This window comes from Haemaphysalis longicornis, unplaced genomic scaffold (assembly GCF_048455015.1).
Source record: "Haemaphysalis longicornis isolate Haplotype H1 unplaced genomic scaffold, Haemaphysalis longicornis Haplotype H1 scaffold_8, whole genome shotgun sequence".
Classification (NCBI taxonomy): Eukaryota; Metazoa; Arthropoda; class Arachnida; order Ixodida; family Ixodidae; genus Haemaphysalis; species Haemaphysalis longicornis.
Genome location: NW_027526445.1, coordinates 184,334,616 through 184,470,565, shown reverse-complemented (window position 1 = coordinate 184,470,565; position 135,950 = coordinate 184,334,616). Strand labels below are relative to the sequence as shown.

General features: G+C 47.4%; 5 protein-coding genes across 7 annotated transcripts; 3 read left to right on the top strand and 2 right to left on the bottom strand.

The window, feature by feature from the left end:
* Positions 1–1,349: 1,349 nt before the first annotated feature.
* On the top strand, positions 1,350–6,216 carry LOC144148616 (iris-like). Its single transcript, XM_077680127.1, has 2 exons — positions 1,350–1,623; positions 5,312–6,216. The coding sequence occupies exons 1-2, from the start codon at positions 1,350–1,352 to the stop codon at positions 6,214–6,216; spliced, it is 1,179 nt and encodes a 392-aa protein (XP_077536253.1).
* Positions 6,217–15,387: 9,171 nt separating this feature from the next.
* Positions 15,388–21,064, bottom strand: LOC144148615 (uncharacterized). The gene is made up of 2 exons (XM_077680126.1): positions 19,885–21,064; positions 15,388–15,497 (listed from the first exon to the last, which is right to left on the bottom strand). Exons 1-2 carry the CDS (start codon positions 21,062–21,064, stop codon positions 15,388–15,390), a joined length of 1,290 nt encoding a protein of 429 aa, XP_077536252.1.
* Positions 21,065–29,022: 7,958 nt separating this feature from the next.
* Positions 29,023–60,108, top strand: LOC144149396 (protein CASC3-like). 2 transcript variants are annotated; one of them, XM_077680956.1, is made up of 8 exons: positions 29,023–29,150; positions 31,783–32,037; positions 40,123–40,289; positions 40,549–41,273; positions 43,454–43,536; positions 46,747–46,900; positions 56,303–56,385; positions 59,823–60,108. In XM_077680956.1, exons 1-7 carry the CDS (start codon positions 29,136–29,138, stop codon positions 56,308–56,310), a joined length of 1,407 nt encoding a protein of 468 aa, XP_077537082.1. In that variant the 5' UTR covers positions 29,023–29,135; the 3' UTR covers positions 56,311–56,385; positions 59,823–60,108. The 2 variants fall into 2 exon arrangements, with proteins under 2 accessions (XP_077537082.1, XP_077537081.1); XM_077680955.1 differs by having other exon boundaries at positions 43,412–43,536.
* LOC144148614 (alpha-aminoadipic semialdehyde synthase, mitochondrial-like) lies at positions 59,909–89,100 on the top strand. Its single transcript, XM_077680125.1, has 14 exons — positions 59,909–59,993; positions 72,071–72,286; positions 73,109–73,238; positions 77,153–77,263; positions 78,413–78,521; positions 78,990–79,066; positions 80,580–80,643; positions 81,596–81,760; positions 82,876–82,971; positions 85,109–85,224; positions 85,751–85,839; positions 85,908–85,975; positions 86,486–86,594; positions 87,015–89,100. The coding sequence occupies exons 1-14, from the start codon at positions 59,909–59,911 to the stop codon at positions 87,134–87,136; spliced, it is 1,557 nt and encodes a 518-aa protein (XP_077536251.1). The 3' UTR covers positions 87,137–89,100.
* An 11,738-nt stretch (positions 89,101–100,838) lies between these two features.
* Positions 100,839–129,932, bottom strand: LOC144149374 (uncharacterized). Of its 2 annotated transcripts, none has more exons than XM_077680941.1 (5): positions 129,592–129,932; positions 124,986–125,340; positions 124,665–124,884; positions 116,642–116,860; positions 100,839–101,882 (listed from the first exon to the last, which is right to left on the bottom strand). In XM_077680941.1, exons 2-5 carry the CDS (start codon positions 125,312–125,314, stop codon positions 101,184–101,186), a joined length of 1,467 nt encoding a protein of 488 aa, XP_077537067.1. In that variant the 5' UTR covers positions 125,315–125,340; positions 129,592–129,932; the 3' UTR covers positions 100,839–101,183. The 2 variants fall into 2 exon arrangements, with proteins under 2 accessions (XP_077537067.1, XP_077537066.1); XM_077680940.1 differs by having other exon boundaries at positions 100,841–101,882; positions 124,986–125,345; positions 129,592–129,930.
* Between the last annotated feature and the right edge of the window lie 6,018 nt (positions 129,933–135,950).

Genomic DNA, 135,950 nt, shown 5'->3' with positions numbered 1-135,950 from the left:
ATACAATCCCTGATTGTATACACCCTACCCTGATCGTGTACAATCGCGTACACCAATAGGTGTACACGATGTGATGATGGTGGGTTTAATTGTATGTATATGTATTTGTGTTCACGATTAAACTTTTCAGTTCCTTTTAGCGCTTCGTCTCGTAGTCTTTTTTTTTTTCCAAGTTGCCCCTTGCGCCGCACCCATCACGAACCGATAAGACTGCGCCTTGCGACGTTCGCTTGTTCGGGTTGGGCCGTGGTAGGAGTCTTAGCGGGCCTTTTGCATCAGTGATGGTCCAGTTATGTAAGGAAGAGTCGTATGCGTTGAACGCCAAGTGGACGGATTCGTCTAACTTAAATTGTTTTGATTGGTGGGCGGGCTACGCTACCGTAAGTTCCGTCAGGATAGAGAGCTGAGATTGATTCCCCGCTGTTTTGCGAGGCGTTCTTCACCCTCCTTTGAATAAGAGATGTGCTTGCGTACTTCGCCTGAACTCTGGGGCAGACAGAGAGATAGAAAAAAAAACTTTATTTTGGTTAATGGCGTTGAAGTTGCGCTTGTAACCGGTGGCATCCACTCACCAGCGACCTACTCAGCCCTGTCGATTACGCCCGCACCCGAAGGTCCGGATCGGAGCTGCGGAGCGCGGTCTCCCAGGGCTCCTCATAGTTGGTTAGTGCGAAGGAATCCTGTAGGCATGCCCATATTATGTGAGGTAAGGTGGCGTGATCGCCGAATAGGTGGCAGGCTGCGGTTGGGTAGAGGCTTGGGTGTACGTGGGTAGGACGGGCTGGGTTGGGGAAAGTTTGTTTGTAGTAAACGCCAATGTTAGCTTTGCTTTTATCTAATTGCTGGTCCGCCGGTGGGTAGATCCGGTGGGAGAGCCGGTAGTGTGGGTGATGTGATTGCTATCAGGCCATCGCTCAGAGACCGAGCCCCACGATAGGGTTAGGGATTAAACCCTCTCCGGATCTCTGCCCTCGCCCATTGTAGTAACAAAACGAGCTGGCGTTCCGAAATATTATGAAGCACCTTTTGCGCTCACGCGACTTCAACGTCGGTTCTCCTGCAGAGACAAGACGAGTTAATAGAATTTACAGCAGAATACGTGGGGTCCTATGACGACCAAGAAAACCCAATGTGGGGCCGTAGAACATTATTCGAAGTGCGTTAACACGTCCAAAATATTGTGTACAGGCAGGATTCAAGCTTAATGGCTAAAAGCTTCGTCTGTTCGTAACGGGAACGAGATACTAACGGTCCCAGCCACCAAATTCACAACGAAGCGTGAGGGTGAGCTAACCCAGGCGAAGCTTCTCTCTCTCTCTCTCGGCAGCTACCTCCGCTGCGCGTTCCTTATGGCGCCCCAGGTGGCCGGGCCTCTGCTGCAGTTCCCCATTGACGTGTACCTGGGAATGCGCCAAAAGAACGAGCACGGCAACGTGCTCCTCTCCCAGTGGTACCTGGCCTGCACGATGGTCATCATGTACCACAGCGCCTCCGGAGAGACCAGGCGGCAGATCGCCAACGTCCTGCACACGGACGACGACGGCTCCATTGTGCACATACTGGACAACCACGCCAGCCGCATGGTCTGCCGGGACTACCACGAGCCACGCCACACCCACTCGGGTGAGGCAGCCGATCAACCAATAAGCCAATCAATCAATCAATCAATCAATCGATCAATCAATCAATCAGTCAATCAGTCAGTCAGTCAGTCAATCAATCAATCAGTTAGTTAATCAATCAGTCAGTCAATCAATCAATCAACAAATCAACCAACCAATCAACCAATATTAAAACTGTCAATAACGTATTAATCAATCAAATAATAATCAATTTTTAATTATTTGGTTAATTAATCATTGTCCGCAGCTCATCAGCTCTTACTTAGATCGTGTGGATGCGTATCTTGGTCACTATCTTGGTCACACTTTGAGGGCCTATTTATATCTCCAGAAGGAAATCAGGCGTACAGTAACTGCTTTATTGATTTCCAAGAATTAAATGTTATTACAGGATTTTTTTTCATAAAATCAACATACTTGGTCAGAAGGGCTTAGTACTAAGTCTACATCTGCATTCTCTTTCTCGCAGGGACTTGTTCTTGAAACGTGCGAAAAAATCATGAAGGAACGCGTGTCACCTGCTATAGAGCCTTCAGAGAGGGTAATTCAAAAGGCCTCTAAATAAACCCGTCGGCCAAGCTAAAGCTGCCATAATTTCGTGAACAAGGGCGGTTTCTGTTAAAGCAAAAAACGTGGCGTTGGGAGCAGCGGGTGATTACAACGACGCGCGCGTGGTAAGCTGAAAGAAACAGTTGCAGGGACGCGACTCCCAAACCAACGGCGTGCTTAGGTAGGTGAGTGACTTTTTCCGCAAGTATACACCGCAGACAAGCAGAACATTACTTTTAAGGTACCCAAATGAAAGTAACGAAATTGTGCCAAGGGGAAAAAAAAACTCCCACCTCCCCTCGCGGGAACCCCTGTGTAGATGCGACGCATAGGGGGTTCACGTTGCAGCGTTGGACAGCGGAGGAACGGCGCTGGAACGATGGAGCGGAGCGGTGCAGGCACCGCGTTTATACCGCGCATAACGGCGAGGGGACGCGCCGGCAGACGTGCGTCTGCCGCGGCTATGACGCAACACAATCCAACACATTCCACTTTAATCCAATCCAATCCAAATCCAAGCCAAGCCAATCCAAGCCAATCCAATCGAATCCAATCCAATGCCTCTCGCGAGAGAGTGTTCGCTATCGGAGAGGAGAGGGGGTGAGTGGCGGAGAGCGCAGCTGGCGCGGCGAGGAGAATGGGGGAGGGGCGGACAACGCCGACGACAACGCCGACGACGCCGGATGCAGGGACAAGGTGGGTGAATGAGATGCGGTCGCATCTAACACCCACCCTCCCGTTTAACAACGACGGTGGTTGAACGCCAACTTTCTCGTTTGGAATTCTTTGCAGTCGGCTGAATGTGGACTTTGACTCGCATACGGTTTGACTCGTTGAGCTCTGAATTGGACTCGCAGGCAGTTTCGACTTTTGATTTCGAAAGAAAGCTTCGCCTTCAACCGTCGTCGTCGTTACATGGAAGGATGCAAGATTTTTTGTTCGAATTATCTATGACCATGCACCACTCTCGCAATCCAAACTCCTTCTACCGTGACGGAGTGGCGCAGTCGGATGGACGACGGCTTCAGAACGCCAGTGACCCAGCTTTTGATTCCTACCACGGGATGCGTTTTTTACTTCACCTCACCCTCGATCATTATCACCGTCAGAGAGAGTTGGCTTTCCTGCAGTGCGTTTTGCCTAGACTATTGACAACAGCAGTGAGAGACTGAAAGCTTCGCTTTTAAAAAATTGGCCGCGTATCTCCTCGCTTCGCTGGAAATGTGATCGGAAGATGATAGTCGTCTGCCGCGCAAATATGTAAATGCCTGTCATCTCTCGCCCGCCCACCTCTCATGCACTTGTCCCCCCGTTTCGCTACTCCCACGATAAAGACAGCAGGCGTATGCTCAAGTCAATTCAATTTCGCCGCGTCTGTCTCCTCGCGCCATCTACTGAAACATTCTGTTACTCTTGAGCATAAACACTGCCACGAGGGGTCGCCGCTCGCGCTTCCTGTATTTTGAGGTCAAAGTAGTTTTATCAGGGCATATTTCTCATTTACCATTGCAAAAGGTAAGCAGATATCCAAACAATAATAAAAAATTACTTCTGTATTGATGTCTGCAGCATCCAATATGCCTGATGATTTCTTTTTGCTCAAAAATTTTGTTAAGTATGAACATTCCCACCTCAGATTCAGTTGTTTAGAAATGCTTTGCCTTTACAATCTTCCCGTTCAAGACTACATTTACTTAGGAGTACAGTGAATTGTGCGAGTTGGTATTGATCCATAATATAACTGCGCACTACTAACACGAGTACATAGAAAGAGGCACATGTAATACAGGATGCGGCGCAGACTAATAACTGATTTTTTATTCAGGAAACGTGTAATTCATAAGAACAAGGGGCAGAGAGAGAGACATATATGCACACTAAAATTTTCGCGTTTAAGTAGCCCAAGAAAGACTATCTTCCCTAAAAAGATCTTGCTTCAAATAAGTCCGCTTGCGTGGTTTGAAAGCGAAATCACACTACCCTTTCGATGCTTTACAGCGACGTCGCGTGTATATCTTGTGGGTTCTATCAAGCCACCAGAATCGATTTGGAGCTTCTTTACAAGCTCCAAATCGATTCTGGTGGCTTAATGTTATGTAGTCCCTAATGTTATGTTGTCTGGCATCCGATAAATACGAAGAAAGCAAAGCAAAAAAGGACACTCACATATGTGGTAGCAGTAAAGAAGTATTTTATAAGCATTCCGAAGAAAAGCCTCGCTTATTTTAGCGTGAAGCACTGTATCTTTGCATAGAAATTACGCCTTGATCGTCGTTCCTTAGTGATATGCCGATATGCGGTTGGAAAAGCTGGCTCACAGATCGGAAGTTGTGTACGCGCATAGTTGTTTATGTTACACAAAACAGCGGCTTTTTACGAGACCGAATAAAGATGGATACATTTGTGCCCTTGTTGAGGCCTTGGCAACGATCCCTGCACTTGTGAGGTAAAGAGGGTAGTATAAAAAATTTATTGTGCCAGGTGCACATTCCGAATTCCGTCTAGGACCAATCTGAACAAAATAAAAAGTTCAAAGCAGCGTAACCATCTGCGAGCGCGCAGGTTTCTGGGCGAATTGTTAAGATTGTTACTTTGACATGCATGCAAGCAAAATTTTCGCCTTACATTCCAAACGTGTCCATGAAGACGGCGTCGACAACGGGAACAGTTGAGCTATTCGCAGAACATGTCGGTTCTACGAATGCTGCATTGAGGTTCTGGTAAAAATGTATCTCACAAAGTTTGCGTAAGAATGGTTCAATAAGAAATTGGATTCCGTCAATCCGGTTAGGTTTATTGTGTGATAACCTAAGGTTCATTCATAATGAGCGGACAAGTTTCATCAGAATGGCAGAGAACTATGCGTTGTTACAAGTATGCGTTAGACACTGCAGCCACTAGCTCTCTCGCAATCCCAATCTGTCGTATTTGTAATGGCCTTATGAACTACTTGTAATGTAATGGTCTTATGAACTATGGCCTTATAAATACTCTTGCACAGCAGGAGGGTAATCTGTGTTTCACACTACCGAATGGTGTCTTGATATTTTTGGCGTACCTGTTACAAGCGCTACAGTAAAACACAAGTTCGCAACTTCTGACATCTTAAGGCAATTCGTTTTGTGAATCTTCCCACGCAGGTCTGTCCTTGACGTCACACTCCGGCCTGTATTACGACTCGCGGGTGAAACTGTCCTGCTATTTCCTGGAACCCCTGCCGAGTATCGACTTGTCGCTCCAAAAGCGGGACTTCGCTCGCAGCCCCTCTCAGTGCCGCAATGCACTCAACGGTCTCCTGCGCGCTCTGACCGGCTTCGCTTTCGAAGCAGACGTCTTCAGCGGAGACTGCATGGACGCCGACGCGATGCTGGTCCTCGCCTGCGTTTTCTCTTTCGACTCCCGATGGTTCTCCGCCAGCAACGCTCACAGATCGACGGGCCCCTTCCGCAGCGAATCGATCAATGCCGGCGCTGCCGAAAAGGTCCTGCCCACGGTGTGCCTGACGGGCAACTTTGGCGTCGGCGAGTTCACGGATTTCGACGGCCTCAAGGCGACTGTCCTGGAAATCCCGTACCAGGACCCTCGCCGTTTCCCCGCCATCTTCCTTCCGGCGCCGACGTCGAACCTCGTTTCCCTGGAGAGTAAGCTGACGGCGGCCAACGTACTCACCTGCTTCAGGCGGCTGGAGCACAACAAGCTCGTGGAGGTGGTCCTCCCAAGGGTGACCGTGCACTGCGTCACTGACCTCAAGCGTCACTTGCAGCCCCTGGGCGCGGTAAACGTATTCAACAACACGTCCGACCTGAGCAACATGGCTCGACACAGGGGACTGAGAGTGTCGGCGGCCAAGCAGATTGCCGTTTTTCGAGTGGGAGACAGGGCCGCGAAGCCAGCCGAGGCGCAAGCGGCTGCCAGGAACGCCGTGCGGGCTTTCGCGAAGTCCCCCGTGAAGACGGTCACGGCCGATAGACCGCTCCTCTTCCTGGTCGTCTTCCGCAATCCGGACACCGTCCTCCTTCTCGGTTCGATCACGCGTATTCAGTAACGGGGAGCTAAAATGTGTGTTGCGATTTACCTGCTACGAAGTAATTTAGGGCGAGTATTCTGATGTAAAATCAATTCGAAATCATTGTGTACTGGGTTTTGAGCTCCGACAAGCACACCTTTGCGCATCTACGTTTGCAAAACATGCGGGGCTATATACCGCATTCGTCGCCTTTTCAACAGTATTATTTGAAGGCGTATTTCTCTCCCAACATGGTGTGTATACTCCAGCAGAAATAAAACAATTTGTGAGGTCCTTGAAGGTCTAATCGTAAAAAAATATTTTCCTAATGCGTATACAAGGGGTATAGTCGGAGAACAGTTGCTGCATTACCAGCGAAATGTTTGCAGTCGCAAAAAATGCGTTCTCACTGAAAAACTTGTACAAATTGTTATTTCTGTGGGAATAATACAGCCATAGCTAGTCCTGTAGAAAGCTCTTAACAAGAATACCTGTAGTGTTGTCTTTTGCAGTATTGTCTGTGACAGACGACATCTTTTCATCATGGCAGTGTTAATGACAAGGCACCCAGGGTTTCCTTTGTAGCATATTCCAAATAAACCAAAAACTGAGACGAATGTGGTAGGGAGCTGACTGATGCTGGGAGTGGGAGGAAAAACATGTGGAGCTTTCAGTTCCAATAGTTACACCAGAGGGGCCTAGCTATTTCAGCGAGTCTCCAAGAACCCGAGAACTGAAGGCCCACATCATCAATGCCACAACAAGGCAGCCGCTGATCAACATCAGCGGCTGCCTGTGTTGCCGATGCTGGCTCAAAGCCGGCGAAAAGGAACGCCCGGCGCAAGACGAGTCACGTAGCCCGACACGACCCAGCGGCGCATGCGTGGAAGGCGGCGGAGTTGGTCGGCTGCCGATCAGCTGAGCGCCTGCAACTGCGGCGGCCGCCGCTAGCTGAGCAGAACGACTGAAAACGGGGCCTTGCCCGCAGCGCCGAAAGAGAGCCCCGCGAATCACTTATTGCGCTTCGAGGGGTGTGTCTCAGGAAGTGGTCAAAAGGTGAACTTGCGTATCCGCGGGAACACCGCTGGACGAAAAAAATAAATCTTTGCTTTAAAATGCCATTCATAGCCTCACTTTCGCTTTCAGCCGCTTCGAGCCTAGAAACAGGTGCAGAAGCCCTAGGGCTCAGTTTTTGTCACTTGAGGTGCTTTTTTTTTCGAAATAAGCCATATTTAGAAACCGAAACTAACTCGGATAAAACTGCAGTGACAAGAAAAGCTCGGCAACTATCCCCTAAAAAACGGGTGGCAAGCAAATAGGTAAAACAATGTCCTGCAAACGTTTACGCAGATCGTAGTTCCTATCAAAAATGAGCCAAATCCATTTGCCCAATGGCAGTTTGCTTTTGGCTTGACTGTTCAGACTGTTTCGTGGGCGTTTTCAGAATTATTTCTTGCTTTTAGGAGCTGGCTTATTATGACTTCAGACGGCAATTATCGGCAAAATATTTGCCCCGGATGTCAACGACGAAGTGAACGGAAGAAGAAGTGAACGAAATGAAACTGAGAGATGTGAAACAATGAATTCATCTCGTCTCTTCCGTCCCTACGAAGTAACTCTGGTTACATTTTTTACTCCCATATTTGCCATTTTTAACTAAATAGCCGCTGTTTACAAACCTTGGCAAATCCCCTCTGAGAGAGCGAACCACTTCATTAAGGTGAAGAATATATGAGCAGCCTTCTTGTGAAGCGTTTCGGAAATTCATGGCAGAGCAATGAAGAGCTTGCTTACTTTGTGAGTGCCTTCAGGCGTGCCTACGAAAATTAGGGAAGAATTCGAAAGGAGCTGCTAATCGTGCCAAGAGAACTCATCTGCTCTCCATGTGTACTTCTACCGTTCTTGAAGCCCTTTGCATATTTTTAATGCCTTTTCCGCCCAAGCTCTATCGCACCATTCTTGAAAGTCAATTTAAAGTTTTCTTACGAATACCGCACCAACTTGAGTGTTTAAATTCAATAAGAGACAAATCCAAACTTATCACCCCAATATTTTTTTTGATATTCACCGTGTAATTTTTAATTACTTGTGGCCATAAACTTTCCCTAGCTGACTTGTAAAATATATATAATACCTCTGACAGCATAGCATTTAGGTCTGGTAACAACCTTCCGCTTGTTTTCAAGTTCGGGTTACATGGATCTGTCTCATCTAGAAAAAAACGTCTCACTTGTTTCCGTCCAGGCTAGTTACAAGTTTCTACGCTGGCTTCAAAAGTAGCAAAAGCAATTTGTCACAACCAGCTATTCTAACTTCCCCGCTAGCTCAGCTGAAGACTTGTCCTGCCGTTGCCAGCCTGTGTGAAGTTCCCAAAGGTGGACTGGACAAAGCGCAACGGGGCAAAAGAAGCCACAATATCCAACAAAATTATTTGCTTGGGTTGCTATTTTTAACGTGCGCGAGCTTATTCCTTTCGTTTGCGACTGGCGGGGGTGTCCCTAAAATAAAACGAAGAGACAAACGGGAGTTGGACCAGCTGGAAACTATGTCACACAACTCACTCAGCTAGTTTGGCGCCACAGTGAGGCTGAACCGCACCGTTTCCCGCCCTTTCAAAAGAGCGGTCTTCATTATTACTCTGGGGAGGACGAGGGCGAAGAGGGCGCTCATTGGCGGCGACGCATGTAACTAAGAGTGAGGGGCAGGCAGTGAGAGGAATGACGCCAGATCCGCCCGTGCCACCCTCCTTCTCACCCTTCGCCAGACGCTCCTCTCCGTTTTCTTTTAGATGCGACTGCATCTCATTCACTCGCCTTGTCCCTCCATACGGCGTTGTTGTTGTCCGTCCACACCCCTCCCCCATTCTCCTCGCCGCGCTCTCCGCCGCTCACCCCCTCTCCCCTCCGATAGCGAACACTCACTCACGAGGGGCATTGGCTTGGATTCGATTGGATTGGCTTGGTTTGGATTGGATGGATTAAAGTGGATTGTGTTGGATTGTGTTGCGTCATAGCCGCGCCACGTTGCGTCATAGCCGCAGCAGGGGGTTCACGGCACGTTTCACGCGATGGGAGAATCAGCCTAACGGAAACAACAACGGAACCCCCTATGCGTCGCATCTACACAGGGGTTCCCGCGAGGGGAGCTGGGATAATTTTTTTCTTTCTCCCGTGGCTGCTGCGTTCGCTTTCTCGGTTACGCGGAATCCGCCCCAGCGAAACCCAGATAACGGCTACCAGAGGATCTGATTTTACTCTTGTAGGGCCACCTGTTTGAATAAAAGTTATGTCAAGTGACGTCGAAGTCCAACCCCCTTCACAGCGTGTATTGGAGAGTGGTCTTCATTATTACTACGAAGCTGCATGCCTTTACCGGCTAAGAAAATTTCAGTGTCCGGGTCGGCAGAAACCGCGTTGTTTCATTTTTCATTGGCAATTCGACGTCGTCGTAGAAGCTGTATACGGCTTCGTCCTCATAGCTGTGTTTGGCGCTGTTGCGAACCAGGGTAGCGTGGTCGAAGTGGACCGTGGTTGGTGCCGTGCCGGGTCAGTCAAGATGATGAATTTGAAGGAGAATAAAACTTTATGTACAAGTATTTACATTGCGATCTCAACATTCAGCGCGCTACTGCGGGCGCGAGATTAAATAAACTAGTGAGGTCGTCCCATTTTCCCTTTCTCTCTGCTTTTGTCCGGAACGCAGCAATCCCAGAATCCATGGCGCTGAGAGTGACACCGACACACACACACACACACACACACACACACACACACCGACACACACACACACACACACACACACACACACACCGACACACACACACACACACACACACACACACCGACACACACACACACACACACACACACACACACACACACACACACCGACACACACACACACACACACACACACACACTTCGCGAAAAGGTGCTATTTAAGCAAAAGTTGGGTCCTTGAAACGCGTTAAGGGACCGAGAAGTGTCGAAATAAAAAAAGTGATACTTCAGTTACGTTTGTGATTAAGGAGGTGAGTGAGTGCTTCTGGAAATAAAGTTTTGAAGGGCGAGTTCACCGTCACTGATATTTAGCATTTTGGTTCCGTTTGTCCTTCATGCACGTGACCCTTAACTCGAAACCTGCATCTAACCGAAACCAACATTTAACAAAAAATTGCGAACTTTTGCGAACTTCGTTATACCCAGGTCTAACTGTATTTTAAAAAAAAATTGTTTTCATTGATAAAAGTGTCGGTCGCTTTGCTTTTCAACTCGTGGATCGCCGGCGAAGCATGGTGGAAAAGTCTGACGCACCACAGATATTTTTGCTTTATTTCTTCTTTGCGGGAGGAGGAAGCCCGAGCGCATCTGCCAGGAACGATGTGATTGTAGTGGGGATTTTTGTGGGTTGGAGCAGGTCCTCAATAGTAGTGATGACTCGGGACCATTTTAGCTTCTTGCGCTTGCCCTCGGTCAACCACCCGCGTACGAACTTGTTCGGCTCCACCTTCATCTTGTAGCTCATGCTGAAGGGTGGGATGAATGTCAGGGCGATGATGAGAAGCAGCAATAGTACTACGCACATAGTCGACCACTTCATGATTGCCTGCAAAAACAGAATGAGATGGTGTGAGCATAGTTTCTGCCCCTGTTGAATAAAGGCCTCAAAGATAGGTAACAAAAGCTTAATCAGGGCTAGTTGGTTGAACATACTGAATAAATTTGAGGCGCTAAACAACGGGGACCAGAAGAAACACGTAGACACAGACAAGGCGCCACTTCCAACTAAACTTTAATAGTAGAAACCCTGGATTAAATACACTGTTTTGACGTCATGCAAAAACGTCACACCAACAACGTGTGCCAACCTACACGTGTCCGTCTAAAAACTGGAGTTCTTTGAATGATAATGTAACCGATGGTGTACTGATGCACTTATCTCCCGCCTTGTGAATGAAGTACGCCTCCACAATTTCTCTTTCTTGCCTATCTCTCACCCATTTTAAAAACGTGGCCTGTTATCCCATATTGGCACAGGATCTCGCATAACCTCAAAAAAGTTGCTCAAAGGTACGACATCAATGTGGTGTTTAGCGCGCCCTGCAAATTGGCGAAGGTTTTTCCTATGATGAAGGAAAGGAAGCGGCAATCGTGCTCCAAGAAGCACGGCGAAATATACACGGAATGCACCATGGGAGTTGTATACGAGATTCCCATGAGTTGTAATAAGAGTTATATCGGCCAAACAGGCAGATGTTTCAACGACAGAGCGCGCGAGCATTGTTGGGCTGTAAAAAACAACGCAGGGGGCCACATGGCTGAGCACTGCAAAAGGTGCACTCAGCAGGGAACTAAATGCACTCCGCTCTTCAAACAGGCCACGTTTTTAAAATGGGTGAGAGATAGGCAAGAAAGAGAAATTGTGGAGGCGTACTTCATTCACAAGGCGGGAGATAAGTGCATCAGTACACCATCGGTTACATTATCATTCAAAGAACTCCAGTTTTTAGATGGACACGTGTAGGTTGGCACACGTTGTTGGTGTGACGTTTTTGTATGACGTCAAAACAGTGTATTTAATCCAGGGTTTTTCGCAATTAAAGTTTAGTTGGAAGTGGCGCCTTGTCTGTGTCTACCTGTTTCTTCTGGTCCCCGTTGTTTAGCGCCTCAAATTTATTCAGTATGCTCAAAGATAGGGCACTTTTCATTTTTATTTTCGTCGATCACGTTGCACCGATCACGATGACGCACTAAGGTTCAGTCGTATGCGTGCGCCCCATCAAATAGAACCCGTGCCACCACTCTGGGGTGATCATTGAAAATAGGGGCACACCCTGCGTCGCTTGATACAAGTTAAAAGAATCCAGTTTGGTCACAGTATGACATCCTGTATGGCATAAATAAAACACTGTAAACACGTCGGGTTGTATTTTTCAGAAACTAAGCATTGCTATACTATCGAATAAAATTGCAAACAAAGCTCGCTTATATCAGGACCGGATATAGCTCCTCCAATGGAGGAACGCAAACCTGAAGTACATATGACTGACCAACTAGGCCCACGAACGGCTTTAAACTTACTCATGTTCGGCAACACTGTGCGTCAAAACATCTGCAGGAAGCAAGACGATTGTCTGCTTATGCGTAGCACCATTACGTCGCTTGTGTCAATTGTGAGTTCAATTCACAGCGAGGATTATCCCAGGAGTGTCCCCACAGGTTGGGTTATTCGGTTGCCATAAAATTTTCCTTTGTCTCTTCTCGCCAATGACATTCACAAGCTACATTACAGTGATTAAGAGCCTTAAACTCCCCCACAAGGCATTTGTCAGTGGATGAAACAGTTGGGGGGGGGGGGTAGAAATATACACCTTGGCTGTAAAAGTCTCGCGTCTTTGAAGCACGAAGCGTTCTACCGCGAGGCGTTGGTAAATGAGTGTCCCGGGGTTCTAGTTCTGTGACTACATGAGACGACGACGCCGACATGAAACGCCGACAGTTCAAGTCCGTGATGGGCTTCACCCGTAAACCAGAAACACGATAACAGCGTATGCCGTAAACACACAGAAGGTTAGGCGAAGGCGAACAAAAAAGCTAACAGCTCCGAGATCAGCTCAAAAAATTGCCGGCAATGGATGAACGGTTTTACCTGTTGTGGTCGACTGGTCGCAGTCCGTGCTGAGGCGATGGGCACTCCTGATTCTCGGCAGGCTGCTGATAGCTCGGCGCGGTGAGCACGACCCCGTCGCTCAGTCGAGGCCGGCAATTAGATGCGCGTCCGACGAGCAGGCAGTACACATAGCTTGCCCTGCGGCCTGCCTGGGCTTCCGCGTGTCCTTGGACTCGGGAGAAGGGCGTTTGGCAGCGGCAGGCTTCGGAAGATTCGACCCCGCTTCGTCACCAAACCTCGCCAGCCCGTCTTCTTCGTGTCGCGACATAATAGTGAGATAACATCAAACTTCGAATGAACAAAAAGGGAACCACAGATAACATGTTATATGTCAGTAAAGAGAAAAGGAAGATCACGTACAAAAAATGTCATTTGAAGTTGCACGTGGGAATATTGCCGGTGGAAAGAAATACAGATATGTCCAATGTTTTATATAGTCAGTTCTTCGATATTTATATTTTGACGATTTTGTTCAAACGATGATCGCTATTTCGGCTATTATGAAGATTCAACGGGTTAATTCTGCCGGTTATTCATTTTTGTGCGAATACAGCTAATTAAACAGTTTGTCCGTGTTCATAGTTTTTATTTCCGTAGTTCCTCTCCCAGATTCTTTTTTTTTTTAATATTTTTAGTGTCGTAGGTTTACAATCACTAGCCTATAGTTTCACTTTTTCTGCTTGTATTTCTTGCATTTTTCTGTTTCTCAAAATCTTCCTCGGCCAATTGCCTCCTCTGGGGCTAATATATAACGCTTAATGCGTTAAATATACTACTTATACTTGGCTGTGCAAATGCCGGGCATTACACCGTTCGCTCCTTTTAACGATTTTTTCATTCGTGCTCCCGCCATTAATTTTAACACCCAAGCTGTTTAAAGTGGTGGTTCGGCCGGCGAACGTGCGCAGGAAAAACCTTGGTGAGCGATGACGTCATCGCGCGCGCCGGCACCGCTTCGCCGTAGCGTTGTCTCGCCGCGCTCGGATGGGACCTGTGTCGCCACCTGTCGGAGGCGCGATACAACTGGTACAGACGTAGTCGCTGGTTCACGGAATATCGTCTAGTCAGAAAACATGCTTAAAATGTAAAGGAAAGCGACATCCACCTCAATGCAGCCGTACGGCTATACAGGAAAGCTGTACAGCTTTCTTAGACCAGGACGAATTTTTCTTCAACTGCAAAGTTTCCGAAAAGGTGTACAGCTTTCCTTTGTAGCCGTAATGCTGCATTGTGGTGGATGTCAAACTTTCCTTCACAGAAACTTACGCCACCTTGGGGATTTCACCTAAATCTGGCCGAATAATGCTTGAAATGGTTTACTGGTCACTGACCAAAGTCAAAATGTACAAATGACGTTTCGAGAACACTACAGTGTGAACAAGGGAGCCGCAGTGCTCCCGAAACGTCATTTGTATATTTTGACTTTGGTCAGTGACCATATATCAAACTGGTACAAGCATGGCTTTGAAGACACGTTGCAGCGGGGCTCGCTCAATCGCTTGTTGCGACGGGTGGGGCTATTGTGGCGACGGGTGGGGACCCCTTGGAGTCTACCGGCCTTCTTCGCTCTCTCGACCAACGTTTGCTGGCCGTAGAGGTCACAACTGGTCAGAAAACTTCACCGAGCCACGAAGCATAACCACGCAACAAAACTCTGTCTAGTCTCCAAGCATAACCACGCATAAACTGAGCCAGACCACGAATAAACGAGGCGGGGGACCCAGCTTCGCTTTTTACCCAGTCTTCTCGCCACTAGTGCGACGGTTCCCCAGATTTCTTAATTTCTTTTATTTTCGGCTTTGTTTTATCGAGGAGGTTTTAAGATTCATAGTTCAGATTTCAAAAATCAATCAGTAAATTGGCTGCGTACTCAGGTCCACTGCAGAACGAACGCCTCTCATATCGACCTCCAGCCGCGGCTGTCCTCCGCGACTCGAATTCATTGTTTACCTCCCAATTTTATTCTTCCCTCCACCGAGTTTTTTCCCTCCCCTTCTAGACGCTTCTCTCGGCATCCCCTTTGTAACCGCTGGGGTCCATTGATTGTCAGTTCGACTTCGTGGTTGTATTAGTGGCTAGTCATAGGAATTCGCGTTGCAATTTTAACTGAGACAAGCGCTTCAGCAGTACGTAGAAAACGGAAGCGACCATTTATCGAAACGAAACGAGTTAATAAGAATGACTTCACAGTAACAAATTTCCGAGCCATCTCCACTAACGCAAAACTTGGGGAGGGGCGAAGCATGCAGTGTAAAAGTGTATCCTTGGTGCCTTGACATTTTTGCCCACGCAGATGAAACCCTTTGGGGGTAAGGTATACAGCTTCGCTGCGAAATTCTCTACCGCGAAGCGTTGGAAAATGAGTGTCCCGGTGTTTTAGTACCGTGACTACACGAGACGACGACGCCGACAGGAGATGACGACAGCTCGAGCCCGTGATGGGCTTTGTTCGTAAACCAGAAACACGATAACAGCGTATGCTCTAAACACACAGAAAGTTAGGCGAAGGCGAACAAAAAAGCTAAAAGCTCCGAGTTCGGCTCAAAAAATTGCCGGCAATGGATGAACCACCGTCTTACCTGCTGTGGTCGACTGGTCGCAGTCCGTGCTGAGGCGATGGGCACTCCTGATTGTCGGCAGGCTGCTGATAGCTGGGCACGGGCAGCACGACCCCGTCGCTCAGTCGAGGCCGGCAATTCAATGCGTGGCCGATGAGTAGGCAGCACACATAGCTTGCCCTGCAGCCTGCCTGGGCTTCCGCGGGTCCTTGGACTCGGGAGACGGGCGTTTCGCAGCTGGCAAGCTTCCGAAGCTTCGACCCCGCTTTGTGGTGGTGGTGGTGGCCCGAAAAATGGCGCATACCCACTTAAGGGGATTGGCCAAGAAGAGTTATGTTTTCATTAGAATAAATCAAGCAAGGCAAAATAATGGAGCAGAAGAAAGAATTTGGTCTAGGTTAATGAAAGAGAGAGAGAGGAAACACGAGAAAAAAAAAACACAGAGAGAAGAATAGGAAAACTATAGTAAAAATCAGCCTAATCGGAATGTTTTTAACACTGCAGACGAGCCGTCTCCGAAATGAAGGAGTGGATGGCGTTGCACACGTCCCTATGGCATCGGCTTAGACTAGTCCCCCCAAACGACAAAAGCACAGGTACAGTTAAAGGCAGTCCAAGACGTAGCAGGGGAATCTCCAGCAGCCTTCTCCGATGGTTGGAAAATCGGCGGCAAAAAAGAAAGAAATGCTCTTCGGATTCAATTTCTTGGCAAAAGTGGCACAAAGGGGTGGTTATCAGATTTGCCCTGAATAAATACCGATTAAGTGGTGGCACACCACAACGAAAAGAAGTTATCAATACTTCGCACAAGCGAGTTTGGCACAAACTTCTCTCCCAGCGGTACCTGAGGTGTTCAAGTTCAGGAGAAGTGTTCAGACCATGGTCGGAGGCATCTTGATTGAACAGGTATTGGCGATAGCGTGCCAACAACACGCAAGAAAACGGGAGAAGAACCTCGACGATCGGCAAAGCCAGAGCTGTTTTAGCTAATATGTCAGCGGTTTCATTGAGGGTTAACCCACAGTGGCCGGGCAGCCAAACGAGCCGAATCTCCCGCACATGAGTGGGGACGCAGGAATAAAAAGTTTTGGCAATAGGATGTAAAGTTTCTGAGGAGAGAGCCATGCACACGGACAAGGAGTCGGTGAGTAGCATCACGGAAGAATTCGCCGGATCAAGTTTCAGGATTGCAAGGAGTAGAGCAAGAAATTCTGTATGAAAAATGGGGATAAAATCTGGTAATCGCAATGAAAAAGACCAGTTCAACGTCGGAGAGAAAATTCCCACCCCAACCTTTTCGTCTTTTTTCGAAGCGTCAGTTGCAATGACCACGTGGGATGGGTATTCGGACTGGTGAGCCAGGAGAATGTTATTTAGTATGTTAGGCGGGAGAAGCTTAGCGTTTTTAGGGAAAATATTATCAAACGAAATCCTTACTACTGTGGATGGTATCTGCAAGGCGGGAACTGACAGGAGGGTGGTGTTTAATGGAGTAAGCAACGAATTGGCAAAAATGACCTGTGGGCGCCGGAGACGAGACCAATATATACCAAAAAAGGACCTTGCATGCTGGAGGAAAACAGCCTGTGGTCTGGCCAGCGGGGACTCAAAGAACTTTGCGAATGCATTAACGGTTAGGTATTTGAACCTGGAGTTCAGCGTTAGGACTTCGGCTTCTAAGTACAACACTCTAATCGGGACGTAAGCGGGCAGGCCTAAGCAGCAGCGCAATGCTTGACGTTCTAATTCACCAAAGGCAAGAGCTTATAGGCCGCAGAGCCAGAGAACAAAACGCACCCAAATTCTAAGACTGGGCGAACATACATGCGGTAGATCATCAAGAGTGTATCTGCTCTCTGACCTGAACGCTTGTGGCTAAGGCCCCTCAAAAGAGCGACAGCGCGGGAGCCTTTCACTGCAATGTGCTCAATGTGGAGACGCCAATTCAATTTACTGTCATATATAACTCCAAGGTATTTTAGTGAATCAACCTGCCGAATGGATTGTTGGCGATAGGATAACGAAATAGATATTGGGTCCGTAAGGGGGAACACGAGAATGGCACACTTATTACTATTTAACGAAAATTTCAGAGTGTCCAGCCATAATTCTAGAGCATTCAGATACGACTGAAGGGAATGAAACAGGGAATGAATATCCTGCGAAGAAGAGAAAAAGGCAATGTCATCTGCATAAACGTATGTTTGTACATCAGGCTGACTAGGTATGGAGCTCAAGAGCACATTAAATAGCACTGGGGAGATGACAGACCCCTGGGGGACTCCACGCGTCTGCTTATAACGAGAAGAGGCGTAGCCATGTTGGTAACAAAAGAACTCTCTGCTTTCTAGAAAAGCCGCTATCCACGCAGTGATGTACTCCGGGAATGAATAATAAGCCAGGAGATCTAGGAGGATGCCATATTCCACGCTGTCGTAAGCTTTTGAAATATCCAGAGTGACCAATGCTGCAACCTGCTTATTCCGTCGTGCCCACTGAATGCGACTTTCTAAGTCTATATGTGCCCACCAAATGGAGCATCCTTCTCTAAAGCCAATTTGTCTGCAGTTTAGGATATTCTTATCAGTCAGAAACTTGTTAATCCGGGGAAGCAAAACGCGCTCAATCACTTTAACTAGAGTAGATGTTAGAGCTATCGGCCTAATGTTATCAATTGAATAACCGAGCTCCGGCTTCTTGGGGAAAGGCAGACTTTTGGCCAAACGCCATTCAGGCAGAATCCATGCGTTTCTAAGTGTAACGTTAACTACATTTAGCAAATCTGCCGGAGCTTCATTATACAACAATTTTATCATTGCGGTGGTAATACCATCCGGCCCTGGCGCAGACTCTGGGAGGGAAGAAATCACTTTACCCAGTTCGCCTATAGTGACCTCTTCAAAATCAGCTGAGCCTAGAGTACGACGGCTTGTAGGGGGAATCCTCGACGCAAATCGCAGCTGTAGGTCACTAGCAATATTCTCTAGGAAGTCTACGATTTCTTCCGGCGTACGAAACAGGGAGGGTGCGTTCAGAGAGGGGGCACATGATTTCCTAGACCTCATAAACTTGAATAATGCTTTTTTACGATGTGGTTCTGATAGGGCTGAAAATCGGCCAATGTTAAAGGACTCCTTTGCACGTAGTACAGTTCGCTTGAAAGTTGCGCGGTAAAATTTAAAATTAACCCAGTTAGCCGGACTCTGATTGTGAAGAAACTGCTTCCAAGCGGCTTTCCTACGTCGGAAATCTCTGGTACATTCTTCATTCCAGCAAGGACCACACGAGTTGTTGTGGACTGATGCAACAGTAAATTTTGCTTTACGTATGGAATCATTAATAGCTGTGATCACGCTTTCAGCCCTGCAGGTTTGTTCCATAGGTGGAAAAGTAGAGAGTGCATTGCCCAACGCCGAGGAAAATTTAGTTATATTGATGAATGAATGTACTCTGTGGCTAGGTATTTTCGCGGTGCAAACTATTTCGAAAAGAATAGGGATATGATCACTGTTCGTCTCGCAATCAACTGTTGACCACGAGGATACCAGCCCTGACGTTGCAAAAGTGAGGTCAAGGACAGACCGCGACTGACCACTAATAAAAGTGGCATTGCCCATATTTCTACAGTGAAGGTCATTATCCCCTGCCCATTCCCACAGACGTTTCCCTGACGTGTCTGTCCTAAATCCCCAAGATACATGATGGGAGTTGAAGTCTCCCGCGACTACCACAGCTTTCTGGCACACCGCGATAGCCGAATCTAAAGGTCTGACTTCGAAAACTCCGTGGGGGAAATACACGTTTACCAATGAAAAAGGCTTGCAACCCGGCAGAAGCAAATCAATACCGAGAATCTCACATTGAGAGGACAAGAAGTCAAAAGTCTTAAAGGCATTACGGCGGAAATTATTAGATATTAATATTAGTAAACCCCCACCGCGACCTTGACGGTCCAGTCGGAAAGTTTTATAATTATGAAACGTAAAACAAGTGCCGGAGTCCAACCAAGTTTCTTGTAAGAAGATAATTTCAGGGGAAAATTTAGCAGTTAAAGAGTAAAGGTCGGAAGAAGAGGATCGAATCGAGCGGCAATTCCATTGTAACACTTTAAGAGACGCCATGACTAGTTATATGTTAGCCTCAGTCACCGCTTTGGTTAGGATATCCTCTGGCGTGGTGCTGCGTAACTGGGCGTTCCTATTTTTTGTTTTCGCAGAGGGACCGGGTGGAGGGGACGTGCCTCTCTTGTTGGAAAAGGTAACAATCATGTCTTCAGGCGATGTTTCTCCACACGAATCTAGAGGTAGCGGGACTGTGGAGCAATCCATAGGTGGGTGACAAGTGGACTGGGAAGCTGTAGGCGAAGGTCGCGTCTCATGACATGGATTGTTCAGTGTGATTTGGCTGGTAGAGGAAGGAAAAACAGCAGGTACAGATGCAGCGCTTTGAGACTGCGCTGGTGCAAGCACTGTTGCATTACTTGCCAAGGTGTTGGTGCAGAGTGGGTTTACCACGGAAGCTGTCATTAGTGGGGCTACTGGAGAGTTCTGAGGAGGAGCAGTGACGGCCTCAGGAAGACTGAACGGTGGATTTGTAGAGTTGGAGTTGAGCTGCGGCATGAAAGCGAGTATGCCCTGGAATGCTTGGAGCAGTTGAGAGAACTGCGACGACATCATCTGCATTTGCGCTTGCATTTGCTGAAAGCCTTCTGAAAATATACCTGACATACGGTCTACCGCTGCAGGCATGGCTTTTGCGATAGCAGCATCTACCAGCGAAGGCAAGGAAGGGTCCGTTGTAGCCACCTGACGAGAGGCAACACCCGCGTATCCGAAAGCCCGCTCTCTGACAATGGCTGCGGCTTCCGCCCGCGAACATCGACGTTTCTCTAGAACTTCGAGCAGACTGACTTCCTGAGCTCGTGCAGGACAGTTGGAGTAGTCCGCTGGGTGTCCTTGTTGACAGAGGCAGCACTTTACCTCATCTGCGTTGCATTCGGAAGCTGAGTGCGCGCTCCCACACGAGCAGCAACGAAGGGACGATTTACAACCCCCCAAAGAGTGCCCAAATCGCCAGCACCGTTTGCACTGCAGAGGACGTGGATTTAAACGATCAACTCTGAAAACGAGTGGCCAGACCTTAATTTCAGAGGGGCAAGTGAGACCTGCAAATGTGGCGATGACTGATTCAGTGGGGACCCTGGTGTTATTGGCCTCTCGGCTACAGCGATACACTGCAATCACCCCAGCATCTGCAAATTTGTGGAGCACGTCCGTGGCGCTCAACTCTGCGCTAACACCCCGTATGATGCCCTTTGAGCACGCAAGATGGTGAGGGATGAACGCACTCACCGGAATGGAGCCGAACATGCGACAGTTTAGCAGGTCAGAAATGCAGGACAGATCTGAGGACCTACACACTAGGCCACCCTTGCCGAATTGCCGGACCTCGGTCACCGACTGGTAGTGCTGCGTGGCAACCTGCAGGGCCGACTGGACTGCCTCGGGATGGTTGAGACGAATGGACGCCCCATTAGCCGGAACCAGAGCCACAGGAACCCTGTTCACGCCACCACTGGAGAATAAATTCAGAGGCAGCTCCTGCGCAGAAAGGGAAGCCGACCAGGGCGATGGCTCCTGACCGGGAGAGCTGAACGACATCAGCTCACCTGCTTCCCGAACCTACAATTTAGGAAATGCTCCAGCGTTAGAAAGTGCTCTCTAAACGAAATGAAAAAGCAATCTGAAATCTAAAAAACTTGGCCAAAACCCGCAAGGGGAAGCAGAGAACAGGGGCGAGTAGCCAAAGACACGTCAACCCTTCAGCTCGACGATGCCGGGTGACCGCGTTGGTTGGTTGGTTGGTTGGTTCCTTATGATATGGCGCGTACCCACGCGGGGGATTGGCCAAGAAGCTGCCAGTAATAATTAGGCTGTGACCCGGTTTATTTTAGAGAAAAAAAAAAAGGAGTACGAGAAAAAACATTGAGAGTAGAAAAAAAAAATCTTTGGATTGAACAGGATTGTCAGGAAAAAAAAAAAAATCTTGCGAATGAAGGCATAGCTATCTAGCAGGGCATCCGGCCTGTCGCCGCAACAAAGGAATGAAAGGCGATCACGACATCTCTGTGGCAATATCCTACGACGGAAGCACCCAGGGAAAGAATAACGGTTAAAGATAAAGGGAGATTCAGCCGATTAAACGTGTATTCAAGGTGCGTGCGTCGCATCGAGGAAAAGCTGCGGCAATTTAAAAGAAAGTGTTCTATTGTTTCAGGGGCATTGCAGAAAGGGCATTGAGGAGATAACGCCTGACCAGCTTTGTATAGATAAAAATTTAAAGGGGGGATTCTGCAACGAAATTTTGTGATTGCGACCTCACATTTACGAGATTCGCAGAATTTAGGCTTCCATAAGTGAGAGAGCGTGTCACCAACCTCGCGAGCCCGTCTTCTTCGTCTTTGCGCGTCACTTCAATGCTTCGGGCTTTTCTGTCGGTTCACTTGTGGTGACATCTTGCGAAGCACACACCCCCACATGGTTGATTGCCCAGCTTCGGCCACCACATGAGATTACTCCCCAAGCAAGAAAGTTGTAAGGTTCCTGTAACCGCGCACAATTTCACAATCTGTCTCTATTTGCATCTTCAAGATTAAGACGATAATGCCATTTAGACGCTACTCGTTCAGCCTTACTTTTATCATTTGAAGGGTACCAACATTTAAAAATTTGGGTGGAATGTTCATTTTTGTTGTTCTCGGCAATGCGAGGTGACCTTCACCGATCTGCGCTGCAGGATTACAAGGCCTAATTTCAATCTGTTCAGATTAGGACTTTCACTTACGGAACTATGTGTGCGGTGCCAGGTCCCTGAAACAATCGAACACTTTTTTTAAGTGCGAATGCACTTCTTAAGCGAGCCTGAATCGTCCGAAGCCGTAGTCCGCATAGCAACAGCTGCGGGTGCGCGCGCTCCTCGTCTTCCCTAGCAACGGGGGGAGATGGGCGCGCGCTGCCTGGCCGCGTGCCCATGGCTCATTCTTATTGTTGTTCCTGTTGACATGGCCCATACCCACGTGGGGGATTGGCCAGGAATCGGGCGTGAGAAGGGCTAATGCACCCGCTTAAAGGAGTACTGACACGAAATTTCAAAGCTGAGATCCGCTCTAGCAATCAAGTACAACGACAACACAAATAGGTGTCTGTGAATAAATGCATCTTTCTTTCTTTGTAGTTGTGTGTGTGTGTGATCTCTCTTTCGCGAACATTACCGAACCGCGCAAATTCAACTCGTGCATTCGCACTTTCACATTCTTCCCCTCGGGGAAATGCGGGGAATTTTCTCGACTGCCGCCGCTTCTCAACAGCTAGACAACTGCTTTTGAAGGGCCCAATTGGGCGTTTTGGGCTGACTTTTTCGATTCCACTTATATTATCTATTGGCGCATCAAATTTGCAGTTTGTAAAAAGGGATATATATAATTGCATTCAAACTTTTCTTTCTGCTTCAGGTCGTTTGAATTGCTGAAGAATGCTAATTAATGGGGGATTCGGGTTTTATTCACAACTGAGTTTCCTTTTACAGCCTCTTTTCGGAAATAATTTAGTACTTTGAAGTCCCCACGTATTCAACAACCGATTTAGCCCTGGCCAATCCCCCCTTCGCAATCCCGGCAGTGTTGCTTCGAATTACTATAGGTCCCTGCATAAAACACGCAAGCAAATTCACCCACCGGACCCATACGCCCGGTGGGTGAACTATAGTGGGAGTCATATAGCCCACGCTGTTTGTCACGGATTACCGGAGTTTTCATGTAGGAGAATAACGCCGAGCGCTTGTCGGATGCATCGGTGCAAAGAACAAAGCCGTTCCATAAGTATAGCGCTAGTAGAACAGGAACAGAAGGCCACACCCTTTTACGGGCGAAGCTCCTTAGGGGCTGGGGCTGTTGGCGTCTCCTGTCGTCATCGTTGTAATCATGGTCGCATGTAGTCACGGTACTACAACACCGGGAAACTCGTTCATTCCTCGTCCTAGCACGTAACGCGCACTAAAAATAACACTGGGACACTCGTTTACGCCTCGTGCTGGGGCGCTTCGTGCTTCAAGGACAACAATTTTACAGTAAAGCTCTATACCACTACACCCCAATGGTTTCATCTCCGTTGGCAAAAACGCCAAGGCACTGATACACTGCAAGCTTCGCCCCTCCCCAGGTTTCACGTTAGTGGAGATGGCCCGGGATTTTTAATGTACTGCAGGCCTGTTCTTGCTCGGGAGGCCAGTGTGTTATGAACGGCAGAGGCGATATCGAATGTAACAGTCTGCATATTAGGTTAGTGCAATGTCGAGTGAAACAATTTAAACACTTAAAACAACAGTTAACGCAGTGAAACCACACTTTCGATAAAACGCACCAATGTGTTTCCACAAAACGGCATTAGATAAAGCGCTGTTTGATAAAACGAGCAATGCTTCCATAAAACGGCGTTCGATATACTGTCTGGTAACCCTTTTACGGCATGCACCCCCGCCCCCTCCCTCGTAATATATAGAGGGACCGAAAAGAAACCACAGTCGCTTGGCATCGTGGAGGTTCTCAATTCTGCGTTTCATTATCTTTCCGGTCCTGGGTGCGCTTTGTGTCGAACTTGCTACAAAGGACTCTCCTCTTTGGCCTTTTGTCTCACCTCGCTGCATTTATGGCCTCCTGCGCTTCAGCCTTGTTCACGCACTTTTGGTGGCCATCTCAGCGGTGAGCACGGAAACTTACGGTACATCCGTGCCAACTGCAATCGGTGCCGCCGCGGCGTGCCTTTGTGAGACTTTGTAAGTTCACCAACGCATGTACAATACCTTGATCTCATCACGAGATATGGTGTAGAAAAGGTGCGAGTGAATTTTACACGAAAGGGCATGGCCCCTCGGCGAGGAAATCACGTGACTTCACACAGTTACGCCAAAGCCGATGCCGCGCCGTGCTTCTGATGCCCCCCCCCCGCCGCCCTGAAAAAACGAAGAAACCCTCATAACTTCCTCCTGCTCATTAACACAATAAATGTTTGTTTCTCTCTCTCTCTCCGGTTGGCTTTAGAGCACTCCAGGGCACTCTAAAGCGGCTGCGCGTTCGCGTGGTCTAAACCGTGCGCTCCAGGTGTGTTCAGTTGGTCGTCGTCAACGTCTGACCGCCCTGTCTCCCAAGTGGGAGCAGCACCAAGATCTGGACGCGAGCGGGTCACCTGACAGCGGCCGCCGTCTCGGCCGATTTCTGTAACTTCGCAGCCACCTCACCGAAGCGTAGCCAGCGGCTTGTCGTAGGGGTGTTTAGTCGAGCGTGGTGTTTTTTTTTTTCTTTTCAGTACCTCTTACGCAAACAAAAGTTCTCTTTGTAGCTGTAGCTGTAGTATACAAAAATGCTCAGGGTAAGCTCATTCTTCTCAACGTTTTTAATTTCAGAACTAATTTCAGAACTAATTAGCATTGACGTTTCAGTCGATTGTCCATAGCGGAGACCATGGTGGCATTCTAACAGCAGTGCCGTTTATTTCATTTCATTTTATGACTTTAATGGTCCCCAGAGGGCCATTACAAAAAACATACAAACATACAAAAAAGCCATGAGTCTGCATAAAAAACAGCTTGCGACGTTCCGCATAAATATTGATGGACAGTTGATTGCTGCAATGTGGTGAGGGGGGCCATTCCAGTCTTTTGCTGAACGAAGAAAAAATGAGGCAGCAAGAGTAGCGGTGCGGGAACGTTGACATGCAACTGTGCACATGGCCATTGCATGCCATAGGATCTGCGAAATGGTGGGGATGTCACGAGACGTCACGAAGCCAAAGACGAAGCAGATGTCTTCAAGGAAAACAAGTTTATTTGAGCGAACTTGTTCTCCCCTAACAACTTAAATAATACACAGGCGGCGAAGCAGCAGTCCACAAAGTGACGTGCGTAAGCGAGCGTCGGCAAGTCGAATACCCCGGCGTCTGCTTTGCACGCTTTTATCTTTCAGTGCGAGTGTTTCTCGAACCGTCGATTTATATCCAGAACATTGCAGATCAAAGAAGATTATTCTAGGCTGTTGACGTTAGTTGGAAACGCTCTGCCTATCAAAAGAGAAAGAGATAATGCGTGCGGCATAGAAATAAAGAATGGAACACGCGCTTACAGGCCGGCGCAGCCTGGCGGTAAGAGCAAAACATAAAAAAACGAATCCCATGCACGGTTCACGATAATATGTACTGTACGTTTGCATTGCAAATGGACCGTGAAGAAGTTTACGAAACAACCAAAGGGTAGCAATGCGGCTGCGGGAAGACAGAGGTGACGGGCCAAATTGTACTTTCAAAGACGATACGCTAATGTTATAGGCATGTGAGTTATGAATGAATCTAGTGGCACGGTTTTGACGTGATTCGGGGGCAGTAATGAGATGCCCGTGTTGTGGCGACGCATATTCCGGCTTGCTTCTAGGGATTGACAATTAAGCTAGTAGTTTTACATGACGAGGTGCGTTGCGCAGAGGACGTTTTAGGAAACCGAGTGTACGATTAGCAGCTGCGATAATATTCCGGATATGCTCAGTCCAAGTTAGGTCACAGCACTAAGTTAGGCCAAAGTTTTTGTATGGATGCATCAGTTGAACATGAGTGTTTGAAATTATGTAGGAAGTGATCAGCGGGCTATGGCTTCGCTGAAAGGACATAAGTTAACATTTGTTAGGATTCTATTTACCAGTGTTCTACTTACCAGTGTTCTATTTATCAGTGTTCTATTTACAAGTTCTATTTACCAGTGTTAACACCAACGCTGTGCTTGGTTAAAGTCACTTTGAAGTCTAATTTGGTCAGATACATTAGTTAGTGTGCGGTACAAAACGCAGTCATCTGCAAACATGCGTATGTTACAAGTTCGTTGGGGGTCATTAAGGTATATTAGAAATAACAAGGGGCCAAGGACGGAACCCCGAAGGACCCCTTAGAGTTCCGTCCTTGTCGCTTATTCTGGAAGTCACTTTTTCGTAAAAAAATAGTTCTTTTTTTTGAGAAAAGAGGGAGTTTAGAGGCTGGTGTATAGCTGCTGACGTCATTATTATTACAACCTATACTAATTACTCATATTTTATCCATTTCCATTGCACAGGAAAAGCAACCGGTTTCTAAAATCACAATAAATTGGCGCAGCTTGCAAGGCAGAGCAGAGCTGGTGGCCCCTCTACCTTCGTCGGAGACATGGATGTTCACCTCACACGGATTTGCGAACTTGTCGCTGAGAGTTCCCCAGGGTGGCAAGCCCAGATAATTTTGTCCGCAGCCTTTTAGATCTCTCCCAAAGTGGACCGCGTTAGCACGCGCTAGGACCCGCGCAAATCGGCTTCGCGAATTCGGCGTCCTTGGCGCTTAAACTGGAGAAGAGAACAGCGCGCGACAGATGACGCCACTAAACGCTGGTCCCAGTGTTCTCGAAGGTCGAGCGGTGCCGGCGCGCGCGATTACGTCATAACTAGGCGAGGCTTGACTCCGTTTACACGGCTGGGTCGCTGGGTGACGGTCGACCGCGCCTTGCGCCGGAGTTTTTTTTTTTTTTTTTGTATTTCTTTTGCGAACGCCAACGGACCAAACTCAAGCGTAAAAGCTCTGCAGAGCTGTTACGCTATGAGGCATGAGATATTTAGAACGAAAGCAACCGATGGTCTAGATACACACATGGCATGTCTAATGTTTGCCAAATCTCGTTTGCCACACTAAAGAAACACAAAATTCGAACGCGCTTTGCTTTCACGAGTTGTGAAAGCAAAAGCGTTAGTGCCCATTCGAACGACGCCGAGTGCTTTTGGGTGAGTTTTGCGTTGCGACTAACGTTCGCTTATTGGCTGCGTTTTTCCGCTTGGACGGCCGAGGATAATTAGTGTAGGCCGCGTGTCCCTGCCACCGCGCGCTGAACGGTGGCCTCCGCCGCACTTCATCTGCGCTGCCCAGGCGTTGCATTTTCAGTAACTCACGATGTCACCCGCGTTGACGCCCGTCGTAGTCCGCACCGTCGTTGTCCGCACCCCTCCCCCTACACTATAAAAAAAAATACTATACGGCTTCTGGTTTCGATCCCTCGACCCTGCGGGCGGAACGCAATGTACATGGTGCTCTACCCACTGTGCCACAAAGCCGACACAGAATGAGACGCTACGAACGCGCCTTATATCCTTGACTCATTCAAACTACGTCAAGAAGCTGATGATACAACGCATTCACTGCCACCAACTCCCCAAACACTAAACGTTAACGCAATACACCCACCCCCTATGCGACGCATTTACTCGAGTCCCCCTTGCGGGGAGATGGGCCCAATTTTTTTTGTGTGTGCATTTCGGATACAAAGCACGTTGCAGCCAATGGGAACTCGGAGCCGCAACAGACGCTCCGACGCTGACTTCCTTGCTGTGAAGTCCATTTAAAGCTCTCGCTTTAAAATAAGAAACAAAATCCGCAGTACATGTACAGGTCCGCGACCTGGAGCCTGCATACGTTGCTTCCCATAAACTCCCATAAGAAGTTGCTTCCCATAAGAAGGCTGGATAGCACGTGCTGTTCTCGGCCAATTCTAGTGACCGCCGCCACATTTGCAGGGGAGCAGGGACTCGGGGAGGCTGACTTCGTAGATTTCCAGACGAAGCACCCGAATGTTGTCCTCCGTGAGGGAGCGCCCGTAGATAGAGCTAGGCTTCGCCAAACCGACCAGACATCGAAGTCTACGCCGCTACCCGCGTCAATTAAGTTCAGCTGCCGCCGCCGCGAGAGGCTGCAGTGCCGTTCCTGTTGATCTCAGGATTAGACACGATATGAAAGATAATCCAGTGTTGGTTGGCATGGGCACTTTTAGTATCACGACACAAATTTACACATCAAACTTTTGACGAAGTACGTACAAAATTCCAGTACTCAGCTGTACCGTACACCTTTGCCCCATTTTTGCAAAGCTTCGTTTCAATTCATTTTTGCACATTCGTGTGCTTGCGCTACTAATAAGACAGACGTTGAGCGAAGCTCCGAATCAGGCTCCTCGCTAGCAGCGCGCCAGCCGAATGGGTTCACAAGAGACCAAGCCAAAGCACTTTAATAAGTAATCCTTGTTTTACAGTCCTTGATAGAACGCGGGCAGCACGAGGACTCTTTAGGGCCAGAGGTCTCCTAGAAATTCATATAAAAGTCCACAGAGTGAAATCGAGCGCTAGGTCGTGTCCCGGGCATGATAATCGACGTCCGTAGTTGAAACCGAAACTGTCGTTAAGTGCCGTTGTAATTTTAAGAAACGACAATAGGTAAAGCAAACAAACGTAAACTGTTTGGTGGGAACTCGACTGCCGAGCGGAGGGGGTCGCTCTAATCGCATCACTCTAATTTGCCACTTGCGTCATTTCTAGAGCTGAGTAGGAACTCTACATGTGATCATACAGAACTCTATAGTCGGGGAGGATATCTAATTATCAGTCTTAAACTGACTTTAGACTCCACAAGACACAATTCGACATTCCTTCTTCTCGATAATTTTGGTACTGCTACCGCTGCTGCCGCCGCGTGTCCGCAACCACAAATTGAAGATTCCCACTATGCTCTCTGTATTACTCAACCACTACCTCCTGTATTTTTATTTTTATTTTTTGAAGAGGGTGCTTGACGTCTCTATCAACAGGCGGCGTTGTTGGAGGCGAATGGAATATTCGACACGTGCGATATGGCGAGCGCCGAGGTGAGTGCGGGATCATTTCTGTTTTTGTTGGCAAAACGAAAAACATCCGTGTGCTACGTGCTCCGTCATATCCTACTTCTGTCTCATATTTAGCATGCGCCGCCTTGGAAGTGTTCAGTCCGTGTTTCTTGTTACTCGTAAGCAATCGAGCCGATAGCGGCTAGCGACGCGGGTTGGCGCCGACCAGCGTTCCGAAGCTTAATCGCGCCTCCATATCGGGGATTTTGATAAAAAAAGAAGCGAGGCAATTATTGCGAATGTTAGCGGTTGAGTTAAGGTTGGGGTGATAGCACGTTAGATGTTAAGCAGATCACAGCAATCTTTTTTGTTCTTTTATTTCGCTAATCGGTGGCAGCCGTAGCGCGCAAATTGTTAGGCCTATCTTCAGTTGCGTTGCGCTCGGTGATAATGTGGCGGCTGCAGCTGGAAATCGATAGTTATGAGGTGGGGTGGAGTAGTGGTAGGGATAAGATATGAAAGAAAGCGGACATTCTTCTGACTTCGCGTTGACGCGGTGAAATGAAACTTGATATGCCGCAGTTCGCGTTGTTTAGGAACTGCCGGTACATCGCGAAACGCCCCTCGTGTGGCTGTATTCACGTTGTCTTTCAGTATTGATTTTGAGGCGGTAAAAATATCAGTTTTTTGTTTTTGTTTTTGGACTCGTGATTTAATTTCATGGTTGTGACTATATATGATCTAACCCATATGTGCATTAAAACTCGCGCAGCTCCTGCATACTCGAACCGTTACTTTGTCAGAATAAAGGGCTCGGGCTGTACCGAAAAACCGACTTCGGTGCATTTTCGGTGGCTATTAAACGTGGACATTCTTTTCGCGTTTTTTTTTCCTCATATGACGCAATGCCATGCCCTGGTGTTGCAAGAAACAGAAACGAATAACAAAAAATTAACGCTTCTCCACGAAGTGAATCATGACGAGTGGGCGAAGCACTGGGGGTCGTTCTCACCATAAATCATCCCTGCCATTGCCCACTCGCGCATGTAAATGAGTGACAACGCGTGTGTACAGTATATACAATTCCAATCCAATCATCGGGCATGCGTAACGCTGTCTGCTTTTTGGCTCTGGCATTTCGATGCGTTGTGGGCGGTTGTCGCTGTACAATGCGGTATTTCTCTCTCCGAATATGTCCGCGCGATAAAGTGGCGCCCTTAAAGTGCTGTGTGGAATTGAATTCCCGGAGTACAGATTCCACTTACCCCGGCGCCTTATAGTGGTAGCTGTTTGAGGTCTTTTTTTTGTTAAGTGGCTAGTGAATTGCTGCGAGCAGTTTTGAGCGATTCTTCTATGGTCGAGGTTCTTCATAAAAGGGGGAAAAAAAAAACTAAGCCCATGCTATCTTTGAAATCGTGTTTTATACTCGTCACTTGATTGTGTCACCATAGGGAACTATTTTTACCAAATTGGGGTTAGAATACATAGGCCATGATAAGGGAGAGTTTTACGGCCGAGTTATTACACGCTTTTTAACGGGAACAGTGCCGTGGCCGTGCATGATGTTTTCTGATCTGCCACACATTGTTAAATAATCGATTGTGTGGATCCAAGCTGCGAAATGCAGCTGCGTGGGACTTCACTAATTCACATGGAATACTGTAGCACGTCTACCAAGTGAGCGTTTCTCGTACTTACAGAGGACTTGCTTCATCTCATTCCTGTGAAATTTACCTCATCACCCAAGAAATGTATCGCTCTCCTGCTCTGAAACAAGGAAGTTCTAGTATAACCTCCTTGCTCTGAAATAAACTCTTTAAAGTAGCTAGCGCCATCTGGTGCAAACAAGCTCAACTACAGTTCATTTCCTGCTGTTTTTATTTTACTCTAGAAGGGATATATTGCCGAAATCATCATTTGATTTCGATCATTTGAAAAAGATCATTTGAGGGAATCTACATGTACAGGTTTTCGTACTTTAGCATGTCGATGTAGTTGGTGTTTAACGCTATGGTTCATGAATTTGTATTATGACCCACAGGAATGTGATAAGGTGACCCCCCACCCCTAAAGTGCTTGCAGTTCAAATTTTCAACGAACCGAATGTATTCTTGTGAGTTCCGACCATGAGCAGAGATGACTAAATTACGAGCAAACGTAGTCATTGCGGTAATGTTTTAAAGCTGCCCTTTGCCACAGCGCACAACTGGAGCCACTGAATAGAGAGTTTTAATCGGGCAGCTTTGGGGTGAGCTGGCTTTTCTTTTTGTGCATCCTTCTCTTTTTTAGTTAAACTCCACTGCATACATGACAAATATTCCGTTAACAAGCAGTGCGGTGTTTACACAATGTTTCACATATAGACTACAGACAGAAACATCGAAGCTTTTATTTTTAAAGCACCGAAATTTGTTAGTACTTGTGCGATCGCAGGTAATGTCGCTTATTTTCAGCCTGTAGGAAGCATAGTTCCGCGATGTTTCCATGGCCGTGTAGACGCGCAAAACCTGCTGCGCTTCTGATTTTTTTTGTGTGTGTGTGTGTGTGTGTGTGTTTGTGTGCGGGTAATGTTTAGGTTCTTGCTTTGGCTGCTGCTATTGCTGGTATGGTGTATCTGCTGGTTTCTCGGCCCACGCCACACAGCCCTGCTGGAGTTACCCCAATTTCTTTCCAGAATGATGAACCGCTGGTGGCTGGGCCCAACCGGCAGAAAGATGGGGCCACCCCTGATCTGGAGGGCGGCCACCTGGGTGACGGGTGGGAGGAGGAAGCTGGAGCAGAGCACGAGCTCCGCACAGCACGGCGAGGCGAGCCAGGCTACAACGGCAGCACCATTGAAGGCGGCACCACTGGCCCCGAAGATGATGTGGAGGAGGAGGAGGAGGAGGACAGCAGCGTGGAGGGGGAGCGCCAACAAGGGGATGGCGAGGTACGGGCTCGGCCCTAATGCAGTTTCTCTCCAACCTACAGCTGGACTAGAATCTGAGGTGGTGAGACGTCACGTGCCTCCCATTAAAGGGGCCATGTGGGCAAAATGCAAGTTTGTTTTATTTGAAAGATTTCGTGTTTTACAGTGCCCCAAGCACTTGTCCACAAGCAAACGGTGCTTTATTCACTGAGAAATTGATCCATTTAGGTTGAAATTTTGATTCTCCCACCAAATAGTGTGTTTGCGGGACGGGACGTCCGCAATGAAGTCATAAGTACACATATTCAAATGAACTTTCACTGCGTCATTCGGCTTTGCAGCCTTGCTTGCCATCAGTCTTCCTAGATGGTGTTACCGTACTCATCCATGGACCGTTGTCCGTCGTTGCTTTGTTTTTGACCATATTTACACCTGGCTTGTTTTTTTTTTACTGTAGAGAGTAATTGTATTGTGAAACATGGGATATGCTTGACAAACAGGGTCGCGTGAGACATCGCTTACGCCAAATGGCCACTGTCGTGTAAGACAACTCCAAAGCAGCGGATTGCCGTGCAGCTAAAACAACCATTGTGCGCCCAGTACCAACAACAGTGTGCATGGGTATTTATATGTTTACATGTATTTTGTAACTTTCATTATTAACCCCCACCGCTTGAAGGAACAGCGCAAGGACGCGGACGAGAGAACGTAAAAAAACAGTACAAGCGCCTTCCAAATGTATAGCCAACTAGCCCATTCATACTGCTATAAAAAGCATGTGCCCTACATTTAAACACAAATAGCTCGTTCGGCAAGCTTATAAGCCCTGCGTAATTTGCGTTTGGCTTTGCTGGCCTCAGCCGTTCGCACAGCTGGGCACATGACATCATAGGTTCTGTTGCTGGAAATGGGCTAGTGGGTTGCAAGGCCATTCTCTTTTTTTCTAATTATACAGCTTATTTGAGCGACGTGTGTGTTAAAAGTGGTGTCAGTATGGTTTTAACGAGGCAATCTTTCGAAGGAACCAAACTTGTGTTTTGTCTTTAACGGACGCAGCTTTCAGGTCCTGCAGGGTACATGGGCCAGGAGGGCAAATAGTTGCCGACGTGTATGGCCTTTGTTTTTGCTTTGGTCTAAGGCACTAAGGCAGATGTGGAGAGGGCTGTAAGACATTGTTCCGGAGGGCACTTGTTGCTTTTTTTTCACAGCAGAGATGTCCTGGGCTGTCCCTGACGACATTCTCTGCTGTTATCGTGTCACGCTCGCTCCAGAGCAGGTTTCCCCGCCCCACAAAAACTGGTTCCCAGTATAGAAAAATTTATTTTAAAAAATAAGAAATGACCCTGGGGCCTTCATATTGTGATGCAAGACGGCTTATGTTGTACCTGGAAAAATGTCTTCTCAGCAAAGCATTTGTGTTTCGAGGTGAAGCCACCTTTCAGAAGGTCAGTGTTATACATACCCCAGCTACACTAGGGTCCGAATGTCATTTGAACCAAATGTCATTTGACTCAAATGGGGTGCTTTGAATGCCATTCAGAATCCACAGTGCTACACTACAATTTCAATGGCATTTGAAAGCTTTAGCATTCGCTCGCCGTGCTGCATGGCGCTGCTGCTGTCGAGTTCTGTTTTTACTCAATAATGCAACAATCAAATTTAGCTGCAGTGTTTGTATTAAAATGATATGAAATTACCAATAACGTAAACTTTGACACGGTTTTTGCTTAATTTTGAATCGCAATCGTGGTTTTTTGTGCTGTCTGGCCACACTGGTTCGTTGCTTGCTCGCACTGGTGCCGAGAGTACGGAATTATTACATCTTGGTATCACGATTTAAGTGAACGAGGAGTAAACATAGTCCCACAATTAAGAATATTTTCCTCGTTTTAAGTACACCAGTAATGTATTTGTTTATGCTGACTTGAAACGCTGTGCGCGAGAGTGCTAGAAATGGCATTTGAAATGCCAAATGTCTCCCTCGGCGCTCATTTGGCTTGAATGTCATTTGAGCCGAAAACCTAGTGTAGCAGCACAACTTGGCATTTGAGTCAAATGACATTTGGTTCAAAATGCATTGGGACACTAGTGTAGCAGGCATATAAGCTTGATTTCTGAAAGCTGGCTTTCCCACAATCTGTGTTGCGCAGTGAAGCATGCCCATCTACGGAGGGGGCATAATTGCAGAAAACAGCTCTACCTGTTGTGTTATCGAACGTGTCTCAAGACAGATGTTAGAGCAATTAGTCCCTAAGACGACTCTACCATTTCGCTCAGTTTCATTTACTTGTTGTAATTAGTTCACGGTGACGTTGTAAACGTCACAGAATTACCGTCTGGTGACAATACATGGCTGTCCACGGAGGGAAGGGGGTGATAGAAAACGGCCATTTTCTTTAACCAAAGAAAACTGCTGTTTTATTGAAGCTTTATGGGAACAAATTATGTGTGAATCAGCTGCTAAAACAGCATTACACACAAGAACGAAGCCGAAGCTAAGCGGAATCTTTGTACAGGCAGCCCATTACTCTGTTGTTTCAGCAGATTTCACGCTGGCTGGATTCGTGGCTAATCTTTTTTCGTACAGTGAAATCTTTGCGTGGGAGATCATTGCAGGGTTTCAGTTTTCACCGATACGGATGCTATGGCAACCGAGTCCTGCTTTGAATCATGGGTGCTGTAGCAAGAAAAAGGTTGCCATAGCAACGAGTATTGTTTACACTGTTAAATGCTGCATTTCGGCTACCTTAGCAGCAGCAACCGGGGGCCTCCACATGATGGCACAGGGCAAGCTTTTAGTGCTGTGGCGAAACAGGGTGCGCCCGTATTGTGACAGTTTGCGTCTTTCCTGTGACGAATAAGAGTGCGGCAAGGCAGTTTCAACAACAAAAATATAGGCACAGATGAATGTGCATGTAATTAGTGCATCAGTGAGCTGCCTGCAATGCGAATGCACTGAATAAGCTGCAGTAGCGTAGAAATTTTGGCTTATTGGAACATAACTTTCAAACGTGCAGCGCAGAAGACGAGAGACACGGGCAAGTACAGTCGAACACGGATATATCGAACTCCAAGGGGATCGCGCAATAGTTCGATACAGTGTAGACCGCTTATAACGTATGCCGCGGGAGCCGCAAAAATCCGCACTATAAGCGGTACCGCACTATAACCAAAACACGCGCGAATACAACTACATCGCCACCTAGCTCTCAAGTCAACGTATATTTATCATCACTGAAACGCACAGCACTTAAAAACGAAGGCACCGTCTATATTCCGTATTGTTTTTAACATCAGCCGCTGCTGCAGGGCAAAAGCGCAGTCTCACAAACGGCGAGCGCGGCTTTAACTTCCGTTGTGTGTGTTTTGAAAGACCATGGCTGCATTTTTAGCGTCTATGAACACATTCCACAGAACGTGATAAGAACGCCAGCGGGATTTTTTTTTTACCCCACCTTGTGTTCACGATGCCGAAGGCGGCTGCTTATCAGCGCAACGTACTGGTGGTGGAAATCTTCGGCTTCGCGCGGCTCGAATGTTCGGAAAGGGAAAGAGCGGTGGCTTATCTGCAACAACGTTCTAAAGCGTGAACCGCGTGGTAGATTTGGTATCGCGAAAACGTGCAGTGCACGCCAGCACGGATACAACTAGCGTGGTGTGGGCGGCGCGGTAAGAGGCGACCGCTTCTAACCGCTCGCTGAAATGCCACACGGTGCGCAAGCGAAGATGCTCATGCAAGAAAAGAGCTAATAATGTGGGCGAAAAGTGGAATATAAACTACCATCCACGCTGCTTGTGAAAGCGCCCATCAAAAAATACCGCGGTGGTAAGCCTAAACATCTCTGGCGCGGCTAGCCGGCTCGGAGCGCTTCGAATCTACCGCCATTAGGTACGCATCTCCCCATCGGTGCAAGTCGTCAGGCTCCTCCCACTGCCACGCGAAGAAGCCACCGTGAGCGCGAAATCGTCGATACGAGCACGGAAAAAAAAAAAAAAAAACGCGCGCAACGCCGATGTGCACGATTCGTGCGCGAAAACGGGCCACGCGGTTCACGATTATTAAAATCAACTTGCCGCGCGCGCATGGGGAGTCTGTCGCTATCTTCCGAGGTGCATCAAGCAAGGTCAGTTGTGGTTATCAGGTACGCACGAACTAAAGGGTGCCTATTTTTTTTTTTTCTTTGGGTGTCTACGTTAGAGGAGGGCAAGGGGTGCACGCTGCGTCAGATGGCCGATTTCATCCTTTCTTTTTTCTTTTGCTACCCTAAAACGATGCCTCAGCTGCGCCGGTCGATCGGCAGACCCGCCGAAAAACCGCACTATAAACGGTATTGTGCTTCGGCCAACCGCATCTTAAGCGGTATGCTTATGCATTGAGTTCTATGGGAGGCAAACCGGTGGTCGCAAAAACCCGCGTTATATCCGGTCCCGCACTATAAGCGGTTACGTTATAAATGGTCTACACTGTATATGAAAAATTCGATATAAAAAATATTGGCTCTGAGACCTCACCTATGGCGGACGATCACTTACCGATCGTTGCATTTAAGAATGACAACTAATTCCGCACTCACGACGCAACAGGACGCTTTATTTCCGTGAAAAAAAAATCGCTGATATTGGCCTGCTTCTTCATCCTGGAAATGAAATTAAAGACGCTGGTCTCGATCTTCTTGAAGCTGCACAACTAGAAAATTCCAGCAGTGCGCTGCGCCTTCGCACACCATGCACAACACGCACGCAAAAGAAGAACAGCGCGCACGTACCACAAGAACTTTGAAGGTAACCATTCCAAGGCTCTCTGAACGGACTCCAACAAAGCGCTCGCGATGGTCATCTCCGAAAGGTGCAGGACAACTCGCCAAACAGCAGCAACAGCAGCAAAATGCAAGAGGAGGAGGCCGCCAGCGCCTTCGTTCCCTCTTCCCTTTCCCGAGACGACATCGGGGGAAGACAGACCCAGAGAGAGAGAGAGAGAGAGAAAAAAAACTCTTTTTCGGCAAGCCGGGCAACGTACGCAGCCGCAAAAAAAGAAAAAGAAGAAAAGAAAAGGACGTGCGCAGGGGGCATCCCTACCTCGCACTGTCACATTTTCCAAGCGTTCGGGCTTGTGTGCCTAGAGAGATTTAGCATACCGGGCTCCGTCCGCTAACGCTACTGCGGCCAGTAGCGGGCCCCAACTGGGCAAGCGCAAATTCGTTCCGTAGGCGGGATTAGTTCCGCGAGCCAGTCTTCGCCATGCCCGCGCATTCCTCCACATCCTCCTCAACCTCAATCGGGGGTGCACGACCGCCGAAGAGCACCTTCCCACTCGCGCGGCGTTCGATATACCCAATGTCGGGAAAAATACGGTTCGATATAAACGTACGAATTCCTATACTTTTACACAGAATTTTCAAGGGGATAGTTTAGGAGTTCGATATAGACAATAATTCGATATACCCGTGTTCGATATATCCGTGTTCGACTGTAGACACACACGGCGCTAATAAGCTGGCATCAGTGAGTGAGGAAATGTAGTAGCTACGCATACCATCACCATAAGTGCACTTAAAGGAGTACTGACACCAAATTTAGAGGCCTAAATAACGATATAATTGGCTTCAGTAGTTTGTACAGATTACCCACAGAAATTTTTGGAGCGATCCGAGGCTGGAAACGCATCAAAAATCGATTTTAATTGCCCTGGCCGCGAACTATTACAAATCGGCAGCACTAGCGAAATCGCTTAGGGTGTGACGTCAGGCTATCCGCGATTTTGCGGCCGATTCAGCATGACGTCATACAGTTGTTTCCGGAACCGGAAGCGATAGCCTGCGCTGTTGTTGTGGGCGGTCTCGCTTCGATAGGAGGTTTGGCTTGGCTGCGGTACCGCTGTGAGCAAGGCTTGCGAAGTGCGCACTTCACGTTTCCGCGCAGGTATTGCCATCTCTCGACCGGTCGGCGCACCGCCCGCCGCGCGCCGCGGGGGGCCGGTCAGCGTATACGCTTGCATCGCGGCAGATATCTGATCGCCGCTTTTAAAATAAGCCCTGATAACAATCCCAAGCACAATTTTTCACCACACTAACACCTACTTTCTCGCATGTGGAACTTCATTTTAACGATCAGATTGATTCAGAAGAGCAGCGACAAGCGGTTGCTACCGTCTTGCTACCGTGGTCTGCGCCGGATCGAGCCGCTGAGTGTCCGAGCTGGCAGGCGCGGCCGGCGTGTGCGCGAACTGTTTCCGAAGGCAGGAAACGCTTCACGATTGCCTGCTTTATCCATTTTTTGCGATTAAACGCGCGGGATCTACAAATTCAGCTCAGCGATAGTCGTAGTTGACCATGGAGCAAAAACGGTGGGCGGAGCGACGCCGACGACGCATCGCATGCACGCATCGGGTCATGTGTCTCAAATTCACGCGTACGACTAGTCGTGGTGACAGTCGTAACGATCAGTCGCATGCGAATCGAGTGTACAAATCGTACATGTGTCCAGCGCTTTAGTGTGAACCGCGTGCAATCCGTAGCAGACGATGCAGCGAACGTCCCTGACGTCACGGAGACCATGACGTCACGGTCCGACGTCACGGAGACCGTGACGTCAGGCAGTCCGCTTGCAGGCTCTCCTTCGAACGGCCATTTTCCCGCGCGGCGACCGAATTTGAAAGTGGTTGCAATAAACGTGCTATAATTAATTATATGTTGGTGGCTGACGCCTTTCGGTTCGATTTTCGTAATTACTGGGACCATAGGTATTCTTTACAGCATAAAAACTGAAAGCGAGAAATTTCGTGTCAGTACTCCTTTAACAGCATAGATGGGTGACCAAATGCAATGATAACTTTTTTCCCCTCACCAGAATGGCCTGGAGAAGCGTCAGTGGGTGAGCAAATTCAAGAGTGCCACTTCCAGTCACAGGAGTATGTGCGTAGGAAAGCTGTCCCAAAAGCGGAAATCTATTTCTCCGCGACGCAGAAATGCAGTGGTGACTCGTGAAAGTTCAGAGTAAAAGCGAGGATTCCAAATAAGCCATGGAGGGGGGATAGAAACTTGGGTTGTACTCTGCCCAGATGCCCTTGGGCACGGAGGGGTTTTTGCCATGTTCAACATCTATGAGAAGCAGAGTAGCGTTGCCACCTTTCCAGTTTTTGACTTGCCCAACTGGATTTTTAGGCAGCGGGCTGGTTGCCGGTCCGTTGTTAAAACCGGCCATCATTGGCCAGTTTTTTGGCCATCGTGCTGTGATTATTTATTTGTTTGGCATTTTACAAGCGTTAATTTAGCAACTATGATGATAAATAGGTGTTGGCAAGCTGCGCAAAGACACGCGAACAGAAAAATATGTGGGCGAGTGCGGGCGAGATGCAAAAAAGAGCTTTTGATGGACGAGGTATGTGCGGTTTCTTTTCAGGGCCAAAATTTCAGTAACTTTCAGTACAAATGTTATGTTGATTCCTCTCTAGGAAAATGCTACATGCATATGGGATTGCATGTCATAAAACATGGATTCTTTTTTTTTTTTTTTCACCCCAAATTCAACCTTCTCAATACCACGCCCCCCCCCCCCCCCGGCCCCCCTTCCTCAAAGGGCTGTTTTTTTTTTTCTTTTTTTGCGGGGAAAAGTGGCAATTCTAGAGCAGAGGTCTTTGTAAAGAAAAATTTATAATTTTCTGTTTGTGCCGCTTTCTTGAACAGTGAATTTGAGTAAATGGTGCTTAGAAAAAAAAAATGTAGAGGAGGTCCGACACGGAGATGGATGGTGGGATGGCTTTATCTCCGCAGACTGACGTTTAATCGGAGCCCAAGTGCAGGTGAGGACGGGAGAGGGGGGCTGTCGAATGAGGTGGCAGGCAGGTTAACATTTGGTCATGAATTGCAAAAGTTGTTGTGCAGAACCTATATGAACTCGTGGAGGGTGTTTGACGCTCCTCATGATTGCATAAGGACGTTAGTGAAGAGGTGGCAAGTTTTGTGAGGCAGCAGAGGGAGCGGGTTGTTTCGCGCACCCCAGCTGTGTGGGGGGCATCCAGTTGGGTCGTACGTTTACTGGGCAGTCGGTATTGGTTTGGAGGCGTTGCATGCCGTTCATAACTCTTGTGCATCCTTTTTTATCTTCCAGGAAGGAGATGACGCATCTGGCATTGCCGATGAAGAGCTGGATGGTGATGAAGACTGCCACAACCCCCAGTACATCCCCAGAAAGGGTGAATTTTACCAGCACGATGATCGGGTGGTAGGTGATGGAGAGCCCTCGGAAGTTCGGGCGGAAAAGAAGGAAGACGACAAGTGAGTTTTGTGCCGGTACATGTCATTGCTGCTTTTTTTTTTTTCTATGCGTGAGGGTAAGGGATTAGCCAGGCTGGTTACAGGGTGAAAAGGTTGACCAGGGTTAGCGCAAGATGTTGTCTTGTGAAATGTTGCAGGCTGAAGGAAGATTCTCTGGGAATGAAGGAATGATGGGTTTGGTTCGTGTTTTACGTATGTGGGCATTTTTCAGTGGCCCCTAATATTGTTGTGGTGAGCATGCCTCGTGCTTTCTTGGCAGGAGCTGTCAAAAGACCCGGACGCAGCTACGGCAGGGTGGTGGTGCGTGGACCCACGACTTGTTCATCGCGGAGGAGCAAAGTCCAAAGACAAAGGAGGAGCTTGTCGAGGTCTACGGCTATGACATTCGGTCGGGAACGATGCCGCCGCATGCTCGGGGGCGACAGCGTTACAGCCGTGGGCCCAACAGGTACCAGCGCAACTGGGAGGACGAGAACGCCACCTCAGCCCGGCTGGGCTTTGGACGAGGTGGGGGTGGTCCCTCTTTCCGGGATGAGGACTTCCCTGACCTGAAGGCCAAGCCTTCCAGCTCGGAGGGTGCCGCGAACCAAGGCTGGTTCAGAAGGGAGCTCCCAGCCGATGAGCCCTTCAAGGTCTCTGAGCGCTGCACTTCGCCACTGCGGGATTGGGAGCATGCAGACAGGAGCTTGGGACGGAGCCGCCGGGGCTGGGGAAAGCATCCTCAGGCTCCGAGGAGGGCTTCGGGTGGGTCGCCCAAGCCATCGGAGGATGAGCTTGCGCAGGAGGTTGCTCTGCTGAGTGTCAGGGGTGGAAGCAAGCCTGTACCGCAGCCTCCCTTGAAGACAAGTGAACCCCTGCTCTACGGAGCAGCAAGCAAAGCTGGAGCTGGAGACCACGTTCCGACTGAACGAGAGGGAAGCCTCCACGGGGCCGAGGTGTCCGACAAGCTCACCTATGACTACGTTAGGGCGGACGTTCAGGAAGGTAGGCAAGAAATTCAGTTTTGCATTCCTCGAGAAAAAGGAATCCGTGCATAAAAGGCTTTCCTTTTTTCCCTCGTGTCTTGAAAACGGCAAGAGATGTGCCATATCGGGGCTGTGTGGACCGAGTGAAGGGTGGGGTGTCCAGGGTATTTTGTGAGGCGATTTGGTTTTAGCATTGCAGCTTAGCATTCTTTGCAACCGAATGTTAGAGAAAAAAATTAGGGTAACTAAATTTCTTGCAGCATAACAGCGTTACGTGGTTCGAAAATTGCCGCTTTTTTTAAAGTGGGGATTTGTGATTATTTACAGTAATGAGTGAGGTGAAATTGGGCTGTTTTGGTATTCACCTGTGGGTTTGTGTTCCAGGATAGTCGGTCGTGATGCTTACATCATGAACGTACTTCACGTACTTATGGACGTGCTCCAGGTGGAAGGGTGGGCGCCCTCCCCTCCCTTCTCCTAAGAAAAAGAACGGAGGCAGAAAGGTGCATCGTATATGAGCTCCTTCATACCTGTCTTGCTCGAGTTGGCCGGCTTATGGCAGCAGTGGAGGTCACATGCAAAGCTTGGTCAAGAGTTCTGAGCCGTATTTGCTAATGTAGGTGCATTGCGCAATGTATCCCCCCTGAATGATTTTCTTTCAGGGGGCTGACAGAGCTCTCTTTAGTACTGCCGATGTTTTGTTTGTCCGCAATGCCAAACTGGTGCTGCTGCCTAATGATGAGCTAATGTCTTGTTCAACTGCTCACTTCAGCACAGGCAGCGCCAGAATCCACATAAAGTGGGAGTGAAGAATGTGTAAAGTGTAGCGAAAAACAGAGAAAGAAATATTCCTTGAACAGAGCGCAGTTCACGGGCAAATCGCCATGCAAGATGGCTGTATTCATTGATGCCTGCACTTCCACTGTTGCTTTTCGCCAGCCTACAGTTTGTGTTTTGTTACTGACCACTGCATAGAAGAAGGAGCAACATTTTTGTGTATTTTTAGCTATATACTTGCGTACGTACTAATCTTCCTACAAGCGCACATTTTTATACATATTCAATAGCGTGGAGAAAATGAAATTTGCCTCACGTTTTCACAACTTCCGTGCGACCTAACTTATTGCTCTCTAATGAGAAACTAGGGATGCGTACTTGTATGATTTATTATTGCAAATGGTGTGGGCTGACACCGCATCTTTTATTTTTGTTTCGGCACTGCACGTGTCTGTGTCCATGTTGAAAAAAGACCGTATTTACTCTAACCTAACGCGCGCCCCTTTCCGGAAAAATAGGTCCCAAAATCACATGTCTGTTACAATCGAGTACGACTGAAAACTGCGGCACCATATCGCCATCGACATTTCAAGATGACTGCTTGACTATTGAACACGTAGCTAGCGCTTCGTAGTTGGCGCAAGTTTGCCTTTGCTGTCTGGGTAGTCTTTTCTTGCGTTCCTGTGTTCTTTCCCACTGCAAAGACACGGCAGGTTCACCACGATGCTGTGTTTAAGAAGAAAGTAATCTTGTGCACGGAAAGTCGTGTAAATAGGGCTGCGTCACATACGTTCAGTGTTCCAGACACTTGCGTGCGGGACTGGTGCAAACAGAAAGAGAAAATTTTAGCAAGCAAGGTGGCACGGAAAGGGTTCAGCGGACCAAAGAGGGGGCGATATCCCCAAATAGAAGACCCGCTGGTGGAGTACGTGCAGCAGCAGCGAGCGGCTCAGAGACCCGCAACAACAGAACTGCCGGGGTGGCGCTTCCCCGGACCATCATCTTGGCGACTGTCTTGCCAGCTATAACCGGCACATTTCATTTCATGCTGCCACCTTTGAATAAACCTTGTGTGTTCCAAGTGAGAAAAAGTTGCATTTTTGTACTAAATAATGAAAGTCTAGTGCGCGCTACAATCGAGTACATAGCGTCTTTTTCTTCGGACCGCGAAAAACGGGTGCGCATTACAATCGAGGGTTCGTTAGATTCGAGTAAATAGGGTATATGCGAGCAACTGAACTTGCACTAGTGCAAAGCCAGTTAGCCGATCACCAGAAAACCTTCTGGTGCCATTGTTCACTTGGTTTAAGGCCTGTGGTACAAGGTGTGGGTTTGGTAAATTGTAGTCCTGATATTTTTCTGCTGCTTCTTTATGTTCAGGAGGTGATGGAGCTGATCCAAAAAGCACGACCGTTTTTGCAGCCAGCACTTGGCCACAGGGCAGCACCGAGACAACGGCCAGGCCCAAGCGGTACTCGTCGCTGCGTCAGCGGCCAATTATACAGGTGTGTGTCCCGATTTTCGGTGATTACATTGGTTGCGTTTCTTTGTTCGCTGCACGCAAGAATGGATTGGTTGCAGTACGTTGGTCACTCCTAACTTCTGAGGACTTCCTGAGGACTTCCAGTTCAATCTTGATGAAGCAAAGTCGTAAAAAACGTCTCTTCGCTTTGCTATGCCAAATCATTGTTGCATTGCAAATCTGCACCTAGCACATCACCAGTTGTAAGGACTCGTTAAGAACGCCCTTTATTTTATCAAAGTGATCTGCGACTTTGTCCCAGACGAAAATTTGAAGTGGGACCACTTTGAAGTGGGTTATCGAACGGAGACCACTTTGCAAATGGAACCACTTTGGAGGTGGAACCGCCTGGTATTGGCACACTGCAGGCCTTTGGTGGCAAGAAAAACGCGTTTTTGCTTACACTTTGACACAATTTATTTTAGGCACCCGATTAGAAATAACAAATTCGTGCTTTTTAACAGTTCCTGAATTTTCTGGGAAAAGAGATCAACGCAATCTGAAGGGCAAGTTGGTCTGAAACGGTTAGGAGGAAATGCACTAACAGCAGGCCAGATAGAAAAAAAAAGCACACCAGACATTGCAGTTTATCCCGTTGTTAATGCATTTCCGCATTTCCTTCTAATCAAATAGTGAAGATGGTGTCTGGTTCTTGCTGGTCAGCGGATCACTGTCCCTAAAAAAAGAAAAATGAAAGCATCATCAGGCACATGTTTGTATGCAAAAAAAGGATGCTGCTTAGCAATGCTTGCAGCCACTCTTTCGTGGCTGAGCTGCTTACTAGTTTGTTAGAGGCAGCAAGTACTGTAAAGCAAGCACAGTCAATGCCTCACAGTTAATGCACAGTAGGCGTATGACCTTCAAGGAGCCATGAAGACGAAATACATGTTGGGTTTATCAGAAAGACTGCTTAGTCTCGATAACAATGATACCAATATCATCGCAATCTTTGAACAAATAACGGAGATATTAAAGAAAACGTGTGAAGCAGTCACGACACCCTAGCCAATTTCCGTCAACTTTTCTATAACGTCACGGAACCTTGTTTGTGAGATTGGCGGCCGCCTAACTGACCTGTCGCGACGACACATGACTGGATGTCTGTAATGTGGGGCCTCTAGTTCCATTTGACCGCATCACTTGAATGCTAACGTGCAGTCAACGCACTGAAAATTATGTTTTATTGATAGCCCGTATGACGTCATTCTTGCTCATGTCACTGTGGCGCAAAATTTGAAAGTTTTTAAGTACTTTCTGCTTTTTTTTTTTTTTTCCGTTAAAAAAAGAACAGCTTTTGAGGCTGTAATATGGAGCTGAGTGAGATACTGAATCCTAGTTCTTTCAAATAAAACGAAGTTGTATTTTCTCTTCATGGCTCCTTTAAAGTCCTGAACCGCTGTCAATCAGCGCAGATGAGCGGTGCTATCGTGAGTGTGTCCATGGTTGCAACTCGCTCCTCCTGGTTAATTTTAATGAACATACTGCATCAGCACTACGGCAGCAACATTATGGCCCTCTGAATTTTTTTTTTCTGTCATGCTAGATAGCACTTCAGATGTCTTCGAGGGGATTGTACGACATGAGATTCCTCATAGGGAACTTGGAGGAAAAATGAGCTAAAAATGGTAGTTTTTCCTCTAAACATTTTCAAAAGTTATTTCCACAGTACGGAAGACGACAATCGGAACTTTTTATACAGTGTTGACCACTTGCAACGTATGTCACGGGAGCTGCGAAAATCTGCACTATAAGCGGTACTGCACAATAAACAAGACGTGCGAATGAAACCACATCGCAACCTGCCTTGCAAGCTTTTTTTCATAATTCAGGCAAAGGCCTCTTAAAAACACAGGTGTGATCTTTAATTCGTTGCTTTTTTTTTTTTTTTTTCTTTCTCCCATCTGTAAAATGATGCCCCAGCTGTGCCGGTAGATCAGATTGATTGTCAAAAAACCGCTCAAGAAATGGTGTTGTGCCCTGGGCAACCACGTATTAAGTGGTACGCTTATACATTGATTTCTGTGGGAGGTGCACCGGGGGCCAGGAAAACTCGAGTTATATCTGGCCCCGCACTGTAAGCGGTGACGTTATATATACATATCGAGTTCAGACGTCTAGTAATACGAACAAATTCGATCAACATTGGCCAGTTCGTGGTAGGTGGCTAAACATACCAATGTAACTCAAATTCCGATTGTAGTGAATGTGCACCTCGGGGATGGAAATGGGAGAGCGGGGGGGGGGGGGGGGGCGTGACGACTGCCGCCTCGCTTTGCACAACTTTTGCCGTGGCTCTACATTTGTGCGTAAAGCCCAGTCTGAGATTACAAAAATAATCATTTCGGCTTTCACATGCTAGTAAAAATGCCTTGCAATTGCTTAGTTTTTCAATTCGATATGCTTTGCGCTCCATGTTATCTATGCATAGAGCCTAAGAATTTAAAAATGGTTTGTAAAAAGGTAGTGCACTTATGAAAACCGATTAGAAAGTGTACTTTTCCCCCCTTGAGTTGCCAAAAATTTGTTTTAGGCTCCTAAGGTGACGTGTTCTTCTGCTCCAAATCAAGGTTCTTATGCTCCAAAATCGAGATTTTGCTGCTGCAAAAACTGCTGCCAAATCTGTTTATGCTGTCTCACCTCTATAGGTCACTATGAACTCTTAAGCGGTCCCCCAGTTGCATGCAAAGCACTACACTGTGTGTGAGAGCGTATATTTTCTGTCCCTACAGTTGGTGTGGTCGTCCCAGAAAATATTGCATAAATGTTGTTTTATGTAAACAAAGCTATCGCGGTTAATGTGCACGGGTATTTCTTTCTGCCCATACTTTGTTCAAGGCTGAGTTTTAGGTGTCTTGACGGCCTTGGCTGATGCAGCTGTCTGCAATACCTGCAGTGGTTGGCCACTCAGAAAAAGGGGGGAGGGGCTGCAGGGCCGTAGCTGGAATTTTTTTCCGGAGGCGTTATGAGTTATTGGTCCCAGACTTTTCAGGAAAGGAACACTGCGTCTTTTAAGAAATTGGCTTACGTGCTGCCTGGCAAAAAATTTTGTAAGGGGTTCACCCCCTCCCCTTCCCCGGGCTTATATCCCTGGGGGGGGGGGGGCCTGAAGGGGACTTTTTTTTTTTTGGCAAACTGTTTTGGGCAAGTGTCGCTGTGTGTCGTTGAGCAAGCAAGTGCGTTTTGTCATGCCCAGGCTGCCTCGGACACCCAGGATCCCGGTGTGGTTGCACCCCAGACGCCCAGCCGCACACAGGCACCCCCGGCCGGTAGTCCCAGTCCTGCACAGCCGGTTCCGTTGACACCAGCACACTTCCAAAGACCCCCTTCGCCGCATCCGGCTGGCCGCAGTGAGACCCTTTGTGCTGCCTCGCCACTGGCCTTGTGTGGCTGTAGGGTTGCCACCTGCCCGGTTTTGGACCAGCCCGACCGTTTTTTTAATCAGCGAGTCGGTTGCCGGTCCATACTTGAAACCGACCGTCATTGGCCATTTTTTTGGCCCTCGTGCCGTGATTATGTCTGTTTTGCCATTTTATAAGCATCAATACAATTAAGACGACAAACATGTGTCGACAAGCTGTGCAAAGACACGCGAGCAGAGAAAATACGTGGGCAAGCGCGGTTCCTGAGATGGAGGGGGACCTAAGGGAGGAACAAAACTACGAAATGCTGTTGCCGCGGTCAGCAGTTGCGATTACTTTGCAGTAAAGCACATACAGAGCAATAACCAAGCTCTCAATCACTTTCAGTACAAACAGTATGTTGATTTCTCTGTAAGAAAACGCTACAATATGTCAAAAACATGGCGTCATTTTTTTTTTAACACGAATTAAACATTCTATGTACCACGCCCCCCCCTCCCCCAAAAGGAAAGGTGGCAACCCTATGTGGCTGCAGAAACTAAGCAGTGTAGAATGGATATGTCAATAAGCAGGCCTGGAACGGTGTGGTAGTTGGATTTTTGTTCTACCCTTTTTTGTAGCAATGAATAAATTAAACCATTAGTTACCATTTCACATCGTCAAAACATGCGGGGCTACCATACAGGGGAGTGGATAACTAATTTTTATTTACTGTTTTACCATACTGTGGAATGTCAGTGATACAATTCTGGGTGATACGTATTTCGGAATGATACGAATTTCTGAGGAGTGCCAGCGAAATTGTGTTGTTTGCAAAGGGCAAAATTTCGGCTATCCCGAATGGACCTGCACGGTCCGGCAGATGATACGAACGAGCTGGCGAGGCGCCCGACTGCCGAACGAGCAAGCGATGGCAACGCATGGGCGCTCTCTCCCTTCTTTGTCACTGTTTCTCGAGGAACAGTCGGGCTGTTGATTTCTGCTCGCAAAAACGTGCCACGCACGCCACAGGCGCACTGACGCCGCCGCGGACCCATTCCCACCTGCCCGCACTCTGTGCGTCCGGCGGCGGCTTTGGCCTCGAAGTAGTGCAGGGTGCTCAAGCGACTGCCTCTAGCTGCTCTTTAAAATGCCGCTCAATGCACGCACAAAGTTGCTTGTGCGGTAAAGCAGCTGATAATGTGGGCAAAAACGGTGCTATAAAACGTTACCCGCGCTGCTAGTGAAAGCGCCGATGAAGTATCTGCCGAAGTGGTAAGCTTAACATCTCCGACGGAGTCAACTGGCTGTTTTGAGTGCTTCAAAGCTCCTTCCACTGCCGCGCGCGTCATTTTCCGACCTAGGCAGAAGCAGCCGCGGGCGCGGAATCGTCGACATGGGCATGAAAACATCACACGGGCAACGCTGACACGCACGAATTGTGCGAAAAAACGCGCCATAGGGTTCATGCTTTGTGTGTCGCAGCGTGTAGTGAGCTTGGGCACTGCGAGTGAGGAGACGAGGGCAAAGTTTTGCGTGCTCCAGAAAGGACTGCTCGGCGACATGGAGTTTAAAAAACGTAAAAAGAAATCACGGATTCAATTGGTGATTTTAGTGCAGCTAATTAGCTGCACTAAAATCACGGATTAGGTCTGTGATTTTTACTTTCGTGTGATTTAAATCACGCGAAAGTAGAAAAGAAAACTGAAAAAACTTTAGCGCTCAATTTTTTGGTCTGTGTTGGTTCGTACGAATTTCGGATTATACGAACATTTTTTGCGGTCCCGCCAGATTTGTATTATCGAGATTCTACTGTATTTGCACTCGAAGAGGTAATTCAGGCTTAATTGGCCTTGTTCGCCGTTAAATTGCCGAAATCGCATTGTAAAAGGTGTAAACACCTACCAGGGTCTTCAATTCGAGATGAAGCCATCTTTTTATTGGATATAGCAGACATTTCCCTCACCAGAAAGAAAAAAACAAAAACGCTCATCTAATGTGCAGCCCGACATTTTTATTGTGCAATGTAGCTCTAGTACGAAGCTTCTATTGAACTGCTTAGGTTATTTCATACACCGCTGTTATGTTCAAGGCTGCCGATTTGTACAGGCATGCTATGGTGACAGGTAATAATTAACTGAGCAGCTCCAAGCCAAGCACTGCTCCTCGCAAAGAGCATTTATTCTTGCCTCCTGAGCTGCTCCAGAAAGGCTGAAGACCGCCTCCACCCCTGAATGCGTCTCCAAAGACCTCCTGTGAGGTGTTCGTGTTATCTTGTGCTCAGATTCACCACGGCCAAGCATTCATGACGTAAACTAGCTTCACCATCATCCCGTGTGGGTTTCCCAATGGCTTTCCCAAAGTTGGTGTGCCGTCTTCTCGTACTAAACTTTCTAGCAATTCATTCATCCCAAGCACAAGCAAAGAAGGGAACCACCGTCCCGCCACCTTCGCCGCCATCCTCGATACCGACACATTCAAAACCATCATTCATGAAATGCCGTGTTGAAAGATTTCTTTGTGCCTTGCACATTTTTTTGAGTATGTTTGTTCATCCACTCCTTTCTGTAATGCCTTCGGGCCTTGAAAGTATGTTAAATAAATAGATAAATAAATAAAAAGCAAAAGTGTAACTAGAGGAGGGGGATTAGGATGCGCGAAATAAAATTGACCGCATGGCTGCAAATGAGTCTTCTGGTGGGCTCGCAAGCACTGTATACACCACACATATCAGTCCTTTTAATGGGGTACACTGGTGTTGAGGACGGAAACTTTGCCAAAAAAAAAAAACAATTTTCTGTGTCAGTTTTATTTCAGGGTTCGCACAGGTCCTTGAAAACCTTGAAAACCCTTGAATTTAGAAGTGTCAATTTCAAGGCCTGGGAAGTCCTGGAATTTTTAAATGGTCCTTGAAAACCCTTGATTTTTCTGGAGAGAAGCAATGACCCTGTCTTTTCACAAGAGTTTAAAGTGTTTGTCGTGGATTTTAGGTGTTAAAAATGTAAAGAAACATTGTAACAATCAAGTTTCAGTGTATTGCATGAAATTACAAGTTTGGTGGATTGTCATTCTTACGAGGCAACATTAAGAGCAGCATTCCTCAATAGAATCCATGTCATGATACAATCCAGTGAAAGCCAGCTTCTCTTCTCTATCTTGCATGTTCCATTTGGTCTGCGGATGGCCGCTCATTGCATGTTTGCTGTGCCTCATACGCTCCATCTGCGTTTGCTTTTATGGGCAAATGGTAGACGTGTACATTGTTCATCCTGCCTTGCAGCAACACTTGCTGAGTTAATTTCAGCTCATACTCTTGCTGACAAAGCAGGAGATGCAGGCAACATTATGAAGTTTTGAAATCAAACAGCCTCAGCAAAACACCAAGAAAAAAAGACCTCTAAATGCCAACTGTGAAATAAAAAATAAAGCTTGGGGAGCATTCACGAACCCGTTAGCGCCTATCTAAATGTGCACTAATGTGCTTAAGAATCGGGCAATAATGAAATTTTGCATTGTGTTGAAAAAGTTATAAATAATCCCAGATAAAACATTAGATGGGGGCCTTGAAAATGTGTTTTCTGGTCCTCGAAAGTCCTTGAAAACCATTGAATTTTTGCGTTTGAAGCCTGTACGAACCCTGTATTTGCAGTCTCGAGGTCCCGAAGAATGTACCTGCAAAATATTTTGGCTGTACGTCAGCGCATCCGTTGCCCTTTGAAGTTGCCCAAAAGACCATTTTCACATACGTTTCTAAACTTCGTTCCTTGTTTTCTCTGGGCCAACATTTTTCCTGCGAGGTCAACTGTCGGATGCAATATCTTGGGATGTACTGGTCAGATTTGTATCATTTGGGCTGCATTTGGGAGCTTATGAACTGAACCGTGCAATACGACCACACTGATGCAGAAATTATTTTTGCGAGCACAATTTTTTAGGCAGTTCGTTTTACGAAAACTTTGGTAATTGATGACCTGACATTAAGTTAGCAGCAATTGCGGGAACTATGCTAAAATTACTGCTGTAGTATAGTTGCACTCCCTGGTCCTTCTAGAGCAGAAAGGGATAAAAAGTATTCGAGTATTTCATGGGTAGATAATGAAAAAAATTGCCTGAAACTCAATGCTGTATGATGGTGCACAACTCTGAAATTACACCATATAGACGAAAACTGGCTGCATATTTGTTCTCGGGATGTTAAAATACAGTAAATTTGCAAATATCAAGCACACAAGTTGAAAAATAACAAAGATATTCTCAATACCAGTGTCCCCTGTCCATGAAGACAAATTACAAGTTTGTTTTATTCGAAAGATTTCGTGTTCTATAGTGCTCCCAGCTTTTGTCAGGAAGCAGATGCTTTATTCACTGCGAAATTAATCAATTTAAGCTAAAATTTTGATTCTCGTGCCAAAACGTGTGTTTGAACAACATTTGCAATGACATCATAAAAACAGGTACCTATTTAGCTAAACTTGGTGTGGAGCAGAGACTTGCTTACTGTTAGTCAGCCTAGATGGCACCACCACACCGCAGTACGCAGTTTTCCACCTCTGGTTTATTTGTGACCGTATTTAAACCTGGCTTGTTTTTGTTCAGGGAGAAAATAATCGTTTCGTGAAGCATGGTGCTCGCTCGACAAATATGGTCACGTAAGACACCGTCGCATGCGTCAGTCAGCCAGTGTCGTCTGAGACAACCCCAAAGCCCCACAGTGCTGTGCAGCTAAACCAAGCATAGTGCGCACAGAACCAACAGCAGTACGCATCGGTGCTTCTATGTTTTACGTGTGCTTTCGTAACTTCCACTGTTTGTCCCACCATTCTTACTGCTTTAAAAAGAATGTGCCCAAAATTTATGTACAAATAGTTCGTTCGGCAAGCTTATAAGCTGGCTGGTATGACATCATGGGCTCTGTTGCGGGAAATGAACTAGTGGATCGCATGACCATTCCATTTCTTCCTAGTTACAGAGCTTATTTGAGCGAAGTTTACATTAATAGTGGGGTCAGTATGATTCAATGGAGGAACCTTTTGATTCATATTGAAAACAGGCATGGAAAGACGTTGACTGAGAAAAGAAATACACAGGACGACGCGCGACTAGCAACTGGCAACATTTATTTAGAAACAGAACTATATAGGGCCACCAACCGACATATTCCAACTGATTAAGACTTATACAGACATTATCAATAAAAATTACCCCAGACATAAAAAATACAACCTGTAATGTGTTATCACCGCACCAAGATGATGTTATCGCCAAGATGAATCAACACCAACTTGCCCAACTTTCCATCCTGTTAATCTTTTGAATTAACCAAACTCTTGTTTTGTCTTCATGGTCCCTTTAAAATCCAAGCCCTAAGTGCCCCGTTCTGGGAAAAAGGGCCATTGTTATCCGGCCGCCGCTGCTGTAAAGAGTAAGAAATGTGTGATCTGGTGGAATGAAAGCCCGGCTCTGCACAGCCGTAGCAGCCCAGAACCCTATACCAAGTAACTGCAATCCTAGCAGGTTACCAGCGTAGAACAACATTTGTCGTTGTCGTCGTTCCTTTCTTTGTGGCACACAGCCACTTTTTGGGTTGGCCAAATAACCATTTGCACAAGTATGAATTGGAAACGGAGAAGTTTTGAAATTGTGAGTGCCTGCACACCAGTTGTACGCAACCCTGATTCTAGGGGAGCGGTGGCGTGTGCCAGCCTGCTTGCTGGCGTAATTCACGGAAGAAAGAAAAAGCGGAGGAAAAGATGTACGTACAGTGTAGTAGAAGAAGGTGATTGAAGTGATCTTCACCAAAAGACACAGCAACAAAAGCGAAAAAATAGACGCAAATGCGATATTGCAGCAAGGAAGTTGGTGCCGGCTGTCTTTTACCTTCGAAGCGTATAGCAGGCTTAGACTCCCTAGAAAGATTTTTCATGTGGGCGAGCTACTCCAGTTGACTGATAGGTATTTGAAAATTTTACATTGGGGAGAATCGTGAAGAGGTTGATTATTGACGCCTGGAATTGTGGATGTAGTGTTGTCTGCTAAGTTTGGGCCGTGTGTCGCTGCGGTACGAGCAAAAGTGGCAAAATTGTTAGTGCAGAAAAACAGGAGTGAGATAGAGAACACGTGAAGCAGTTGCGTAGTCCCCCCTCTTACTTTTTGTGGATGTCCCGCTTCCAGTGGCAAGCTCATCAAAATGCAGCCAATACTGCGTACTGTTATGAAGGCAGCTGCTACCGTATTTACTCAGGTAATGCTCGCACTCACGTTACTGTATTTGTGCGTGAGTAACCGGCACCAAAAATACGAAAATTGCAGTGGCAAAGTAGAGGTGTGGATAATCCAATACAAGGGGTTTTTACTTTAGTGCAGCTTCACGGCAGTGCACGTTGGGCCGTGAAGCTCCTACGCAGTAACACTGACTAAGCCTTCCATGGCAGCGATTCCAGCTGAGATGGTGCAAAAAAGATTTAAAAAGCGGTGCATCACAATTAAGCAACACAAGTGGAACCGAAGATGACCTTGTGTACAACAATAAGGATTGCGGCTCAAGTGATAGCTTTAGCTAGAGCAGTGACACTGAGGGAATTGGGACTTTCGCCTTGCAGTCAGTGTATTCTACTTGCTAAGTATGCGCTTTTTGTGTCTACATAGTATGTCATGTTGCTTGAGCAGTAGCTTTGGTGCAGACTTTCCTGTATTAAATGTGCGGGCAATGCACAACTTTTTTTCTGGCAGGCTGAAAGTGGGGGTGCGGATTTTATGCTGGGGCGGGTTATACGCACGAAAGTAGGGTGTGTTTGCACCCGTAATGTGACCTGCCAAAAATTGCAACGGCAAAAGTCGTCTGCTCGCGAAACCCGCATGGATGCACGCGCTCGCCACCACTCCGTTTGGCGGAGAGTGTGGTGTACCGAGGCGCGCCAGGCGCATGGCAACCTAGCGCCATCTTTCAAATGCTACTCGCAATGTTGTTTGGCCGGTTTTGCATGCGCGCTACTAGGCGGCGTGTGTGCAGCCTGCGGTCATCCTGTCGTTAGAGGTCCAGCAGTCCGTATAATCAGTTGTCGAGAGCTCACTTTCTGCCATTCAGGGTTACCAATGGTGGCTAGTTTTCGCCGCATTGCCGAATTTGGGGGGTCCGGGGTGACCTATAACTATGAATGGCAACATGGTGAATTTCTGGTGGTGTTCGGCCAAGGTCTCGATAGACCTATAAGTTATGCTTTTAATGGCAAGAGTAAGCGCACGAGGCGAATTCAAATACAGGAAATGTAACAAATCTGTCTAACAGACTATGGTTTCAGTGGTGGCGTTCAAGGGAACAGTGGTGCCACCAGAGGTATTTTTTATTTGAATGAACCGCAGTGGTGCACACCAGGGTGCACCAGTGCACTTTTTTAGCCTCAACAAACTGCACTGGTGCACACCGTCTGTCCTCAATAAACCAGGGCGTACCGTCGTAGGGCAATTTTTGGTTGCCCCGTAGCGCACTGAGAGAGTCGACGGAGCACCAGGGTGCAATCCCAAGCTTCCTCCACTGTCTGCTGCAGCGACAGCGTGTCGACGCACTCGTGCGAAGGCAGAAAAGGCTGTATATTGTTGCTCACAAGGATGACTTAGCTTGTGCAGTGACGTGACGGCGCTAATAACGGCCAGAGATTGCTGATGAGCGCAGAAACATTATGTGCCATGTAGGAATTTCGCTTACTGCAAAGAAGGCTGCATGGCCAGCCAGTAAGAGTAAATATTGGGGCTTTGCATTTCTTTTGTTTGAATGAGGTATCACGCACAATCACTAAACTGCCCAGACCATAAAGGGTGTACATATTTTGCCGTAGCTGGAAGACAGGCCGTGACTGCAGGCACTCGCGTTGATCTGTCTCTCAGAAGACGAGAAGCAGTTTCTAGTTGGCTGTTGAGTATGTGTACGTTGTTGCGCGTGTGAGGGACATTTTCGAATAAAGCAAACTTGTATATCGTCTGCGTGGCCCCTTTAAGTGCATGTTAGCCCTGAAGTGATACGATCAAACAGGTCCAGAGGCCCCACTTTAATCGCCCAGTTGTGTTTTTTAGTGCTGGCTTGGGTGGTTGGCTTTTGATTGCACAATCAAGATGCTGTGGCATCATAGCGAAATCGCCGCTGGCTCAGGTGTTCCTTGATATCTCAGTTGTTTGCTTGACGTTTCTGATAAAATTGGTGTCGTCATCGGGCAAGGCAGTCTTCTTGGCGAACCAAGCCTGTATTTTGTCATCATGGCCCCTTATAGGTTGAAGATTGGCTGACATTTTACAGCTTGACACAAATGTTTATTTTTGTCGTCTGACATACAGCGAGACAACTGTAGCTCCTTTCTCACGAGTGAAGCTGCCAAGGTGGTGATATTAATGCAAACACGTTATCATTTTTCTGTCAATTTGGAGGTTGGGGGGGGGGGGGGGGGGGGTGGAGGACACATTAGTTTAATTTCGCATGTTAAAGGAATGCAATTTTTTGTTAATGCCCCACATTTCTTCGCTTTGTAAAGAAAAGGACTTAGCTGAGCTCATTTTTTTCGGGCTCCCAGTGCTCTTGGAATGTTCTGCTGGGGAGTGCAGGGCTCTTGGAACGCCTTTATAATTTAAAGTAGAGCAGCTAATGAATAAGTGGGGTGGCTTCGACTCAGGCCAGCGCACGTCCTGTGCAAATTAACTTCGTGTCATGCTGCTGGATAGAAAGTGCCTCTCCCCTGTTTATACCACTTGTATTGGCTGCCTCTCTTATGAAGGTGGTTTGTCCTTTGTACGTGGGACATTCCATTTCTCAAGACCTCGTGTCAAGGCGCCTGGGAACCCGCCGCGGTGGCTCAGTGGCTAAGGCGTTGTGCTGCTGAGCACGAGGTCGCGGGTTCGATTCCCGGCCGCGGCAGCTGCTTTTCTGATGGAGGCGAAAAGCAAAAACGGCCGTGTGTACGAGATTTCGGCGCACGTTAAAGATCCCCAGGTGGTCTAAATTAATCCGGAGCCCTCCACTACGGTGCGCCTTATCGCCTGCGTTGCGTCGGCGCGTTAAACCCTACAATCAATCAAATCAATCAAGGCGCCTGGAAACATGCTCGCCTTTGCCCCTAGCATCTCCAAAATGCAGAAACAGTGGGACTCTTTGATTATCAGTCTCACACTCACTACAGAATCCCCAAAAAGCAATCTGGCATTCGCTTGTCACACACAATTCTGCAGTGTAGGGGACCCTCCCCCAACCCACTGACCATACCTCCACTGATTTAACTGTAAATCAAAGAGCCCTAGTTTCTGTGATGTTAGCATATCCTTGGCAAGTAGTGCTCTTGGGTGCTTCTTTGTGGAGAGCACTCGCGAGCCTTCGCTTTTCCCGCTTGTGAAGGCAGTGCTGTGAACAGAGTTTTGATTCTTTACATGCAGATCACTGAGCTGTGGGCTGTGCTCCTGAGGTCTGTCTCGGCCAAAGTCAAAATCGAAGTACAAGAAGTCCCTTTCGAATATGTGTGAGTACAATTTGCCGGGCACATGTTGTGCAGAAAGGCATAACTGCTTGTTAGGGGCAGTTTTTAGGGCTGCACGGGAATGAAGAGAATTGTAACCGGAGATGTGCGAATATTTGAAACTGAATATTTGGAAGCGAATACCGTATTTACTTGCATAATGAACCCACTTTTTTTTTTTTTTCCAGAAAATTTGGCATGAATTTTGGGGGAGGGTTCATTATGCGAGAAAAAATTGCAACAGTTTTAAAGGTTGAAATTTCACACAATAAAGTTGCTAAGAGAAGCACTGTCAGAGCCTTGCCATTTTTGTAAAAACACGTAGGTAGTTATGTAATCAGATTTCTTTTTTATTCGCACCATGCCAGTGGGCCCCTACTCGCCACGGAGCTGTCCTCCTTACTAAAGTCGCTTGCCGCCTCACATTTGTTGTTGGCCCGCAGCGCACCGTCTTGTGTGCCATCAAGGCACTCCAAAACTTCTTTTCCGACACCCGGAAACTTCCCTTCTTTGGACCCACGAAACACACGGCGATCCCTGTTCCCCGCCCAAAAACCCCGTTTTCGCCCGTAGCATACATGAAGTGCCGCCCAGCTGCGCGGTTTCCATGTGCATCAATGCATGCTCCACTGCCTTCAGTTTAAATCCGGCTGTGTAGCTTATGTACTGGCCCATCGTACGGCGCGCACTAGGAGCTCAAAAAAAGGTCGGAACATAGCTGAACAACAAAACCACGAGTGTAATGGCGAAATTGCGGAACCTCAAGAGCAGAGGAGTGCGAAGTACGTTTAGTGCGTTGTTCGCACGTCGCCAGGACGAGCCATAGCAACAAAAAGCAGGGAAGGAGTGCGGAGTACGTTTTGTGCTTTGTTCGCATACAGGAACGTTTTACGGCGCAAGAAGGTTTGTTTTGCGTTCAGAAGGTGGTGCTCCGCAAGCGCGCAATTTTTAAATTGTGAGCCACAGCATTCGCGCTCACGTCTCTTGCTACTGTTAAGATTTCTTTTTGTTGGAATGTGTTCTTAGCATTTCTGCGCGTACTGTTTCTTAGCATTTCTACGCGTATCAAGTTACTGTGATGGTCTAAGAGATCAGCAACCATGCTGAGATAAAAGCATATTCCCGCTGCATTTTTTATTGAAAGTGACATAAAAGTAAATTTTCAAGAAGACAAGTGGGGGGAGGGTTCATTACGCGAGTAAATACGGTACTTCACGAATGGTGATCCCATTTTGGTTTGACTTGCTGTTACACTTTTAAGTAGTAAAAGCATTCAGAGTTTTTCATACGTTCAAACTGTAATGATTGATTGATCGTTGGTGGTACCCTTTTTGTATCGAGGTGCTGACGCGTGTGGTCTCGCCAAAGAATCGAATGCGTGTTGTACTACTCTGGTAATCTTAACATTTCCATTTGCAGCAGGCTTGAATTTCGTCTGTTTTTATGTTGCACTTCTATATTCCCACCTCTGCTTTTCCTCCACTGGTATCTAGGCATTATTTTTGTCACCTCTGCTGCCTTGTACCGTATTTACACGATTGTAGGTCGACCCTTTTTTTCAAATTTGACAATCCAATGTTGGGGGGTCGACTTAGAATCGAAATCAATCGTCTACCGCTAGTCACGGCAAGAGAAACGAGAACTCAGGGCTGCTGCGAGGTGGGGACACCTTTGCACCCTCGTTCCCATGGTTATGGTCGTAAGTGTGAACCGCATGGGGCGTTTCTGCTCGCGAAAATGCGCCGCTGACAGTGCAGCTAATGCCACCCGCGTGCGCTACGCGATCGGCGGCGGCAACATGGCGGCGTCACCAGCCGCGAAGAGGTCCGCGTAGCTCCAGCGACCGCTCCTAACCGCTCTTTAAGATATCACTGAAGGCACAAACGAAGGCGTTTGTGCAGGATAGGAGCTGATAATATGGTCGAAAACGACACTATAAAGCATCATCCGCGCCGCTAGGGAAAGCGCCAATCAAATATCCGCCACCGTGGTAAGCCTAAACGTCTCCGGCGGCGCCAGCCGGCTGTCCCAAGCGCTTTCAAACTGCCGGCTTGAAGAGCGCGCCTCCCCATTGGGGCAAGTCGTCAGGCTTCTCCCACTGCCGCTCCCGACACGCGCGAATCGCGTGAAAAAACACTCTATGAGGTTCGGCCTTACAAGCAGTAGAAGCTGCCGCGCGCACGGAGTCGTTGATGGGGGCATCAAAAAGTCACCCGCGCACGAATCGCGTGCAAAAACGCGTCAAGAAGCGTTTTATTCGTATAAAAAAATAATAATAATCATTAGCGAATCCCTTGATTCAATGCACGGCGCTAATGTAGCCGCCATGTTTGTTTTGGTATCGCGCCGCAGTGGCCGCTGCCGGTTGCTTCGATGGTTGTCATCTCGCAGCGAATGTATTTTTCCCGCTCAACCTACAGCGCATTGTTATTCCGGGTGCTTATACAAACGCTTTTCTTTTTTAACATCTACCGCGCTTACCACGAGCGCACGGCTCTTGTGGAGAGCCGCCGTGTGGGTTACGGAAGAGCTTTTCTTTGTGATACGATTTTCTACGCGGCGCTCGCATTTTTTTTTTTTTTTTTTTTGAGAGATGTAATTTTTGGGGGTCGACCTACATTCGAGTCGACTTACAATCGTGTAAATACGGTAGTTCAGCTTCTCTGTACTAACTCTAAAACCCGGGGAATTGGGGAAAGTGAGCATGGCCCTCACGTGAATTTGGATGAGGGGAATCATATTTCAGCATTGCTGTAAAACTGGTTCTTTTTTTGTTTGTCTTTGAGAACCAGGCGTGCCCCATCATTTCAGGTATACTTCCCCACTATGCTCTTAATTCCCGGGCAACCTGCTCTAGCCTGAAAGGAGGGAAGGCAAGTCTGCTGCGCTGCCCTTTGAGTGTTTTTTTTTTCTTCTTTACCTTATTTCCCTGCACTACACGTGAGCGTGGTTTGACTGTTTCACACAGCATGGCAGCTGAGCAGGAAAGCCCAGCACTTGTGGACCATGCTTGAGACATGTAAAACGAAACAAGTGAAGCAAGTTCGCTGTGTTCACGTATGCCTGTCTGCCCGGGAGTGCGTTGGTTTTGTGCAGTGTGGTATTCGTTGTAAGAACATAAACTTCTCCTCATGTGATTCTGGAAATAGTGTCTTGTGTTGAAGTGGGCAGCTATTAGCTATTTGGAGCGGAATCGGTAATCCAGAGTGGTCAGCAGGGGTATGAACGAGACCACTTATTAGCTGCACTTGCATGTTCACCTCGCCAGCCACCAACACCAAAGAGTGGCGTGTTCACCACACCAGCCACTCTTTGTGGTGACTGGGATAATAAAGCTAGCCACTGGTGTCAAAAAGCAAAATATATATATATATAGTGAGAGCAGTGAGCTCCTCTCGGGAATAAAATTGCCTTTAGCGAGCAAAGCCATTCTCTTCCAGCCCAGGCAGCATGGCCAAACAGTGAGTGCCTACGAGTGCAGCAAGAATTTTTGTCGACATCGAGGGATGAACGGTGTCAGTGGACAATGGGGAGGCCCCCAACGGGCTCCAAACAGCACAACAGCCTCCCTGAGCTCAAGGAACAACACAAGAAGGAAGACACAACAGTAGGCAAGAGGCGATACTCAAGTTGCCTCATGAGCTGCAAACCAAAGGGGGGTTCTTTGAAGCCATTCCAAAGTAGTAGAGATGCAAGTTGTTCGAAAAATAAAACATTGGAAGTTTCTCGGGAAAAAAAACAGGTGTGGTCACTTTGTTCAAACTGGTTAGTATTAAAGGAGTACCGACACCAAAATTTCGTGTTCCTTTTTAAATGAATTTAGTTGAAACAGCACTTTAAATACTTGAATATGGTGATAATTACATTGAACGGCCTGAAATGAATGAATGAATGTATTTATTGTCAAGAAAAAGGAAAGGAGAAGCCACCAGCAGGCGTAAATTGTCACACCTAGGGGTGGACACCGGAACGCCTGCTGGTGTAGGGGTTGGGGGAGAGGATGACAGATTCCTAGAGAGGAGAGAAAATCATACATTTTGGTTTCCTATGCTTCCAGCCTGCAGGGCGCATTTGACAGAATTACGAAATGACCTCACCGTTTTGTGTGGACGTCAAAACACCGCTAAGGCCAGAAAAGGTGTTGTTTGGACCGCCCCACCGCAGGAACTGAGCGGATGAGCTTCTTGAAGACGTTAGGCCTAGCATGAAAGACCTGATGATGGCTTCTTTTGCGGTTCTGGGTTTTGTTATTGGCTCCTTTCCCGCATGTGGAACTTCATTTTTATTGCCTTTCTGAGCAGCAGTTATGCCTGTAGCCTTGGCTACGTGTGTTGCTTCGTGAATGCTCCGGCAGCACCCATTCGCCGCTCGTCGGGTCGTGCGCGTGAAGTGACGTCACGAGTTTCCGACGAGCGTTAGAGGCAGACAGCTACGTCACTTCTTTTCCCTCTCACGGAGTAATGTCACGCTGATGTCCATTTGCTGCGCACTGCTCCACGTGATGTTCTGTCGGCGCGACAAATCAGATCAAATTGAAGTACATTCCACGCGTTGCAGTCCGCTTATATTTCAGCCGAGCTATTCTGTTGAGTAAAGTAAGTGAGCTGTGTAGTATTATTAACACCAAAAATTGGCGTCCGTACCCCTTTAAAGGAGCCATGAAGAGAAAATACAACTTCGTTTAATTTGAAAGAACTAGGATTCAGTATCTCACTCAGCTCCATTACAGCCACAAAAGATGTTTTTTTAACGAAAAAAAAAACAAGAAGTATTAAAAACTTTCAAATTTTGTGCCACAGTGATGTGTTATGAGCAAGAATGACGTCATGCGGGCCAACAATAAAACAATTTTCAGTGCGTTAACTGCACGTTAGCATTCAAGTGATGCGGTCAAATGGAACTAGAGGCCCCATTACAGACGTCCAGTCATGTGTCGTCGTCGCGACAGGTCAGTTAGGCGGCCGCCAATCGCACAAACAAGGTTCCGTGACGTCATAGAAAAGTTGCGGGAAATTGGCTAGGGAGTCGCGACTGCTTCACACGTTTTCTTTAATATCTCCGTTATTTGTTCGAAGATTGCGATGATATTGGTATCATTGTTATCGGGACTAAGCAGTCTTTCTAATAACCCAACTTGCATTTTGTCTTCATGGTTCCTTTAACACAATAAAAAGAGAGCATCCCTGAGCAATTTTTTTGCAAATTTGAGAAAAAAAAACGGCCCTCTTTTTTTTTCAGTTCTTCCTTCGAGAAATTTTATTCTGATGTAACTTCTTTTGACATGCTTGAAAGTTTCTAGTTCGACTTGTAAGCGAGAGTACAGTCCTCATTACCTCCTTTTTTTTTATGGCACCTATCCGAAAGCAGCAGTCAGTTCCCCCTTCCCTTTCCCTGTGATTTTTCACGGTCACAAAATCTGTGCACAGGGGATACTTTCCGCTTAATCCCTGCGTCCCCACCGCCTACAACCCCTTCTTTCACATAAAGGCCAGCCTTTCACGTCCAGGTATTGATTTTAGATGATTACTCTCATCATCTAAAATCAATACCTGGACGTGAAAGATTCGTGCACAGATTTTGAGACCAAAAGCCCGGCTGGGACTTTTGTGATGCACCATCTGACAATTAGTGTTTTTATCGTTAACAAAAAAAAAAATCCTTGTGTGCCTAAATGTGCCCACGTGATTTGAAGGCGACAGCCGGCAATTGTCAGACTTCTCCTCTGCTGTGCTATTTGGGCCACTTTCGTTTCTTAGTCTTGTGATGCAGACCTCCTCAACGTGCAGAGTGCCTACATTTCACGTGAAGCTCCAGCTGCCCCAGAGCGGGAGCTCTCCTCTAAGTGCACCTGCTCTATGCATGTGCAGTCACGTGTGGGGCTACTTGTTCCATTCTGTTGGGGTGTCGAGTTAGTGTTGCGGTTAATGCACCTTGGCTGCTTCAGATTCTACACGAACCCATGTGTCCTTTTACTTATTTTCTCTCTTCAGCTGTGTAACCAAGAGACTGTGGTCACGTTGGAGCAGCCTCTGATAGCCTTTCAGTGCGTTAGGTCTCTCGCAAAGCCCCTCGCTGCGATGCTCAGCCCCTGCGTGTGCACAAAGGTGAGAATTTCTTTCATATGGTAGCGATTAAGGTTTTGTAAAGTTCGCTGAATGTGCCACCACTCAACTAGAAGCCTCTTCCTCCACTCTGTTTCCTTCTTGAGGGTGACCGAATTCCGACGAAGTCGATTCTGAGGCCGGATGCCTGGCAGTGCTGTAGCTATTTGTGCACCATGAGCTGCCATAATCTCTTTTCTGTGCAACAAAAAGCCACCAAAGAAGCCCCCAAGGACACAAGAACCAGCCTCATTGGCCCCAGTGTCGCTCCCATGGAGGAACAAGCTTGCTCGCTGCACCCTTCCGCGCGTCGCTGTCATTCCGACGGCGCCCCTCCTCAGGAATCGCTCCTTCTTCGCCCCGGTCGCTAAATCGGCAATGAACTCTTCCAGCCAGACATATTGACATTTCTGACATTGTTGGACGCACAATTCTCCTCGCCTTCTTTTATTATAATAGGGGGAAATTTTGAATAGGCTGATGTGGCGAGCTGCAGCAGTCGTCTTTCAGCTTTCAATGGGCACCAATGCAAGTGGCACCTCCCTACCGAGGAGGCTGGTATCCAATCAGTGCCCAAGTGCGATTGCTCATTATTTTTAAGTAGAACCTACACAGAATGCCACAGAAACAGCCGTGATGGAGAAAATCGCGGAAGGGGAGTGAAGCGTGCTTAGAGGAGCCATGAAGAGAAAACACAAGTTTGGTTCATTCGAAAGATTGCCTCGTTAGAACCATACTGACACCACTTCTAATGCAAACTTCGCTCAAATAAGCAAAATAATTAGCAAAAAAAAAGGAATGACGATGCGACCCACCATCTCATTTCCCGCAACAGAACCAATGATGTCATAAAAGAATGCTAGCAAACGCAAGTTAGGCAGGGCTTACCAGTTTGCATGTGAGCTACATGCCCGTGAAACATATTGCACATTTTTTTTTATGACACTAATAACGGTAGAGTAAACGGTTGAAGTTCCGAAGGAACACGCAAACATGCACGCCAATGCGTACGAAATTACTACCGGCCGAGCTGGACATCTCGCCGTCGCGCCGACGAATTTTCGGGTTCGAGGCGCTTCGGGGCCAACGAACCATTCTAGCACGCACAGCCGCGACCTTGCTTGGTATCTTAATCCCTTGACAGGAGGTTGGCCGTCATCGCCAACCAGCAAATACGAAAATAGAAACGAGGGGAGTAAGGAACAGCAAGCAGCGACGAGATAGTGCCAGTTGTCGCAGAAATTTCGGAATGGTGGTCGCGTTGGCTTGCTGCTGTCGTTACGAGCTCGTTTTCAGCTTACAACCACCGAAAACTTCAGTTTCTTCGAGTACTTTACAATGAAATTTCGTTTCTGCGTCCGGAAATGCCCTGTACGGGCAAATCGTCGAGGGAGTGCGACATCCCTGTCGGTGAAGAGATCTCCTTTCATGCGCAGCCCAACGACGAACCTCGGCGAAGCAAGTGGCTATGTTTTGTGAACTTTGCAAACGGAGGAGAAAGGGAGCTAAAGGAAGTACAAGTGTGCTCGCTTCATTTCCGACGAAGTGATTACGGCAGGGACCCTTACGTTAGCTCACACCTGGGACATGCCGCCGCTCGTCGACGACTTCGCCAAATCGCCGTCAAAGCGCTCTGAGCTTGGAAGCGTACACACCGCGCATCGACACTCGTATCTTTCTGGTCGGAGCAGAGAGATCGCGCGAACGGCTTTCCATACACTACACCGGCCAACTGGCATAAGCGATACTGCTACTGAAACTGACTATTATTAACCGTAATGAAAATACGGCACATACGTACCAGTCTGTATTCGTCCGTCACGACGAGGCTGACGAGGCAGCGGTGCCGACGGCTTGGCGTTCGTCTGTTGTGGATATCACGGAATGGTCGCTTTCAGGTCCATCCGTGTATCCCACGAGTCCTGCCGCTCGTGCGCTTAGAAACATTGAGTGTTCAAGCAGTTCAAGTGGTGTGAGGTTGTTAAATGCAAGCCCGAGCTCCTCGGCGAGAGCTTTGTTGACCGGATGAGGCGATTCCATGACTAGGGCTGCGGGTGTACTAGGTTTTGCTAGTTTAAAATGGCCGCCTTCTCTGTTTTGGCATGAGTTCTGGTAAGGTGGGGTGGCTAGAGTTCTGGTTCCTGTTTGATTCCCGCAATGTACAATTTAGCGGGATATTTAAAAAATTTTGGCTTAAATTGCCTTATTTCTCAGTGAATAAAGCATCGTTTGCTTCCGGGAAAGCGGTTGGGGTACTATGAAACACCCAATCTTTCGAATAAAACAAGTTTTGTCTTCATGGCTCCTTTAACCCTTTGAGGGTCGAAGTTTTTCGCCAAATGCGACCCCCCGGGGCGATTTTTGTTATTGCTAATTTAAATTCTTCGGCTGAATGTACTTCGAGAAAAAATTATCGCAATTTTTTGGGGGTGTGACCATAAAGTGACAAAAAAATCGTTTGTGTTGTTACATACATGTGGTTTATTCGCGAGTAACCCAAGAACAATTATAAATAAAAGCGAGGGAGTAACAAGCCGGCCCCTTTTTAGTGAATCGAAATCAGATAGACATCAGGCATCTCCCCGAAGTATTATCATCTATGCGCCCCGAGCGCGAACACAGTCGGCCCCTGGGCGCGGCGCAAGACGCGTGCTGCACACGATAAATAATGAATATGTGCATTTGTTTCGCACTAAGCAGTGGCCTATTTACCTCTGCTTGCGGATTTTGTCTAGAAATGCAATAATCAGCGGCCGTTGGGGGATATCGCGCTAGTTAAGCTTCACAAAACATCGTCGCCGTTGTCACCACTTCAACGTGAAACGTGTTATAAACATTGTTTCGACACATTGCACTTTCCTTATTGATGAGTGCCGGCAGTCTACCGTTTCAGTAACGTCAAAAGGTGCTTTTTAAAGGTGGCGTGGGGTTATTTAAAATGATAAAAGTTTACTACACGAAACGGGTAAGAAGCGACAAGACCGGTGCATATATCCGTACATTTGCCACACTGTTGTGAAATTTCGCTGTGTCCTCTTAGAAAGAAGAAACAAACAAAAACAATTGCACTGCACACGACCCGTGCGCTATCACCCATACATTACCAGGGTCGTATTTTACACCTGTAAGTGCCTGTGTGATCGAATTCTTCCCGTACATTTCTGAAAATAAATACCATTTTTGCACAGTAGTTGGTTTTACTGCGTTGGTAATTTTATGTATTATTTAAAATACGTTTCTGTGGATGCGCAAGAGTATTTCAGGGGGATTTCTCGGTAAAATTAATCAGTTGTGAGTTTGCGTCTGTCCTGTAGCATAATTCGTGTGTCATTTTTAAATACCCCATTTTCAAATCACAACATATGAATCACCTTGTCCAAAAATGTGTTTCACTCAGCATAACCAAGTGCCCATTATGGTCAAGTCTTAACCCCTTAAGTTGGATTCAAGTTTAAAGGAGGAAAAATTGCGTAATATAATGGCCGTTGTTGCCTACACGTGTCGAGGGTGTGTGCCACGACTTGCTGAATTTTTTTCCCCACGATTCCCGCTTTAAATAGCAATTTGGAAAAGGCGATCCACAATTCCTGGAGAGAGAGAGAGAGAGAGAGAGAGAGAGAAAGACTTTATTGAATTGTCCTGCGGGGGGAGGTGGGCGGGAGCCACTCAGGGCCTGCCCCCTCCTTGACGTTTCCTAAGTCGTCCCCGAGACAACGCCTTGCGGGCGTCTACGAGGTCGACGCGCGGAGGGTCGTCGGGTGTGATCCCTCAGACCTCCCGTCGGCGCCTCCCTACGCTTCTGCCCTGCAAGAGCAGCCTCGAGCCGCTGGACTGCCCGGAGTTGAACATAGTGGTCAGACGAGTCCATAGCACTTGTGATATCGTCCGGCCAACGCGTTGAGGCGGTTGCCTCCACTGGATTTAGTTCACAGTCCCACAGTAGGTGGGCCAAGGTCGCGTTCGTTTTCGCGCACACACTGCACAGCACACTTTCGTACACTTCTGGACACACATATTGCGCCAGCACCGGAGTTATCACAGAGTTTGTCTGTAATTGTCTATACAGCACTGCTTCAGCCCTGGTGAGCTTGGGGTGTGGGGGCGGCCGAAGCTGTCTGCCGAGGCGGTTCCACTGTAGTATTTCGGCGTAAGTCACGAGGGGTTCCTGGTCTGAGTCCTGCTGCCTTTCCCAGTGCCGGATTAGGAAACTTTGGTGCCCGGGGCTACTGCGTCCTTGGGGCCCTAATGATGATGATGATTATTATGACGATGATGATGATAATGATTCGGCTTTATTATGCGAAAATTTTCGAAGCCCATGTTATTGTCCCTGATCAGTGATAAATTATACATAATTTTACGTTTCCGGAAACTAATTTCTTGGCTTGATGCCTAGTATTATATGACGGATTTTATCAGGCGTAAAAGTTCGTATGGCTTGATTGCTGGTCCATCACAGATTCACAATTAATCGAAGCGCCGTATCGGCCTGCAGACGCCATGGTACAGAAGAGTATTTTCTCACAAGAATATTTTTTTAGCCTGTAAGGTTTTAGTTTTATTGTAAAGTTGTCCACCAGCATATATCGGAGGGCTCAAAGTCCGCGCAGGCAGCTGCACTCACAGAAATCTACCAAACACTTAGCCGCTACGCCTTACGGGCCAAAATCCTGTAGGTTACCCGCGCAGGCGAGAAAGCACGCGACGGTTAGAACACGCGCCGCTTTTGAAGGAGGTTAGGGGAGGGGAGGGGGGGGGGGGGGGGCTCAGACGTGTGGCGCCAAGCAACCTTCATATAGCAGCGCGATTAGCACAAAGACGATAAGCAGAAAAATGTCGCTTTTTGGGCTGGTGAGCGCTCCGCTTCGTGCGTGGGTTTGCGCATGGCCGTCGAACTTTCAGCAGCGATGAAGTCCTGTTGCGCATGCAGCTGTGATGGTCTTGCTAGTCGGCAAGCCGTTACACATTAACGAATCCCCTTTGGGTTGGAGAGCGACAGGTAAGCACGAGAGATGGCATCAGACAACAGTTTAATAAGAATAGGATGCCTCTGCTCACCCCCGCGCTGCTGCTCCCGCGGTGCCGCGCAACAGTTCCAGCAGTCAGTAATTCGTTGTCGGTCGGTCGGGTCGTTGTTCGGTCGTAACTGGTAGTGGAAACACGCTGAAGCTTCTCGTCTAGATTCGGGGTCTACGACGGAGACCTCTCGTTTTCGAGTCCTCAACACGTCTGCCGCGTCCACTGCTTTCCCGCGCTCCTTCGGGGGTTCCTCTCCTCCTGCCGCCGCGCCCAAGCGGGACCAGATCTTCGGGACGCCCTTTTGTCCCCGCCGTCCGCCGGCTCATCTCAAAGCGAAACGCGCCCACGGGGATAAACAGCTTACCGTCCCCGAGTCGCGGCGGAGGTCCGTTTCAAGACGGCATCGAAGGGGTCGCACGCAGGATGCGTTTTTAAGTGGACACAGCTTTCGTCATGCCGAAAGGAAACAGATGTCGTTGTTACTTTGTTTGGCGTCCACGTCTGAGCTCTGCACACCGCCTAGGCCTGCTGATTCCCCAGCTCGAAGAGAGCCGCTAGGGTCGGGCTGGCCCCGTGGCCTCTGCGTCCACACGGAGTGACGCTGCGAATGGAGTCGCGCGGACATGTACCTTCCGCAACGCTTGTTGCTCAGACAGCGTGCAGAGGCTATAGCACAGAGGCGCGGGCTGAAGCCGAACGACCCCGCGAGTGGTTTACACAACCTTTGAACATTTAAATAACCATATATACGATGACCATTCAGCGAAAATACCGAGTCGATATCAATCACTGCTTTGCGATTGAACTAATTCAGTAGCTTTATTGAACGGGTCGTCATCGCAATGAACTTCCTTGTCAAACGCAATACATTGAAATTTCTGGCAGAAACTGGGTATGAGCCCGTAGGGCAGTACTTAAGTTCTCAATAATCACATATAACGTCCCTCAGGCTTAAACAATTTACAATGTTCTTCAGACATTATTTCATTATTACCCGCCTCGGTGGCTCAGTGGATAAGGAATTGCGCTGCTGAGCGCGACGTCGCGGGTTCGATTCCCGGCCGCGACGGCCGCTTTTCTGATGTAGGCGAAAGGCAAAAACGCCCGTGTGTACGAGATTTCGGCGCACGTTAAAGATCCCCAGGTGGTCAAAATTAATCCGGAGCCCTCCATTACGGCGCGCCTCATCGCCTGCGTTGCGTCGGCGCGTTAAACTGTTGGTTAAACCCTACTATCAATCAATTATTTCATTATTCGCATGCCTGACCCTTTCTTATACCGAAACGTGCGCGCGCCGAAACGTCCGCATACTTAAATGTCCGTGTACTGAAAAGACTACCGAAACGACCTGTGCCGAAGAAGACCGTAGCCGAGCTCGGAACATTTTTTATGTGGCTTCTTAGGCCCCGTCAAGCTGTGTACCCACGACTTTTGGTTCAAGATGTCTTCTCATAAACCTCCGGAAAACAAGGAAGAGGAGTAGGAATAAGTGAATTAAATTGAAATGGATTCTAAGGTTGTCAACCATAACGTGAGGGGCCCCCCACTCCTTCCCACCTGTCACGTGTTAGTCAGATTCGGTGTGAAGGTGAGGTTGAAGCTCCTACCTTCAACTTTCAATGGGGCAGTGAGCACACTCAAGATATTTATTTTTTTTATGTGATCGAGCGGGGCCCCTGACAGCTGGGGGCCCGGGGCTGCAGCCCCCGTAGCCCCCCCCCCCTTAATCCGGCCCTGGCCTTTCCGCCTGAGAGATGCGGGGGGGCGCCGCGCGGTTGGTAAGTGCGCGCGCGGCGGCGTCCGCTGTCTCGTTGCGGTTAGGGTGGCCGCTGCCGTCGGTGCTAGCGTTCATGTGCGCCGGAAACCAACGGATGTGGGTAGCCGGCACCGATTCACTGTTCACTGCACAACACTGCACTACGCGCACTGCACTTGTACACACTTTGTCCTTGGCGAAGTTCGCGATGGCCGAGCGCGAGTCGCTCAGTATTGTTGTACATTGCGGGTTCGTTAGCGCGAGTGCGATCGCCACTTCTTCCGCCTGCTGAGCAGACGGTACGCGAACACTACACGCACTGTACACTTCTCCGGTGGTGGCTCTCACCGCCACTGTTGCGTAGGTGTCTGGTCTGTCGGGGTATTTGGCTACATCCACGTAGATGGTGCCCGTGTCGTTTGCGTGCGTCTCGGTGAGGGCTCGGGCCCTGGCCGCTCGGCGTCCTGGGTTGTAGTCGGGATGGACGTTGCGGGGCAATGGGAGTATCTTGCAAGTAATGCTGATCCCCAACGTTTGGTTTCTCCCGTTACTTGGTTTCTCTCCTCGCTGCGTTTGGAATGTTGGCAGAACCCCCCCCCCTTCCCTCGCCCCCCCCCCAAAAAAAAGAGAAAAACACGCAAAACTTTTATCCGTGCCTTTTCTAACCAATCCTCAAGAATTAAATGCCAAGACAAAAGCGAGGTTCACTTTACAACACAAAGCAGTTACCGGGAACCCGTTGCGCTATTTCGTAACGAGAAATAAAGAATTGTTTTACTGCATCTGCAACAGGGCAACTGCCACCACTATGGTTCGTAAGCGACATTACGCAACAATGCAAGCACATCTCTGTTATAAGCACCTGTTAGATTTTTAAAGGAGTGCAAATTGTCAACAGTGCAGCCGTAACAGAAAATCTAGATGTGCTTACTGTAAGGTCCCTGAAGCTTGATTTACACACGTACTGTAAACCTGCTTGTCACTTCGCAAAAGTCTAGCAACGTTAGGTGTTGATTGTACGACGAATGTTAGCAATTTAATTAGCAAGTTCACTTGCGATGAAAGCCCTAGATAAGTGAGTCGACACCGTTATTTAGCAAACCTACATTCTGAGTCGCTAAAATTCATTAACTAAAGCTGCGAGCAAAATATCCGTTTAAACGGTTGCGTTTATATCTCTGCGCTGGTTAAAATTCAGTAATTTTATGTTGCCTTTCGAATACACAAAAATATCGTAAGCTCTTAGAAAAAAATGTCGGGGCAGTTCATGAATTGGTGTTACCATTTGAGGACATCCCACAAATGCTAGAATGTGTCATGCTACTATAATGGAAGCGATTGAAACTGCTGTTGTAAGCTAAATTCCCGAGATCGAGGCTTCTTGATTTGTTTCTATTTATGCTTTTATTGAAGGCTCAAAGCCATAGTCGGGGAAGGGAAAGATAGCTTGCTACGAGCCACGGCGTACAAGTTCATTGTCATTATTGCGGCCGTTCTGAGATTAGAAAGATACAAGGTGTTAAATCAAAAGGAAAGGTTAACCCACGAACTGAAAAGGGTCAACCTGGTACGAACTATCAGGGTTAATGCCTCTGACAAACTCCCCCCCCCCCCTACCCCACCTCCTTCTCGACATCCGCCAAAAATGAAACTGCCAGACGAAATTTCCAGGAACGAGAAAGTCGGTGCTACCACTGTTTCTGGTACGGGATCACTCAGAACCAGATGCCTCTGACCAGTCTTCCCATGAATAGTCGGCTGTGACGAGTGGGCCGGTCCCATGGAGGGCGCCCAAGCCGGCCGCAACACTGGAAAGGGGGGCTCGCGTTCTTTGTGGGCCGTCTTCCGAAAACTTTATTAGGCTACGTCCCTGCGTCACTTTTCTGTCTAGTGTTGTTGAACTCGCATTTATATTCTTGATCAACCCAGGTCACCCTACTTGCCCACTCTGGCTTTCATTCTTTACTTTCCAGATATACGGCCGGAAAGAGAGAGAGAGAGAGAGAGAGAGAGAGAGAGAGAGAGAGAGAGAGAGAGAGAGAGAGAGAGAGAGAGAGAGAGAGAGAGAAAAAAAAAAAACCTGTGCCTCGCTTCTCTCTCTTCAGTCAAACCATCTTACCTACTTCGCTGAGACCCACGTGCGTTCGAAAAAGAAAAAAAAAAACACGTGGACACTCATTGTGTGCAGCTATGACGAACTTTTCCATTGTCGAATCGGCCTATGACGAATGATCATATGTACGATTTCCGCCGTCAACTGTACTATAGCCTTGATACTTTCGCTGTCCAAAATATTTGTCAGGGGCTGCACCGTATATAGCCTCGTCACTTTGGCTGCTTCAAAATTTACGCCATCATCCGAACTGGCTACCAGAAAATCTCCGCCATTGGCACTTTCACTGCCCCAAAGTTTTTGCCATCGGCTTTGTAGCCTTGACCCTTTGGCTGCCTCAAAATTTATGCTATCGGCTGTACTATGCGATATCCGTCGTGCAAGGTACTTCATCGGCAATATCATTTATGTACGGAGAAAAATTGAACAGGACCTTATACTGAAACTTATGGCACACCGTTTGTAATTATATTTTTTTCGGATTAAAAGCTATTTAATAGTGTAAATTGATGTCGATAATTATGGTATGACCTACAGAGAAATTTCAATCAGAAAAAGAGGTGAATTACAGCGGTCGCAAATGAATCGCCCTTATAACGGCCGCCTCTTGATATTTTTCTGGCAGCTTGCCTCGGAAAAGGTCAGTGTACCGCAAATAACGGCTTATCTAAACAGGGCTCTCCGTTCTTATCTTTCTAGCACTTCCGAGAGGAAGAAGGAAAACGGGGGGAGACAAGTCTTTGCGGGTTCGAGGACTCAGGTTTTACCGAGGCAGAGGGATTGTCGCGCTGTGGTGTGCTCTCTCGAAGAAGGCGGCCGCGAAGATGAAGAAAGTGCTGGTGCTTGGAGCGGGCTACGTGTCCGCGCCTCTGGTCGAGTACATGACGAGGGACGACTCTGTGCACGTCATTATTGGTACGCTATTGCATTATCTGTTGCTTGAGCTGCGGCATGTGGGCTTTTGCGGGAAAGACGACGACAAAATCGTGCACTATACCCTGGTATTAAAGGGACACTGAAGTCTTATACCTGGTCATTAAGGGTAACAGAGTGGATCCCTAGAGAAGGCAAGCGTAGCAGGGGGCGGCAGAAAGTTAGATGGGCAGATGAGATTCAGAAATTTGCGGGGATAAATTGGTCGCAGGCAGCACATAATTGGAGATTAATGGGAGAGGCCTTTGACCTGCAGTGGGCGTAGATAGGCTGGTGATGATGATGAAGTCAATACCTAAGTTTGTCTAATAGATTGGCGTCCCCAGAAAACGAATAATGCAGGGGTTGTGGGGCTTGTGTCTTATATTGGGCATCAACAGGTAGACGATGGTGGTGAATGAGTGAGTCAATGAGTGAGTCAGAGAGTGAATTGTTAGTGAACAGGCGGACGTAGCCTTGCAGGGAGAGCCGGCAATTGCTCCGTCCTAGCAGCACAATACTATATGCGTCTGATCACCACGACTCCCTTACATTTCGGCACCTCAAACACTGTAGGACCAGGCGCAGCGTGCATACCGCCTGATGATACAGTGCCCGTTCGGGACTGGGACTGTACTTATAAGCGACCTTTACCTATGTATGGCATTCAAACTCGTGCATCTGCAGGTGCAGTTCTTTAGGCGAAGGAAAAAAATTGTCGCAGTTGGCAACATGAGTGATGATGATTATGACGATGTAGATAAAAATTTTCACAGCTGCCTTCGGACGTTCAAGCGCAACAGTAGAATTATCACACGACTGCAGGTACACTTTTGCAAAAGGAGGGCGAGGCGTTGGCAATGAAGTCACCCAACACGGAGTCCGTGGTCGTGGACGTCGTGGAGGCTCCGGACGTCGTGGAGAACCTTGTCAAGGGCGCCGATTTAGTGGTCAGGTACGCATACCCAGATATGCAGCAACCACGCCGCCACGAGTTTTGCGCCCGTACGGGGAAAGCCGCTCCCTCCTCACTTCGACGCACTTTCTCCCTTCGGCTATGTCTTCCCCTTCGCCACTTCATACCTTGATTTAAGACGTAGTACCGTATTTACTCGCATAATGATCGCACTCGCGTAATAATCGCACCCTTGAAGTTTGTCGTCGGAGTTCGATTTTCTTAATTTCCCGTGCAATGAACGCACCCTGAACTTGCCGCAGCAGTATGTCACATGTGTGCCAAGCCTAGCTGATGATGATCGTGCTCACCTCTGTTTCCTTCCCTTGCAAAACAGACATGGCTACGTTATTGCCGCACGCTTGCTTATATTAGCGATATCGGCAGGCATGCGCTCAATATTGATGAGGAAGAAACTCTCACTAAATGCACATAATGTCGACGAAGAAAAAAATGCGCTCAGCTTGCTGCGTCGGCCCCCATGTCTGTTTTGATGTCCCGCACCGTCCAGCCACTTTTTAGTTGCCCTGTTGTCACCTCGCAGCAAACTCGTTCCGGCGCATTCCGTAATTCATGAAAACACTGCATTTTGCGTCACTTTGCAAAGCGGCTGGCGGCGGTGTGCCGAGTTTTTATTATGTTTTTTATTATTTTTATTATGTTCATGAGACCTATTGTCAAAACTCTGACACGCAACTTGCTTGCGTCTTCTGTGCTCAAAAGTTCGCGAAAAATTTGCCCCGCGTAATGAACGCGCCCCTGAATTTTCATCAAATTTTTGGGCAAATAAGTGTGATCATTACGCGAGTAAATACGGTATATTACCCCCAAAAAAATCTTCCCGGCAAATTGCAGTGCATTCGTGTTTAGAAGTGAGGCAGACTGTAAGGAGATTTGTGTAGGCGTGACCTCTGTAAGCTGGCTTTCTCTCATTCGGGGCTGCACAGTGAAGCCGTAGCGAATGCAGCATAAGGAGGCCACCGATAACGATCGGGCCGCGGCGCCAACCGTAAGTGAGATGCCCGTCGAAACCCCGAATGCCGCGAGGCGGAAAACGCAAGACATCGGCTTGGCTACAATCCCGGTGAACGCTACCCCGGTGCGTCGGTGCGATTTGAGCGGGTGTTGGTGGCCAACCGATCCCCCATAAACAACTCTGCAGGCCATTACCCTTCACAAAGTGGAATGTTACTGAAGCAAAAAGTAACAGAGTTGCAGTTACAGTTACAGAGTTTCCAAAGGTAACTTAATGTGTAAAAGTAACGTCGTTACTTTTCCGTTACTGTTTATAACACTAAGTATAGATCCCAAATGAAATGGTAGAGTTTATTTAAAAGAAACGTACGAACGCAGGCGGGTAGTTGAAATTGCACAAGGTAAAACCCTTGATGACGGGAACCCAAAAGGGTGCACACTCAATCCCAACTCCACCAATCGTTGTGTACACCTCATTTTGTTGCACTAACTGTTTTAATCGTTGTGTACACCTCATTTTGTTGCACTAACTGTTTTGTTGGTGCACGAGTTGATGCAAATAAGCTCATTAAAACTTCATCGAGTTGTTCCTCAAAGTTAACATCCAAGAGGTTACCTCTCTTTCAGTCTCTTTCTTCAGTCGCTTTCTTTTTCTTGTCTCCACTCCACGCAAGATGACCGAAAAGTTCCAAAAACACCTTTAGGACCAACCTTCGGCCTCGCTTTTCTGCAGGGAAGATAATCGTCATAGCAAACTCCTGTCCTAAACCGCCAGGGTAGCCGTGTTGTGAAGAGATGGAAGGTATATAGTAAGGATATGGGAAAGAAAAAAGTCTGAATATCTGGAAAGCGCTAACTGTACGGCTTTCAACGAGTGCTGCTGTTAGAAAATTTTTCTTTAAAAAAAATGGACGTAACTGTAACGGTATTTCCTGTTGCAGTTACAGCGTAAAAAGTAACAGTGTTACTGCTACAAGTTCCTCTATCTCAAAAGTAACTAGTTACAGTTACAAGTTACCGCAAAAATAACTGATTACCGTTAACGCGTTACTTGTAACTAATTACTGCCCAAGACTGGACTACACTCGGCGTACTGGGGCTGTGTCCTGCTCTGGGAAAAAAAGTTACTAAGGCGATACCCCAATTTATTGTATTGTTACGGGGGAAATGTTCGGTCTTCAAAGATAAGTTTTTGCGTGCCTACAGATCGATTCGCATTATTATGAAAGCTGTATGAGACGGCCATACAGAAAGTTCAGCCACGCCGAATCCCTTGACCCGTCACGGTGGCCCAGGGGCTACGGCGTTGCGCTGCTAAGCCTAACGACGCAGGTTCGCCCCCGACCGCGGCGGCCGCTTTTCTGGGACACGAAAAACCAAAACGACCGTACTTTAAGATTTCGGCGCACGTTAAAGGTCCACAGGTGATTCAAGTTAATCCGTGGGCCCTCCGCTGTGACACTCTCCAGCATAGCGCAGGGCGCGTGGAACGTCCCAAAATTGAATTTGAATGATTTAAATAGTCGTTTTCATTAGTGACAGCCTGAGCAAACTTCATTGCAAGTGAGATTCAACTGTGCCGTTTCGACGAACACAACTAGAACATTACTGAATTCATGACGGAAAAATGCTGGATGCGCTCCCACCGGCTTTGAGTAGATGCCCCACCTATGTTATTTTTAAATAACAAATTCAAGAAGCTCAGTCGTTTCACGACGAAGATGACTTGCGCAAAACACTTGTAGAGATTAGCGATTGGCGAGCTGTTAAGCTCATTTTCAAGCTCTAGTAAGTTTTTAGTTACATTAGCTATATGTTGAAGGCGTCGGGGTCGTGAGTGTGCAAATTGCTGCAAATATAGGTTATTCTCAATGGACATAAACTTTCGATTCATAAATAAAGTTTTTTGAAACCAAATTGCTCTCATGTTCAAGATTTTGACCTCCTTATCTTTTTTTCTACCCTGTCAATTTTTTTTTTAATTATAAACCCGAAAACGAGTTCCCAACTAACGGCAGTATCCTCGTAAAAGGACGAACGCAATAACGAAAGACCAATTTGCATTTTCGATTCGTTATTCGGCTTTAATACCACATATCGCATTGCTTCTTGTAGCTCAATTAAAGATCTATGGCTGGTAACTCTACAACAAAGAGGAAGGGAGAGTTGGCACCCGTGCTACTTTATTCACTCTGATGGAGATACACTTTGCGCTACAAGGACGGGACGACAGAAGAAGAAACACCATACAGCGTGTCCTCTTCTATCGTCTCATCCTTGTAGCGCAAATTTTATTTCCGTCATGTCAGACCAACTAGCCGGTCACAATACTTTAATTTATTCACTCACAATACGTGAGTCTGGTCGATCTTTAGAACATTTTTTGTCTACTTTATAGTTCGGGCAGTTGGTTCCCGAGTTATTTGCTCCAAGGCTGTTTTTGTCGCGACCAGCTCGTTTCTCGTAACCTTTATAAAGCATCGTGCTTTGCGTCCAGGCTCAAGGAAGCGGCAACGAACTGCTCTTGTTTCTGGGCTGCCTTGTAGTTTTAACGCGCCCGCTGGGACGTCCAAAAGCGATCACGTGCTCGGCCACACTGTTTGCTACAATGATGGCAAATCTTAGTTTCAAATTAGCGCTAGTTAAGTTAAAATTCCGGAACAGAATCTGTGAAAAAAAAACATCTTTCTGAGAAGCGCTAGAGAGGGCTCATATCGGAAATAAAATACGAAAGCTTCGCTTGAAACAATAAGGGGATGCCCAAATGCTTGGTTTTGCGCAAAAGAAGGAACTACAATGTCTAGGAAGTTTCAGTGCGTGTTGAAGTGTCCAAGGTCATCTAATTCCTCGAAGTGCAATCCTCGAAGTTGGAACCTTTGTAGACTTCCTCATTTTAGGACGCCGCAAGAATATGGAGAACCCTGACATTTTCCCCGCAGCATGCTTCCAAAACCACTCCATCCGACGATCGCCCGCCATTGCATCAAGCATGCGACGAACATGGTGACCGCCAGCTACCTCACACCCGAAATGAAAGAACTGCACGGCGCGTGAGTACCGCAGTCCGTACTCCTACGATGAATGATTCAAAGTGTACCTGATTAAGGTAAGTGCTGGTAGGCACTTTTGCAAAGCGTTGAATGGAGGAAATTCACGCGGTAATTACTAAATTTGCGATTCTCTCAGCTCTACACACGATATCGCTGGCATTGTTATTAAAGTAGCAAATCAACTGTAAACATAATGTCAAATAATCTTTTTTTGTGGCAGCAGTGATATCATGTTATTTTGCCTACATTGTTTCTTTCATGTGCTCTTTCCACGAGAAAAATGGCAGGGGCCAGCTGTTGTATGGCCAAATTCTCAGATGGGAAGTTAACCACAATCATTTTGTCGCAGCACTGTCTTTTAGGCGTAGACATTTCTACATCATTTCTCGAATATTTTGACTGTATGCAAGGTGTTGTGGCGATAAAGGAATACCTCTAAACATTCTTCCTGAACAAACCACACTATTGTTCGCACTCGCATCTTGTGGTCTCTTTCGTTAAACACCAAGAACTGTGATGGCACTTACCTGGTGATTTAGAATTACAATTAAAACTATTTTATCTACAGGAGAACGGACGGCCATCTTAGCAAAACGACCACCTTAGAACGGCGCGCCACCTGGTGTGTCTAGACGAAACGCGCCATGACAGTTCCTGGCCAGGCACGTGCAGTCCGTCCAAGTTGCAGATCGAAAATTTCTTTTCGTCGCTTGTTTGGAGTGATCACACAAAGTTACTTTCTGGTCGGCAGAGACTGCATTAAAATAATCCGCAACCCCGCAAAACCCATCGCGTGTTTCTTTCTGCCATGTGACAGCGGATTGACGTTTGAGGCTTCCAGACGTTACAACTTTACACCATCAATTTTCCAAATCAGAACGGTCAATACGGTGCGCCGCCTCTTCGCCGTTACTGAGCTACAGGAGGTGCGAGACCCAACACCATCCGAAACGTGGGCGCTGTATAGCAATTATGTGAATGCGGAAGAAGATATATCCAGCATTCACCAAGAAACGCCAGAACTGCACACTTGGCGAAGACGGACGCTGCCACAGCTGTGATAAAAAATATAAGTTTTTTCTGACTAGGTGGAAATAAATGATATTTCTGTAATCTTACACATGCGGTATTACCCAATGACGTATACAGGGCTGTCGACGCAAACATCACAGTGATGAACGAAGTCGGCCTTGATCCTGGCATCGACCACCTCCTGGCCATGGAATGTTTCGACGAAGTGCGCCAGAAGCATGGAAAGGCGAGTAATATATGCCCAGCTCCCTCGCAGCAGTTGAAGCTTGTACTACTGAAAAAAATTAAAACTCCAGTGCATGTACTAAAAACATTTTTAGAAAAAGATAAAAATTTTGAAATATTTTCAGAATTTCTGTTGCCCAGAATCGCGACCGAAAGCAGTTCTCTGTGAGTAAATTACATGTTAAGAGTCGTATAACCAAATGGAACTAAAGGCAGTCCTAAAATCTCACAGTCAGATTTCTTGGCAGTGGTTTTGGTCAGTGGCCTTCAATCGCACAAAAAACTGCTGAACAGGGCTAAGTGAAACGTGGCTGGTTTATCGCCACTACTAGATCGGTTTTCCTTGTTACCTAGTCTTATTCTTTCAAGTTTGCGGTAAAGTTGTCTTCATTGTAACTGGAACAGGGCGATCTTTTGAAGGAATCAAACGTGTATTTTCTCTTCGTGGTGGCCGTCCTTTTTAATACAGATCCTCTCGTTCGTGTCCTACTGTGGCGGACTGCCAGCGCCCGAGCACGCTAACAACCCGCTTCGCTACAAGATCAGGTAAGCATAGCTGAGGGCTAATTGGTATTGCAAATATCGGCGTTAAGGCATTGTTGCAGTCTGAAATGGGTTGGCAAATGTGCCAGAGAACGGAATACAACACTTTACCTAGAAGAAAAAGTTCCGCCTTTTGTCAATGCACTGACTCGAGTAATCTCAGCCCGCACGAATAAATTGCTCTGTGCTTCAAGAACTTCGTGGGGGTGTTGGCTAACGTAAATCTGGAATTGTGAAAGGAGACATGGTGGTACTCATTGGCGAGGCGCGCTTATACATCGATAATGTTTCTATGCAGTCAACCATGCCCTCAGCATGAGTTCACACAAGATCGAAGCAGAATGCGCGCCTGGGAATATTTTGCTCTGCGCAATGTTGACAACCCCTCTGCATGCATCACACTTTCAGTAGCACTACAAGAAGTTTGTGACACAGGAAGTTATTAGGTGAGCCAGCTGTTGTGAGCAACCTAAAATCTGACAGTGACTTGCGAGCGAGTTGCAACTCGCAAGCCATGTGTTTGTTGGTGCGAAAGGGTTGGTTGCCGAGCCATGCATTTATAAACTGGTATTTACAGCAGAACACGCGCTTTCTCATTTACCACCATACCGGCTGCCGGGAGGATAGTTTGTCGTCTGCCTTCCGGCTTTCTACACACCAGAACTGGTTAGGCCCACAGTTTCCTCATATTTACGTTGCCTTTCTCGTAGCTCCAAGATACACGCCACATTATTCCAGTCTTTCGGCAACGGCCACGCTGGAACAATTCCCATGGGGTCCTTGACACATCGTAGCCGCAGCGTGGGACCTCTGGTAGACAAAAGAACCAGTCGCGAAACTAGCTGGCAAAAAGTAGGGTAGAAGACAAAAAATTCAAGGCTCTTCGTCATCTTGAAAACAGGCGCGGACATCACAGGGAACATCACAGTTCGCTGGTGGGCAGGCCTTACACGCACCTGGCTTCACACTGTAAGGAGTGCCAGGTACAGGGGTGTTAACCAATTTTCGAAAAAAACAACCGTGTTATTTAGGCACAGGGGAAGGACAGAAAGGGAGATTATGGCAGCTTGGAATTTCAGCAGGGAGGGGTCGATGTGTGTGAGTCATCCATTCAGTCAGTCTGCAAGACGCAAAGTTGGCGTTTCTGGGACGACACGTGCGGTGATAGCACATTATAGGTTGTATTTTTTGTGTCTGCGGTAATTTTTATTGATAATCTCTGCGTAATTCTTAATCAGTTGAGTTATGTCAGTTGATTTGCCCTACACATTTCTGTTAATAAATGTTGCCAGTTGCTAGTAGCGCGTTGCCCTGTGTATTTATTTTCTTCATCAACGTCTTTCCGCGCCTGTTTTCAAGATGAATTTTCTCAAGATGAACTTTCCATCTTGTAAAGCTCTTCGACAGCCTTGCATTAGGCCCCATTAAAGGCTTTCTGTCACCATTGCATTGTCTTGCATTGTCAGTTGCTCTGTCAGTTGAGGGGTGTGACCGTATACCTTCCCTAACCGTGCAGCTGGAACCCACGGACAGCCTTCGTCAACTGCATGCAGCCGGCTCGGTATTTTGAAAACGACAAGGTAAGCACTGATTAGCTGTTGCAAACATACGAATTGCTAAATCACCCATGATCCAAGAGTACTAGGCAGACATCGCATAGAGAGAAAATTTACTTTGTACATAGTTGAAGAAACTGGTTATCGCCGACCAAAGGTTTAGTTAAAAAGGCTAAAAATACGTTTCGGCTTCCATACGGAAGCCTTGTTCACTGCGCCTATGTATCTATGTATCATGTAACTATGTATCTTTCACCGGACCAGACGAGTTTTCGTCAAACCTTATATTTCATTAAATTGACTGTGTTGCCATAGTACAATCAATTGCGAGCTAAATGACGACGATGAAATATCTTCAAGTACTGCCGAACCTGCCCTAGGCAGTGATGAAGGCCTGATAGCAATGCGATTACCTGATCCAGCTCGGTCAAAATGGCAACACGTAGAAATTCATTTCTGCGATGTTTTCGAAATTTGTCAAGAAAAACCAAAATTCATTTATCATCGCATTGTAGAACACAGTGCATCAACCCACATGTTTTTTTTTATAATTTCATAATTTGATTCTGGACACAGCTTGTAATACAGCCGTCACATCATTCCTGCAGAGCCTGACAAACCCTTTGAACCTGCCCATAGAAGCAGCAATTGTTCTACTACCAGTCTCTTCTTGTGACACACTAACTGGCACATTCAACTGTATGTTCTGTGCGTGGCAGCATATTCCAGGACATATTTCAATCTTATCAAAGTTTAACCCTGATAAGACACATAAACAGAGCTCTAGAAAATGCTACATTGAATATACCTTTCCCAGGCTATAGCCTGTGGAGGCTCAGAAAATTTTTGCTTTGCCTTATCATTCTCACTATACGCCTCACAACTAAGCGGGCGAGCTAATCTGTTCTATTCTGCGCCATCTTGCTTGCGTCAATTCTCTAATAAGCACTGTAGCTCACATTTCCTGCCTGCACAGGAAGTAACAATTCCAGCCGGTAGCCTGTTCGACAACGCTCGCGAGCTGTCGTTCCTGCCAGGCTTCAACCTGGAGGGCTATCCGAACCAGGACTCCCTCACTTACAAGACCACCTACGGAATCAGCAACGCGCACACCGTGTTCCGTGGCACGCTGAGATATAAGGTAACAAACGCCACACGCCCGCTGTTCGGCCTGTAAATGAGTTTACAACCGTTGTTTTTGAAGGCGTTTCCGGGGGGCAGATCGTTATGTACCAATTAAGGCGCCATAATGTTTGCGACAGATCTCGCTGAACCAATTTACAGATTTCACGAAGCTGGAAGTGGCTATTAAGACGAAAGCTTTAGATCTCAATGGCTCAAGCTCCGTGTTATGAGGCACACAAAATTGTGAGGCACCCGCCGAGAAAGGAAAACAGCAATGCCGGAATAGGGTAGGCTGCTTCTATCACAATTGGGAACAGCGCGAAATGACAGAGATGCAGACAGAAGTGAGCAAGACAAGCGCTTGTCCTGTTCACTTCAGTCTTTGTGTCCCTAATATTTTGCGCTGTTGCCCAAGATGCAAGTGCACCAACTAGCCCAACTCGACACCTTGCTACGGTAGGCTGCTGCCCTATGTGCAATGGGAGCCACCTTGAGAGGTGAAGCTACTCACGGCTGCAGACAGGAGGCTCCTGGCGATGGCGAGCGAGCGGAAGAAGCTTCGGATGGTGCTGTCCAGGGGGCCGGTCAAGTGGTGGCAGCCACGGCCGCAATTTTTAACAGAAAGTTCAACAGCAGACCAACATGAGATGCAACCAGGCTTTCACCTCTACATTCTTAGAAAGTTTTGTCCGCATAGGATGGCATTAAACGAGACCGATTCAAGCAGGGATATTATCCAAGGTACAATGGTTAGAGCATTTTCCCTGCACAAGAATTAACTTCACAGCGAGATGCGTATATTCGCTTCCTGAGCTCACAGAATCAAGCTTGTTTGGAAACGGAATAGTCTTGTTACGTACAGTCTTTGTCAAAATTTTCTAGGCCGAAAATTTTCAAAGTACAAGCTCACCTCTGGCGCGAAGATAAAAATTTTGGTGCCAGAAATCTGGAGAGAACACGCTTCTTTTTTGCTGTCATGAAATATTGTGGCCACAGTTAAACCTTAAGCTTTTGCTTTGAATTCTTTGTTCTCAAGAACATTTAGCGTGGCCGAGAAAGTTATGACAAAGACGGTAGCTGACCGCGTATTTTTAGCAACGAAGTTACATGTCCATTACATTTGTTCTTTAGGGATTCTCGAGCGCCATGAAAGGGCTTCAACTTGTTGGCCTTCTTGAAGACAAACCGCATCCCAGCTTAGATCCCAAGGGACGTGAACTTACTTGGGTGCGTACGGTTACACTACCTTGTGCTGGGCTCTTCACATGTGCGCGCGTGTCCCGATTTCTACAAAACTGTACACATTTTTTTCAGAGCTGAGAGCTTCCAGAGGTACCTTATAGTCGACGGCTTGCAACTTTAGTCAAGCTGTTTCTGCGTTAGCATGCCGAAAACGGATGCATAGCGTCCATTAAAGATAGCAACATTCAAAACCTGTTGACGTCAACTGTAGGGAAATTGGCGGGCTTCCTAGATATCTTAAGCGACTAACACGAAAACAAGAGAAGTTTATAGCTTGGCCCAGGACTGCGGTTATGACCACCCATTCGAGTAATATGTGGCACATTTGATCAGGCATGTTTTTATTCGCGATGTTCGGTGGCGTCTAAGTATAGTTGACGGCTTGCAACTGTAGTCAAGCTATTTCTCAGTTAGCATGCAGAAAACGGATGCATGGCGTCCATTAAAGATACCAACATTTCAAACCTGGTGACGTCAACTATAGGGAAATTGGCGGGCTTCCTTGATATCCTAAGCGACTGACACGAAAACACGAGAAGTTTATAGCTCGGCCCAGGACTGCGGTTCTGTTCACCCATTCGAGTAATAGGTGGCACATTTGATGAGGCATGTTTTTATAGGCAATTTGCGGCATCTATGATGGCAGTGATGTCGTATATACCGGCGTATACATCAAACACCGCTTATACCATAAATACCAAAGGAAGAGTTTAGTGATTCCCGCAGCCATACATACATGCAGCGAGGCTATTCTTTCGTCCCGTGCCGCCGATGGAACTCATTCGAGCTCTTGTGATACAGATGCCATAATGACAAGACTTCGGTGTTAGGGATCCGCCGTAAAAACTTAAAGGTGTTGTGCAACCTGTTCAACAGCTAAGCGTACCATTGTACACACGCTCTAGAGACGGAGGCTTGCAAGACGAAACCGAAGTATAGCCAATTCGATTCGTCAGGTGACACTGGGAGACTGGCGCAGTGCGACTGAATGCGATAAATCTTTGCCTGCGTGCTGGACATGCACCTTGATATTCTGTGCGGGCGAAACTGATGATCACCGGTACTCTGGCCACCGTACAATGATACAAGGCTCCGCACGGCATGCCTTCGCCCCCGGAAGACGGCATTATTATGCGGCAACTACGCCGGACAATAGGAAACCTTACCCTGTGCGAGACATGCACTCAAAGTGACTCTAGGCAACCCAATGTCTCTACAAGAAACAGGAAGCAATAAGATGCTACGATTCAACTACAAACTGGCAACTCATTTGCCTGTGTATAGAGAAAAGGGTAAAAAGCTTTACCATCCCTTTCTCAACAAAGTTGAGAGAAGCTCGAAAGCTTTCTGACATCAAAACTGCATATGCATGCGTCAAAGCATCCGCTGAAAGTGCGCCCAATCGATCGTCAAACCTTCAATGCACCACATCGCAAACGAAGAATGAACTCATGTGGCGATCTTTTGTGCTCTAAGTGAACGCGCCTACGAACGCTTTAACTGTGTACCGACACGTGATTTATCTGATAGATGTATACTGTTGTAGTCCTTCATGATCCATGCGTGCATTGTCCCATCTAGAGGCGTTCCGTTTTCGCGATATTAAAGTAACCGTTTTGACACAATGGGAGCCCGGTTTCACGCACGCTCCATCTGTACAGAAATCTTATCAAAGCTAAACGGTCGACCAACCGGTCTATGGGGAAATGCCTTAGGTTTTTTTTTGACAGGACGCCCCACTAAGAAAGCTTCAAAAGTATCACACTCCGAACATTCGGGAGCTATAGACCCTTTTAACTTCTTCGCCCTGGGAGCTGCCATTAGTGGGCTGTGCTAGCGGCTCTATGATTGGCGCAGTCGACAGGAAAGTGTAACTGCGCATGCACAACACACCCCAGAACGTGTCCCGATCTTATTACAGATTAGCGGATGAAAAGGTGAATAGTAGGCACCCCTGACTCGGGCTACGTCGCGCTCGCTATGCCACGACGTCTGCCAAGCAGTGTACGCAACCCTGAGTGTTAGCGCGTACCCTTTGGCGCAGTGTGCGTGTAATGAACATTTTTGTAACAAATTTCACTAACTGCTTCCTGACGTTCCTCGTGTTGTCTTGCTGGCGCAGCGCCAGTTTATGACGACGCTGCTAGGCCAACGGGACAACCTGGCTACATCCAACATCAAGAATCTCATCTACGAAAGGGTCGACAAGTGCGAGTTCAGGACAAAAGCCATTGAAAAGTACGTGCCCTTTTTCTGCACCCTGTTGTCTACCTACCGTTGGGCAATTTTCCGTGGAAAAAATAGGTACCTGTATTATCACAGCGTAAAGGTTCAAGGTTTCTTTATAAATGCCAATCATTCTGGCCACATCAGAAAAAATTTGGCCATTCTTTCCCCAGCTAAACCTGCATGTTAGAAGTGCACAAAGAAGGAGCCCTATTTTGTTAAATGAGGAATTCATAAAGCCATTCTTCATCTTGAAATGCAAATAAATGAGGCGCGTTACACGTCTGGCAATCAATCATGAAATTAACCATCAATCTCTTTCCCTCCCACATCTGGCCCACGGAAAGTAAAGCAACAACTGTGTACGTATACGTTTCATTGAAAGGCTTGCGAAGTGCGCACAGCCGACTGTAAAGTTAATGTGACCAGCTTTTGCAAGACGAGCTGTTAATGTTCTTTTCCCTTGTATGGGGTAGACAGCTTCCAGCATTTCCAGAATACTTCAGTCGAAACTAGCGCCGCAACTTTCTTTTTTCAGTCTGGGCCTCATCGACGACACCCCTATAGAGAAGAAAAACACTCCCTTGCAAACGCTCATCTTTCACCTTTCCAACAGGCTAGCATATGGTAAACAAATTTGTTTAAGCAACGCTTCAAGGGAGAAAGATGTATTGGAGCTTGTCTATTCATTGCAGAGCCTGGCGAGAGGGACGTAGTCATTATGAGACACGACATTGGCATTGAGTGGCCCAATGGGAAGAAGGTGAGTACGCGCATAATATGCAGTATGTGCTCTATTTGCACAACCATCAACAGAATATATGGCGTATTGTATCAACTCACTATGGCTAGATCTGTGGCCTGGGGTGTATAGACTGACTCTTCTATGAAATCTAATACCAGAGTACCAGATAAATCTATCGGATGACAAAATTCTTCATACAACGCCGACACTCAAACAGAATATCTGAAGCAGGGGTTTTCGGTAGTGGTGATACATGGTACCAAATTTTTTATGCACGTAAAATGGTTTTATGCAAATAAAATGTTTTGTGCTCATGCAAATACACAGTCTTATTGTTATTCTATGGCGCGAAGAAAATTAGTATACTAACACGGGCGGCCAACCTGATGCAATTGGTCACATTGGCTTTTAGATCACTGTCATCTATCCTTTGGCTTTTCTAGGGATCGATGTCTAATTTCTAGTAAGCATAGTATGCTGTAACGATGTGCTGTGGAACAGATATTCGTCGCAAACAATTTTCTGCAGGAAATGAGGAACATCGACATGGTTGCTTACGGTGACCCCAATGGTTACTCGGCTATGGCGAAAACTGTTGGCTACACTGCTGCCATTGCCGCAAAGATGATCTTGCAGGGTGAGTAACGTCTATGTCACTCACTGCACCTCATAGCAGTTGTCTCTGCTATGTGTATCTTTGTCCTGTTTAAACCCAACCTGGCCTAATTTGAGCAGGCAATTCTCGCGAACGGAGATGCTAACAAATGCAAAAACCTCTAGAAAAGACTTCCATGTTTCCTGACAGTATTAATTGCTTTCTGTTGACTTCAATCTAAGCATCCTAAGTGTACAAGCACAAGCAACGTCCGATGCTCCTTTTCAGACCCAGCCTTTCCGACGTTGCTGTAGCATAAAACCTTTCCCTTTCTACGCTCATACTGGCCAAACATGTGCATTTTAACATAAAATGTTTCAAATGTGCTCAAATGAAGTGAAAAAGGTCATCGATCTCCCGCAGTCATTCTCACTGCAAGTGACTGTCTTACTTCTTTCGCAGGTGAGATTCAGGCCAAGGGAATGGTATTGCCATTTTCTCAAGACATCTACGGCCCGATACTCCAGAGGCTCAAAAATGAGGGAATTAACTGCAAAAAGACATCGAGCAAGAACTACTCCTAGACGTGAATTCAAGCCTCTTTGCGAATAGACCCGCTCTGATTCGTAATCGCATGCTGAGGCGTTGTGCGTCAGTGCTAGCGCCATGCATCATCAATGAATATTTCACTGCCATTCTTCATGTACACAAACGATAGCTACGGATTTGTGTCCAGTGAACGCCCTTATATTATGTACTTTAAAATGAATCGCGCAATGAACACTGCTCCAGTATTTCACAGTACAACTATTTATTTTCGAAAAGAGTGTAACGCATGTAAAATTTTTTACATGAAGCAGGACAAAAAAATGAATTAACAGGGTGATTATGCTACCGTTGTTTGCTGCAACTTTGAGCTGTAGCTTAACGTTGCAACGCCAGTAGAACGTTTCGAAGGCCAACACCGAGGTATTCACTTTGTGACACATATCGCAGCAGTATTTGCCCTTTAAGTAGGCTACAATCTTCATTTGTAGGCTTCAAACTTCACTTCGGATTCTGATGCTCTGCGTTAAGAGCCCGCGTACTTTCTGTGAATGACCGGGAATTCCCCGCATACATACCAGCCACGAAGCACGTTTTTAGTCACAAAATGCAAGATACATTTAAAAACACAAATTTTGCGGTACAGTGACTTGTTATAGGCAGGAGTAATGCAGTACAGGCCAGCACTAACAGAGTCATCAGTGTGTTAATAGCACATTGGCATGGCACGTGGTGTGATCAAATGAAGGGTAGAGGCCCTACTACAATGGCTCAGTCTTGTTTCTTGGTGCCAGCTTTAGTTGGCAACCGCCAGTTGTACAAATAAGGCTCTGTGACGTCGCACCTACGTCGCCGGAAAATAGCTGGTGGGCACGACTGCTTTTTCGCATCTACTGTATTGGTTTTAACTTTTCAATAAAATTGGAATCAGTTGTCACGGGGCAAAACAGTTTGCATAGTAACCGAAGTTGTATGTTGTCTTTGTTTTGTCTTTGTTCTTTTAAAGCACAGATGAAGCAGCACTTGGTGCATAACATCACAGCGCGTGTTGCCAGAGCAACAGACGCCGTTTGGAACAGTTTGTTACAAAGTTGGGCTACAGACTGTGTAGAGCACCGGAAAGCGCCACAAAGAGCTTATCACCTAAAAAATACCCTCAAGTACAAGCTGGGAACTTGCTCTTTCTGATTATTCACTTAGACCTTCACGGTACTTCAAGTTTCTTCTGTGTTAATTTTGCCAAGCGTACACGTTATCGGCTTGCTTAATAACATCACAGCTGAAGCGCACTCTTAGCCCTTAGTTTACCCAGAGTAAGTTACCGCAAACACATCTATGGGCTTCTGCGAAAACAGTACGAACATGGGATCAAGCTTGAGCACTGCAAACCTTTTCAGCGAAAACGATGACTGAGAAGGCTCCTAAAATGATAAAATGTATCCCCAAATGATGGGTTGAGCAGGCATACTGCAGTACTTTTCAAAAATTTAGCTATTGCAATTAACAAAACGTAGCCATGAATTTACAAGTATCTCGAATCTTATTTGATTCGTGTGCCCTCAATTTTCACAAGCTTTCTACTCAGCTTCCGCGTGTGAAAAACTACCACAATTTTAGTTTTATTACCTGTGGCACTACACTACTGGCTAACCGGAACAGACAAAAAATGGGCTCATCTCCCCGCGAGGGGGACTCGAGTAAATGCGTCCCATAGGGGGTGGGTGTACTGCGTTAACGTTTAGTGTTTGGGGGGTTGGTGCTATCACGTGTACACCACGCAGCTATCACGCCGCTAGCACGCCGCTGACGACGTAGTTTGAATGAGTCAAGGATATAAGGCGCGTTCGTAGGCTTTGATTCTGTGTCGGTTTTGTGGCGCAGTGGGAAGAGCACCATGCACCTCGCGTTTCGCCCACAGGTAGTGAATGCGTTGTATCAGCAACTTAAAGGTGTTCAGAAACAAAGAGCTAAGGATGACAACGGCCTATATTCCTTCATATCAAATGCTTGCGTATTACTGCTGCATTAGACGCGAGAGGGAAAAAGGGCCCATCTCCCCGCGAGGGGGACTCGAGTAAATGCGTCGCATAGGGGGTGGGTGTATTGCGTTAACGTTTAGTGTTTGGGGAGTTGGTGGAAGTGAATGCGTTGTATCAGCAGCTTCTTGACGTAGTTTGAATGAGTCAAGGATATAAGGCGCGTTCGTAGCCTTTCATTCTGTGTCGGTTTTGTGGCGCAGTGGGAAGAGCACCATGTACCTCGCGTTCCGCCCACAGGTAGTGAATGCGTTGTATCAGCAGCTTCTTGACCTAGTTTGAATGAGTCAAGGATATAAGGCGCGTTCGTAGCCTTTGAATCTGTGTCGGTTTTGTGGCGCAGTGGGTAGAGCACCATGTACCTTGCATTCCGCCCTCAGGGTCGTGGGATCGAAACCAGGCGCCGGTAACTGTTATTTCTTTTTATAGTGTAGGGGGAGGCTGGCTGCTGCGGACGCCGACGCACGGGTGACATCGTGAGTTATACAAATGCTCTGCATTTAAAACACAAATATAACCGCCTGCGCCTATTACCACTTAAGATTTACGAGATCAATTTGAATCCCACATACTGAACACCACGTAAAATCCTCTGCAAGTATAATGTCGAACAAGCGAACACCGATGATTAAGCCCGTACTCCGCTGATTTCACAAGTGTGGCACGAAATTCTTGTGTTACGTTTTTTTTTCACGATATAGGTGCATACGAGCCCACTAATCGTAGAACGGCACATTAGACTGTCGAACGCAACATAAATAATTGTTTACAGCTCCGTTTATTCGTGCCAGTTTCGTTTTCGGTGGCGACCGCTCGTTACCGTGATAATGTTAGTCATATGACACGCAGGTTTCTTTGCCAGAAATTAGGTCCTGGCGACGCGCGTTCATTTTAACTAATTGCCTAATTTATGGTAATTAATTATTCATTATTTATTGATTGGGTCAAAAGTTAAATTGATGTCACAAGGGCTTGTGAGGTATCAAATTAAAGGTCTCGATAAAGGGAATCACGTGGGACAAATTTAAAGTTGCTTCATGGTTATAGTCATGAGATAGTCGCGTGAGTCATAGATTGGGCTAAAATTCAAAGTGATACCACCAGGGCTTGTGATGCGAGGTATCAAATTAAAGGTCTCGATGAGGGGAATCACGCGGGATAAATTAGAAACTGCTTCCTGATTATAGGCATGAGATAGTCACAAAAGTCATAGGTTGGGTTAACAGTCACAGTGATGCCACTAGGGCTTCTGATGTATCAAATTAGAGGTCTCGATGAGCGGAATAACATGGGACAAATTAGATTGCTTCCTGAATATAGTTACGAGATAGTCACGGGAGTCATAGATTGGTTTAAAAGTCAAAGTGACGCCAAAAGGGCTTGTGAGGTAACAAATTGAAGGTCTCGAAGAGTGGAATCACGTGGGACAAATTAAAAATTGCTTCCTGGTTACAGTTATGAGATAGTCACGTGGGTCGTAGGTTGGGTTAGAAGTAAAAGTGATGCCACTATATAATATAGGGCTTGTGGTGTATCAAATTAAATGTCCCGATGACGGAAAGCACGTGGGAGAAATTAAAAATCGCTTTCTGGTTATAGTCATGAGATAGTCACGTGAGTCATAGATTGGGTTACAAGTGAAACGATGCCACAAGTGCTTTGAGGTATCAAATTAAAGGTCTCGATTTGGGGAATCACGTGGGACAAATTAAAAATCGCTTCCTGGTTCTTGTTATGAGATAGTCGCGTGAGTCATAGATTGGGTTTAAAGTCAAACTGATGCCACCGGGCTTGTAAGGTATCAAGTTAAAGGTCTCGATTAGAGGAATCACAGTGAGAGCCTAACGTGTTGCTCTCTGTCCACCCCGAAAAATATTTCTATGGGGTTATTTCGAAACACGGGCTGATATTTTTTCAGCCACTGCAAAAAAATGAAGTCGGGTTTGGATTTATCTACTGTAACGGCCGAATGAAGTAAGCCTCAAAGCTAAGCTATCTGTTGAGTTTAGCTAGATGTCTATCTAATGAGCTGCATACGAACGATCGTCACAATGATAATCATAACCATTTCTTTGTCGACGCCTCGAATTCATACGGTATTGTAATGCGAATTCATGTTCGGGAAACGCACATGTGGCAATAATTCATCATTTATCTTTGCGTAATGTGCCATATGCCCGCTCTACATGGTGCGAATTTACGTGCGAATTCGGAGCCGCAGCGTCGCTAGTGCGGCAATATGTTGTTTGGCTGCACAAGGTAAAATAATCCATACGATCGATTTTCGTTGCTGCCGAAGCTACAAAATAGGTCGTTTTGCCGCTCGAGCAGTGCCGCAAATGCGAATTCGCAAGTAAATTGGTACCATGCAGAACGGGCTATAGGCGATTAAATGTAATCGAGAAACGCTTAGGAGAGTTCCCATCCATCGTATTGCTAGAGATGTGGAGGTATTCGCGTTTCTTTTCACGCCCTCGTGCGTCGCTAGTAGTGGTGTTGTGGTAATGGTGCTGTGGGGAAACACCGACCAATCGAAGGCCTACGTCACAGCAATTCCAACCAGTGTCCACAGCTTGAGAGGCACAGTTGAACACGAAGCGAGAAGCGACTTAAGGAGAGCCAAAGGGAGAATTGGCTCAAAATACAAGAAAACGTGAACAGTCCTAAGATGGCGTTACCGGTTGCACGACAGAGGTGTTTGAAGCCTCTCCTAAACTTTCCTTATCTTCATGGTGGAATAGTTTACAAATGGCGGCGCCAGTATTCACATAGTTGTGAATAGTTGTACCGAGACCACACATACGGGTATCTCAATATTGAGATACACGTATGTCGATTTATTCATTACACTAGTAAACAGCAGAAAAAAAGTATAGTGCTGTTACCTTAAAAGAGTAACCCTGCGAAACGTCTTGAAGGGTGCATCACGGCGCTGTTGCGCCGCGTATTACCTAAGAAAGGGGTGACGTTGCCACGAGTATTCTTGGTGACAGTCATCCTGGACGGCGCATCACGTGACTGTGGCGTCACTCTTTCCGTTGGCGGCTCGCAACATACTCTCTAGAGCACGAAGTCGTTTATGCTAAATTTCACTGCAATCAGTCCGGCACTGCAATCAGGTGTTGTCATGGGACTGCTGGAAAAAGTTAAATTTTTACTTCCCCTGCGTTTCAGATTCCTGTGCTTCGTGATTGTCAACTGTCTTTTCCCGACAGTGTCTCGGGTTTCTTTTCCTCCTAGCAGCAAGGCGCTCCCTATGCACTACTTTGGAGCAAGCACTGCTGGCTTTCTTGAGACGCTGTGTGTTGTTGTTTTTTCGGGCTGTTGTTAATTCGCGAAAAATAGCCATAGAAAGAAGTGGCCTGAACAGATGGTGAGAACGCAGGAAAATGGGATCAAATTGAGCAAACTTCGACTGCATCCATGATGGGGAGGGGGAGCGGAGGGGACCAGTGTTGTGGGGGGAGAGGAGGGGGGAGAGAAAGGGATGTTACAAGCACGAGTGGAAGAAGACTACTGTCTTTCGATGACATTTGCTGCAAAGTAAGCAGTTAAGCGTCCTTATTTTATAATTTCAGTTCAAAATTCAAGTTATGGGGGTTTAACGCGCCGAAGCTGTGCACCTGGGCCTGGAGGGCTCTGGATTACTTTTGACCATCTAGTGATCTTTAACGCGCAGCGAAATCTCGACATACGAGCGTCTGTTTTTCTCCTCCATATGAAAAGCAGCCATTGTGGCATGGATCGAACCCACGTCCTTGGGCTCAGCAGCATAACGGAGACACTGAAGCGAGTGGTATTTTCAGTTACTGCCGTCAGACCGATTGGGGATGTAAAGCTTCTTCCGAAGCGCGCTGGTTCGTCATGTGCATATTTGTTTACTACCCAAAAAACGTAAAACCCTGTGGATATATTTACCATCCTGGTACATTATTGTGTTGGGGCTACGTTGTTCCACATGGTATATCAGCCACGAGTAACAAAGTAGCAATAAATAGGCAAAACAAATAAGTGAATTTGATTTAATATATGAAGCAAAAGCATTAATTCGAATTGCAAGGAGATGCCACCGCAGTAGAAATGTGAAATTCCCTGAAATAGTGAAGGGCGTGATAAAAAGTTTTTCATTTTTTTAGAAAAATATTGAAAATTAAAAAAAAAAACGATTCCAAACATCAAAAACTCGACATGCTCTTCAAAAGGCTGCTGAAGAGCTGTGCAAAAAATTAGTTGGGGGCACTCCTTTATAATTTTTATGACGCTGAATTCAACAAAGATAGCTATTTCGTGTGAAAATACACCCAAACAGCAATTTTTCGTTAAAGCAAACGACTCCTGCCGGGGATGCGGTAAGAGCCCTGGCAGCCTTTTGCGATGAGGCAGCTGTAAATAGCATCCTATTTGGAAGCCCCGAAGCTGCGGTGACCCCTCCGCCTGAAGAGCTCATTCGGTTCCCATTCAGATACGGGACGGAAAAACCCCAGAAAAATGGAAGGTGCACAAAATCTTTCCTTAGAATAGGTGAGCTTGAAGAAAGCATAAACTGAACAAGTCTGCTCGCGGCGAGCTTTAAAAAGTCGTTCCCCGAACGACCCATGGCCGACTTTGGATTTTCGGATGCAGGGATCTTGTGCAGATATTGGATCGTCACTTCCGCAATCAGCGCGGTCACACATTCCTAGCACAGTTTTTTAACACACCATCAGCCCCTTTCTCGCAGGGGCAACTTCGTTTTTACATTCGGGCAGGTGGTAACAATCCCTAGTGGCATCACGTTGACATTTACCCCAATCTATGACTCACGCGACTATCTCATGACTATAACCAGGAAGTAGTTTTTAATTTCTCCCACGTGATTCCCCTCATCGAGAGCTTTGATTTGGTATCTCACAAGCCCTACTGGCATCACTTTGGCTTTTAACCCAATCTATGACCCACGTGACTATCTCATCACAATTACATCGAAGCAATTTTTAGTTCGTCCCATGTGATTCCCCTCATCGAGACCTTTATATTGATACCTCACAAGCCCTAGTGACAGCATTCTGATTTTTATCCCAATTTATGACTATAACCAGGAAGCGTTCTTTAATTTGTCCCATGTAATTCCGCTCATCGAGACTTTTAATTTGATACCTCACAAGCCCTAGTGGCATCACTTTGACATTTACCCAATTTATGACTCACGTGTATATCTCGTGACTGTAACAAGGAAGCTATTTTTAATTTCTCCTACGTGATTCCCCTCATTGAGATATTTACTTTGATACCTCACAAGCCCTAGTGGCACCACTTTTACTTTTAACCCATTGTGACTTACGTGACTATCTAAGGACTATAACCTAAAAGCGATTTTTAATTTGTTCCGCGTGATTTCGCTCATCGAGACCTTTAATTTGATACCCTTCAAGCCCTAGTGGCATTACTTTGACATTTAACTTAATCTATGACTCACGGGACTATCTCATGACTATACACATGAAGCACTTTCTAATTTGTCCAAAGTGATTCCCCTCATCGAGACCTTTAATTTGATACCTAACAAGCCCTAGCAGCAGCATCTTGATTTTTAAGCCAATTTACGACTCATGTGACTATCCCATGACTATAACCAGGAAGTAATTTTTATTTTCCCACATGATTCTCCTCATCGAGACCTTTAATTTCATACCTCACAAGCCCTAGTGACATCAATTTGACTTTTAACCCAAATGATCACTCACGTGACTATCTCACGACTAAACCGGGTACGATTTTTAATTTATCCCACGTGATTCCACTTATCGAAAACTTTAATTTGATACCTCACAAGCCCCAGTGTCATTACTTTGACATTTAAACCAATATATCACACGTGACTATGTCATGACTATAACCGGGAACGATTTTTAATTTGTACCACGTGATTCCCCTTATCGACACCTTTAATTTGATACCTCACAAGCCGTGGTTACATCAATTTGATTTTTAACCAAATCCATTAATAATGAATTAAGTACGTAAATTAGGTAATTAATTAAATCGAACTCGTATCGCCCAGACCTAATTTCTGACAAAAAAATGCGCGTTTCATTTGACTAACATCATCACGGAAACGGGCGGTTGCCCCTTTAAACAACGCGGAAACACGCGTGGACCACATCCACACGCCAGGGCATGTCCCGAATATTTTTGCGATTTTCTTCCGCGGGTGGCGCTATTGAACGGCGCCAGCAGCGCCACCTGTCCCACGTTCGGGCCCCAATTGGGTTTTACGCAGTCTTGGAGATTCCCCTAAAATTTGGAGTAAGTGAGCAATTTAAATGCAATAATTCATACCCATGACACCACCCTCGGACTCAGTATAGCAATTAGGCGAGAGTGCTGGATAGTGACGTCACTGTTTTATTGCGCAGTTCTTAGGTCATTTGCTTAAACTGGTCACGTAACCTAGTTCAACCAAGTTAGATGAAAATACACTTCGCCGGGATTTGTATTGGTTGCCAACTAAATTACGAAGCGCTGGCGTGTGTTCTGCACAGCGTGAGTCCTGGATTATATTGGTTGGCGCCTGACTGACGCGGGGATTGTATTCACTGGTGTTTGGATTATATTGAGCGGGAAATCATGTAGATAGATCGTAAACCGTCTCAAATTCAGTGTAAGGCGCGTGGGTTTGGGTTCACAAATCAGATTTTAGAATATTTGATACGAGCAGCGCTGAAAGCCTTTGAGTTCTGTCGTAAAACATGTGAATAGTTAGGTGAGCGCTAATTGCTGGTTTTAGTTTATTAACGTAGGCAAATCGAAGTATATGCTTCAGGAAAGAAAGAACAATCTGCAAATATTTGTTTGTGGGCGATATATAACGATTAACATTTGCCGCAAGTGACTGATAACACCTCAGAGTTCCCGACGATGCGGTGAAATTGAGAAGCAAATTGACAGAAAGAATAGTCTTGATTGGTTCCGCATTTTCGTCTCCCTTAGCTTGCCTCTTTGCAAGAGCTGTAACCGGGCAGTAGGCAACTTTTCTGTCACAAGTATAACGTGTTTCGGTTAACACGATGGCGATAAAACAAAACAAATAGTTGTTGAGAAGTGCGGCTGTGCGTTTGTGTTTATGCCTTGTGGATTAAAGGGGCCCTGAAAGGCGTTTTGAGCACACTAAATTGACTAGCGCAATCGTTAGATTGGGTCGTCAACATCATCTGTGCCAGGTATTACTCTTTTACGCGCAGCGGAAAGCTCACACTTTTGTTGCAAAGTTGGTCGCTTTTTTCTCAATCTTTCCATCGTGTTTTTGGACGCCGCCATCTTCACATGTCTACATCATCGATTCCCAGATGTTCGTCATGAGCTAGACATCCTGCTATTGGGCGGCTTTTTCACGCACTTCCGGCAAAGAGATGAGTCGTCTGCTCAGCGTCGGCTCGCCGGCTGATCTGCCAGCGGAGTGCCGGAGTGCTTGGACATTTTACGACAAACGAAACAAGTGTAAACAAACGCTTAACCGTTTGTATTAAATGCAACAGGGCCATAACACGACATGAATATTCTCTTACTTGAGTACGTTCCATAAAGAAAGCGTTGAAGCCCCGTGGCACTTCTTTCTTGCAATCGCAGAGAACGCCCTGAGCCGAATGCCCGGGTTTGACGCATACATTTTATTCAACTTCCAAACAATCCAGAGATGCGTTTCGAACGAACACAACGTCACAACATGCGTTGCAAGTCCGAACCGCGATTGACAGACGATGGGTTGCCTCCTTATGCCCCTCGTAAATTCGGCACTCACCTCGCACGCGGTTTGCGGGGACGAACAGCAAGTCACTTAACTCCGGCGCACAAGCCGAGATGGCTTTTAGCCACGCACACTGCACATACCCCATGCGAGGTTGAGTCGTACGCCGCTTGAGAAAGATAATCCAGACCATGGGAAGCACTACCCACCCGCAGAAGCACAACGCATTTCATCGCGAAACAAAGGCGTCCAGAACACACACACCATCGCCCATAGAGATCCATCGCCTCCTGTAACGCCAAACGCATCGCGCACTTTTAAATGGGAATGAGTAGTATGCCTGCAGTGCCCATATGCCGCGAGGTGGGACCCCAAGCTAAACCGGGATCACGCAACCGTAACTGACTTCTAGAGCGGTTTGTGCCTTGTTGCCAGGGCAACCGATGTTTGATATCGTCAAAGAAATGGTGCTCGCTCCAGCGCGAGGAAGCTCAGAGCCGTGGCGGAGCATGTTTTGCCAACGTTGCCGCTCTCCACCACGCGTCGCCCCAAGCTGAACTGGCGTTTTGTGCACGGGTTCTGTATTGGTTCAAAATGTCTTTTTCACATGCCGCCGGCAGGAATTACCACCGCCATAAAATAAGACCCGGCACCAGCGGGGCCACATCCGATACGGCGCTTTTTGGATAAACAGTGCGCTGTGCATCCAAGGGAGCGAGCGCAGGATCCTCCCCGTGCGGCTGCGAGTTCGCCGCCGATAAAAAGTCGCGTGCCGCCGATAGCAAAATTCTGCAGCAACGTACACCGCGAAAGGGCTAGGCCAGGCCGCCGCACACATGGGGCCAGATTTTTCGTTCGCTTTTCCAGCCTTGAGCGGAGTGCGGAATTCATGGTGTCAACAAAGCTTGCCCGTAGCAGACGGCTGTGTGAGCAGCGCAATAGCGGAAGTACGTCACCGCCGAGGAGCGCAGCATCATGGGAGGGAAGGCTCGCTCGCCGTCAACAGCGGAGAGTAAGTTGAAAGGAGGAGGAAACGCGGCGCGACGATAATGCGCGGTTTTTGATTTACGATTTCTCAGCTAATACTCATCGCTTCAACAAAATTCTTGCGGGAGGAGATTGCTAATACATTGCTTTATTTGGTTACATGTACATCCACGCATCGGCGGAAGGTATTTCAGGACCCCTTTAAAGAAATTGAGGCATCTGGGGACTTTGGAGTGCGTAACATCTTTCAAGGTCGTTGGTTTCGACCAAGGAGGTTGTATAGAACTTCTGGAGTGGAGATGGTGCTCGAAAACTGACGCCGACGGCCGCCATCTTGCCGTGGGTAGAAAACTCGTTCCGCGGTAGCAGACGCATTGCATTCGTCGCATAATGTACTTATTTTTGGGGCGGGTTACGTTATATTTTTGCTTCCGTTCTTTTTTGTTTTCTTTTGTTTTGTTTTGCAAGTTGATTCTCTCATGCGGCTACCTTCGAGCGCACCGAGCTTTTCTTGCGCGCGTTCATTTCGCCGCATGTGGTTTCGGTTATGCTCCCCTCTCCGTGTTTCTAGTTAAGCGCTTCGCAAGTCGCCCGTGCGTGCGCCGGGGGCGCACACATCTGGTAATTATTTACATTCTTGGGCGCTAACAACTAAAATAAACAGTAGACACAATGACATTTTTTTCTGCCCCATGTGTCGTTCTTCCGGGTTCTTTCTTGCCAAAGAGCAGAACTCGTGTTCGTTCGATCCTCGTTCGCGGATGGATGCTCCAAAGGTGTAGAAAGCAGAAATGGTCTGCTCGTGCGTCGCGTTCGGCTGCGCTAATCGCGCGAAGAAGGCGTCGGGGATCACCTTTCATCTGTAAGTACGGAGGGTATCTGTTTGTTTTGGGTTTCGAGGGCATTACTAGTATTATAACGTTATGAGTGCACATTTGCCCGCCGTTTGTGCGTGATGTAAAGGGAAAATTTGACGTAGCACCTGCCGTCCGCTTACTGGGCATACCGTACGCGCTTGTTTATGCAGATATGCGAATGTTTTCGCTCGTAGTTGTGGTGGTCCTGTAGTCGCTTGGCTGCGCGAAATCACGTGTTTGTAACTATGTGGGGCGCAAATTGTTTTTCCGCACTAATTTAAATGCAGAGTATTGCTAAGGCAGTTACCGTCAAAAATCAAGGCACTCTTGTTTAATACATTTCCTTTACATCCGGCCATACGTGAATACACTGACGTTTCTCGTTAACGCTGTTTCGTAGAAGTCTTTGATGCACCGCAATGCACTCCCGCGTTCTTCGTCCGCGTGATTTTGTTATCAATAGCACGCTGCTCGCGTCCGAACTTGCGCGGTCAACGAGGTTGTGAATGTGATTGAGTAACCTCCTGCGAGTAGTTTTCTTATCAATAGCACGCTACTATCGTGTCAACGTGCGCGGTTAATGTAGTCGTGCATCCAATTAAGTAACCATCTGGATTTGAAAAATAAAGTAAATGGGAGTCCCATGCCTTCTGTAAAGTGCACGCGGAATAAAAAAAAAAACCTGCTTTAATGTGCTTCAGTGTGTGCCAAATCCATTTCGCAAAATACGATTGAAAAGCTGGAAATAGACCCGCCGCGTTGGCTCAGTGGCTAATGCACTGTGCTGCTCATTCCTAGAACGCGGGTTCGATTCCCTGCCGCGGCAGCCGCTTTTCTGGTGAAGGCGAAAAGCGAAAACTACTGTGTGAACGAGATTTCGGTGCACGTTAAAGATTCCCCAGGTGGTCAAAATTAATCCGGAGCTTTCCACTACGGCGCGCCTCATCGCCTGCGTTGCGTCAGCGCGTTAAACCCCACAATGAATCAATCAATCAACCAATCAATCAATCAAAAGCTTGTGCTTAATTTGGTCTTCGGCAAGGGCAAAACTGGGCATGTTGTTTAAACCAGAAAACGTGCATTTGCACTACATATAAAGATTGCAATATCCTGATGGATATGATTCTTGCAGTACTGCTTAAAAACCATTCAAACCACTACTGCATTATTATTTATTAATCATTAATGAATAATAATTCATTAATCCTAGCCACGCCGCAAAAAAGAAACAAGCGTCAAATAATCGCGCTTTCGCGTGTCCCGCACTTCCAGCGTGAAATCACGGCTAATAGTAACCTTATAACGCGGAATCTCTTGCCATGGCGCGCAACATGAGGTAATTTTAATGTTAAGGGGGTGGTCTATAGCCTTAGCTATACCGAATAAACGTTTATTGAAATAAAATCAGGGGTGGTGCCTTTAGCATAGCGCTGCGCGTTTTCCCGAATCGACAGCTCTGTTGACCACCGTAAGATATACACAGGCGAACTCGCTGCTTGAACCATATCTTACGTCAAAACCTTACGCGTAAGGCAAAATTCAGTCTGCCCTCAAATATCGTAATCGATATACTAGCTTACCATCGTTTTCTCCCTTGTAAAGCCAAAAAAACGCGACCGCACTTCAGCGTCCCTGCCGGCGCAGCGCCTTTTCTACCCACGGCAATATGGCCGCCGACCGGTTTGCCCGGATTCACCTCCCCGCGTTGCCCGCTATGGACGGCCTCCACTCCAGAAGTTCTATACAACCTCCTTGCTTTCGACGAAGCAACTCAACTGGGAGAGTGGTCATGAGCGCGGGCCATGAGAGTGCATCACACGCTGTAAAGACTCAATATGTATACTGGGCAGATATGTGCATTGAAAGGCGGCCGCTGTTAGATATCGACGCAGACAAAATAACAGGACGCAATAACATTGATTAAACAGATACATTTCTAGGAATATGCCGTTGGTTGTATAGTCACGACTTCTTGTTGACATTTTTGGTGCTTCCTTAAACATAGTGCTCCTGTCTCGGTCTCGCAATTTAATTGCACTGAAAAAGCTTTCTCCAATACTCGCATTGCAAAAACATGTAGAAAACCTTTGCTACTGAGGACAGCAGACTCAAGTGTATAATATTGAAGACGTTATTGCCACATGTGATGCGGGAACAATTCTGAGCAGAGGCGTATTCCTGGCTGTTCGTGTCAGCTTGTCGATATCGCGCAATCTCACAAAACGCGACACAAAACACCAGCACATCAAAACACTAGCTCACCGAGACACCTCTTGAGCGCTGGACCAAGCGCTCATTGATGAACATGGGTCAATTTTTCTTTATTTCCTTGAGCAGAGTTGTTTACATCACTCAACTTCGGTTCTGTTACGTCGGCCAACTCCTCGTTCAAACACGGGCAGCACATTTTACTTCAATGTTTGAGTGGGCTGGTTGATCCAAGTAGGCCATGCAGTGGTCGCTCAAAAAGCAACTCCAAAAGTTAAGCCTTCTTCGCTTTAGGTTGCACAGCTTGCCAAAACTGCTCCTGGGATGCGCTGATCTTCGGAAAGTCAGCCGCGCAAACAGTGCAGGTCAACCAGGTCAAGCTCACCTGCGGATAGTAGTTGCCGACAAAAAGGCGAATATCGTAGCTATCGGTGCTCAGCCTCTTAAGCTCCGGCATTGATCGCATTGCTGCATGCAAATGTTCAGGATCCACGCCCAATCGCTTCAGTGGCACTCTTGTGGCCAGTGTCAGTCGCTGCAAAAGCTTCTGAGTCTTCCACGGCCGACTCTCGGGCTCTGCGAGAAATGCTGCGACAGTTTTTCCTCCACTAAGGGACAATTCACTCAGAGAGCCTGCTGCGGCGAACATTGTTCGGAAGGTGTCAGGAGGGATGGCAGTGCTGAGCTGAAGCGACTTCAGACGGTTTAATCCATCTGGAGGAATGGACTCGTTCCGCACGGTGCATCCAATGATCGTGAGGTTTTTGAGGGCCACAAATGCCTTGGCGATGAATGCAAAGCTCACGCCATCAAAACGGGCTAGTGCCAAATCCGTCAGGTAGGGGAGCGTGCGCAGATGTGTTATATACCCATCAAAGAGGCACAGGCGATCGGCAAGGTATGTCACTGAGAGACGTGTCAGAAACAAAAAGCTACCGAGGCGGGCAATGACCTCCGACGACGTTGTCGTCACCTGCAAAGAAAGCAAAACACTGGCTTAAAACACTGTAAAATGCTGGAGAATATACTTGAGCGAATGTTTACCCTGCTTCGATATTTTACCTATAAACATTTTGTATGCCTTGCTCGAACCAAACTTTCGTGTGTAGTGACGCGCATACACAACGGTACATCTCACCGCATCACCAAAGCGGTTTACTGTTGCGTACGCGCACCTACACCAACAGCGCACTCTACACCAACAGCGCACACCAACAGCGCACTCTACACCAACAGCGTTGTTTTCGAGGTGCCATTCCAGTCTAGCGAGCACCATATTCTCCATTAGTTTTCCAAAAAACGATGTCATGGTAATAGGGCGCAGGTTGGCGGGTGTGTTGGGTGGTTTTCCTGATTTTGGAATGAGGGTAACATGAGCTTCTTTCCATTCGGGGGGTAGGTTTCCTGATCTCCAAGCCCGATTGATATGGTCGAGAAGTTCTGCAAGTTTCTCGTCAGGCAGGTTGCGGATCATTCTGTATGTAATTTTATCGGGTCCCGGGGCCGTGTTGCGAGTGAGTTGATGCAGTGCCATGTTTAGTTCTCCGGAAGAAAAGTCCGAGTTGATTCCTTCATCCTCATCTTCTGGGGCCGTTTCTGTGTAAATAATGTCGATGCGTGTGGTACTACAAGGGGGGTACAGTGCGTTACGGATCTGTTCTGTGATATCATGTGGTGTGCCTCCCATCGCTAAGTGAAGCCGTTGGACGGTGTATTTTGGTTTTTGTTGTCCCAGTAGTGTGCGGAACAGTTGCCAGACCCTTGCCATATGAAAGTTGCCGTTGAGCCCTTCGCACACTTGAAGCCAATTCTGTGTGGCTAACTTGTCGGCATACTCTTGGGCTTCGTGATTGAGGCGGTAAAGGCGTTCTTTGAGCACGCAGTTATGCTTGTCACGTTTCCAGCGTTTGACAATAGCACGACGCTTTCTCCAGAGGGTTAGGAGGCTCAAATGTAGGCGAACCGCAATCATATTCAGCATGCATCATCTGCAGATCTCGGCGTCTTTTGGCGAAACTGTGTGGGACGTGAGAAGAAATTCCTGATCTAGCGCACGTTCAGGGTTGTCTTGAGCAACAGAATGACAGCGACGACCAATTACAGGTGGAAGGTGAATTCATGAGAAAAAAAGTGTGCTCTACGTGGTGATTCGCGGTCGCCGCACTGGGGTGCCAACAGCAACTTGGATAAAATAATTTGTATTGAACATTCACACTACCCGAGCACGGTTGCTCCAGATCCGAATGACTGGTTACCCCACTAGTAAATGTAATGCATGGTAAGCAAAGAAAGATACAGTCGAGTCCACTTATAACAATATTGAGGTGCCATGAAAATATCATTGTTATAACCGATTATTCTTATAAGCAGGTTATGCCAAAATAACGATGTCCGCGCGTGCGGGGACAGGAAGATCGAGGCGACAGTGACCACAGAACAGGAACAGTGACAACAGGCAAGGAAAACGACGCTGGTAAGCACCAGACTCGGAACACGTGCAAACGGCGGAGCTGGAGACGTGGCCAAATTAGCGAAGAATAGGGGAGGTCGGCACAGTGCACACAGCGCTGCTGCTACGGCGGCTTAGGCGCCCCGGTGCTTTTTCTACAGGCGGCGCACCCTCAAAATGGACTGCCCCACTGCCCGTAGAGGCGCCCATCCGGTCCTCCTCCCTCTCCTCCGCGTCGCCGCGGCAGGCGAAAGCAGCGGTGGCATGCGAGCCTCTTCGGCGCGCACTCGCCGAGTGCGAGGCCAACTACGCTATCGCCTGGCCGCCGCGCGTATGCTCTCATGCCCTTTTGCGTAATAGGCGGGGTTGGGGTGGCATTGTCGCAGCGTTTTTGCATTTTTGTTTCGTTCAGGGTTGGTTCCAGTGCCCACATTTAATTGTTATAACCGATATTGCATCATGACAGCATTATTATAAGCGGTTTATTTTGCCATAGAATACAATGAAAAGCTGACGGTGCCGCGGCTGTCCATTGTTATATCCGATATATTGTTAAAACCGGTATTGTTATAAGTGGACTCGACTGTACATCCAACAGACACGGGTTCAAACACTTTGTTCTAATATTACGCTTGGGGCAGGTTGTTCGACCATAGCGCGATCGACGCCAAAAGGTAAGTCGATCACACATGGGTTCAAGCACTTTTTCCGTGATGTCAATAAGCGCTTAGGCGTACTTTTACCAGGAAACGCGGTTGCGCCTTAGCCGCAGCTCGCACTACACACGGCGCTGTGCCTTTGCCAACCCGGAACTGTCGCCATCCGTTATTCCGTTAATCGTAAGGTGTTCAATTAAGATGGAGTCCTCATGAACAGTGCTGTTTCCCCCGTTTTAGACCGGCTTTTTTAAATCTTTCCTTCGCGCCGAACGTGCGGAAATAGCAGGAAAGGTTGTCGTCAAAATTTTGGTAGTTTCCGCAGTGGCAAAAAGTGGGTGCTCCGCCGGGCGGGCAGCCTGGCATCACTGATTTCGCGGATAAATGTGCACCACGTAGAACGGGCTGTGCAGCACAACGGTGGTGGTGCCATACAGCTCTTTGGATTTACTCGTCGCAATTTTCCTCTTTGAGGAAAACCAAACATCCCGGCGTGTGACGTCACAGCCCGAGCTAGCGCCACCAGCTGCAGTGGAAGCATAGCCCCGCTGACGGAGTAAGATTCCGCCTTCAACAACCACTTCAGGACTGTTTTTGCTAGTGATAACGGCATCCTTCCAGACTTTTCAATATCGCTCCCACCTATTCCTGACTTGGTCATTTCCGAGAATGGCATTTTAAACTTACTGCTGAATCTGGATATTAAAAATCAACCGGGCCAGATGGCATTCCAAGTGCCTTTTTGAAGCGCTACGCAGAATGGTATTCTCGCTATCTGTTTATTTTGCATACCCGTTCGTTGAATGAGGGCACGCTACCAGATGACTGGAGGATCGCCAAAATCAAGCCTTTACACAAAGCGGGAGACAAGTCATCTATTCCGAATTACCGACTGATTTCCTTATATCAACATCATGTAAAATTCTAGAACACATTATTCATAAACATATAATTAGCTTCCTTAATTCTCATAAAGTATTAACAAATGTTCAACATGGGTTGAGGCGGGGCTTTTCAACGAATACTCAATTAGTAGAAATTACGCATGACTTTGCTCAAGCAATTAACGAAGGGAAGCAGAGAGATGTCATATTTATAGATTTTCAAAAAGCCTTCGATAAGGTTTCGCATGCTAAATTGCTTCACAAATTAACTTGTATTCTACAAAATAAAAAAGATCGTTGCCTGGATATCAGCATACCTAACAAATAGGCGTCAATTCGTTACGGTAAACAATACATCTTCTGAACACGCTCTTGTAAACTCAGGCGTTCCTCAGGATCCGTCCTTGGGCCTCTTTTTTCTGTTATATATAAATGATATTGTCACTGACCTTTCTGTTCACATTAGGTTGTATGCCGACGACTGTGTCTTCAATAAAAAGATCACCTCAGTTGACGATCAAATTAGACTAAATCGGAACTTTCTAAAAGTAATTTCTTGGTGTGACAAATGGCAGATGCCTGTTAATTTTGCTAAAACAGTCTTTATGAGAATTACCCTTAAAAAGGACTCTTGTGTTCCAGTACTCTCCCAACAATACAACGCTGTCAGAAGTAACGCAATACAACTACCTTGGCCGCTGGATTACAAAAAATCTATCCTGGTAAAAACACATAGATTTTGTAGTAGCTAAATCTCTCCGCAAACTTTTCTTCCTAAGACGTTCTTTAAGATCAACCACATTAACTATTCGTCTCCTGGCTTACCATGCCATTATCCGTCCTATACTGGAGTATGCTGTGGTTATATGGGACCCGTACGTTCACTCAGACTGATATCCAAAAACTTGAAAGGGTACAAAAAAAGGTTGTTGGGTTCATTTATAACTCGTACGGTCCTGTTTCGGTTACAAACCTTCTCTTGAAAACCAAATTGCCAAAAATTTGTTTCTTTGCGCGCGGTTGACTTTTGATGCTTGTCCACACCAGATTTCGTGTATGTGCAACTTTTTTTCGGAAAAGAAGACTTAAAATCGCATACACTACCTCAAGGCGTGATTTAAATGTATAGCCCTTGATGCCGCTCCGGAGTAAATATTGCCGGTGTCACAGCATTACTGCGAAGCCGGTCCTGTGCGGCGCGCGATGAGTCGGAGCTAGGCGTCAGCTTCGGTATTCCGCAATCTTTCGGACAAAGGTAACAGTCAGAGACAAACAGCCGACAACAGCGAAAATGCAAGACCAAAACAAATTCCAGGCCTTCCGGGCTGTCGGCTTTGGCAGAGGGCATTACGATTCCCGGTAATTGTATGTAAGGTAAAACAGATTTCGCAACCCTGCCTAACGCTCGAAAGTATTTATCACGTCACTTTACGTCGTCATGGCATGAAAGTGTCCCGACATGTACTATGGGGCACAAAAAATGTAGGTTGATTTCCAAATAACCTACTGTTTATGTAGACGCGTGCTGGTTTTAATACCAGGCTTCTAACCAGTATGGAGGTTTATTGAGCAAAACGAGTAAACTATACGGTAAAAATACAGTAACACAATGTTTGTTGAGACCTCGAGGGATATTTAGGTACATTTCCCACAGCCATGTATTCCCAATATTCAGATAGGCGTTATAGTAAACCCGCACTCAAGAGAAGGAAGAAGAGGAGGAGAACACTTTATTTAACAGTAAAATCGAGCAGGTTAGTGGGCGGGCTCCTCAGTCCAGGACGAGAGAGTAAGCGTAATTTTCTTCAATTCATTGAACGTCATACCGAGTAGGCCAGGATTTGTTCTTTGCGCCTGAAGGGGTTGGAAAACAATAAAAAGCTGTATGAAGATATTCATCGGTTTTGAATTTCGTTATACGGAATACCGGCACGTATACTATATTCATTGCGTTCGTTAGCAAGTATAACAAGCCTGCAACACCGTAATCATGTCATAACTTTGTTGGTTGAGGTTCAGTTCCTTACGATAACGATGGTTACGAGAGAAATTCGGGGAACAAAAGCCACCTTCGACAACTGAAGAAAACGTCGTCTGCGCCGTTTCGCGGTGGCCTAGCACACAACCTCATTGCATTTGCATGCGAATAAACGAGGCACGCTGTGGGTATGTACTCTTGTACGCAGCCATAGAGAAATCTAGTTTCTGAAGAAGGTACTGTATGCCTTACAGCATGAAGAAAATATCCATAAGAACTTTGTGAGCCTCGCAAACATCCCCAAACTTCCAAGGACGTCTGTGACGGTGCAGAAACATTAATGCGTTGGGCACAAAAAAAAAAAAAACATTCCTCCGATACAAATCAACAACAGCGAAATAAATAGAAGACAACCATTTTAGTTCCTGCTATGCGACCCGCTGCTTGGTGCGTATAGCATTAGACTGTTGAGTCTTCATAGGAGCATCTCAAGAATATTTTATGGAAGTCTACTCATTTTGAATACTTGTCGAGGATCTCTGAGCACTTAAACTCGCAAATACACTAGAAAGGACGAGGTACACAGTATCTAAAGCATCAAAGCAGGCGATATTAAGCACAGGTGCTGCTGCCAGTCACAAGCGGGCGACCGCGGCGCTAATATAGCAGATGACAGCGGAGCGAGTCGTCCCTAAGCTGACGTCAGGGCCAGGGGGCGCCACTCAAACATCTCATCGCCAATAGAACCACGCTGCCCTTCTCCACGTGCATTCCAAGCGGAAAGTGGATCATATCTAGTGGAGCCTTTCGGTACTGTTGCCGTTTGATTTCTTAAAGGGACAGACAACCGATTTTTGTCGAGTATATATTCTCTATCCCAAATGAAAGGGCATCACTTAAGCACCTTAACGAGAAGTGGTTTGGCTGATAGCGCCCTGAAACTTTCTAAATCTAAATTTTTAGATCTACGAGCCGTATGTGTCCTCCCAAAAATAATGCTGGCAACCATGACATAGAGTAGCTCGGCAACACACTTTTGTCTGCATGCGAAATGAAAAGCGATATTTAAAAACTTGTCCCCGCCTAAAAAAAGTCTGAATGGCAGGCTTTCTTATTCCTTTATGTTTTTTTTAATTCACCAGTCGATGATGATGATGATGATGATGATGATGATGATGTAGTGGCTTGACCCTTTGTAACGGGTGGACACCAAAGAGGTGTCCCAGCCGGTATTACAAAAAAAAAAGAACCGTACACACACACAGGGGGGCATGAAAACACAAGAAAGTTATCCGAAAGTTGTTTCACGGCGAGCGCACGGTGCTCCACGCGATTGCACACGCACACGTCAGTTCGCGGGGGGAGCACAGAAACAGAAGAAAGTCATCGACAGAAGAGGTTACACAGTGAACGCACGGTGATCCACACTCGAATACACTTACACACACACTGTTGTCGAAGAGTTTTTTCACGGTGAACGCATAGTGATGCGAATGCGAACGAGCACACGCACTCAGGTGACGGTCCTATGTGAGCATGTCGAGCCAACTGCCCAACACAGACTGCTGGCCTGAATCAGGGCTGGCGCGCAATGGTCCACCACTGAGTCAGTCGCTGTTTGGTGGCCGTAGCCGCAGAGTTCTGTGTCGGGATGTGTCCGGCCTCCCCACCACTCTTACTCGCGTCCGGCTCGTCACCACTTCCATCGGGCGTTTGGGGGAAACCGAGTGCCCGTGGTAGTGTGGCGCCATCCACCGGGGCGGGCCGTAGAGTCGCGCACTGGAGGACAAGGTGTTCTCCAGTCTCCTCTTCCGCTCCGCAGAGCCGGCACATGGTGCCCCCAATGGTGTTGTCGAAGCGGCTGCGGTAGACGAGGGTGCGAAGAGCTCCTGCCCTCGCTTCGAACAGGAGGCTGCTGCCCACGCTGTTGTCATAGAGGTCGACAGTGGAAATTTCTTGTTTGTGGCGACGGTAGAAGTCCAGGGTGGACTTATGCTCCATACCCCTGCACCACAAAGTGTTCTCCACCTCCATGACTCGCCGGTGGACCTCACGCGACCACTTGGCTGCGTTGTCAGCGGTGATGGGCTCTGTGAGGAAGCCGTACTTCCCCTCCAACTTATGCACTCGTCGCGTTCAATCGGTCCTCATGCAGGTTGCCAAGAGGTACTCGAAGACGCTGCGTGCCCAGCGCGTGCGGGGTAGGAACAGGAGACGGCCACGGTATGTGATCTTGCTGGAGGCTTCGCGGGCTTCAAAACTCGACCAGCCCATGTCTCCCTGTACCGCCTCATTGGCGACCCGGCCATGACAGCCGAGGGCGGCCCTTCCGACTTCCCGTTGCTGTCTCTCTAGCCACTCTCGCGTTCCGGGCGAGAGACAGACTACTGCGTTAGCGAATGTGAGGCCTGGTACGTGGACCAGCTTCCAAAGATCGCGGATCATTAGGAAGCGGTTACAACCCCACATGCACCGCCGGCGAAGGATCCGCTGGGATCGGAGGGCCGCCTGCCGAAGCGCGCTTTCGTGCCTGTTGTACTTTGCTTCCTCAGAGCAGAGGGTAACGCCCAGGTACCTGTACTCATCACAGGAAGCCAGGGGCTCTCCACCCAAAGTCAGCACAGTGGAATCAGCCTCATCCCCGGCTAGACGCACTATCACCGATTTGCGCGCATTAAAGCGCAGGCCGAGGCACGATATTTCCACCTGGCAGATGTCGAGAAGCGTCTGAAGGTCTTGGCTGTTCTCCGCCATTACCACCAGGTCGTCTGCAAACGCCAAGGCAGGCACACGGTGATTCTCATTGGCACTGGTTGTACTGTACCGCAGACTGAATCCAAGGTTGGACTTCAGCAGTGCCCGCTCCAGTCTCGACGCATACAAAATGTGCAGCAGAGGCGAGAGCGGGCAACCCTGTCTGAGGCCTTTGGTGACCACAATGGGGTCAGACACTGCGGTGCCTAGCTGCACAGTGACTATGTTTTCGGACTGTATAGCCGCTGAAAGGTCGACAGGAGCTGCGGTGGCAGGCCGAGAGCAGACAGGCAGGAGAAGAGGGGCGCATGAGGAACACTGTCATACGCCTTCTCTACATCGAGAAAGCCGCACAGTAGCGTCCGTCCTTCCTTCTTCGCAATTTCGGCGCATTGTGTAACGACGAACAGGTTGTCATCTAGGCGCCTACCTGGTCGAAAACCGTTTTGAAGGTCTGTCAGCAGACCTTTGGCCTCAGCCCACGCGCTGATCCACTCCTTGATTACTGCCGCAAACAGGCGGTACATCACACTGGTGACGGTGATAGGCCGATAGTCCTGTATCTTTCTTGCATCTCCCCCCCGCTTCAAAACCAAAGACACTCTGCCCAGATGCCAGTCATCGGGAACAGGTGCACCCTCAATAATGGCTGTGAGCAGGTCGGCAAGTTGCTCCCTCGAATCGGCACCCAAGCACTTGAGTAGTCGAGCGGGCAAGTCGTCGGGACCAGGGGCCGTGCGAGAACTCATCCGAGCCAGAGCCCTATCAACCGTGCGTCTCGACAGGGCCCAACGTATACCATCCTGGCCTTGTCGTCCTTCGGATGAGGGCGGAGCATTGGGGTTGTCCGTCTTGACGGCCAGAGGGGTGTGGCCAGTAGGGGTTGGGGACCCGAAGACCAGACAAAAATACTGTGTCAGGTATTTTCGGAGCTCAGTGACCTCCCGCTCCGTTGTCGCATCCATGAGAGGAGGGGGCTGGGGAGCAGCTCTGTCCAAGGACCGGACGTATGTCCAGAACTTTTGGGCCCCGGATTTGCCTTCACTCCTTATTGATTGCATAATCCGAAGATTGTGATCCGCAATCTTGCCCTGCACGAGTGCCTGCACCTTGTGCTTCTCTTCCAGATATAGTGCCCATGCAGCCCCACTGGCCTCAACGTCTAGACTTCTCACAGCTTTGCGGTGTTCGCGGTTGGCCTGGCGACGCGCTCTCCATGCCACTTTAACCTCTTTGTCCCACCATGGGTTCCATGATTTGTGTGCTGCTTGTCTATCCAGCACCATGTGGGTGTGCATGACTGACCGCAGAGTGTGCACAAATTGACAATACGTCTGCGCCTTCCTCCTCTGGGGGCACTCCTCAAACTCCTGGGCAGCTCGTTCTATTGAACGGATTGGCAGGCGCAAGTGGGGTCGCCGCTGGGGTTGCATCCGGTTAGGCTTGTGGGCGCAGGCCAAAAACGATAGACGCAGGCGATTGTGGTCACTTCCTAGGCTGAAGTGCCCGTCTTCGTCAATGTGCATCTGGGTGAGTCGGGCGGCCAGTCTTGGGGACAGGCGCGTAGTCTATAGTAGACTGAGGGTTGCGGGCGCACCAAGTTGATCCACCCTCACAGTCTGGGCGGAGGTTGACAATTTCAAGGGATAGTTCCTGTGCACACCTAAGAAGCAGTTCCCCATTACGATCTTGGTATCCGTCGGTAGGGTAGATATGCCCATTGAAATCCCCTACTAGTACCACCTCCCGGTCTGTTGCCCAGCGTTGCACATCCTCAATGATGCACTGTATAGTTCTGTCATTCCCATCGTGCTGCCCTCGGGCAACTGTCAGGTAGACCACACCAGCCAGCACACTGTCACCCAGAATGTTTCCGGAAACCCATAGGTGTTCAGTGCAACTTGTGGACAGATTCAACCATGACGTGTTTTTGTGCCACAACACACCCACTCCGCCGCCTTTTCTGGTCCCGTCCTCCCGGTTGCAGCCGGCCCAGTGCCAATCTGGGTGTGTAGGGGGCTCTTCCAAGTTGCGAAGGTGAGTCTCTGCCACGGCGTAGAGTGTCATTGATTCACTCTCCAGTGACGCATACAACTCTGACCACTTGGCAGCCCCCCTAGCACCGTTCATATTCAAGAACCCCACATTAACTATGGGTGTGCACCGGCGGCCTCCCCGCCGGCGCCGCTTACGCCCTACTGGGGCAGTCGAGTGGCTAACATGAGGTGCTGTCGCACCATGTCTCCTACGGTGTTGTGCAGCGCTGGGAGGGCTTGCTGCAGATCCCACGTCCAAGGAAGGGGTGGTCGCAGCATCTCCCTTACGGTGTTGTGCACAGCTGGGGGAAGCTGTTGCAGTTCCCGTGTCCAAGGAAGGGGGGGGGCAGTGGTGGGGGAAGGGTGATTGGCAACCTCCCGTTCATAGCGCCCACGGCGCTGTACACCTCTGGTATGCCAGGCTGCGGGTTCCATATCGGTGGAGGAATTGGTCCCCACGTTGGCACGGCGGCTGCCGAGTGCGGCACTCGGGGGTGCATCGACGGTACTGTCGAAGAGACCTGATTGGCGGGCATTTGGTGATGTCCAGAAGACACTGGGGGAGGCATCAGGTGACTCACTGGCAGAGGTGGAGCCTGAAGAGTTTGCACCGGCTCCTGCAGCGTCCCCATGGCTGGTGTCCATGGTACTCCTTCTTGCGGTTGGATAGTGGGCTGAGAAAACTTTTGCACGAAGGCGCCATCTGTTGGGATGGACGATAGGTAGAATCGGGCTTCACGTTGTGGAGTTCGGAAGTTCAATTCTCCCCGGGCCCGTCCTTTTTTTTAAGCGGCCGTTGGCGTATTTGTGAACTGAAATCGAATATTTTGGCAGAAAAAAAACGCCCCTGACTCAGACAGAATCGTCAAAGCTCCTTCACTGGGTCTGTTTACTGAACGCTGCCGTTGATTCTGGGCATGGAGGCTCGGTTAGCTACACTGAGAGCAACACGGCGGCGGCGGGCGGCGGGCGGCGTGTCTTAAAAATTTTCAAAATAATGTTTAAAACTACATATACAATTTGAACTTATGCAAATACTTGTGTTAAAAGGTTTTCAATAAGGGAATAAACGTTTAAGCAGTTACAGTAGCTGCTATGTTTGCAGGTCCCGTGACCGGGACACATATTGTAGTGTCAAGCTTCGACACTACGAACCGCCACCCTTCCGGTTTCAAAAAATTTGCTGCCAAATTAAAATTATTACCGCCAATTTGTTTATAAATTGCTTGTGGTTACCGGGCTATACAAAACGCTGGCTTTCATATGAGCTAGAGAACATATACGCGACAGAAATCGGTTGTCAGTCCCTTTAAAATTTCTCCAGGAGTTATAGTGGCGCGGGCCCCAGCAAGCGACGATTTGCGGCAGTTGATGTAGTATTTCATTTGGAATCGCAAAAACAAAGCATTTATGAATTGAACACTGAAAATATCACTAATGTATTGATTTTGTGCCTTACATAAACGTAATGTTTTGTTCTTGTTCAACAATGTTGACAACCATGAAGATTGCCACCGGATTTAGACGTTTAGATTTGGCTGTGGGTATACAAGACTATTGCGGAGAATCAGTTTCAGTTTGGCCGGGTGGCTGAATCGAGTCACAGACAGACAGACAGACAGACAGACAGACAGACAGACAGACAGACAGACAGACAGACAGACAGACAGACAGACAGACACACAGACAAACAAACAAACAGGCATACAGACAGACCAAAATTTCTGCGTTTAAGTAGCCATCGTCTTTAAAATTCGTTTGCGCGTTCCGATAACGTCCCGGCGGAACCAGGCCGCCATAGAGTTTCTTATTATACACAGTAGAGAGGAATCTGGCACTAGCGTTTAAGCGGCTCACATCAAGGCCGTCTGTGTCGTCATGAGCCGCAACTATACCGTGCGCTCGCCTTAGTTTCATCATTGACTTAGATTGAAAATGTTTAGTGGCTGCAAATTCAAAAATGCCAGAAAAGTGTAAATAAGAGTGTGTAATTATATAATTATAAATAAAACACAGAACTAAAGAAATAAAAACAATAAAGCCTGATTTTTTTATTTAGAATCTGTCAGTAGCCAGTACGGTCATGGCTACTTTCTGGGGTGTAACAATAATGTAAAAGTTTAGGAGAAATTCATCAAAGAATCCTATTTTGCAAACATTTCAAATAAAAAATTGCCGCAACAGCTTAGAACCGTTTTATGCGCGTTTACCTTGAAAACGAGCACCTCGCCTTCGCGGTGTTTTCCTTTGCGTTTTCGTAACACACCGTCTGCTACAATTTTCGCACCGGCAAATTACCCGTTCAGTCGAAATGTCCGCGCACTATTACCTTTTGAACTCCTACTGCGAAAAAAAAAACCGGGAAGCGCACTCTTCTTACCCCGAACTAACATGTCTACATTGTGGGTTCGTACTTATGTAAATACGTACTGATGGTCGCTCGCCGGCACAAGTCCTTCCCCTTGCTTACAATGGAGCGCAGCTGTCTTAGCATGCACTAATCGAGTGAATTTGGTGTTTCCTAGCGAAGCGAGAAAAGCGAACCGAGTTTCGGCCATTTAAGCTGGAGTGGCTATCTCGTAGACATAGCACTGCATAGTGAAGAAAGCAAATCCAAGAAGACGCTCAAGACATGCCAAGCCAGCAGCACTGATCTTCCCATACGGCCATAACCCTCCACGCCGACATGGATTCCCAGGCGCAGTTTCCTCTCTAGTATACGTACTAAGAAACTCTATGCCAAACGCCCAGCTTTAACCTAAAGAACTCTATGCAGGCCCGCAGCTTTAACCTTGCTCTCTTCCTCTTTGGCACCAATCTCTTCATTGTGATTGCGTCTGTGGCTCTCCCCTCGTTCGTTCTCCGCATCGGCTTGCTTCATTTCGCCACAACATTTTTAAGCATGTGAAACTGTGGGTGCAATCATAAGAAATGCGTACGCGCGCGAGAACTGAGCGGCGCGGGAAGTCGCACACCGCCACATTGCCGGTGACGATCGCTCATTCTCTGTCAGCGATCTGTTGCGTACTGCGAGGCCGACCCGAGCCGAGCTTCGTCGCCTCCGACATACGTGTGGTAGCGTGGTTTGAAGCGAGCGGCCAGCCAGTGTTGCTGCCCTGAAGAAGTCCAGAAGCCGTAGGCAAAACGTAACTCGTTTACTTCATAGCGAGAGTTGAGCCGAAGCCAAAGAACAATGCCCCGACGGGCGAGGTTACAGTACAGGACTCGAGCAGAGTGACAGCATTGATTCACTGCTCAAACAGGAATGAAATAGAGCGCTTGCAGGGGTCGTATTTATACCCAAAAGCGTGAACTGTCAAAACGAGCGTTTCCTCTAGATTGTGCACATGCCACGAACATCACAGACACACACAACTCTCTTTCCAGAGTTCGTGAGCAGTCGGTAGTAGCGGCGCACGCTGAGTCCGAGAGAGGTTAGAGAAGAGGACTCCGCTGCGGACGCGGGGCCTCTGTATATTGGGGACGCGTTGAAGCCTGCCCCGTCGGCAACCGCCAAAGTTTGGAACGCGCCGAAAGATAGGCGCCAGAGACCCAGGCTTGTCGAGACGTGAAAGCATGAGTACCGACACGGGGGAAGGGGGGGGTAGGGGGGGGGGGGGGCTGCTTGAAAGGCGCACGTAGTGGAGGCTTTGCCGCACAGCCGAGGAGTGTTGAAACAAAGCCCAGCGGCGGGCTCATGCATAACAGAGCGTTCGGTCAGACATACTAAAGGCCGCCTGAAAAATATCGATCTAACCTAGCAGATCAAAGGCGCAATTGTACTACGACGATTTAGAAAGCACCAGATAAAAAATGAGAAGTTGTACCACGAAGCACAGCGTGCAATTTAGCTTATTTCTGCTGACGGTACACCCATGCAGAACAAAGTTGTCTCTTTCTGATTTCTTACTCACCCGCTCTCCCACCGCGTGCTTAATTATTGATACTTCTGCGAAAAAACGATGCTTATGAGGGTCGTCCGCTAACTCCGTAAGCGTTCCGATTGACGCATATTTCCATTTCAGCACCTGAAATGGATGGCTGCCGCCTTGTAGAGAGGCGCTGTCAGCGTAATTAGGTGACCTAAAAACATCAAACGCCATCGTTACTTTAACCCACGTCGTAACTTGTGGACATGTTGACTGTCACTTTACGGTCATGTGATCTTGTCAATAAGGCCAGTGGATAACGCCGAACGCATTTCTGAGCAACGTTTTCTGATAACCTAGTTTGTGAAAATAAAGGTGTTCAGAAACAAAGAGCTAAGGATGACAACGGCCTATATTCCTTCATATCAAATGCTTGCGTGTTACTGCTGCATTAGACGCGAGAGGTAAAAAGGGCCCATCTCCCCGCGAGGGGGACTCGAGTAAATGCGTCGCATAGGGGGTGGGTGTATTGCGTTAACGTTTAGTGTTTGGGCAGTTGGTGGTAGTGAATGCGTTGTATCAGCAGCTTCTTCACGTAGTTTGAATGAGTCAAGGATATAAGGTGCGTTCGTAGCCTTTAATTCTGTGTCGGTTTTGTGGCGCAGTGGGAAGAGCACCATGCACCTCGCGTTCCGCCCGCAGGTAGTGAATGCGTTGTATCAGCAGCTTCTTGACGTAGTTTGAATGAGTCAAGGATATAAGGCGCGTTCGTAGCCTTCCATTCTGTGTCGGCTTTGTGGCGCAGTGGGTAGAGCACCATGTACCTTGCGTTCCGCCCTCAGGGTCGTGGGATCGAAACCAGGCGCCGGTAAGTATTATTTTTTTATATAGTGTAGGGGGAGGGGTGAGGACCTGTTGTTGAGAGCGAGGAGGGTAGCGTGATGCGGGAGAGGAGGAGTGGGGGAGAGGGCGCACCTGAAACAGCTGTTGCGGACGCCGAGGCACGCCGACAACGCCGGGTGACATCGTGAGTTAAAAAAAAATGCTCTGCATTTAAAAAGGAGCAGATAATTTTATTCTTTAGAAACAACTCGATAATAACTCACGTTTATCTGCTGAATACTCGGATACTGCTCAAGGGCATTCCAAATGTCCGCAAAGCTCGTGTCCTCAAGCATGGTGATTTCCGAGCCGGGCACTGCGACACTGCGTCCGAGGGTGAGCTCCGGACACTCGCCCAGCAGCGGTGCAGGGACGGACCAGTCTTCATCGAAGTCTTGCGACAGACCGAGGATCTCGTTCACTGGAGTATGCACGAGAGATAACTGCGAGGGACGCAAAAACAAGCGAAATCTTCAATTATCACGCACGATGTGAGTACGAAACGGCGTGAAAGGAGAATAATCACATTTTTTCTGAGATTGTTGGTTCGTATCAGGGAAATTTCTTCAAAATAGAAGCACCGGAGATGCGATTCTTGGGCCCACGGAAAAAAGTGCTCGCACACAATGTCACGGCCGACGAGCGAAGTTCGCAGCGAGAGCCCTACGTCCAGCCTTTCTGGACATCGCACTTTGAGTTCTTATTGCAAAAATGTTATCAATGTTTCTTCAAAGCTATCCTGTACCGCTTCATTATTGATGAGATGCTAAGTATCAACTTTGCGAGGTTCTGCTATGTTTCAGTAAGACGGAAGGCATGGCGCGCGGATGTTGTTTTTATGGTTGTATCCGCCACTCCGACACTTGGGTATGTATAATATGTCGATGCTGAGCATTTTTTTTTGCGTGTCATATTCCTCAGCAGTTTTATTTTATTGACACGAAATGGCGGTGAAAACCTAACCAGCAACCGATAGACCTTGGTTTATCTATTGGTATATGCCTGCGGCCATTTTGTGCGCAGAAAGAATCTTTGGGTTTATCCAACAGTTTGAATTTTTTCCCGTGTCCGGTTCCACTTGAGAAAAATTATATGAACAACTAGAAATTACACTTCGGGCACCTGCTGCAAAAATTGAAAATAAAATTCCGAAATATGAGCGGTATTACCAGAGGAATTGTCACCGTATGGATGTAATTACCGCTTTGGAACTGGGTTCGGCACCTCTGCTGAAAAGTGCTTCCTTTTCGAATCTGGAGTAAAAATGTCCACGCGTACACTCACGCATGCCGAGCTCCCGAACTTGCCAAAGGTTTAATGTGGGTCCGGCACAATTAAAAGTATTTATTCCAAAAGACACTTTACTAATATTAGCCATTGAGATGACAACAGTGGACAGCGAGCACATCTCTGATATCTGTCGGGCGCAGTAAACACAATTAAGAAGAATGGTGTTCTTCCTGATTGCTAACCGTAGCATTGTTGGGCTGCGTAATTAAGGAGTAGAAGGAAGTTTTCATAATTTTGTTTTTCCGAACGATTCTATTTTGTTGAGTTTTATGCGCATCTTTCACGCTTTGCTGGCGCTCCAATTGGTGAATCAGTTTTAGCGGAGCCTTAGCATTCTATGAAAACTGGGGATATATGCATCCCTACAAGACTTCTTCGCATGGAATTCCCTATAGGGTTCCGCATAACTTTTGGTCATGAAAAGAAGAATCGGGGTGTATGCTTCCAGATTTCTAATTTGGAAATTTCATGCTTACCGATTCGGCTACGAAACTTGAAGCCGTATTTCTAGGACGAGAGCCGAAGACAATTCACGAGACCCAATAAGAAGGTTACTGCATCAAAACCAAGTTTGGCGTTTGCCACGTTCACAGAAACTTTCACTACGAGCTGTGTAGATTCTCCTAAACCACAAATTTTGAATCCGCAACTTTGCAGCTTGCTTCAGTTGGAGGCACGGAAAATAGAGTGCGTATACAAAAATCGCGAACAACTAAAAATGTTTTAGACGGTGATCCCTTGGCAGGAACGGCATTCAGGACTATTCAGGTATTGTATACAAGCACGAAGAAGCTTTCGTAGAAGCAGATGGCAAATACTGAATCCAGTTTAGGTGTTACACAACATGTGTAGCAGAGCAGAATGGGGAAGCCCTAGCATGGAGATGACACTTGTGCACACTTGTGCGCTTTGTGCAGAATTAGTACATTGGTTGAGTACGAAGGCTCATTGAAATCTTCTACCCATTTACCGCAAGCACCATCGCATTCTTCTACTGGCTCGCAGGGGAGCAAAAAGGGTGAAGGTGGTAGAAAAAATTCACGCATCTTCACGAAGTGAATCATGACGAGTGGGTGAAGCACTGGGGATCGTCCTTACCGTAAATCACGTGTGAGAGTGCTTACTGCTGCTAAAACGATTTCCAATCCAATCCAGTGAAATGCAATTAAATTTAATCCAATCTAATCCAATTCAAACCGATCCTAGCCAAGTCAATCCAATCAAATCCAAAGCCAATTCAATTCAATCCCAATCTAATGCTCCTCGCGCATGTGCAGCACGGACCTCCAGGAGCACTCTCTCTCTCTCTCTCTCTCTCTCTCTCTCTCTCTATATATATATATATATATATATATATATATATATATATATATATATATATATATATATATATATATATATATATATATATATATCCAACCTTTTGTGAACCTTTTGTTCACAGATGTTTCGATTTACACGGTGCTGTGCGTCTCTCTCTTTTTCTCTCTCTCCCCCTCCCTATCTCTCTCTTTGTTCTCTCTACCCTTTTGTGAACCTTGTGTAGATCCCCATGTGTGTAGAACCCGTGCACGCATAAACTATGTTCAGGATAGGGTGCTTAGAAGTGAAAGACACTGTCGAACATGTTGAAAGCCCTTTAAGCTGGACGAGTGGTATTGGTCCAAGTCGGCGTTCCAAGCGGGCCAGTTGCTGTTCGTGCAGGAGGGATTCGCAGCTACTCGACCAGCTGAAACTTGAGGTGGAAACGGTGGCGGCAGCGGCTTTCCGTTGTTTTCGCGCCCATTCACGCTTCTGTTCAGGCTGACACTTCTCAAGTTTCCGCTCTTCTTCCTCCAAGCGAGCGACATGCGTCCTCCCCACAGCCAGTCAATACCTCGAGGGCTTCGAGTTCTATACTAGCGAACACACACGTGGGTGTCCCTTTCGCTGCCCAGTCGTAGGCACCTCATTGTCTGCGAAACCTACGAACCCAAACCAAACCGCTCGATTACGGAGGACAGCTGACTGGGCGCATTGAGCCATGAGAATGCCATGTTTGCATCTCCCGTTAACTCAAGTGGTATGTCATCAGCAGCGCCATTAAGCTCTGCTGTGTGTGCATGCCCCTCCCTTCACCCCCAACCTGCGCACGCCTAAACCGGCAACCGGGGATGGGCGCATAATTAGACGTGAAATACACCGGCGAAGGGAGAGAGCATGGAGACAGGCTCTATTGGCAGTGAGATCTTTGAGTGGCGCCCCCTGGCTCTGACGTCGGCTTAGGGATTCGCGCCGCTGTCGTCTGCTACACTCCGCTTGTGAGGGGGCAATGTGCCTGGGCTAGAAATCGCCCGCTTCGTTGCTGTAGTGCGTTAAAAAGCGTTAAAAAGCGACTCAGTTATTTTGCCAGCTTCTGACGCATCTGAATAATTTGAAGCTGTATCCCCCACAAGTTTGCAACACACGAAGAGATAGAGAACAACTTTCTTCAGAGTATCGGTCAGAAGATCGTGTGTAACTCGTCCTTTCTTGCTTATTCGCGAGGATCAGCGATCAGAGCTTCTCGATAAGTATTCAAAATGCGTAGGCTTCCCTGCAGTATTTTTGAGATGCTCCTATATGAAGACTCAATAGTCTAATACTACGTACCAAGCAGCGGCCTCTACACGTTCATCGCACAGCAGGAAATAAAGCGGCTTTCTTCTGTTTCTTTCGTTGTTGTCTTGTATCGGATTAATGTTTCTTGCTTTTTTTTTCTGCCAAACGCATTAATTTTTCTGCGCCGTCCCCAACTTCTTATTAGGAGGTTTCGGGATGTTTGGGAGCCTCACAAAGGTCGTGTGAATATTTCCTTCATTTTGTATGGCATACATTCCCTTCTTCACAAATTGGCTTTCATTACGGCTGCATGCAAGAAGGTGCATATCCGCAGCGTGCTTTGTTTATTCACATGCAAATACAATGAGAAGGCTTGTGCTACGCCACTGCGATCGCGCCCTAAACAACGTGGTCCACAGTACTTGAAGGCGGCTTTTGTGCTCCGAATTTCTATCGTAATTATATCGTTATCATAACGAACTGACTCTCAACTCGAACAATGATGACATGATTACGGTATTGAAGGCATGATATACTCGCTAACTAATGTAATAAATAGTATACCTGCATATATTACAAGACTCGAAACCGAAGAAGAATTCCAAGTAGCTCTTTATTGCTTTTCAACCCTTCCTGGCGCGAAGAACAAATCCTATTCTACTCGAGATGGCGTTCTATGATTTGAAGAAAATTACTTTTACTCTTGTCCTTAACTGAGGACCCGGCCCACTAACCAGATCGATTTAATTGTTAAACAAACTTTTCCCCTCCTCCTCTTACTCCTCCTCCTCTTGAGTGCAGTTTTCCTATAACGCATATCCGAATATCGGGAAGATATGGCTGGGCAAAATGTTCCGAAATATCCCTCCAGGTCTTAACAAACATAAATGTGTTACTATAAATTTAACGAAGACGTGACTCGTTTTGCTCAATAAACCTCCATACTGGTTAGATGCCTGGTATAGAATCAGCACGCGCGTATATAAACACTGGGTTATTTGGAACTCAACCTACAGTTTTTGCAGTCTATAGTGCATGTCGGCAAACTTTCATGCCTTGACAACGTAAAGTGATGTGACAAAACGCGTTCGAGGGTTCAGCAAGGTTGCAAAAACTGTTTTACCTTACATATGATTACCGGGAATCGAGATGCCTTCTGCCAAAGCCGACAGCCCTGAAGGCCTAGAATTTGTTTTAAGTGCGAATGCACTTTATAAGCGACCCCAAACCTTCCACCGCCGGTGGCGGCGTCGGCGGCGGCGTCCGCAGTCCTCCTCTCTATATATAAAAAAAAACAGCATCCGGCGCCAGGTTTCGATCGGAGGACTTTGCGGTCGCAGCGCGACGCTCTACCGACCAAGCCACGGACGCCACGCTGATATCAGTGTTAGTGACGCGCCTTATATCTTTAACGCATTCAAACTACGTCGTCAGCGGCGTGCGTTGGCGACTCAGCGGCGTTATAGCGGCTTGATAACTGCGTGGTGTACACGTGATACTACAAACCCGATGGAAGAGATGGAACAGAAGGCGGGGAGGCGGTGGGCTGCGGGGGCCGAGCGCAAGCGCCGCAAGCGGGCCGACAACCGTGCATTCGCACTTTCACATTCTCCCCCTCGGGGAAATGCGGGGGAATTTTTGGTCTTCCATTTTCGCTGTTGTCGGTTATTAGCAGCTGAATATTCCTTTTGTTCGAATGCTTACATGAGAAGCTGACGCCTAGCTCCGACTCTTCGCGCTCCGCACAGGACCGGCTTCGCAAGCAATGGGGTGGCGCCGGCAATGTTTCTCCCGTAGCGGTATCCAAGACTATACTTTAATTGACACCATGAGCTAGTGTATGCGATTTTAAGCCTATTATTATGATAAAAAGTTACCCACACGCCAATTCTGGTGCGGACGAGCATCAGACGTTGACCGAGCGCAAAGAAACAGCAGGAGAGCGATCCTGAGTGAAGCAGACGACAAATGCGAGAATCCCTCAGCTGACGTCACGAAGGCGCGCTTCGCAGCGCCGCCTGTGTTCGTTCTCACCGCCAATATGTGGCCAGACTGATTTATCATTCTTCCGCCAGAAGAACTATGACCAGCCGGTCAACGAGGGTCGCCGACGAGACAAGACAATGTCGCTCGGAATGGCTTTCAAGCTAAAGAAGAATTATGTGCTCACGCCGGCGTTCCAACGGGGCAAGTTGCTTTCAATCGGCAGGGATCTACAGCTAGTGGGCGAGGTAGAATATGAGGCGGCAACGGCCGCGGCTACATTCTAGGCGGCCGCGGCGACTTTCGGGCGTTTTTAAACTCATTCGCGCTCCTGTTGATTCACCGCAATCATTTCATAACGACGCTACTGCTGCTGTCAGCCGCCTGTGCAACTTCTGAAAGAAGCATCGGTGGTGGCGAGGGGAATGACTGTTGTGAAAGAAGGGTCGGTGGTGGCGAGGAGGAGCCCCGGAGCGGCGCCAAGTAAAAGAGGCTTCAGCGGAATGAAAACTGAGGGGTGAGACATATTCTCCTTAGGAGTAAAAAAAAAACATGCAATAACAAATTCGTCACGAGGAATCGAAGTGCATGGGCAGGGCGCATCTATTAAGCCCGTCGTGCATCACACCCTACGAGCGGCGTGCGTCGCGCACGTGTAACCATAAAGCGCTGGACACATGTACGACTAGTGCACGCGATTCGCATGCGACTGATCGTTACGATTGATCGTTAGGACCTGTTTTGGCGTCGTTCGCTGGTCGGAGGAGGCTCGCGACGTGCGACTGGTAAGCCAGATGCCGTCGTGCCATCGTTGCGATCGTCGTGAGGCCACAGCCAATGAGAGCCCGCTGAGCCCCAACCGCACGCAACCGGCTTGCGTTGCTTGGGTCGGCTCGGGTGTTGGGAACTTTAGGCTTAGCATCCTGGCGGATATTTGATCGCCGCTATCTGTGCAGCTGCGAATGACAATCCGTATACACTTGTCTACCTAAGGAATGAAGTCGTTCCTGATCAGGTACTTGCTGCGGCTAGGGGGAGCTTACTGCACAATTGGTATTGAACAAACGCTCAGTTTAGCAGCTAGGAGTGCTGTAAATCAACGAGTTTGCCAAGAAGTAAACATAATTGCACAGTCGTGGACACACGAAACGGGAACACGAAAATACGAACCGGAACACACAAATAGCGCGATTTCTTTTCCTGCAACTTAGAATTACGCTTGGCTTAATTACAAAAACAAAGTTGGGAACTGCGGCTTTCCACGCGCCATTATTGGACCTCAACGAACGGTATTGTTCAATTTTGCGTGTTCTACTTCATATTTTCGTGTTCGCATTTGATTTGGCCATGGCCATGACTGTACGTGTAGGGATAGGCCCTGGAAACTATATCCTATTATCTGTGGGCGACCACGTGTTGTATGAAGCATCGCAGGTGTGGCGTTTAATTTCCAATCTTCCAGCCTTTTTTTTTCTGCCTCGACTGACCACAATGAGGTGTATTTATCCCCATCATTAAACCTGGCCTACTGCAGGCCTTGAGGCCACGCACCTTTTATGACCCGGTGGAAACTACCAAGAGGAAACAGGCCGCGTTTCCATAAGGTGCGGTCTTCCAGTTGAGCATCTACGATGGCGCGGAGGGCATTCAGCCACTGTGCGCGCCTCGGCTCGTCCTTTGGCGCTGAATGCTTGGGTACTCGGTCAGCCTTAGCAATGCTGGCAGGCTTATCTGGATGATTTCTTAAGCCAGCAACAATGAAAATTACAGGTCACGGCGATTCCTAAAGTATCGGTACTGCGCGATAACACATAACGTTGGAAGCAATATGCGTATTGCCATGACACCGAAACCGAAACTGGTTTGAGCAACTCTGCAAAATAAACCACGAGAACTGCATTCCCACACGTATGCTTGTTGCCAAATACCACTGAAGCTTTTTTCGTAAAGATAGCATTGACACGCACGCAAGTGGGTATACACGAACATTAACATCTTATATATCGTCCGATCGCATAACAAGAATAGTTCGCGTCATTTCGTGTAGCTGCAGAATTTGTTGGGGCCCCGGCAAACGTCGCGTGATATGTTTTCTTTCAGGTTTTACAAATAAATAATGCTGAAACGATGACAACTATACGTTTATTTGAGCCCCTCCACGTAATGCAAACACAAACAGAAGTTTGTAAAATTCGCATAAGTGTGCCTTCAATGTAAAAATCTGAAGCAGAGCTCGTCGTGGTTAAATCAGCACCAAATCCACGTGGAAAAAAAATCGAATAAATTTTTACGTTATTTTTATATCATCTAATAACAACCAAGGAAGTGCATTTATCTAACATATCCGCGAAAAACTTCTGTTCAAAGGGCCTTTCCGAAAATACGAGTACTTACGTCCGGACATTTGATCAACAACAAATCTTCTAGTAGCTCCGATGAGATGTAGATGTTGTGCGCACCGATACCAGGTGCAGTGCCACAGAGCCATTGGAGCTGTGAGGGCTGCTTTGTCGTGCGTTTGTTTTTGGCCCCTCCCGTATGGAGTCTCAAATCGTGGTAGAGTACTATCGCTGTAACGGTTGGAAACCAGTCCACCAAGTGATCGATACGGTCCCTGCGTTATTTTGGCGCGGTGGTTAGAGAAAGCACTGTTGGAATGTAGATATATGGAGAAGAAATCAAAAACAACACGAGAACGTTTTAGTAGCAGCTTGCCTGTTGTGCACTATGATGAGCATCTTAGTCCTCCCGTGCAGTGTCTTCCGTGAAGCAGCGAGAAATGTTGGCGTCGATCCTAGTTCTGGACAGCCGGCAAAAACCGCCGCAGAAATGGACTGCTTTGCGAAAAACTTCTGCCGTTTCGTGAAGACCTTCCTATTCGTCGTAAGGAGCAAGCCACTAGCGTCGACTGTAACCTCGCGGGGAGGGTGCCCGGTGGATAGCGGCTTCTCTAATTTGAGGACGACACTGTCTAGGAGATTGGTGAGTTCATCTGGGTCCCCGATGTCACGAATGGCCGCCATCATCGCTTCCTCGGAGCTCATCTTTCCTCAGAATGGTGTGGAGGCAACTGGGCTGAGAAAAGGGAGACACGAAAATGTTGTAGTGCCTCCAGCACTTTTGCTCCAAATGGAGGTTATCTTCGTCTTACGCGAAAACATAAAGAAGTCGTAAAGAAGGTCTCTTGTGGAGGAACGATAGCTTTTGATGAGCATCACAAACTTCTCTTAATGAAAGCCCTTGCGAGTAATAGCGCTTTTAATGCAATGCGCCAACTGTTCAGCAGGCAGTGTTCACCTAATAATGACAAACAATGTGCATGACGTCGCCCCTGTTTTATTGTGTTTGTAACCGTTTTCGCGAATGGCGGAATGAACAACATCGCCAGTTGGGAGGGATTCTTGGCTACTAATAGCGCGTGTTGACGATTAACAAATAAAAAAAACTGGACACAGGTCTTTCTGTTACATCTAATCGTCGCTTCTCGTCGGCGCGCGCTGTCAGCAGGCATGATCGTTTTTCCGAAGCGACGAAGAATGCATCCGAAACACAGATTTCAGCAGGAATCGAATCCACGTCTTACGCTTTGGAAGTGGAAACAATTCCGACTGAATCACTCCTTTCTTTATTACATGAAACAGACAATCCAGCGTTTTGAAAACACACTTGCAGAGCGAGAGACAAACAAGTAGGATTATATGCAATACCAAACACACACAATGCACTATGCATGCATATATCCAACGAACCTTGTCCGCACATACCAAACACACGCATACACATACACTCACGCACACACACGCGGACACACACACACACGCACGCGCACACAGACGCGCGCGCACACACACACACACACACACACATACTGTATCGCCTGTATCGCTACTGATGGTTAGAGCAACTTTAATTCGACGTTTCCTCAAGAATATATATATATATATATATATATTAATATATATATATATATATACAGAAAGATAGGTCGGCAGTCTACGTGTTTTTCTTTCTTTCTTTCTTTCTTCTGTATATTAAAAAAAATGTTTACCTAATTAACCGTTGTGGAAAAGAAAAGAGCCTAACCACACCCCTATGCCTCCTTTGGCATTGTAGACTGCCTACCTATCTTTCTGTATTTCCTCAACGAGCCCCTCTTTCCTTAAAGGAGTACTGACACCAAATTTAGAGGCCTAAATAACGATATAATTGGCTTCAGTAGTTTGTACAGATTACCCACAGAAATTTTTGGAGCGATCCGAGGCTGGAAACGCATCAAAAATCGATTTTAATTGCCCTGGCCGCGAACTATTACAAATCGGCAGCACTAGCGAAATCGCTTGGGGTGTGACGTCAGGCTATCCGCGATTTTGCGGCCGATTCAGCATGACGTCATACAGTTGTTTCCGGAACCGGAAGCGATAGCCTGCGCTGTTGTTGTGGGCGGTCTCGCTTCGATAGGAGGTTTGGCTTGGCTGCGGTACCGCTGTGAGCAAGGCTTGCGAAGTGCGCACTTCACGTTTCCGCGCAGGTATTGCCATCTCTCGACCGGTCGGCGCACCGCCCGCCGCGCGCCGCGGGGGGCCGGTCAGCGTATACGCTTGCATGGCGGCAGATATCTGATCGCCGCTTTTAAAATAAGCCCTGATAACAATCCCAAGCACAATTTTTCACCACACTAACACCTACTTTCTCGCATGTGGAACTTCATTTTAACGATCAGATTGATTCAGAAGAGCAGCGACAAGCGGTTGCTACCGTCTTGCTACCGTGGTCTGCGCCGGATCGAGCCGCTGAGTGTCCGAGCTGGCAGGCGCGGCCGGCGTGTGCGCGAACTGTTTCCGAAGGCAGGAAACGCTTCACGATTGCCTGCTTTATCCATTTTTTGCGATTAAACGCGCGGGATCTACAAATTCAGCTCAGCGATAGTCGTAGTTGACCATGGAACAAAAACGGTGGGCGGAGCGACGCCGACGACGCATCGCATGCACGCATCGGGTCATGTGTCTCAAATTCACGCGTACGACTAGTCGTGGTGACAGTCGTAACGATCAGTCGCATGCGAATCGAGTGTACAAATCGTACATGTGTCCAGCGCTTTAGTGTGAACCGCGTGCAATCCGTAGCAGACGATGCAGCGAACGTCCCTGACGTCACGGAGACCATGACGTCACGGTCCGACGTCACGGAGACCGTGACGTCAGGCAGTCCGCTTGCAGGCTCTCCTCCGAACGGCCATTTTCCCGCGCGGCGACCGAATTTGAAAGTGGTTGCAATAAACGTGCTATAATTAATTATATGTTGGTGGCTGACGCCTTTCGGTTCGATTTTCGTAATTACTGGGACCATAGGTATTCTTTACACCATAAAAACTGAAAGCGAGAAATTTCGTGTCAGTACTCCTTTAATATATATATATATATATATATATATATATATATATATATATATATAGTATAAGTAAGGAGTCGGATACACAGCAAGAACACTAATAAAGAAGGTTTACTCACGTTGCGGGGAAACCGGTCTTGCCTTCATCAGAGTACAGTTACATGATTTTGCTGTCACAAACATTTGGAACGAATTTCTTATATAGATTTGCAGGAAACTGTGAGAAGGAGCAGAAGATATTTCGGAAACGGAGAGTATGCATGCAGTCGGGCTATGCTTATGTTACAACAACCACAAAAAAAGAAGAGAAAGGAGAGAGGGAGAAAGAGAGAAAGGGGTGGTATTACCAATGCAGCTCTCAAGGCTGCACCACGACGGGGCAACGTACGTGGCGTGGGCTGCAAGTTCAAATCAAGTGTTCAGACAATGCGCAAGACGGGACAATCGCGGTTTCAGAAAGAAGGGAAAAGCATTCAATAAGGTATTCAGTGGGTGGAGAGACTGGTTCAGACGGATCCATACAGGCATGAACGAAGATTATGTTTTGGGTGAATAGATACAGTGCACAAAAGAGCATTGCACAGGAGCTAGCAACTCAACAGGAAATAGGTAGGGTCCATAGATCACAAATGGTTAAACGTTTCTTATATATATATATATATATATATATATATATATATATATATATATACATACAGACATACATACATACATACATACATACATACATACATATATACATACATATATAGTCAAACCTGGATGTAACGAAATTGACAGAAGTTCGCAATTTTTTGTTACATGCAGGTTTCGATTTTAGGCTCGCGGGAGCGAATCAGAAACGAAACCAAAATGCTAGACCTCAGTGAAGATGAACTCTCTTTAAGAATTTATTCCACAGTGAAAACCTGCTTGAGTTGCGCCGGCTGCTTTTGCACTAGCTTAGGCACTACATGGCGCTCCAAAGTACGGCAAGGTTCGTAAACGCAACTTAAACGTTTCTAAACGTAACTTATCACTTTTGCTTTTGGCACTTTTCGGTGCCTTAATATTCTTCGAGAACCGAACGTGTGCTGAAAGAGCGCCTTTTCGCGAACTTGATGCTATTTTCCGGACTCAAAATGGTTAAGAGGGTGGTAGCGTAAATACTGTACCGGGCGCCGGCATTCTTTCTCGCCCGCGGAGACGGCATTTAAAATTGTGAGCTTGTCTTGGAAAGACAAAACTTTGTTTTCTGGCATTAGAACCCATCACCGATAAACCTACACAACAGATAGCACTGGAGGCGCGCGACTACAAGCCGACAGTCAGGCGTGGCACCTCAACTTGAGTCTCGAAGCGATGCCGCACTCACACGGGGAAACGCACGGTAGTTTGCGATTCTTGTGAAAAACAAAAAGTTTAGGGTAGTTACTCTTGCTACCTGGTGTGGTGTCAAGCTACAGAAGCTCAACCAGAAGTGGATGCTATAGGTTAGCCCCGGGATGGTGCTAGCCCCTCTGTTCATCATCATCATGAAAAATTTCGATTTTAAGCAATTCTAGACGTTTTTGTAGCTGCTGGCTCCTTAAAGTAGTGCTAGTATTCGCTAAACTAGTGCATTTCTCCGGCCAATTTTTCAGTAAAAGTGCAAAAAACAATGACTTATCAGCTTAGCGACTTCGTTACATCCAGGTGAACCACGGCAACGCCTTCGTTACATACAAGTCGCAAACACGTGGGTTTCAATGGGGCTGGAAACTGGGTACTGAAAAACTTCGTTAAATCCAGGAATTCGTTACATAGAGTTTTGTTAGATCCAGGTTTAACGGTAGTTTTCTGAGGTAGGATGACACAGAGTGTTATTGAACTGGACAAAATATTAACCAGGCCTCATTGCGGAAGAATCCTGCTGGCGGCCATTAACTGCGAAGCAAGTATCGCAAAGTCTCACCTCAAAGCATGGACAAAGCTTGTCTCCGGGTGGCGTTAGGCCCTTTACTGAAAGGTACTTTGTGCTTCTTGTCTCGGAACACAACGTAGGAAGCTTTCGGTGGTGCCGCCTATCGTCCCGCCAGTTCGCGCGAACACATTAGGCGTGCTTGGTATCGGTAGGGTGCCAAGGCTAGGTAAACTAGATTGACCTTTTTTTTTATCCTGACAAGCGCATCGTCACTTGCTACGCTCTATTTGAAACACCTGTTTTCATCGCAAGTGCCGTACACTGGGTACCGTTCCGTTGCAATGAAGAATGAGAGTTGCACGGGTGGATGATAGAGAAGAGAATACAAGAACAATGGGTAGACGCTGACATAGCGGCCGCTCCTAATCAAGGCGGCTCTTTTGACGGGCGCGTCATCCGCGACCCAAGCCGATAACGGTCCCCTTTCACACTGGAAATATGCCAAGTGACAACAATTAAAGTACAGCGAATGCGCCGGGTACAGAAAAAGCTTGCCAATTTGCACATATTCACGTGCCGCACGATCCTCGTGGTGGGTATGAGTGAAGAATTGCAACCAGACAACGTTGCAACAGCCACTTCAGACGACGCACGCCCAAGAGATTATCGCGGTTGCGTCTCACAATCGCGGCATCTTAATTAAAAACGCGCCTACATCGGCAAATGACCGTTCTAAATATCCCTCAAGAGTGTTCGCAGCCCTCAAACGCACTCAGCAGGCGCATGTGCACAGGGGTTCCACTTCAGAAAATGTTGGTTCTGTCTATACATGTCCAGCACTGGAAGCGAATGTGCTTGGGGCGCGGCGTGTACCGCGTTCGCAGTAGATTCGATGCAGATTTAAGAACCCACACATGCATGCTTGCCGTGCTCGGCCATGCTGGCTGCGTAATATTTTTTTGAGCTGTGGCAGGAAAAATTGAAGGTCATTCCGCCTGTGAAAGTGGATGACCAGCGGAGCTGTGTAGCATCTAGGAGGGTAAGGGGCGTACCCGTACTCATTTGTCGTACACAGCGCGCGGCGGCACATCACAGTGCATGCATGCGCACACTTTGAACGTTGCCCCGTAACCTTTTTTAGTATTTGTTTGCCAATTCTTAACTAAGCCATTCTCAGTTCGACCCTAATATACTGATGTCAAACTATTTATACTTCCTAAATGATTACATGATATTAATAGCTGTCCTTCAGCTTGTTTAATTTCGTGGAACGTCGGCCTTCGCGTATGGGGGCAGGACAGATGCGTCGTATTTCGCCTTTATTATCTTTTTTGCGTATTAATTTTTCTTTTGAAATGTCGGATAAATTAGCTTCTTTTCTTCAAAGGGCACGCCAACAATACGCCAGAAATTTAGTATGACTACTAAAGCTATTCAAGCTGTAGGAGACAACACACTCATAACACCTGCCCTAATGGTGGCTCGTCAGCTGGGCGTCGTAAAGCCCAACTGCTACGTCGGCAACTGTGCATTACTCATTTGTATCCCCCGAACATAACAGCAGGCCCGGTAACCGCCTATGTTCGTGATTACCTCCCCATTTATCCTTTCATAGCGATAAGGCAAGACAGGTGCAATAAGCCATCCGGGAAGTTCTCTTATCACAACATATCTCCACACGTGCTCGAACGCTTGCGCTCACTTATCAGTGAAGAGGAGTTTCTATGAAAAGAAGGGGTGTGATAAAAAGATGGAAAACCATGGGTTCCCCATGTGGTACTCTATAAAACAGAAGCTTAAAAAAATCACTCCCTTATCCCCCCAAAAACGACACATAAATCGGCTATTGTAACTCGGGAGATGCGTGAATGGAATTTTATTTCCTTTTTACACAATACTATCAATCTCTCTTGGGCATTATTACAGGAGTGGGTGTACGCTTTCAAAGGTACAGAAAAGATCCGCAGGCGCGGAAGTACAGCGCCAAAATAATTGTAGTAATACAAGTACACATTCGGAGTATGCATAATAAAAGAGTAAGGACGTCAAGATCCACGCGAGCAAAAGAAAGTTGCAGCTTGGCAGGCATTTCACACAGCAGTAACGTCTCACCGATTAAATACAACAGCCATCAAGTTACTCAACTTAGTACACTTTTTTCAGCAAGTTGTAGAAACTTCTCAATTGGGGGCAGCTGGGTAATGACAGGGTCTAGTGCGTTCCATTTTTGAATGCGGCGTGTAAAAAAAAGAATATCTAAAAGTATCGCTTTTTAATTAGTACTCCTCTAATTCCCTGTGGGTCTAGTGTCGCAAATGGTCAAAAGAATCAGCGTTTATGCTCAACGATTCACGGATTAATTGACAAAGAAATGTCAGCCCAAGAAGCTGAATAAGCTGTGCGCGGCTTGTAATGGTATATAGGCAAACCTGCTCGACGTAATAGCCCAGTTAACGCAGAACTGAACCATGCTGCATCACCGTATTATACTTTTTTGCTTTCACACCTACCACTAGACCCTGACAAAATTCGCAGGAAATAAATACATTAACGGGTGGTATTATACCGAATGAATTACTGTAAAAAAAATTGGCCCATCTCCCCGCGAGGGGGACTCGAGTAAATGCGTCGCATGGGGGTGGGTGTATTGCGTTAACGTTTAGTGTTTGGGGGGGTTGGTGCTATCACGTGTACACCACGCAGCTATCACGCCACTAGCACGCCGCTAGCACGCCGCTGAGTCGCCAACGCACGCCGCTGACGACGTAATTTGAATGAGTCAAGGATATAAGGCGCGTTCGTAGCCTTTGATTCTGTGTCGGTTTTGTGGCGCATTGGGAAGAGCACCATGTACCTCGCGTTCCGCCCACAGGTAGTGAATGCGTTGTATCAGCAGCTTCTTGACGTAGTTTGAATGAGTCAAGGATATAAGGCGCGTTCGTTGCCTTTCATTCTGTGTCGGCTTTGTGGCGCAGTGGGTAGAGCACCATGTACCTTGCGTTCCGCCCGCAGGGTCGTGGGATCGAAACCAGGCGCCGGTAACTGTTATTTCTTTTAAGTGCGAATGCACTTTATAAGCGACCCCAAACCATCCACCGCCGGCGGCGGCGGCGGCGGCGGCGTCCGCAGTGCTCCTCTACATTTAAAAAAGAAACAGCATCCGGCGCCAGGTTTCGATCCGAGGACTTTGCGGCCGCAGCGCGACGCGCTACCGACTAAGCCACGGAAGCCACGCTGATATCAGTGTGAGTAACGCGCCTTATATCTTTAACGCATTCAAACTACGTCGTCAGCGGCGTGCGTTGGCGACTCAGCGGCGTTATAGCGGCTTGATAACTGCGTGGTGTACACGAGATACTACAAACCCGATGGAAGAGATGGAAGAGAAGGCGGCGAGGCGGTGGGCTGCGGGGGCCGAGCGCAAGCGCCGCAAGCGGGCCGACAACCGTGCATTCGCACTTTCACATTCTCCCCCTCGGGGAAATGCGGGGGAATTTTTATAGTGTAGGGGGAGGCTGGCTGCTGCGGACGCCGACGCACGGGTGACATCGTGAGTTATACAAATGCTCTGCATTTAAAAAAGGCTCCAATCCACGCAGTGAGGCAGGTTGGAAAGCAAATCTTTAAATGATGACGCCCACAACATTTACCCATGCGACGTCACTTGAATTCACACACGTTGCTCTACAAAGAGTGAAACCAGAGAATCTGCCAGCCGTTACCTAGAATTCGTGGGGGCAGCGTCTTGAACGCAGCAGCAGTGTCGGCCACGGCCGGCTTCAGCCCGTTCTACAATGAGCGAATTTCGCCTGCGAATCCGCAGTCGCGACGCCACCCGCGCGGCAAAACAATTTATTTTGCTATTTTCAATAACAATAACAAATAACAATTTATTTTGCTATTTATTTTGATGTTTTTGTTACTCTGGGAGGGTTTTTTTTTTGGCCTCTCAGCTGGTTTGAACGCCGCAGCCCCTTCCTTGCGCAGCGGTGCACACAGGTACAGTCCTACGCCCATCTCATCAGATGTCTAGGGGGTGCCTGGCGGGCCGAGCCCCGTGAACATGGCATTACTTCGGGTGCCCTTCGTTTGAGCCGACACCGCCGAGGGAGTCAGGAGCGCCACAGGTGTCACGAGCGGTGCGGCGGAGGTGGGAGCCGATGCGGGGCCCCCGGTGTTCATGTGTACTGGATGACGGTGAAGGAGGGGCGGAAGCGGCATCGGTCCCGATCGAGCCGGTTGGCACCACAACCGCTGCTGGATCAGCAAGCGGTGTGGTGACGGGCTGGGCTGCCCGAGACAACCCAGGGGGCGGGGCGGCGGCGGGACAAAGTCCGACTCGTGGTACTGAGTCCCTGCCGATACAAGACGCCACTCTGCCCTCCGGCGAGCTGCGTCGGCATACTTCCCCAGTGGTAAGGAGGCGGACCTCTTCCGCGCCTTTCGGAAAATGATGTTTTCAGTGACCTTGATGTTAATGATTTTGTTTTCGAGATGGAACGTTTCGAAGGTCCTACAGTAGGCTACATGTGGGCCCCTGCAGTTAACACATGTCAGGTTGTCAGAATTTCAGGTGTCAGTGGGGTGGTCCTGTGCGGCGCATTTCGCACGTTTTGCCGCGGCAAGAGGTACTGTGTCCGGACCGCTGGCACTTGAAGCAGCAGCGCGGGTTCGGTATGTACGGACGAATGGACCACCGGATGAAGCCTGCTTTTACATGATTTGGGAGTGACGAGCAGTTAAATGTTGGGATAGTGTGTTTGGTGGGGATTATCTTATCCCTGCGCATTGCGGTGCCGCGCATTGCTGTGACGCCCTATCCTTTAAACCTTCGAAAAAGTCGGCATCTGTTTCGGTGAGCAGATATGTCTCAGAATTCACACTCTGGGAGCTGTTCAGGCTCCGGGGAGGGGGGGTGACCCTGATGTCCAGATCAAGGATACGGGCTTGGGCAAGGAGGGCGACGGCTTGTTGTTTGGTATTGAGTTCGACAAGGATTTATCTCGTCCTGCGCTTTTAAAGCAAAGCTTTTTACCTCTACCCCCCCCCCTCCCCAAGGGTTCTTTCGCGACCGTTGGTGTCAACAGAAAACTCCCGCGAACAATAAAAGAATTTACTGGCACCGCCCACCGCCAGGAATCGAGCCTGGAACAATAGAGTAACAAAGCCAGAGACCGTTGTCTTACCGATTTAGCTATGAGCCCACAGGGAGACGGGGAAGACAAGTGGTGCACTCACCAAGCACATCTCGCTGAATGCCACGCGATAGTGTCACGGGACCTATCGCGCCGCTGCGCGCTCCACCCACGGCACGTCTAGCTCGCCTTGCGCGTGTGCTATGAGTTACAATGATTAAAGTAAGCTCACACTAACCCATGGCATCTAACTTCTAGTACGCCAATATGTTCTAAAGCCTGTGTCTTCCAGGGTTCACGTCAAAATCTCAGCTCCTTGTCCTCTGCCCTCACGCCAAACGACATCTCAAGGAACACATATTGATCTGTTGCCTGTGAACAGCCCCAGGCATTTGCAAAACAGCAGGGAGTTTCCGATGAGGGATCAGTTAGCAATATGTACTGATTGAATGTAAGTTCCCATCACACAGTTTCGGAAAAAAACTGTGGTTGATTCCTAATCGGTAAAACACGAAAGTGAAGTGTGCAGCGAAACCTGCAGCTGAGCATGATTTGCGGGACGGCGGCTGCCTTGTGGGTGTGCTTGGCGAGCAACGTCCTGCTGGCAGGTCGCTTCGTCAAAGGTGTACTAGCGTCACTACCGTGACGGATAGGACGTCAGGGAAATCTTGGTGTATCCCGGCATAAAACACTTTCGTGTTAAATTATAAAACCAGAAAACGAATAACCCTAAGTGTAACCACGGCCCCTCGATCAACCTTGCGTGCGCTTGATCGAGGGGCCGTGGTATAACGTACTCTTTAGTACTAAAGGTTGCTTCCCCGCAAGAAGACCCTGTGCGCAGGGGTGCACCGTTTAGAGGCCGCTTGCTTCGTTGTACTGGCGTCACTTCTGTGACGGATATGACGTGTGTGAAATCTTCGTGTATCCGGGAATAAAGAACTTTCGGGTTCAAATGACCTTAGTAGCCTCAATGCTTATAAATCTCACAGCCATCGATGCACGAAATTTATCCTGCCGGAAAAAAAGCTCCAACTTCTGCAGGAATCTTAGTGGTTTGTTCATGCCTCGTAGCATAGCAGCGCATGATTCTTTTCCTTGTGTTTCATAGCGAAACTTTCGGCCTCTCACTGATGTCGCCTGTCATTAGCGCACCCATGATTTTGGTCTGGGGGGTTCAAGTTTTGACAACAAATATAAAATTTAATAATAAATAAACAAAAGCTTAAAGAAGTAAATCTAAATGTAAATAAATAATATAAATACACATAAAAT

Coding starts and splice junctions, on each gene's coding strand:
- LOC144149374 (XM_077680941.1), bottom strand. CDS start 125,314: ATGAGCTCCGAGGAAGCGATGATGGCGGCCATTCGTGACATCGGGGAC. Junction 124,885..124,985: donor CTCATCATAGTGCACAACAG/GCAAGCTGCTAC, acceptor AAAATAACGCAG/GGACCGTATCGATCACTTGG. Junction 101,883..116,641: donor CGAGTATTCAGCAGATAAAC/GTGAGTTATTAT, acceptor CTTTCTTTGCAG/GTGACGACAACGTCGTCGGA.
- LOC144148615 (XM_077680126.1), bottom strand. CDS start 21,064: ATGTCGTTCAGCTCTCCCGGTCAGGAGCCATCGCCCTGGTCGGCTTCC. Junction 15,498..19,884: donor CTGCACCAACACCTTGGCAA/GTAATGCAACAG, acceptor GCCCGTGCCCAG/CTATCAGCAGCCTGCCGACA.
- LOC144149396 (XM_077680955.1), top strand. Junction 40,290..40,548: donor GAAAAGAAGGAAGACGACAA/GTGAGTTTTGTG, acceptor CTTTCTTGGCAG/GAGCTGTCAAAAGACCCGGA. Junction 43,537..46,746: donor GTCAGCGGCCAATTATACAG/GTGTGTGTCCCG, acceptor TGTCATGCCCAG/GCTGCCTCGGACACCCAGGA.
- LOC144148614 (XM_077680125.1), top strand. CDS start 59,909: ATGGGGAGGCCCCCAACGGGCTCCAAACAGCACAACAGCCTCCCTGAG. Junction 78,522..78,989: donor TGCGCCAGAAGCATGGAAAG/GCGAGTAATATA, acceptor TTTTTAATACAG/ATCCTCTCGTTCGTGTCCTA. Junction 80,644..81,595: donor GGTATTTTGAAAACGACAAG/GTAAGCACTGAT, acceptor CTGCCTGCACAG/GAAGTAACAATTCCAGCCGG.
- LOC144148616 (XM_077680127.1), top strand. CDS start 1,350: ATGGCGCCCCAGGTGGCCGGGCCTCTGCTGCAGTTCCCCATTGACGTG. Junction 1,624..5,311: donor GCCACGCCACACCCACTCGG/GTGAGGCAGCCG, acceptor CTTCCCACGCAG/GTCTGTCCTTGACGTCACAC.